Source organism: Siphateles boraxobius, unplaced genomic scaffold (assembly GCF_051911475.1).
Source record: "Siphateles boraxobius isolate OS27281-9 unplaced genomic scaffold, OSU_SipBor_1 24, whole genome shotgun sequence".
NCBI lineage: Eukaryota > Metazoa > Chordata > Actinopteri > Cypriniformes > Leuciscidae > Siphateles > Siphateles boraxobius.
Genome location: NW_027508855.1, coordinates 14,199,266 through 14,334,414, shown reverse-complemented (window position 1 = coordinate 14,334,414; position 135,149 = coordinate 14,199,266). Strand labels below are relative to the sequence as shown.

Here is a 135,149-nt window from a genome sequence, read left to right as displayed (position 1 = left end):
TTTAAAAACAGGAACTACTATAAGGGAAATTAATTCAGAATTCAAACAAATCAAACATGGATTTGATCAAGCTTTGTGTACAAATACATTTTTTTTTGTTAAGTAATGGCTCACCTGTTTGATAAGCTTGATTAAAAAAGGGGGTCACATTTAAACCATTTGTGGCCATTTTTTTTAAAGCTGCAGTCTTTCGAAAGAATTAAAAGTAGTATTGTCTAGGCATTTAATTGACACACATTAAAGTCAGCTTTGCCTGCTTTTCCCCTCCACAGTTCTCATATGTAGAGTAAATAGATACTTTCATTTTATTATCTGCTATACATGAGGAAGAGACCTGGCTGGCTGGTGAAGGAAGTTGAGAGTGTGATAAGTCGTCAACATACTTCTCAATTAGAACCAGTTATTTCAATGAACTGCAGTTATGAAGAGGCTTCATAAATGTGTTCAGGGTTTTGAATAATACACTGAAAATAATGACTTTGTTACCACTGATGTTAGAAACTAATCACACATAATAAAACCACTATGATGCTGTTCAATGTCTGCTTTTTCATCCAAAACAATTGAGGTTAGAAATCAAATAGATCTAAATTGCTTACTTTATGATTCATTTGTGCCAGCATGACTCAAGAGTATAACTCACCCAAAGCTCTATTAATGCTGATTGTTGACACTTTACCTCAGTATTTGTTAACTTTTATTACACGTTGGTTTCTTTTTGAGCTATCTGTCAAAGAGAGGCCTTGTACCTTTAAAGTAAAAATTCGGACATTCCTTTTGCATGATGAATGTCACATGAAATTAATCCTCTGTTTTGTGAAGTCCTCCTAATATTTGAATTTATGCTGGTGAAAGTGTGAAAACTAGCATCATGTCAACGTTCTCAATGCATGAGGGGGTTCTCCTGTTTTTGAGTGCTAGCAGCACTGTCACTATAGAAACACACACATATAAAAATAAATAAAGCCGTACTATGAGGAGGTAGCAATGGCTTCTGATAGACTTTCATAACACTATGTGGGCGAGCTGTATTTGCCCAGAAGCACAGACTTCATCAAATAAAGATCATCACAGTTTAATTAAAACATTCAGTTTAACTGTTGGGTCATTCCCTCTTTGGTAAACACAAAGTGTTAACAAGGGTCAACGCATGTTTAATTGTTAAAGAAGAACAAGCATACAATTTGTAGTGAAATAAAAGAGCTGACCTTACATGTGAGCAAATGCAATTCCTATATACTTTTAGAGAAGTAGATCTTCATTTTGGGTTCATCTGATTGTTAGGCCCCAAACCATTCACAGACCAACTGCAAGCATAATTCAGGTTAGAAAAGCTTCCTCTGACCTATGCCAGTGTTTACTTGAGCTTTTAAAAGGCCCATACTCTTCTGTCAAACATTGGTTTCTCTAATGTGGCGTTGTGGATAAAGATCAGGACTGGTGAATTTAGGTTGTAAGGGCAATCTTTGTACTATCATCATTGTGCCCTTGAGCAAGACTCTTAACCTGGGGGGAATATCCCTGTAACTTAAGATGAGATGCAGAGCATATGTGCCATTGTACTGTAAGTTGTGGAAATAAATTCCACCAGAAACATTCTATTCTATTCTATTCTATTCTATTCTATTCTATTCTATTCTATTCTATTCTATTCTATTCTATTCTATTCTATTCTAAAGCATTTTTGCTAACTGTACAAATTTCTTTGCAGTTTACCCAAAAATGAGAATTCTGCCATAATTTACTCACCCACGTTATTCCAATATATACGAACCACAAAATAACATACTTTGAAGAATTTTGGGGTCCAAATAACATTTAAATTCATTATATGGACAACAACACTGAGACTTTTTAAGTAGAATAAATAGAACACAGTGATCCCAAAAATGAACAATTTTTTGCATCCCCAAAGAACATTTCAGTGAAATTTTATTAAAATAACTAATTGTTTTCTTGGTGTGAAGAACATGTTAATGATCTAAAGATTTTTTTTCCGCTATAAAGAACCTTTTGTCCAACGGAAATGTTCCATGGAGGTAAAGGTTCTTCATTGAACCATCATATAATACCAATAAAGAACATTTATTTTTAAGATAAAAAGTATTTAGACACTTAAACCACACTTATTTTAATGCAATGCAGTAAGTCACAAAAAAACACAAACCTGTGAACTTGAACTAGAACCTCAGAATCAACTTCATTGTTCTGAACCTTTTTTGCAATTACTTTTAACCATTTGGTCTTATGGGTGTAGGAGTAATTTTACCTCAAGTTCACACAGAGTAACAGGTGTAGTTCATCACATAAACTATATGAACATGTTCCACCAACATTTGAAAGACAGTAGCTATTGCTGTATAATTGAAAGCTCTGCAAACCTCTTTTTTGCTTGAGAAATATCCTTTTGCCTTTTTCAAAATAAAAATCACTTGCTTTGAAGATTTAATCCAATGACATTTAGTGTCCATGTACTTCTTGAAGCCATCGAAACTAACAATTCTGGGTATTTCAAGTGTTTTCTCACAAGTCACAACTTAAGTCACGTTTACAGTGGTTGGCCAAATATTGGCTTTGAAGAAAAAGAGACACTTTTGAAGGGGGTTGGGGTGGATGATGACAGTCATGTCCACCACAGACATCCTTGGAACTAGTCATTACTGCTTTTGTCCGTGTGAACCAGCAGGCTTCCTGCTGAGGCTGGCTCATGGCCAACTCTCAAAACCCAACTCCAGTCCCAAACCACTGGTCTTTATTTCTCCATAACACACGCAAACCCCTCCCATCCTGGAGCAGATTGAGGCCTATACAACGGAAATTTCCAGGCATATGTAACTGAGAGACCAGGCTCTCCACCCACTTTAACTAATCTATCTGTTGGTTCTCACTTTAAAGTCAAAAGGAATTCAAAACTGACCATGTTTTCTTCCTTTATACGCTGGGGGTCACATTGTGCATGATTCATCAGTGTGTTTGATTCCAAAGTTTGTCTTTGTAATATTTTATGCCTTTATGTTTTGAATGATATCACTGACAAAATTATTTGAACTAACAGCCAAATAGCTTCCAAATCTTCCAATTAGTTAAACATAATTTTAGCATGAATTAAATAACAGTATAACAGTAATAATAATAAATAATATATATACTAGGACATTTTGAGATGCTGAAGTTGAACTTGCATCCATGTCTCAGACACCATCTTGGCTCCCAAAAGGCAGAAGCTAACAGAAATATGGCCTGATGACTGAAAAGAATGTCAGAATATGAAAATATCAAGTTGTGCCCTGTTTTTTTATTCAATATTCCATTTCAGTAAAAAAATATGTTACATGAAGGTTAAATGTGGACATTTACCTCCAATCTGTCCATTTAAAACTATAGTGCTCTTGAAACTGAAGTCTGGCCGTTTTGAGAGACCCAGTCCTCCTCCACGTCACTTTCAACTCAATTGAAACACCTCTACCTCATCCAATCCACTATAGACGTTTTTCATCCCAAAGCCTCTGAGAGCAACTTCAGCAAGATCTCTATGACACTATACTTTAGTTCTGTTTTTCCTTCTCGATCCCTCAAGTGCACAGAAGTGCACTCCTCATTCAAGTAGGAGTGTATACTTCTGCCGGTCTGTAGGACCGGTGTTTGTGTCTGCTTTTGAAGAAACTATTGAAAATCTGAATATGAAATATACAGTGATTTTAAATAGATTAACTTCTGAAACACTGCCAGGATATGTTGTCACTTGAGGAGTAGGCTATTGGCGATTTCAACTGAAAATGAAGGAAGCAAAGCAAGTTATGCCTAACTGTGTCATATTTGATATGAAAATTTCTAAGACCTCTAAATTGCCAGCATGTTCAAACATTGCTGAACAAACTGTTGTACATAATCTAGACCTTCTGTCATCTGTTTGATAGTTTATGCTTTTTTAAGAAAAAGGCATTTTAGGCCTTCTAACAATGTCCATCTTTAGGTTGTTGTATGAATGTCTTTTGCTGTGGAATCATTATTGATTTTAAGTACATGTAATAACTATTATGTTGTTAGTTAGGATGAACAACACTTACTCAACTCAAGCAACTGGATTTACTTGACTATCCACATCATTTTTAGAAAAAACGGTAACACTTTATATTACGGTGTCCTTGTTACACATTTTACATGTAGTTTCTACAGTAATTATAATATACTATGCACAATTACGTGCAACTAACCCTAAACCAAACCTAATCTTAATCCGGTAACACTTTATTTTACAGTGTCCTTGTTACGTTAAATGTACTTACCGTAGTAATAACAGTAAATTATTCATAACTAACCCTCAACCAAATTCTAATCTACCCAAACCCTATAGTAAGTACATGTAGTTACTTAATATTACTCAGTACTTAAATATATAATTACTCTGTTACAATGACACCTTAAAATAAAGTGTAACCCTTCATTCTAACCCTATAGTAAATGAAGTTAGTTAATATTACTCAGTAATTACACTCTAACAAGGGTATCAATTATGTATTAAATATGAGTATCAATTATGATACATCAGGCTTTTGATAATTATTGAGGTTTATTTGTTCATCTTTCAAGTTTCTGCAGATTTCTCCGCTGCACATCCATGATGTGAATCTCCCGTTCCATCACATCCCAAAGGTGCTTTATTGGATTGAGATCTGGTGACTGTGGAGGCCATTTGAAACTCAAAATTAACTCATTGTCATGTTCAGTTTAAGATAATTTGAGCTTTGTGACATCGCATTCAGCTTGAAGTAGCCATCAGAAGATGGTTCACTGTGGTCAGGAATGGACATGATCAGCAACAATACTCAGGCTGTGGCTTTAAAACAATTCACTATTGATAAGAGGCCAAGAAAATATCCCATCACACCATACACCACCAGCAGCCTGAACCGTTGATACAAGGAAGGATGGGTCCATGCTTTAATGTTATTAATGCAAAATTCTGACCATCTGAGTGTCGCAGCAGAAACGGGAACTCATCAGACCAGGCAAAGTTTTTCCCAATTTTTTTGTCCGATTTTGGTGAGCCTGTGCGAATTATAGCCTCCGTTTGCTGTTGTTAGCTGACAGGAGTGTCAATGCTGTATCTTCTGCTGCTGTAGCTCTTCTGCTTCAAGGTTCGATGTGTTGTGTGTTCAGAGATGCTCTTCTGCAAACCTCAGTTGTAAGAACTGTTTTTAAGTTACAATTCCCTTGCTATCTAACTATCTTCTACTTCCTACATTCAGTTTCACATTGCAGATATTCTTCATCCTGTTTCCTATTGGAATTCACATTTAGGAACTGGAGTTTCAAAAGCATTCTCAATTCAACCCAGAAATCATAGGCGAAATCATAAAATGAGTTTATCATAAAGAAAGTATTTTTTCTCCAGTCATTGGGAGGTAGCCTATTCACAAAAGGCCAATATCTCAAATCACAAAGAGCAGTCAGAGCAAGGAAACAAAGTCATGGAGCATTTGGTCCCCTGGAAGCCCACCGCCTAAAAAAAGAAAAACTCTTTACAAAAAGTTATTTACTCAAAATGTGTTAGTTACAGAGAAACAGAGACATCAACTAAATGCTCTTCACATGGTCATGTGACACAGTCCATAGCTGGAGTGTCGTGTATATTTACAGAGCAGGATCCAATGCAGACAACAATGCAACCTAAGACCTTCCTGAATTCCTGCAGTGGCTGTTGGCGGGTATTTCTTCTTTTGAGCCTAGCAGACAATGTATGCCTCTCTCATTCTCACTCTTCCTCCTTTCTCTCTCCTGTTTTAGCAGTGAGTGGAGGACGCCCTCTCCTACTCTCACCCAGCAGCACACACCCCTTCATGTCATTATTGATTTAATGTCTAATTTCAAAGCCATGCATGTCAAGATTATTCAATTAACCTTTAATGCCATTTTGTTGAAAGTCAAAATTAAAAACAGAATAGATATTTATTTTCTTAACAGATGTTTGTGAATGATTCATCAGCGCAAAGACATTACAAATTCCCAAAAAAAGAGAAAATTTCACACTTTATTTTTTAACCCCCTCTAATTTTTTTTAATCAAATGCCACCCGAATTAAAAATATAAGTAGGCTTATATATTATATAAAATACTAACATTTTTAAATATATTTTATAAAATTGTACTTTAAAATAAAGTTAGTCAACATTAATTAATAAATATACTATTTCAGACTTTTTTCTGACTGGTGGACAATAAAATGGAGGGGGAAAAAATCACATATATTTTCATCGAAGGAGCATAGGCCAGAGACTTTGCGGTGCGATTTTATGACTTGGCCCAGCAATCATTCAACTAGCCACCATCAAGAACACCCAACGGCATAGCAACACCCTGGAAACCATCCACAAACTAAAATCATTTCTGTGACTTTTACAAGGGTACGGATGACTCACAATTATTTGTTTAAAACTCTGATTTTAAGATTTGTGTTTTGGATCTGATTTGAAAGGGTTTGTCCTTCAGGACAAACTTAACTTTATTTGTTTAGATCATTCTGCATTTTATGTAGTTTAAGTGTAGCAGTCAGATTCATGTTACCCCAATACTGCTTTATACTGCTTATTATATCAGCTCTGGCACACTGATATAAGAGCCTGTCAGTCTAATGAGACTAATCGCTATGAAATTGAAGTTAAGAGTCAGTGAAAAGTGTCTTTAATTCAATTGTACCAATCCAAATATGATTAGATCCTGACAGAAATAGCTGAAATGCATTACTACAGCTGGCTGATTGTAGTTATTTATCATTTATGCTCTGTGAGTAAACAAAAAAGCTGTAAAATACAAGGGCAATGTCTCAAATGAAATAAAATCAGCTTCGACAGTACATGGAAAATGAATTACTGTTATTGGATTATGTCCGGTTTCCAGGACACACAGAGACCGCTTTCCTGCTCTCTGAACTGTCTTGATAAATTGTCATTTAACATTGCATTTTTTAATTCATACACAGATATTTAATTTACACAACAATATCTCCCTCTAATAATGCCGTCATTCTTGTCACAATGGAATATTTTCATTGTCATAATTGACATGCAGTCTGTGTGCGTCTGCTCTGGCTTTTAATCTTCAGATCTCCGCACAGCACAGCCCCTTTGGCCCGGGACAGCATGACCCCTGACGATCACTAATCTAATACATCAGTCTGCCTCTGCCCATGCATCGCAAGCTGGTCAACAACTCATGACATCACTGCTTAACCCTGGTTAAGTTACTCAGTGTGGTCAACTCATTCTACTGTAATCAGATACACTTTTAAAGTTCTGTCAAAACCAACACAAAAACAACAACACAGAAATACTTTTAAATGACCTCATTACAACCAGGCTTCTGGAATATAATTTATCCTAAATCAATAAACTAGATACATAAGGTTTCTTAAAAGGAATCTAATCTAAGTTAATCTTAACAGCAAAAATTAACAGCATTTGTGTTGATTTCCACAAAAATAATTCTGACTTGTCCCTTTTCTTAAAAAAAAAAAAAAAAAAAAAAAAAAAAAAAGTAAAAGTAGCAAAAATCAAGGTTACAGGGAGGAAATTACAACGGAAGTAAATGGGGATATTATTGGAAGATAATAAATAAAAATGTGAAGCTTATCATTATAAAAGCACTTGCATTAATTATTCTATTATAATGTGTGTAATGTATATTTGATCCCATTTTGTCTCGTCCGTTGGTTACCACTTTTCAATCATCGCAATTTCCAATTCAATCACACATTTAAATACGGTTGTCAATACAGAAACTTTGCAGTGTACAAAAAAGTTTAGAAAACTAAAATTCTGTCATTAATTACTCATGTCGTTCCAAACACGTAAGACTTTCATCCCTTTTTGATGAAATTTGTGATCTTTCTGCCTCTCCATTGACAGCTACGCAACTACTTTGCCACTTCAAACAGTTCATTCAAGAGATCGTAAAAATATCCATATGAATTGAGCAGTTTAGTCCAAATTTTCTGAAGAGAGTCATTTGCTTTATAAGATGAACAGATTTAATTTATGCTTTTATTCACATTTAAACATTGATCAGCGAACATAAACAGAAGCTCAACCGAACATGCTTGAGACGTGGGAACAAACCTCAATGTCCTTGCAAAAGCTCAAACGTGCTGCGTAACACAAGAATGAACCTCATTGGTTCTCACACGTCAAGTGAACATGCTTGAGCTTCCGTTTATCATAAATGATGTGTGAGTTGATGAATGTTTATGTGTGAATAAAAGCTTAAATTTAATATGTTCATCACATAAAGTGATAGAGTCTCTTGTCTTCAGAAAATTTGGACTAAATCGGTCAATTCATATGGATTAGTTTTACGATCTCTATGAACTTTTTGAAGCATGAAAGAAGTAGTAGCGTAGCTGTCAATGGAGGGACAGAAGATTTAATCAAAAAGATCTTAATTTGTGTTCCAAAGATGAACGAAAGTCTTATGGGTTTGGAACAACATGAGGGTGAATAATTAATGACAAAATTTTCATTTTTGAGAGAATAAACCCATCACATTGTGAGGAACCCATCTGTCATTATTTACTTACCTTTGTGTTGAATCAAATTTTACAAAAAAAAAAAAGAAGAGCAACTCGTTATTTATTTTTAAAACAAATCTAATTAAAATTTACTTATTTACTCATTACTTTATAAAAGAATAGAATCTGCTCATGGAATGCGTGCAATGCAAACCCACAATGCAAAATCCTCTACAACATTTCCAGGTCTCTCCCCAACAATATCGTGTCCGCTTTCTAACATGTCAAATTCCCTCCCAAAAACCATGAAGTATAGGCAACAGGCACTGGTACTGTACCAGCAAACAAAACTGCTCACACATAGACATCGTTTGCAGCAGCTGTAGAGCTCGCACAGTTCTTACATTGTCATCTTTCAGCAGCAGACAGAGTGTGCTGAGGACTCAACAGTTCATTAATAATGGAGCAGCAGGCACGGGTTCCACAGCGCTCTACTGAAGTCCGTCCCAATGGAGATGCGGCGAGCACATCCTCCTCACGTCTCAGGTACTCGCTCACAGGCCAAGGAATATGACTTGACGTAAAGAGAGAACATTTCAAAGAAATAAACAGCAAAGATTGGCAGCCCTGCTGTTTGGATCCTTTGGGCTGCAGGGAAACTAATGATCCGTGATCTGGGCTGCAAACACTAACTTTGTATAGGTTCCTTTCCGAAGTAGGGGTGCTCGATCACCTAGAGAGTTGCTCAGATGTTTGTCTCTTGTTGTAGCACCACTGTGGCTTCTAGGAAGACATTTGACCCCAACTGAGGACCAGAGCAACAAAAAAAATGTTTCCTGTTTTGTCTCGTCCGTTGGTTATCATCACTGTCAATCATCGCAATTTCCGATTAAATTGTGCATTTAAATATGGTTGCCAATACAGAAACTTTGCAGTGTACTTAGCAGCAGGAAAAACTAAACTTGTAAACGAGAATGTGTTTACCTCGTCTACTTGTGACCTGATCGATCAAATCGCATACCAGGTGTAAACAGGGCAACTGACTAGCACCTCTGATAGGCTATTGCGTTCATGCGCTCAACAGATATAATTCTGATTGTCTACAATCAATACTTGTAAAAACATGCTGTAAAAAGAAACCCTTAGAGGAGTGGACCTGAAAACAGTGCAAAGGTAAAAAAAAACGCATCAGGTAAATGTGAAATAAGGCAAGAAATACTCTATACAAGTACACAAACATTAATAGTTTGCTAATGCATCGCAAGTGGTACATATTTAATAAGCATGTATTCTTATTTTACTGTGGCGATAGTCTCAAATGACACACAGTCCGTGCACTAACCGTCATCAAGACCATATCGATCAAAAGTGATGCATATTTCCATAAGTAAGAGCACACAGGTGTTTTCTTATCAGTCCATCTGCAAACAAAGGGTTAGAGTTACAGGGAGAGTTTTGGGAATTGAGCAAATAATCACATTTGGTAGTTTGGATAGGATGTAGAGAGTTGAAAAACTCTTGTGGGCAGTATACTTATTGACAGGGATATTAAACTGGATAATTATGAGTTGATGTAATGGACAATAACCAATATAATTTATTTACACAAATTTGTGCAAAAGATATTTAAATAAAATGCACTCAAAACTAACAGGCATAAATTATATCAAATCAATAATTTTAAATAGGCATCAAATAAATGAAAGTGAGATATGATATTAATGCGAGGTCTTTTTAAAAATCAAATTTAACAGAGTTATTAAATTATTTTTTAACTTGTGAGCACCGGAAGATGGCAAAGTTAATCTAAATGTAAAAACAGGTAGAAATGGGCATGCATAATTTAAGTCGACTGATGCTGCCAAAAATAAAATACTGGAAAAATTAAACTGATATGGATGCCTAGATATAATTTAAGTAACTATAAACATTCTGACAGTTGAACTAACTTTAACGGTTGCTGGTAACACAGAATACTGTTCCGTCATTAATGGATAACTACATAAGTACTCGATATATATTAACAATCAATAGTAGTAACTACTATTGACTAACAAAACAAAAAAACTCTCATTAATGAATTATAAGTAGCCTAATAGTGCTAAGTCAAAAGTAGTAATCACTGCTAATCAATACTATCTTTTTTATACCTCCTGAACTAAGAACTACTAGGCCTATATACAGATTCATAATTAACATGAATAATGCACAATGTATAAGTTATAGAGTGAAGGTCATCATGGTAACCTACTACTAATGACTTAAGTAGAAATTCCTTCAGAAGGAATTACTAATTATTTTAATCAGTATTATAATATGACTGAAGTCATTGTAAGCTTTTGAGGTTTTTGTAAGGCTCATAGTAATTCCTTTAAGGATTTGATAACACTTGCGTCATTACTAGTGGGTTACCACGACCACTCTATAACGTATTATACATTGTCCATGTTAATTATGAACTTCTCTTATGAATTTTCTGGGATGTGTGAAAATAGTTAGTGAACTACAGTCAACTTAGTAGGCCTACTATTACTTCGGTCAACTAATTCGATAATCAGAGTTTCTCGTTAGTTAATAGTAGTTACTATAATGTTAGTAGTGCGCTACTCGTTTGTGACTGTTGTTAAAGTGTTAAAGCTGCTCAACCCTGACAGCAGCGGAACTGAAAGAGAAAATTGTAAAACATACGCTAATCCCTCTATAGCGCCCCTTGTGACACAAAATGAACGCTGAATGGAAAGCATGGAAAGTGACAGTTATGTGCAATGGAACAGACTAGAAACAGACTTTACACATTGTGAATAATTTAGCGACGCAGCAGATGACACTTGAAAAACGTAAACACACAGCCCACCAGCTCAAACGTTTGACCTCAGACCACTTTAATCTAATCGTGGTATGAGACACTCATAATCAATTTTGCATGAGTCTTTCTGTTAAGGATCTAGTTAAAGCATCACTCTGGATGGAATAGATGATAGGCGATAAGGGATCTGAAATGTATGCATTATTAACAAATAAATGAAGACAGGCGCCCAACGCTTAGCGCGGGCGTAGGCGAGAAAATAATGGGGCAGAACAAAGTGGAGAGATCTTGAAGCTCAATGAGATGAACTCTCTCTAGTCTCCCTCTCCAGCTGTCGGCTAGTACTTTGTCTCGGGGGTTGCCACGGTGACAAGAGGCCACATGTCTTAAAGGGCCTCAATTTGGTCAAAGGATCCCATTGTTCTGGTGCTAAGCTGCCTTCCCCCGGCCTGCAGGATGGGGAGAGGGGTTTCCCTCCTTCACACGCCACGAATAAAATAAAAAGAAACCACTTAGCACAATAATTTTAACCCCAACACTGGCACACACACCAGTGGCGTGCACAGACCTCCTCAGGGGCAGGGGTGGAAGGACCAAAAAGGGCAAAAAAGAGTTTCTTGTTTTGTTTTTTTATCCTTTACTTCCTTGGCATTTTATGAAAAGATGTTGATACAATTAGAATGCATACCATCAAACGAAAATAGGGAAATTATTATAATATTACTAAATATTATTTACTTCAAACAAAACAAAACAGTGAGAATCAAGAAGGTAATTATGAGGAATTCATGTTTAGTTTTGTTGATGTTGTAAATTGTATGTATTATATGCATATAGTGTAAGCTATCATGAAATCAGTACTACTTTACAATAAGGTTTCATTGGTTAAATTTGTTAACATGTACTAATAATGATCTGCACTTCTACTTAGTTATTAATTTCAGCATTTACTAAAACATTATTAAAATAAAAAGTTGTATTTGTTAACATTAGTTAATGCACTGACTGAAATAACATGAACAAACAATTAACAGGTTTATTATTATTAACTAAGATTAACAAATACAGTAACAAATGTGTTGCTCAGCTCGTGTTAGTTAAAACATGAATAATAACCAAATTAACCTTATTGTAAAGTGTTACTATGATATCAAAGATATAAAATCTGTCGGGAAAGTAATACTCTGTGATCATGCATTCTCAAAAATAACGTTTTTGTTCTGTGTAGTCAAATACAATTTGTGTGAATGGCCTATGCGAGCATGTGATAGCCTTACTTATTGCCTCCACTAGATGGCAATGTTCTATTACTACAAGAAAACTGCCTGCCCAGACTCAATATGAATTACCATTTTAAGACCTTAAACTAAATAATAAAACAATACTTAAGCTGCATTGGAAGCACGATTTGTGATAAGCTATTGATCACGTACAGCAAAGGTGTAAGTCCATGTTCAAATAATGCCTCTGGATCTCTGAAACTGGAGACTGACTACAGGACATAAATATTTAAACGCTGTTGCAGTGCTATTTCGACTACAGCAGCACTGCTGAGGATTGATTCACATAAAACATAATGTGAGTCTTAGTAAACAAACACAGCTAAATCAACGCTATGAATCAATGGCTGGAGTAATTATTTCCATGTTGTACTGAGTTTTGTAGGAAACTGAAAACGTAAATATAACTGTTGTAAATAAATAATTATATTGAAGCCCTATTGTGATCTATTCACAATAAGTTCCCCTCTGAATTTTCCATTCGTTTTAACACAGTTGGCTCTTTTTGCAGCACGAACTCAATTACAGGTGTTGTACACAACTGTGAAGAGTGCCAGTTTAAACCCCACTGAGAGAATCAGACATGTTGCGCTTCAAAAGATTGTTACTTTATTCCAAATTGTTTTTAGAAATGACTGACAGAAATTTTAGAGTATGTGCTTCATAGATTAAATCAAATGTCAAGAACATGTCTGGACTTTAGTCTAGACCATACCCCCCAAAAAACCTGAAACGAGAAATATTTTAGAAACATTAACATTTTTGAACATGTTGTTATAATGCAAAATAAACATTACCAGCCGCTGCTGACAGAGACGCGATCTGACACGCGTCCCATTTTCTCACAAATCTCTACGTTCATTTAACACTTTATTTAAATCATTTAAGAGACACTCGACAAAACGGACATTTTGGCATAATTTGTGTTATGGTTTGTTCAAACCCTAAAGAGAACTCGATACTGACGCGCGTCTTTTCTGTGGGGTGTGTGTGTGTGTGAGAGAGAAATAGGCAGGACTTAACGGATACGTGATTGCGTAAAATATTTTGAACGCTTTAAAAAGTTTTTTTTTTTTTTTGCGGTGCCGCGGTTGGCAAGTGATGAAACCGGTGTTGCGACTGAACATCGTGTAACACCGCAATACTATTAATAACAAATAGTGCCAATTGAAAAGAAGCTTGAAGGTTCGGATGCAAATACCGTTTTGTACTACTGAATTGGTAAGCAGGCAAATATACAGTAAAAGAAAACAAAAAACGTTGTCCTGGGATAGCAATTTATGTAAAACAAAATGATAGCCAGGGGAAAATCCCATTCAAACAGGATCCTTCATCTAAATGAAGATTTAATGAGCAGAAGCAATCTAACAATTATCCAATCTTCTTAATAGGCAATTTTCATCCATAAACACTAAAAAAAATATTTAAAACAATATATATAAGAGAAAAGAGTAAACTTTTCCTTAAAAATTTATTCGACAGTCAACCGCTACTGACACAAACGATTGAGGTCAGTTATTCTCCCAAGTTTGGTGTTGGTTCCTCAGAGGCCTGAAAGAAGAGTGGTTCGGTCACTCCGCTGAGTCTTCCACGCGTCCTTCTCCGACCCGCTTTACTCAGCTCCGGGGACGTGTGGTCCACCCAGGCCAGGCCCACAGCCTGCAGGTCCACGCTCCTCCGGTTCCTCAGGCTGCGTCGCACTGAACCTCGACTCCTCGCCACAGGTTTCAAGATGTCCTCAATGTTGAAGTCATCCTGCTGCCAGGGGGCCAAACTAGGCTCTTTAGGTCCAGCGTTGCTCTCTGACATGCCAACAGTAATTTCCTCTGATTGACCACTCTCATCAACCTTTACACAAGGACTTTTCAGCAATGTTTGGACACGTCCTCGTCTTTTATTACTTGGTGTCTTTTGCTCTAACCTCTCGGTGGTTATGGAGTCTTCATTTGGTACCACATGCCTGTTCAAAGCCTCAATTTCCTTGTTCTTAGAGCACTCAGCTTCATGACGCACTGGCTTATCAAAACTGTCTTGGTATATTGGGCTCAAACCTGCAGATTCATTTGGCTTTTGGCTCTCAGCATCTTGTTCCCCAATCTCACAATCTGATTCAGTAGTGTAGTTAATAGCTGTATTGCCGAGCTCCTTTCTCTTGGCTGCACCGGAGCTACGACGTTGGTGCTCAGGCCTCCCTGAGTCACGTTTGGCCTTGGAAGTCTTTGACCTGGAGTTTACTCTTACTGCAGGATTCTGAGTGCTGACTGAGGGTTCCAAACAAGCCGAGTTCAAATCTGGTTGGTTGTCCTTGTTGTCTGTCCCAGAGGAGCTCAACGTTTGCTTGTTTTCATTGGTCTGTGTACAGGGAGTACCCAGAATTACCATGGGGCAAACTGTCTTGTTATGGGGAAGGTTGGGTGTCTGAATGCAGTCTTGCTCTCCATCTATATGGGAAGAGAGTAATACATTTACATTAGTTGTTCAAAATGCCAACATAATATAGTTCTGTGTTAACAAAGTTGCGTTCTCTTACTCTGGATTGTAAAGTGAAGTTTGAGAGGGCTTAAATGGATAGTTCATCCAACAAATTTTAAAATGCTACTATTATGGTTTTTTGAATATTCCCTTTCAGGAGTGTATAATATAACTGTTTGTGAATGTAAACATTCAACAAAGTTGAAAGTGCACGATAAATAATTTTATTGTCTTCCAAAAGAAAGAATTGCAGTTTAATGCATCATTGGTGAATAAAAGTATAATTCCATCTAATAATAAAAAAAATCTTACTGACCAAAAACTTTTTTTCAACAGGGAAAAAAGTCACACATGAAGGTGAATAGATATCAGAATATATTTTTGTGCAATGATTTAGATTAAGCAGTCCATTCAGACTAAGCATGGATGAAAAAAAAAATGTCTGAATCATAAATTAAACACTTGGGCAAGAGTACCTGTTAGTTTTCCTGATTGGGTTTGTGTTGGTGTGTTGCTGAGACTGGTAGACATCGTCTCAAAAATGGGGCTGAGCAGAGGGTTTTTTGAAGCATAGTCTCTTTTCCCGTACAGAGAACGATTAACCTTATTGCCAAATCGTTTATTTACTCCTGATGTCTTCTGAAAAAAACAAAACAAAAAAAAAACCAAAACAAAACAAGCTGCAGTTAGGAACATGGACAGAGTTCACACAAATGTGCTCAAAGGCTCTAGACATATGAAATCACGCATCATGCTATTTATATACCAAATGCTAAGTCCAAGTCACATTAGTGTTATTATTTCAGGCTCAATGTCAGTTTGATGGCAGTGTTAATAATCAGAGCTTAAAAAGCCCCGTTCACCAAGACTCATCACATGTCAGCTTATAAATCCACTTTTTAAGCTTCATACCTTCATCTTTCCTGAAGCAGAAGCTGCTGCGGTACGCGAGCTTCTCCTTTTCTCAGGCTCAATCTCCCCTGGTTGCTGAAACAAAGGAAGAGAACAGAGCTGGAAGAGTGAAATTATATATTTTTCAGCCTTCTGATGTTCTTCAATATAAAGCCAGAAAGCACATTGAAATATCTTGGATTTTTTAACTTAGAAATAGGATGATTTATAAAATGAAAAAGAATATTAAAGTAAAAAAGATCAAATATTGTGCTGATAATACCCTTTGGGAAGAAAAAAAATAGAAAAATGCAACATCGAAATGGCAACAGTGGCGGTTTCAAATGATGTTTTCTCTGACTGATTAAATAATGCCTGGTTCAAAGAACTCTCTCACAACAAAAACCTCTAAATCAAAATAAAGTACAGGCAAGGAAGAAAAATTCTACCAATATACAAATATATAGATAGTCACAAGGTGTCTATTACAAACTCTTCTGAATGATAAAAAGCTTAATCTGTGCTTTGAACTGATCCATCAAAATGGACAGTTTGAAAGAAGTGATTTGCAGATACGAGTCCTCCTCACCTTTCTTTTTCTACTGCGAGAGCGAGTTAGTTCAGTGCTGGAGTTGGATGATAGTGTCTTTTCAGATATGGCAGAAGACTCTGGCTCCTGGTCAACCTCTACTGCTGAAAAGAAACATGACTGTCAAATGTTATAAACTAACTAAATACAAATTGATGCACTTTTCTGTTCTGAAATACATTTAATTAGTACATAAGAGTCTAACAGCTAAAGTTAAGAAGTATTTAAACAATGCATTTCTGCTCATAAGTAGTGATGTGTCGTTCATGAACGATTCGTTCATTTTGAACGAATCTTTAATATGACTTGGCACTACAGAGTTGTCTCAGAGAGTGATTCGTTCATTTTGTGTTGACTGCGCATGCGCATTGCTCACCATATGGGTTCTGAATCTGAGTCCTTCGTTCTTTTGTCACGTGACTTGTCACCGTATTGAATAGCCTACTAATTCACAACCTTTTTACAAACAAGCACGTAGTTAATGTATAATATAATAGTAGTTAATTAATGTAATAATAAAACACACCACAGATGCACAAGAAACATTTAGAAAAGAGACGGACAGGGACAATAGGCTAATAAGATGGACATTTTATTTTTCAGATAATGTTTATTGCACATATTTTGTATTTTAATTCCTAAATATAAAACAATATACATTCAGACGCAGTCAATAATACGAATCTAATGTTGTATTTGATGCGAGATACCAGCGGTCACGTGACAAAAGAACGAAGGATTTAAAACCCGAACTCGAGACTCGAAGAAAATGATCTAATCATTTCTCTTTCCGGTACTGACAGCATAGCCTATATGGGACTGACAGGAAGAACGAAAGACTCGGACCCGGCCGAACTCGAGACTCGAAAGATGAACTAATCATTTCTCTTTCCAGCCCTGCTGTATCACACACGGCACAATCGGACACTGACGAGTCGACAGCTAACGTCTCGAGACACGAGATGAGAACTAACCTGATAAATATGAAGTTGCAAAGGAAAGAACGTCTCGGATCAGGAGGTGAGGTGAACTAACAGAATCAGACTGCAATAGTCTGAACTTAAGACCCAACAACTAATCAATTAATAAAACATTTAGGTTTCTTATAATTTGGCTTTGGCTGCATTACGCTATAGTTTATTTTTATTCTTTTTACAAATGTAATCAACATTTTCGTTAGTACTAGATGTGTTGGGATATTTAATATGCCATTTTAATTATATTGTGCTGAAATGAACGAAATGACTCGAATAAAGATTCGTTCATTTTGCTGAACGAGACTCAAAGATCCGAGTCAGTAAAATGATCTGTAATAAGTCTACATTGTCCTTGCAGAATCTGTAAGAAATATATAATGATTGAATAATAAAGCTAACACAAAATGGGAGAAAAATAGACATAAACAGATAAAAATAGATGGGTTATAAATGTATTAGAAGAACAGTACTTATATTTCTGCACTGATCTCTCATAATCTTTATCCTATTTTGCTTTTTTTTTTAGCAAATAGAAATAAAAACTGGTATGAATTTATTAAGGGCGAGAAAGAGAGCATGCTAAAAAAAGTGGAAGAAAGTTTAACTCACTGGAGACGGAGAGAGCCAGTGGCTGATCACTAGTGGGACATGGCAGTTTTTCCTCTGTCTGTGAACTTGACGGTTCATCATCTTCCTCTTGAAAAGCAGCATTCATAACTTCAGAGTCTTCAGCCTGAGGCTGCCGTGGGTCCTCAGCAGAGAGTACATCTACAGTTTTACATACACCATTAGAATACAGACCGCAGAGAAACTTTCCTACTGTTCAGAATCGTTTCATAACTCACCTTTGCAGTTCTCTGTAGGCTTGTGTGAGGGAGACTCTTCCTCCATACTGGGAAAACTTATCTGAGGAGATTAATTGGAGAAAGGCACAAAAACTCACCATCAATACATAACTTTATAGAGGAAGGAGCCTGTGTGCAATGACGGAAGAAACTCACAAGCTACTGACATGATCAATCTACAATCAGATAAGTTAGTTTGGAGAAGCTGGCAAGTGTCAAACCTTTTCGATCTCTTCAAATACTTCATCACTGTAACACAGTCCAGCATTGCGTCTGTCAATAACAAGGACAGGAGAGGCTCCATTGAACTGAGGACTGTTGAAGTCAGGTTGGGGAAGAGGGGCATCACATCGTTGAGGGGTCTTCAGCAGAGAGCGTTTAATTCCCGTAGATGATGGAGGACACATTGGGGTGCCTCCTTTTTGCAGTGGCGTACTGGGAGGGAGGGTTTTGTCAAAGAACTCAGGAGAGAGCGGTGCCCCAAAACGAACGTGCTTCTTGCGCATAGAGGAGCCCATGTTATCATCTATAAAGAAAAAAAAAGATTTCATGAGTTTAGTATTTAAAAAAAAATGAACCTGAACCATGAATAAAGAAATGGATTAAAGGGACATATAATGGATTTTTATCATCAAATATCTATTGATCTTTTAAATAAAGAGATCAAATGGACTATGAAAACACGACATTCTCGCTTTGACGCTCTTAAATATGATAAATCGCTGTAGATCCTCAGTTCAAGCAGCAGTGCGGAGCACGAGTCATCTCTTCCACTAAGTTACAGCACGTAAAAACATGTATGAACATCAGAAAGTATGTTGAAAGATACATTGCAACTTAATAAAAAGTATAATGTCTCATGTAATCACCCAATCTGTTTCAACCCAGAAAGACATCATCAATAAAACTTGTGCTGTTTAGCAGGTGAATAAAATAGTTTGGTCTCTAGTACCGGTAATGTCAACCTCTAATATTATAGTAATGTACCAAATGAGAGGTTTACAGTAGGGATGGGGAATTTGAGCTCATAAAAATCGAATATTACTTTATTTAAATAACATTTAACGGGAAAGACGTAATTTTTTAGTCATCAAGTTTTTGTCACCATTTCTGAACAAGCTTACGATTAGGCAATATACACAACAAGCTTACGTTATATATCAAGGTTCTATTTTAGTTGAAAACATGAAACAATGTGTAAACAAAAATCTAAAGAGCAAATGCATTTAAGCTCAAGCAGCGCGAACGAGAAAAGAATGCATTAAGTAGACAGAGCCAATAATCGTACCAATACACTCAAGTCAGCATTTTGTTTTCATGTTTATATTTTTCATGTTCATTGTATAACGTTCATGTTGAGAAAAGTTGAAAACATTCAACTTAACACGCTCCACAGCGCCAACCAGTGCATTTAATTATAACTGAGTTTGTGCTTGGGATTTATCCTGGATTCACAGCATTTACAGCCAGCAAAGCAATGTAGTAAAATTCAAATAGTATTTTATTTTCCGATTAATATTTACAGATCAAATATTCCCTAGTTTACAGCATTAGTAAGGAGAGATTTTTTTCCCCTCAAGAAAATCAAACTATCGGTATTATTCTGAATAATAGTGATGCGCAGATCGTGGACATATCCGCGGACACTGCGGATAACCCGCGGGTCGGGTGAGTCAAAAAAAATAAAATAATAACATTACAAATTTGCAGGTGGATGAGATAAATCATTAATGTGTTGATTTTAATAAAGCCACGGAACTGTCATTTCCCAGTAAAAGGCAACAAACCTACGTCACTCTTTTACTTTCATTTTCAACAACGTAAGCCCATTAGTCTGGCTATCACCAGACCAAGCTCAATCTTTTGAGATTGAACATTGGTCTGGGGAGTCTGCTGTGTATTTTCTACTGCACAAGAGGCGTGATCAATGGGTTCAAATGACTCTGTAAGCAATTGACCTTTCGCCGGCCCCTCCCCCAAAACGGCCATTGACCAATCACACATCATAGCAACCGTTACTATGTGAGCATGTCCGTCAAACATTGACTCCAAGCAAGATGGTGAAGCGGTGCCCACGGCGTTTGTAAATCGGACACTAGATACCCCGAGAGATTGTCTGGAGGAGTTGTGTTCTATCCGTTTCCAAAGCCGAAAACACAACGTGAGCGGTTCCCTACAATGGATAAAAACAGTGTGGACGGCCCCACTCCCAGTTACATGTGTTGAACATGGTTAACTCGCGTGCAGCGTGCGTGAGACTGACACTGAGATTAGTTAAAGAAACATGGAGAAAGCAGATCAAGAGGATCCACAAAGGAATTACGTTTTCTAAAGGTTTGTTGTTAACATGATATTTTCGGGGGGAAATGAGCAACAGTCACTAGCAGTGCAGCACCTGTAGGCTAACGTTACAGTTTAGAGGAGTGCAGGTTCGCAACGGGAAAGCATGAAGCTTGCTTGACAACATCAGTTCATATATCAATATCGTAACGAATAGAAATAACCTTAAATAATGTATTTTTATCTGCATCTTTCTGTCTCTTATGTATAGTCACTTTATAAACACGAAAATCACATTCAGCATGACACGCAAGCGGTTGCCGTGGTAATGAACAACCTGCTCGTTAAAGAATGTATAATCCTGTATCGGAGGCAAAATTACTAAATATGCAGCGTGAGTTATATATTTCTAACTCCAAACAATTGGCCACTGAACCAGCTTATAAAATCATCTTCAAGGCTGTGCTGGTTGCATTTGAGGTACAGGTCATAGGGTTTCTCAGATTTCGCTTGAGACAGTATAAGCATTAGCCTCGATAGTAGTCGTGTCTCCTTCATTGCGTATTTTATATTTTGAATATATCCCCTCCACTGCATACTGTAACCCCTTTTGCCTCGATCTGGAGGATATCGCGGAGGTATTGATCCAAAAAAGGTCACTGACACGCACGGGTATACCTCTTCCCGTCATGGCAACCTGTCCCGCTGGTCGTGTTTGACCATTTGTTTGTCGGTCGTAGCAACAGTAACTAAGGGGGGCGGGGCTCGGCGAAAGGCTAATTGGATAGTCCTTCAAACAATCAGACCAACGATCCGGGTGACATACTTTGCAGCGAAAACTCCAGGCAGGAAACGTGTCAACAAACGTGTTGGTTTTGAGCATTGATCAGGGGTTTGCAGAAGCAGCAATGGCATCGAGCGATTTTTGCAGGTTGTGCAAAAAAAAAAAAAAACAACAACATGAAAGTGAGTGGTATTTACACCCACTACAGTGATTTGTTTACTAAATCAAAAGAAGCCATTGAGCACTGTAGAGAGGTTAAAAGAAATTGGATTGGATTAAACCCGCCAAAAGTGCGCACGGTCGATAAGCCAGTTTGGGATTGGTCCCCGCAAAATTGTAACAGAAGCAGGATAAAAGAAAGTACGTTACAGGTTTCCAGCCTGAGCTGCATTGCGAAATCAAATCGCCGGCAGATCAGGCTGGGTTTACCCAGTCTACACACCTATATGTCTTCAGGGAAAATCAATCAAGGAAAACATGCTTTAAGCAGTGTTTCCCAACCTGGGGGTCGCAAAAGATATATACGATGGGTCGTCAACCCCCCGCCAACCTCTAAATTAGTTTGAGGGATAGGGATAAAACAGTTAAGTAAACAGGTTGACGATAAACTACGATGCAATTTCCGACGGTTAGTATGCATTATAGTTTTATATTTTAATCATTATTAAAACTGTTTTGATTGCCAGGATTTGACAAACTCACGGTAAATATTGCCCAGTATTAAGAAAGGTAAGCAGCAGTCACACGCAGACAGCAGCCTAGGTTAAGTTTTTTTAAATGACGGAAAGTAGTGAGCAGTTTTATAACATTTATAACCATAATCCTGACGAAAAAATCAAATGAATTAAAGTATGAATGTATTCTATGAATGTATCTCTGAAGGGAACTGACTGTCTTTCTTTCTTTCTGGCATTTTCTTTTTATCTTCTTTCCTCCATGTAACGCATAGTGTTTATAAGCCCAATGCTGCTTTGTTTACAGAGGTTACCAGGGAAACAGCTCCATTTCAAGTGTTCCATAGAGAGAGCGACACGGGTCATAATCTAAAATTATGGGGGGTGGGGGCGCCTCCATTGCAAGAAGCTGCCTCCTTGTCATTTCTGATTTATGAGTAAGGAATAATTGACAACAGGCCGTTGAATTATTAGAAAAAGAATGCACACCCGAGGTGGTAATGCGGTTACGACGCGAAGCGGACACAATGATGAACAAGTAACAATTATCGCAATGATATATCGTTTTACTGCATAATAAAGTAAACCTAATTTCTTAATTTATCTTTGTAAAGAAACTTCATTGCTTAACTGGCTCCTCTCTGCTGTCACCGTAACTTTTGTTGGTTGCAATTCTAAACCTCACCACTAGATGACGCTAAAAATCACACACTGCACCTTTAAGGACACAAAAGTGAATACAGGCTGGAACGAATGGGTAAATTGTGGGATCCTGACACTCAGTATGCACTAAAAATACACTTCGTGTGCAAAAAACATTTTGTCACTGTTAAATCAAATATTCAAATGTCAGTTTTATATATTATATTTCTGTAAGCTAAGCTATCACTGTTGCCGATTACATTCCCCTCCAGAGGGTGTAGTTCTCAGAGTAATATGACACATTGTGCTCTGCCCGTATCCACTTTTGTGTCCTCTTTTTTCTTCTCTTTATTTTTATTCCAAAGACAAATGCTATTGTTAGCAGAGTTTGCATTTTTTTACATTTTCAATCCCTCAACCAACCCAGAACAAACTTAGTTAATGACTTGTTAATGAACAACTGTTCAAACTGTTAATGGACAGTTATCAGTAACGTGCAGTGAAATCTTGTCATGGGTAGGCTGTGACCTATCAATGTGGCATATATGTTCATTCATTCAGTTAATGTAGCAACCCAAGTTCATATCAGGCATCATCACATCGCTGCCTGCATACAGCAAAGTCAGTCATATGTGAGGCTATGCACAATCAAATCTAATAATCAAATTAGTGGACACATCTATCTTATGATAGGGACACAGTAAGAGAGGGAGGCGGCACGTTGTCAGCGAAACCGACAAGCAGCCTAGTCACTCCTTCAAAATGCGCAAACGCACAGACAGCCACACACACACTATTGGTCTCTGACGCGCACCAGGATTTGAATAGGCTACAGTCAGAAAACATTGTGTCAGCAGTACAGCTTTTAAGTACAAAAACAGCTTATTCGCTCCTACAAACTGCGCTAGGCGCACACACCGACACGCAATGAGCGTCTGGCGACGGCGCACCTGGATTAAAAAAAAGAGAAATACAAAACAGCATTTTAACCCTTACGAAATGCACCATAATCGCATAGACCTACGTGGCAGAAATGTGGCAGAGGTGACGGCGCACCAGGGTATGGAAGAGAGAACATTTTGGTGTCAGCGCACAGCAGGCCTATTAGCCCACCATCAGACAACACACACAAGCCAATATAAGGGTTTTAAAAATAATAAATAAATGAATAATTTACGTTTTAAAGGGGGTGCTTACTTTTATTTGTAGACGAAACTCCTTTTCCTCGATTTACTGAAGCCTATAGACCTTATGCACCAGAGAAACGAGGGCGGCGCCATCTTTAGAATATTGTCTTTGAACTTCCGTTTTTGCGTTCGCTCTGTATATTTCTATGGCATCGCTGTCCAGGAGTAATTAGCTGGTGAAGTTGATTTACTTATTGTAGAGTTAACGAAAGTTATCATGAGCATTGTAATGTTTATCATAAGCATTGTAAAGCACATGTCATAACAAATGGACCTTGGAATTTTTTTAAACGAGCCATTCATTCATAACTACGCAAGATCTCTGTGAAAATACAGACCGGAAGTCAAAAGACAACGAGCTCAGAGCTGAAAAGGGGCGTGGGTACATAAGGTCTATAAAACGCATTTGCAGCTGCACAGCTAGCACAGTGAGTGTATGGCTCGCTCATAGGCTGTGCTGCGGCAACTGCTCATCCAATGGCGCGGGTGCCTCTGACGTGAATGGAGCAGAACATACTCCTCCTTGGCCAGGGTATCTGCACACTTTTTAAAGTCAAATGTAAGGCTTTTTAAGACCTTTTTAAGACCTGAAGAAATCGAAATTAATACCTTACATTAGGGGTGCGCAATATTGACAAAAATATCTCAATATTTTCGAAAGTTTTGTTGATAATTAGATGATATTTATATTGTGTTTGTGTACTGGTACCATGGCTGGTTAAGGCCTGTTGTTGACAGCTGACTCACGAAGATATATATATTTTAGAGATGCGCGGATGGGCTATTATTTAATCCGCAACCGCATCACAAAACTCATCATCCGTCCGCACCAACGTTTTTGACCAATTTTCCCACCCGCCATCCGCTGATACAAGGCGCTGCTTATGACAGCCGCGAGACTAGAAACCGCCCGCCACCCGCCCGAATTTAATTAAAATATTTTTTTCCGTCACGTCATCCGCCCAATCAACCGCGGAGTCCGCGGCTATAACCGCCAATCGCGCATCTCTAATACATTTTTCATATTCTATGGAGTGGTCAGTTCACAGCAGTGAAATAAATTAACATTTTTTATTAAAGGGCAATATTTGCAACCTTAAATTGAGTTCCAGGGGCATTTTCACCCATATATGGACTTTTTTTTTTTACTTAGAGGTATGCATCACCTTTTATGTCAAATTCTAACATTCAAATTAAATTAATTAGAATAATAACACAATACCACTGTTACCAGTTAAATTAAATCATTAAATCAAAATCGATCTTTGCAGTGCAGAGGAGACACAGAAGCAGCATCAGAACTGGCGTTAATATATTTACACTCCATTTACAATTGCATAAATAAAGCTATGAGATATTCAATTCTTCAAATCTTAATTCAATATTTAAATATGAACTGATTTCTAATTGTAATATTTTAATTACAGGGTACTTTAAATGTGAAACTAAACCCGCCAGTAGGCGGCAGCAAGTCTCAGGGAGTCATTCATTCAACCGATTTGTTCAAACGGCTGATTCATTCAGGAAGTGCAAGTGATTGTTCATTGAATCGTTAAAATGATTCATTCAAAACGCGGATTTCAGTCAAGAAATCATCGCTGTCTTTTGCATTAAGACTCTGCTACGGTTTCATTTTGAAATTCTATTCAGCGAAATAAAGGGACAACAAACAATATTGACAATATTGTTTATAAAATGAAATTCACAATGTTAATTTAAGTTAACTGTTATATAAAAATAAATATCATATTTGCTATTGTGCACGGGAAAACAGCCCTCTTGCTGATGTAATATTGTATGATAACAACATATGATAAAATACAAAAACCTTATACGTCTATCAGGGAAAATACCTATAACTGCACTGACACATCACGCAGTGAAAGCAAGCATGAGAGACAATGCGATGTAAGCTCGCAGTACACCCTCGTACATAGTTAACGTTACAATAAAACAATGATTACAATATCATAACAGACAATACACATCGCACACCACTACACACATAAAGAATGAACTTACAATTGAACTGAAATTAACCAGCTTTCTTCTCCTTCTCTCCTGCTGTTTCGCGTGCAGGAGACAGACGTAATGCTGGCGTGAATGTGACGCGAAATGTCACGTCAACAAGCAAATCCACAAAGAACGAATAATAAATAAAAAAGTACGCTAATTAGATAGTTTTAATTTGGAAAACATTTAGATATGTCTAGGTCAAATTGCCATCGAAAATTTAAGACCTTTCATAAGTAAAAATAAGACTAAGACTTTTTATGGCCTTAAATTTTTAAAATCTAATTTAAGACTTTTTAAGGACCCGTGGGAGCCTGTTGGCTCTTATTTCCATTGAAAAGGAGAGACTCGTGAAATTGAGAAATACACCCAACAAAGAGGACTTTTACAACAAAGTAATTGACATCTTTGTCCAGAGGGACAGACGCATGGATTTCGTCTACAACGGTTTCGGTTTCCCGTTAGCGACCACAACTCTTTTTTCTTCATAGGACGCTTCCAACGCTAGGCGCCGCTAGATGCTAAGTAGCGGGAAGCGCGGAGTGAGTGAGAACGAGTGGATCATGTGACATGAAGCAAGCTCGTCTCTGCCTCAATTTTGATAATTCAAGACCGCATGAGAACTGACTGCGCATGCGCAAATCTACGTAAACTATGTTCTATGGACCAAAGAGGCACTTATTACCTCTGCCTCAATGGCTATGGCCTTGAATTTTCTGCATGAAACAATGATTTTTAGGAGCAAACAATGGCAAAAGGAGTATATTATATGTGTATTCCTGAAAATTTTTGTTACAAAAATTTATATTTGGAATAAAATAAATGCAATTAATAATGTGGTGAATTAATAAAGCTCTTGGAATTAATAAATGTAACGTCAACATTTCCTTTGGTGAGGACCGTGAGGCACTGCCTACCCTGACAGCACGTCCCTGACAGTAATGGTACATAAAAATAAATAAATAATTCAACTATAAATAATAGCAAAATAATATAAAAATAAATAAAAAACAATAATTAAATAAATAAATAATAAAAATAAAAAAAGGAGAGAGAGAGAAAAATAGTTGGACCACTTTTTGTCCTTAAACTCAAGTTTTTTGGGGTCGACAGCTCATAAAAACGTATTTTTTTGAGGGGGGGGGGGGGGGGGGGGGGGTGTCATTTTTTGAGACAATGCAAGACACACACAAACACATGCCTATCTTCATAAATCTAGTTTTGACTTCTAAAGTTTTAAAATTTAGCTATTGCAGTGAAAGTCCAAAATTTCAACTGCTTGCAATACCATACCAACACAATACCATTTTTTATTCATGATTAATATTGCATTGCTTATAATGTGTGCTGGTCAACTAGTCTAAAATTAAGAAACCCCTAGAAAACAGTAAAAAGCAACAACAAATAGATGTGTACATTTAAGATAGGCTACTTAATTTATTATTCCAATATCCAAAAAACGACTATTTCAACTATTCATTTCCTTCTCTGTGGGCCTCGAGTCAGTTAATCTAGTGTAAAAGCGTAAGCTTCTGTTGTTGTCTGCACACACATCACACACATGACCAGCGTCGGCCAATAGTGAGCCTACCTGTGACGTAGCTCTACGCAATCACACTAAGTTAACTGACTAGAGGCCCATAGAGAAGGAGATGAATAGTTGAAATTAAGTCGTAATTTTTGTTTGTTTTAGCACACAAAAAGTATTCTCATCGCTTGATAAATCGCGCGGTCTGTGTTTGTGAGAGAGAGAGCTCATGCAGCACTGAGGGAACGGTACTTTTTAATCCATCCAAGTAACTAATGCGCTAGTTTTCATACAAAATAATTATGTAACATAATTAGGTACTTTAGTTATTATTAACACAATAACGTAACACATGCAGACTACGTTTCTCAACACTGAGAATGAATAAATAAACGCCTGTTTCTCCAGACTCACGCTTATCAGTAATCCACAAATTACAGAACTTTCATAATCACAAAGCCATAGCGATTTTAATTTAATTTTGATTTAGTGTTCATGAATACTTAAGGATTTTATAATTTGCATGGCTGAATGATGTTTTCCTCTTATCTGAGTGACCATGAATGACGGAGTATTTTAAGATAATCCATGCGATCAATCCCGTGTGATCATCGAATCCAGATTAAGTTAACTAAAAATAATATTTCAACTTTCCACATCCACCCCAGCCCGTTTACCTTCAGGAGTAATAAGTGCTGTGACTACTGTACTGTCCTCGCTTATGAACTCAGTCAGACGCCGGGCCGTGGGATCGAGGGGGATTCTTTATTGCTGCCGATTTTCAGTCTCTTTTTAATGATAGGGCTTATGCATTTGTCAATCATCCCCGCTTGCTATTTTGGGAATGAACCCAGAGCTATGATTGGTCGAACTCCGCTTCTTTTGCTGTTGCTTGATTTGAGGACTGTGCGTGCACAGAAGCGTCACCAGGTTTTTGCGTAGTTTATAGTGACAAATCGTACCACCGTACTTTGAGGTCAAAATGCGTGCCCGCTACGCAAAATGCGTACAAGTTGTCAGGTCTGTAAGTCAGAAATGACAAGGAGGCAGCTTCTTGCAAAGTCGATGGAGACGGTTGTACGGTTAAATCAAATTAACCGTAGTTAAGGATTTTGAATATTAAAATAGGGTCTCCTGGAAAAAAGGTTGGGAACCACTGGCCTAGAGAACCTCCTAGTGGTCATTATATAAAACTACCTACATGGGTAAAAAAAGGTACCTACATGAGATATTTCTTAACTTGACAGCTTTAACTAAAAATTAGGGCTGGGAAAGTTAACGCGTTAATCTCTGCGATTAATTTGACATGTTTTACGCATTCAAATAAATTAACGCAATTGACGTAAGCCAATCACGTCCATTTTAATAACTTCCTGTTGCGACAGATGAGTGTGCTAACTGAGCCAAATCACACTGCATGATGGAGAGCGATAACGGTGGAGTTTTAGATGGAAATTTTACATTTAAAAAATGTCCTGATGGCGCTTTAGACAGAAAAGTGCTGGTATGTACAATTTGCAAAGCAGAATTTAATTACCACCGAAGCAATTCGTCTTTACTATACCATTTAAACACAAAACACCCAGGTGGTATTGCCGCAACTAGCGAGGCTACAGGAGGCCATCGGGCACGCATAGCACGTCCACACCTGCAACCACAGTGCCTTGTGAGAGGTTGTTCTCACTCTCAGGCCACATCGTCCAAAAGAAGAGAGCTTCCTTGTCTCCTGATAATGTAAACAAACTGGTCTGTCTTAAGCCTTGTTTATACTCGACGCGTCCGCATGAGCGCGAGTTTCCGCTGACTGCGCGCGCACCTCTCCAAACGGACGAGGCGTTTACACTTGACGCGCTCGTCATTGTGCTATTCTGTGAAACGACAGGGGGCGACTCGGAGTAATTCTCCTCTAAACCACCAGGAATCAGCAGTGAAGAAGTAGTTTTCCGTTTATTATTTGCTGATTCATATAAGAGTAATAAATGCAGTAGGTTTATTGTACTTTCACTGCATGTAAACTAGTTAAACAACTGAAGCCTTATTGAAGAGTGTTTAAACCTTAATTTCATCAGTAGGGCTTACTTCTGCTACTGTAGGCTTATTCTGTAAATGTGAGCAGTTACTTTAGATAAAAGCAAACTGGGTGCTTAATGCAAATGCATTCCTATTCACAAAATGAGAGACTTTTATTGTCGCCCCTCAATGCAAATGTCTCTGTGTATAGAAGGATCATAAACATGTTGGTACAGACGTACCAGTTCGGCCAGATTCGGCTCAAAATCGTTCATCTTCGGATGCGGCGCCGCGCGCAATGTTACAAAAAGTGCCGTGCACACCGCCAAGCGAAATGGGGTCTTGAGCACCCAACGCGCACGACCGCCCACACCGCAATGACGTCATTTTTGCCGTGCGCACCTTCGAGCTCTTGCGGACGCGTCGAGTATAAACAAGGCTTAAGTTGCTGGCTCAATGCTAAAGAGAAGGCAAAATGTTGTGGTATATGTAACATTCTCCTTGTGTTATTCGCACTGCAAAGGCTGCTATATATTTGGTGCATAAAAAAAATGTTTTTGCACGGATTAAGTTCTAACCATTTTGATGATCTTTTTAGTTTAAACTTACACTTTGTTTAATTATATTGTTGGTGGATATGAAGAAATTGCTTTTGGCTTATTGCCTTACTTTATAAGATGATTCAGGAGTTCTGATAAAATTCAACTTACACTTATACACTTTGTTTTATAATGTTGCACTTTATGGGAATTACCCATACTAGTTCCCAGGAGGGACTGTCTACAGTTCATAAGATCATTGTAATAAAATGTTCTGTTTAAAATATACTTCATTGTGTAAATGTATCATTTTTTAACATACAAGTATTGATAACAAGCTTTGGGGAAAAATGCGATTAATTGCGATTAATCACAGCAAGTTGTGCGATTAATTAGTTAATTTTTTCTAATAAATTCTCAGCCCTACTAAAAATATAAACAAGCTTAAGAGAAATTATTCTGATATGAGTGTTTTCCATATGTGTTTTAATTTGTTCAAATTCATGCAAACTTACCCACATTCAAGTGTTGATAAAAAAGAATGCATTTTTTTTTGGTTGTTTAAAAGTAGAGCGTCTGTTCTTTCTTTTGATATATTACATGTTCATATATTCATACAACAAAATATTCTGGGGGCCACGAAAATTTGGTGAAAATTATCAAAAACGCTGGCGGAGTAGTGTTTGCTGTAGTCCTTAAAAAACGATTTCTTTAAAAGCAAAAATCTTCCTTTGCTTTGAACTTTGAGCGTTGTAACTTTGCAAATGTTGTTTATGCTCAAACAGCAACATTGCACACTAACTAAAGTTAAAAAAGTGAAATCATAATCAACAACCCCTTTAAAAAAAAAAAAAAAAAATACTCGCTGGCAGTGAAACTTCAAAATGTGGATCTGTTTGCAGGTGCGATGTCCTTTTTCTGAATTAAATAAAGCCTCAACATCTCTCGCTTTTGCTCACGTGCCAGCAATTACCCCTCCGTGTGCCATATAGGTTGCTGACCCCTGGTTTAGGCTATTAAAAAAATGTAATTTCGCCAAAGAAGAACTTTTGTTTTTAAAAAAAGTGCATATTAAAGTAGCCTACTTTAGTGTAATATGTTACAATATCACCAAGTTAACTGAGAGTTTGAATAATCGTAATGTGACAATCAGGTGCGGATATCCAAATCAAAGAATATCATAGGTGTGGGCGGATAATTTTTTTATATATTGTTTTTACACCGGATTCGGGTGACTGGAGCTGACCTGCGCATTTGGAGTGTGCCATATCATACCGTCCACGATAATACCGGTATACATTTTTACATGATAAAAAAATGATATATATATATATATATATATATATATATATATATATATCAATGATATAGCGACGCGATGACGTATGGCGCATTTACGTTCCCTAGCACGCACAACAACAACACCTGTCTGAGCGCGAGAGCAGCCTGTCAGCCTCCGATGACGATTTAGCAATTTCACAAACAGCTTGAGTGTTCAGCGGGGCTGCCGACGCGCGTCTTCTCTCGCGCGCGTTTAGGAGTCGGGACATGACTGAATGGTCTCTTGCACAATCGGGCCATCAGTGCATCGTAACTAAAGTTTATAATTTTCAAGTCTTCTTAATTCTTATCAGTTTAAACATTCAAGCGGTTTTAAACTATCCAGTAAGCTGCTCGCGCACTCTCTGAGAGAGCTGCACTGCGTGCATACATAGAGTACAGCTCGCGAGAAACTTAAGTTATTTTTCACGGATTATATCGCTTTAATGGGGGGAAAAACGCAAAATTGTGTAAAACTTCCTGTCTTGGTAAGTATACTCATAAACACAGTCGGTTATGTATAAAACGCATGTGACAGTGTGACAGACAGTATAATGAAAACAGCAATGGATCCGTGCACTAGCTGTAAAAGTGACAGCAGCCATAGGCTATGCGTCTGTTATTAATGTTGTCGTCAAAACAACAAAAGATAGCTTTAATTGTAATGAATGAGAATTATTAGCCTATGTATTTAATTTAATCAGGAAACAGAACTAAAAGACTGTGTTATTTTACATTTGATTAATTTATTATGTTTCTGTATTTATGAATACTAGTGTTAGACCTACACACATTTAAAATTTAATTCAAAGATTGAAATCAAGCTTCCTTGTGTTGAGTAAACTCTTAACAACCAAATTACCACATTGTAAAAACGCAATGAGTGAGCAAACATTTAGGCGAGATAAACATAAGAAAATTTTCAACAACAACAAAAAAAATCGCAAATATTCTTGAAATATCGTAATATAATTTTTAGGCTATATCGCCCACCCCTACTGCGCATCTCTGTAATGTATATATAATAAAATGTCAAATAAATGCTGTTCATTTAACTATTTAGCAAAGAATCCTGGGGGGGAAAAAATGATCGTAGTCTAATTAAAAAAAATGATTGCTCTAAAAAAATAAAATAAAAACAGTAACCATTAGGATCATTAAGAAATGTTTCTTGAATATGCTGATCCTGAGGTAAAACCCATATGTTTGTCGAACGGTCGGTCTTGGTAAATGGCGAAACGACTCCAGGAGCTTGAGACACCCCTGCAGAAAAATCGACGGAGGAAGGTGCATCTCCGAAATAATTTATGTCAAATAAATAATGTCCGTGAGGTTGCAGTGTGACAAATCAGCATATTAAAATTATTTCTAAAGGATCATGTGACACTGAAGACTGGAGTAATGATGCTGAAAATTCAGCTTTGCATCACAGGAATGCATTACATTTAAAAATAGAAAACAGTTATTTTAAATTGTAATTATTTTTCACAATATTACCGTTTTTCCTGTATTTTTGATCAAATAAACGGTGCCATGGTGAAGTACTCTTACCTGCTGGCTTAACATCTGGTTTTGACAGCATGGGTAAAGATAAAAGCTCATTCTTTGCATCTGAATCTACACCTGATAGAGACCTCTGGTTTTGAGACTCAGAGCATTTCACCTATAATCATAGAAAAGCAGAAGAACACAACGCTGACTACAGGAACACCACCAGACTAATAATAGTGACCGCAAACTCTGTTCGAGTTAGTGTGGCATCCATTGGTTGCATTGTAAGCACTACCTGTGCCACTATCTGCTAATGGCAATTTAACAGATGATAAACTGTATATCGAATATCAAACAGGGTGGCGTTAAATGCTGATGTGTTTACCCCTTGCTCCTGTTGTATTGTGAAAGTGGGGTAGGGGAGTGGCGTCTCAGTAATCTTGTCCTCACACTCCACTGGTGGGGCCCAGCAGCGTTTCTTAGAGGGAGGCGGCGTCATCGAAGGGAATTGACTTTGCTTAGTCAGTGTGTTCTCCTTTCCTACAGGACAGACAGTAGCAGAAAGAGATGTCCTCATTGAAATAATGGCCCAAGATTACATTGAGCAAAAACAGGTCATGCTACATAAGAACATAATTAATCTGTGCTCATTTTAAAACTGCAGTGAATCAGCAAGTGCTAATCTCAATAGTAGCTGACCAAAAATGTATGAAAGCCACACAGAGAAAGAAAACTCTGTAGAACTAAGAACTGCTTCTAATGATTTGAATCCTATTACTGAATCCAGTCAAAGCACAGCATGCAAGACAGAATCCTACCACTGACATTTAAATCAAAAGAAAAACAGCTGCTTATAAACTTTAATATATATATATGCTCATATTTCAGAGTGGTTTTAGTGTTACTATAACATTAAATAGCATTCAACCTTCCAGGTTGACATTATGAATTTTAAAAACGAGATAGTATTGAGAGGACTGTACTAATATTCCTCAAATGTCTTGTTTACGTTTGAATAAAACTTACGAATTCATAGTGTCAAAACCCGAAATGATCACAGATTATTCAAAATGGAAGACTAGATATGCTTTTTCAATCTGCAAGCCCTCTGAAATGTAAACTCATTTATTTTAAGGCTCATAAGCTTCCGAATTTGATTTATTCTGAATTTATTCTGCACATCATCTTGCTGCGCTAACTGGGATCAATGGAGGAAATCAAATTGCGTCAAATTTATTATGGTGCCTGCTTTTTCTGAATAAGTTCTATTAGCTGGAAATAGCAAACAATGACAGCATGACATTCTCATGATAACTTCACAATTTCATCTGGTCCCACAAGCCTGCATCTGAAAGACATTCAGTTTTTATGTTGGCGGCCAGCCATTAACAGTTTGAGGAGACCGGTCATAGAATATTTACCCAGAGTACTTTTCGCTCTCCCGTTCTCCTTATTTTTCTTCTGTTCATCCTCTTCATCCTCCTCCTCCATCAGACACTGGAAAGCAGCCATCTTCTTCTTCAGAGAGTCACAGCGTAAAAGAAACGGACTCCCCTCCAAAAGCTTCATGAGGAGAGGGCACAAAGTTACAGCAGATAAAGAAAAATGCAAACAACCTTCATCCTCATCATCATCATCATAATAATGACGTTAAACAATGTGGCCCACTCTTTGAAACGCATTCATGTTGTATTACACACGATGATCTTAACTGGTGGGTCGTGTCCCATAAATGGATCGCAAGTCTGTCGTGATAGGTTTGTAGGCATTGAGGGAAAAAGTGATGCTTAATGCAAATAATCATATAATTATGCATTATGAATAGCAAATTGAATGTGCCCATATATTTTGTTGTTGATGTCAAAGGCTGTGTCTAATCAAACTATATCACTTTTGCATTCACAAAATTTAATGAATTCAAAATGGGCAATTCTTATTTTTATGGAATATTGCACTATTTATTATAACTGACTTATCTATTCACATTAGGGATGCTCATATTACCGTTTAACCATTAAACGACAGTAAAAAATTTTAACCGATTAATACTACCAGTTAAACGGTTTAACAGTTAAAAGGTTTTTTTTATTTTTAGTTTGCTGCATGGTTAAAAAAAAAAATTCTATAGCCTATATTTGTTAACTCATGGGGCGCGTCGACACGCGCAACCACACGTGCCTACAGACATATTTCGCTGAGCAAGCAAAATGAAGCAAGCGAAAAGAAGTACTGTGTGGGACCATTTCGACAGAAAGAGTGACGAAGTTACTTGCAAAATATGCTACACAGTATTAAAATAAAGTAGTAGTACAAGCATAATGCAATATCACTGGCGAAGCAAACATCCACAAGCAAATGAAAGGCGCTTCCCGAAGCTGGCCACTCTAGTCAGACGTTATCTCTGTATTCCAGGGATATCTGTGCCATCGGAGAGGGTGTTTCTTCTGCCGCGGCTCTAACTGTCAACAGGCTGCGCTGCAGACTAACCCCACATCATGTAGACATGTTACTTTTAAAAAAAAATAAAACTAGACACGGTGTGGATTGAGGTAGGCCTGCTATTCTTATTTGACGAAAAAACTTAGTCTGACGGAAAACAAATTGCCGGTTTTTCAAAGCTTCAAACAGATTCAGTGTTTTCTTTTTGTAATCGTAATTTGTGAATTATTGAAGTTAAAAATATATATTTAGTGTAGGCCTATTTTATGTTTTTCTCTTTGTCACTGTCAGAAATGATTCAGGTGAGTGAAAATGTGATGTGAATCCAGGTTCTGTATGCTGCTGTTTGCACGTTAATATAAACCCGCGAATTTTTTTTGGTGGTATTTTTAACGGGTCACAGACACTCGTCAATTTTATATTTTTTTAATGCCAATTCAATATTATAATCTTATCAGTCAACGGTTAATACTCGGATAACGAGCGGCGGTTGTCGGTCAGGAAAATTTACCGTAATGAGCATCCCTAATGTACATTTTTTAAATATTATTCATGTTCCCTCATAATCTTTTAATCAAAATAACTTTCCCTCCCTCTAGCATTAACATCTTTTCTCTTATAATGCGTTTACTGGCGCGAGGGCGGAACAACCTGTTACTCACATATGAGGATCACAGCAACAGGAAACCACAACCAACCAATCAATTCATGATGGACAAAATCAAGTCTCTACATTTTTTTGATTTGTTTGAGAAGCCATTTTACTTAGATATACCTCACTATAGGGAAGAAAAGAAGATCCCAACAACTCATGCCCAGCTTTACTGATTAAATCATTTATGCTTACTTTAGTTTGATTAACACTTTGGCACTGTGTTAGGTCACCACTTGGTAATCAATGTAAAATCTGGTTCCTAAAGCAAAAACAGCTGTGTTAGAGCATGCATCTACCTGTGGTGTTCGAGGAGGTGTTTTTGCAGCTTGTCTGGCTCTGAAACAGATAAGAGAGTTTGTTTCTGGAGATCCCCGGACCCCAATCGTGGATCTCCTCCTAGCCTTCAATTGAGCCACTCTGGACTTATCTGAGGAGATAACTTAGCATGAAAAGAGTGCTCTCAGTCACTGACAAGACAGAACTGCAAAAATTGTTGGGTAAAATTGTGCAAAATAAAATTGTACAGAAAATGATCATAAATAATAAAAATGTAACAATAAAAGGCACTGACTAAACAAAAAGTTCATAAGGCATATACATACACAAGGCAGGGATAGTTCACCCAAAAATGAAAATTCTGTCATTAATTACCCTCATGTCGTTAAGGACCGGTAAGGCTGCACGATTAATCGTATTTTAATCGCGATAATGATATCGGCCTCTCTCGATTCATTTTAAATAATCATAGCGATATAGTGCCTACTCACCATTTATCCTGAAAACACCCTTTTTTTACATTTGCGTCAAGTCAACACTAGCTTTGATGTTTGTAGTTGCCAGATGTAAATAGCTTAAATTCCCCAAAAAGAGCTCTGCCCGGTGTTTTACTTAATCTGTGCAATCTGGCAACCCTGTGCACGCTCACTCTACTACATTGAGGGAAAAGCACTGATAATCTGAAAACAAAAATGCACTGGAGTTTAGCGATCTCCATAGCGATATTCTGCTTACATGAAATCGTCATACAGCCAGTCTGTTTCTTCACAAGCCACTTGTGCTGTTTGTGTGACTAAATCTGCCAATCAAACCTGCAGAGATTTATTTGGAAAAAAATCAAAACATGGATCTCCACCTTATTGTTTGGGATTATGTTTGCAGAATTAAATGAACAATAATTTGGAATTATTTGAAATAATGAGAAGTTTCACTGTTCTATCTATTGAAGTTTAAGGTTTTACCAATTTTCATGATGTGAATCAGTTGAAAACGACAGCCACTGACAGTTTTCAGTGTCTATCAACAAGTAGGCTATCGTTCTTTGCTGTATGAATTTGCTGAACTATCTGCATCTGTAGCTTGTCCCATTTGCAACCGAATTGTCACTTAGAAGATCTAATGTGAAGACTAGGGATGCTAACCGATGACCGTTGGTTGACCGTCTCAACGTTAACCGATCAAAGTTGTCGGTAGTCGGTTAAAAAAAAAAGTGATCTCTAAATTAGGCTATTATAGACAGTGGACTAAACACTACTACAGTTAGCCATCTTATTCCAAGATATTTTTGTGTGTAGTGAACAAATCCCTCACACTCAATTTTTCATAACTCGCCTGTTTGTACTTAATAAACCAATAAAAACATTTGGCGCGAGGTCACAGCGTTTGGGTTTGCGCGCTCACAAGGTTTGCGAAAAGTAAAGGCTACAGGCTAAAACACTGGAGGTTAGAGCCAGGGCAGACGACAGGATGAAGCGTGCAAAGAAAAGTAGTGTGTGGGAACATTTCACCAAAAAGTTTGACACAGTAAGTTGCAACTTGTGTGATACAGTGCTTAAATACAGTAGTAATACTGTAGAAATACATTACATCTACATTTCAGTGGTAACAGATAAGGTGATGATGATCATCATCTTTCTTTATTATTGTTAGCACTAACGTTACCTCAAACTAAAGCAGAGTCTCTTCGGAGCTGTCATTTTCTTAAATGAGACGCTGCAATGTTTCAAATGAGCTTCTAACGCTAGACTAACGCCTTTATTTTCAACGCGATCACCTTGTACCCAAACCATTTCGAAACTAAGGAGCCATTTGTCCTCCGATTACATACAAGCTCCTCGGCGCCGGGTTTGCGGGACTCATGTTTCGCGCTGTAGGGGATTTTAAAAAAGTGACGTGAGTGGAAGTGCGGCACCGTGTGTGTGTGAGCAGGAGGCAGAGAGAGATGCGACAGAGTTGCGAAATTGCAGGCGCGGCTCGAAATGGCTGTTATTTCAAATAGCGTGGCATATTTTAAACTAATCGGTTAACCGGTTTCAACCGGCTAATGAGGCTCGGTGGTCGGTCAAGAAAATTTTTAGTTTTCGCCATCCCTAGTGAAGACACATCACAATCTAAACAATGCATCATCTAAACCAGGGGTCTCCAACCCTGCTCCTGAAAGAGCTACTGTCCTGCAGATTTTAGCTCCAACCTCAATCCAACACACCTGGACCAGCTAATCAAGCTGTTCAGGGTTACTTAATTACAGGCATGTGTGTTGGAACAGGGTTGGAACTGAAGTCTGCAGGACAGTAGCTCTCCAGGAGCAGGGTTGGAGATCCGTGATCTAAACCATGCATTTTGTATTGCCTTGCCACCTACAGGCCTTTTAGGTGAAGTGTGGGTTGGTAAAGAACGTGCTAAATGGCCGTTAGGCCTATTACATTACCACTTTTGATAATTATGCAATTTATATACAAGTATCTTCTCTTTCTCTGTAATTCCTTAAATTGAAAATAATCGTGATTAATTATCGTAATTATAAATTTGAGCAAAATAACCGTGATTATCAGTTTAACCATTATTGTGCAGCTCTACTGTACTTTCATTCATCTTCAGAACACAAATAAAGATCTTTTTATAAATGATATTTAATAAAAGCCTAAAATTCAATCTGTTCATCATATAAGGTGATCGAGTCTCTTCAGAAAATTTGGACTAAACCGCTCAATTTGTATGTATTAGTTTTATGAACTATCAATCTCTTGAAGCGATCTCAATGAACTTTTCGAAGCATCAAAAGTGGTAGTTGCGTACCTGTCAATGGAGGAACAGAAAGATCTTTAAAAGATCTTCATTTGTGTTCAGAAGATGAACAAAGTCTTATAGGTTTGGAACAAGATGAGGGTGAGTAATTAATGACAGAATTTTCTTTTTTTTTAACTAACCCATTTAAATCCAGTTTATTTTTGCTAACCTTTAATCTGGGACGAAGGTAAGAAGCTGTCTGTTGATATGCCAAGCTGTGAAGGAGTGAGTTTGAAGAAATCCACATCTCCAGCAGCTTCAGCGTTCTGCCGAGAGGGAGACAGGGCTGCCAGTGGTGGTCTGCTGTCCATGGCTTCAGTATCCTCCATGCTTGAGTCCAGTACATAAGAAATGAGATCTGAGTAAATAAATGAACTGAAGATAAGAGACTGTCATACTAAAACTTCAGATAGTAAGATCACAAGATCTTCCACTCTTCAGGACTAGTCAGAACTTTTTAAAGTATGTTACATAAAAGGTAGATTGTTCTAATTTGAATCTTAAAAGCAAAACTGATTAGCCACCGCTAATTGCTAGTTGGTCAGACTAGTTCTTACAACAGATATAATATAATATACAATACTTCAAACTCACAGCATCTAAGCTTAATTATCCTAATCCACACACAATTAAACGGTTAGTTGAATTTTATTGTTTACATTTAGCAGCTGTTTATGGAACTGGCCCCTGGACAGGAGAGATTTACTTTATGCACGTCTGTTAACATCACAAAACATCAGGCACTATAATAAACATTACATATTTGCATTGTTTTACCCTACTGTGTAGCTTACAACATAACTACAACTAGATAGATATACATCTAATATGTAAAAACAAATATGTGTTTCTATTGTAAGTTACTGAAATGTTCAAACTTCGCTCCTTACCGCACGTTAAACCGACGCAAATATTCTTCCGCTGTGAAGGAACCTGAAAGCACCTTAATGAACCTTAAAATAAACGTCTTTTTACAGCCACTAATCTACGATACATCTGTATATAAATATACTGAATTTTAAATGTATATTTGTATGTTTATTTTCTGGACATGAGAGAGTGCAAGTTCTAACGCATCTGGCTGTCCTTGTCCATCTGGCAACAACGTCCTGTTCATATGAATCAGCCAATCAGGTTTAGGAACATGCATCATGTGCTTCAAAACGGCCAATCCCATTCAGGCGTACCCAACGTGCCTGTTGCACATTGTCAGGTTATATGCAGTTCGTAGACTGTAAAAAATGGTGTAGTTCTAATGAAGATGGTTTCAAAATTACTTATGTAATAATATATATAAGTAATTTCGAAAAAAAAAAGTGCTATTTGTAAGTGTGCTAGTGATCTTAAAGGGATAGTTCGCCCAAAAATGAACATTCTGTCATCGTTTACTAACCCTTAAGTTATTTCAAACCTGTATGAATTTATTTCTTCTGTTGAACACAAAAAAATATATATTTTGATGAATGATGAAGAATTGTGCCCCACAGGGGTTCTTCAAAATATCTTCCTCTGTGTTCAGAATAAGATTCACACAGGTTAGGAACAACTTAAGGGCAAGTGAATAATGACAGAATTTCTCAGAACTATGAATGACAGAACTATCTCCCATAAGCCCCTGCTGGTAAATGCCATCATTATTCAGGCAAAAAGCATGCTGTTTTCTCTAGCTCAACATTCAAAAGTAGCCGGATGTTTTGAAAGTATTACATTTATTGCTAGCAAAAAATAAATAAATAAAGGAAGATAAAATAAATAAAAAAGGCATAGAAATCAATGTACACTACTGTTCAAATATTTTGGGGTTAACTTTTACTAAGCAAGGATTAAACTGATAAAAAAATAAAGCCATGAAGACATTTATGATGATAAATTCTGCTCTTTTAAACTTTCTATTCATCAATGAATACTGCAAAAATGTATCAGTTTCCACAAAAATAATAAGCAGCACAAATGTTTTCAGCATCGATAATAATAAGAAATATTTCTCAGAATGATTTCTGGAGGATCTTGCGACACTGAAGACTGGAGTAATGGCTCGGCTGCTGAAAATTCTGATTTGCATCACAGGAATAAATTTACATTGTAATATATCACAACATTGCCTTTATTTTGATGCAGCCCTGGTAAGCGACTAGTTTCAAAATATCAAAAACATTTTTACTGACCACTAACTTTTGAACGATAGATGAACAGACCAGACGTATGTAGATGGATGCATCGTTGATAGCGATGATGCCACTTTGAGTGATGTGATCTGGTTATTTAAGCAGTTGCTCGAGGGTCTATCCAGATGTGCAGTATTTAGTGATCAGGGAGTAGAAAACCCTGAGGTCTGACATGAGTCTCACAGATATGAGGTTTGGCAGGTAGATGTTCGTGCGTCACAAAGACTTTGTTTTGTTTATCAGAAAGCCTGATCCGCAGTTTGTCTCGAGTGGGTTGGCGAGGAGATGCTCTGGTCTGATTGTGTTGAATGGAGAGCTGAAAACCACAAACAGGATCCAGACGTAAGTGCCAGGGGAGCCCAGGTGTTTCACAGACACAGATGAGGCTGCTTCAGGCTATGGTACTCTCCAATTGTCAGTTCAATGCTTCCTTACATTTCATACTCATGGGTTTTTGTACGATAATACCATTAATAATGAATATAACTTTCTGTTTTTTTTTCATTTGATTTTTTTTTTACTTAAAAAGCAGCATTCCCCAACATCATTCATTATCTAACCAAAGCTAATTTAAGGCTAAAAATCAGTGCCTAAACAAACACGCAAAGGTCAATTGAGACATAAAAGTAGTAGAGCAGAGATGAAACGTTCATAGACAAAATCAAGAGCACTATTTTGTTACCTATTCTTTCAGTTCTGGAAGAGTGCCGTAAAATTTCATTTATTTATAGTTATTCATTCAGAAATGAAAATGTTAATAAAATTCCTTTTAAAATAAACAAATAATCAGAATTACTTTTCAAATGGACAAATAAATATACATTTCAATATTTTTATTTAATTAAATTGCATTTAAAAAAATATATAATTTTTGAAAATATATATAAAATATGTAATATATATATATATTTTTTAAATTGCATTATAAAAATATATATATATTTAATATATAAAAAATATATAAAAAATATAATAATTGACAGCTTTATTTTATTGTCTGTTGGTATTTGTTGCACTCTAACATAGAAAATATGACAACCAAGTATAGTAAAATAATGACAGCTTATCATTTAAAAAAAAAAAGTACCAATAGAACATCTAATTGACATGATTGATGTGTCTAAGAGATAGTGATGTTAAAGAGAGCAGAGCAGGAGAGCTTGACACACATCATGTAAAGTTAGAGAATTGGTTTAGCATTGACTTTCAGCATAAGCTGATATCCACTAATTTGGATCCAGTGACAGTTATGGCTGAGTCACTGTCTCTTTGACGCATTCTTGCAGCGCACCCCAATTCTGTCAGATATTGTTGAGAACTTGAACTGTTTTTTTTTCACTTTAATTCTTTGATGCCTGTGGTAGCATTAAGCTGGGCTGCAGAACACCACTTTGATTTCTTATTCACACACACACACACACACACACACACACACACACACACACACACACACACACACACACACACACACACACACACACACACACACACACACACACACACACACACACACACACACACACACACACACACACACACACACACACACACACACACACACACACACACACACAGCTATCTTGTTTGGGTTTTAAAGCTTAGCTGATAATCACATTACATCCCCCTTCTGTTATTTAGACAGTTTGTAATTATAGTTTTCCATGTTGGTCTAAAAACCTACCAAACATTAAATTTGCATTTTGAATCTGTTTATGTGAAAGAGAAAGACACAGTTTATAGGTTGCAGAGTGAAAGATCAAAAGCTTCTTTAAACGAAACTGATCACTCATAATTTATTCCTTAAGATATTCAGTCAGGCACTGCAAGCAGCCTCCACCTCGAAGGAAATGAATCGTGTGATCTTGAAATATCTCGCTCTGTTTGACTGGAGGTGCCTCTTTGTAAGAGATTGAGCTAAGCTTGGATGTCTAAAGAATCTGTCTGCTGTCTTCTTTGAACGCACATGTTTGCCTACGACTGCTACCATTCCTTGCTTTGACAAATTTTAATAAGGTAATTGACTAGTGTACAGTACTTTTTGCAGCTAGGCAGGCAGGCTCGGACGTTTAAAAATAGCAAAGAGACTCCAGCTAAGTTAACAATACCAAGGTCACATTTTCATACTGATTAACATGTATAGCTCGAATGCACTGCAAGTAGTTTGGGACAAAAGCACCTGCCAAATGCATGAATGTAAATGTACTTTCAACTAAGGAAATTTTCAGCAATGAGTGACATAGTTATGGTAGGGCTTCAACTGCCAGATGAGAAATTATGGCAGGTGCATAATGCATATCAAAAACTGCTGCATGTGTTGCCATACACGTACACAACAAAAAAAAATTTCCTGCCACATGATGGCAGGAGATGTGCTAAAATAGACGGAGCTGCAACTGGTCAAAAACAAAGGACTCCTTCATGAGTCATTGCCCTAACATTCAAAACAGTGAAACCTTTGGAAAACACATCAAATAACCAACCATTAAAGTCACCATGAAATAAAAATGTACAATTTCTTCTATTCCTTTTTATGGATAGCAGTGTTTATTATAAATAATTATCCGTGCACATCGTAATTTTTTGCCTTTGTAATCTTTAATCAAAATAAGTTCCCCTTGCTCTTGATATCTCTTCTCACTCTTCTCTTCTGACATGAGGGCGGGGCAACCTGTCACTCAAATGAGATTGACCAATAGCAAACCAAAGCCATCCAACAATCCAATCAATTCCCCATGGACACATTTTTTCACCCCAAAACATCAAGACATTTTTATTCCTGTTCAAGAAGCGTTCCACTCTGATATACATCACAATAGGGAAGAAAAGCCTATCACAATTTCCGTTTCATGTTGACTTTAAACTCTTTGACTTTTTCTGTGGTAGCATATTCTTGATTCCAGCAGGACACTCAGAAATAAAGTCTTGACACCCAGGAGGCCATGAAGTATAAAAACAAAGAGTAGAAATCTGAAAATTAGGTAATTTATTTTTCATATGCACATTAAAATATTTCAAATGTTTCCATGCTGTGATTGATCCTTTGACTGGATGCATGAAAGAAAGACATACCTGAAGAGACATTGCATTGTTTATGCAGGCTAATGCAATTAATTTTACCCCAGAGACAGTGAGCGTGGTTTATTTTTAAAATGCCATGCATTTCATCCACGAAAGCCTTTGCTATGACAGTCCTTGAAAACAGTAGAAGTTTTAGAGGTGGCTGGATTCTATATCTGCTGCTTCAAGCAGCAGCCACTAAGAATAAAAGTAGTTCAGGTGAATCTGAAACATGACAGTTTGGTCTGGCTAGAGTTGTCTGTACCAGTCTCAAACTCCAATGCAGATCATCATCATTATTATTATATCCACACTGTAAAAAAATTGCTGTAGTTATGCAGCTGTTTGCCAGTAACTTACTGTAGATTTAAATTGATGTATATTTACTGGCAACAGTTTGTTCAAAGTTAAATGAACATTAAACATTAACAAGTCTTTGTCTTTACAGAATAAAAAAACATAACAATCTAATGCAAAGCATTCTGGGAACCAGAAATTTTCATCAACCTTTTTCTGTTTTTTTTCCTTCAGATTTTGGTTCCCAGAATGCTTTGCATGAGGCTGTTATTTTAGTTTTATTCTGTAAAGATAAAGACTTGTTAATGTTTAAAGTTCATTTAACTTTGAACAAACTGTTGCCAGTAAATAACATCAATTTAAATCTACAGTAAGTTACTGGCAAGCAGCTGCCAGTAATACCGTAATTTCTACAGGTTTATTTTACAGTGCATCAATAAGATGCTGTAATGTCAGGCATATAACATTACATGGTTGTCATGGGCAGTTGATTGTCCTTCAGAAATCATTCTAATATGCGGATTTGGTGACCAAGAAACATTTCTGATTATTATTAATGCTGTGTTGCTTCCTGTTTTTTTTGTGTTGTCTTTTCAGAATTCTTTGATGAATAGAAAATTCAAAAGAACAGCATTTATTTGAAATGCTGCAGTGATCACAGGGTTTCTCTCTTGCTCTCCTCATTTTATAGTCAGCTGTGACTGGTGTCGTATAATGGTATAGAGATTGTTCCAGAAGTAGAGGCCCAGCTGTGTAGACAGTGATGATGCACTGCTGATGTCACACACAGCTGTGGCTGCCCTGCTTTACATGTGAGAGTGTGTTTAGATGCAATGAAAGAGAAAAACATAGATACTAAGCAGGAGAGACTGCACTAGCGGTTGTCTAAGCGTTAAGGTAAGCGTCACTGTGACTGTCTGGACAAAAGTTTAGCAGAAGCAATATGAAAACCGCTATAGCCTTTTGCATTATCAACAAATGTTGCACATGACATTTCAATGGCATTTTAAAGAGGACCTATTATGCCCTTTTAGTTTTGATTTAGTTTTTGGGGTCTATAGGTTTTCCTGCTTGAATGTTAAAAAAACACACATTATTTTTCACATATTTTACATTATTGCGGCACCTCTGTTACCAGTCTGTCAGTAACGCTCAGTTTAGCTCCGGCCTCTATGAAGCCCTGCCTTCTGAAAAGCGCCATGTGCTCTGATTGGACGGCTGGACCAGTGTGTTGCTATTGGTCAACCACTTCCAGTGTGCTTCGGAAATGTCACGCCTCTTACCAAAACAATGAGTTTCAACACACTTCTAACGCAACTCAAAAAGCCCTCGCTCATTTATTATGCCTTTAGTTGGAATTATTTAAATGAAGAATATTGTGATGCGTATATACGTTCCCGGAAGAAAACTCAAGACTACAAATGAGGCATTTCAGGGAGTTCAGAAACAGTGCTTACTGATATAGAGAATAACTCCCTTTGGAGTGACTTTGTGCTTTGTAACTTTATAGACATTTTTCATACTCAAACAGCAACATAACACAGTAAAGAAAGTTGAAAATGTAAACAAAAGCACAATACAGTAGGTCCTCTTTTAAGTCAATTAAACACAGTTACTCATATGAGCATACACAACCTACTCACTGTGAACTGAGCTCTACTTTTATTTTCTGAAGATATATACATATATAAAAAATAAGGGCTTATGTACAATGGTAATAAATATCAACTTTTTGTACAAGCAAAATAAGTTACTTAACATAATTACCTAAAAAAAAAAAATAACAGCAACATTTTTAAAGATATCTTGAAATGCAAGAAAAGAGAAATTTTGTAATACAAAAACTCACAAAGAAACAGCAGATTTAAAGCCATGGGAGATTAACTGAATGAACTGAGATGAGCAACTTTTTTTTTTTTTTTTTTATCAAGCAGGGAATACTGGTCAGTACAAAAAAGCCATGCATGATGCAAACAAGCATATGCAACACTTCTGGTCGCTCAGTGAAATTATGTCAGACTAAAGTCTGACTTTAAGTCAATAGACAGGCTTATCAAAGCAATTAGTGAAGTTTCACAATTTCAAGAGAGCCCTGAGACGGCCTGGCAGAAAGTATTCGGTCCTTGTTAATCTGACATTTCTCAGTGTACTTTTTAGTACAAAGATCTTTTCTAACAAGTGTAGACTAGAAAAGAGCAAATGACAGAATGGAAAGCCACTAGCAAAATCGTAAAGCTCTCATGCCACAAAGAATAGCATTCCATCAAAACAAGAGTAGTAGAAGATTTCAGACAATACTTGAGTTCTATGCAATGGACCAATTTCAGAACATAAAGCAGAGAATTGAAAAAAGAAAAAAAGAATAATATGTCTGCAGTCTGCTTTGGCTTCACCCAAGGTGAAGAGGCACAGGTACGAAACGTTTTTTTCATATTTTTTTTTCTAAAACATATGAGACTATTGTTTTATTGTTTAAACTTATATAATATATTTTGCAGAACATCATGCAACAAATTATGGACCAGTGATGAGCATCATAGTGCCTCTCCACCCACAGGGTCACGAATAATCGAAATCTCCTTCATTTGTCTTCACAATCAAAGTCCATGGAATGAAATGTTCTTTGCTTTCAGTTTTCACCCTGTTTTTGTATTTAATTTCTGTTTAAGAGTTGCAAAGCCCACACTGAAAAAGATAAGAAAGATATAGTCAGTTAGTTTATAGTTTTTATGTTACGACAAAATCAAGTCAAAATATGGTCTTTAACATAATTTTTGTGGTCTTTTATAGAATTCTTTAATACATGAGAAAACTAAATAAACATTCACCAGTCATTAAAAACATTTATATAAATTATTATATATGATTATTACAAACAGGTTATATTTTTATTGTCATAACCTTTTCACCTGTCTCATATATCAGCCTTCCAAGAATCGTATACACTACTGTTCAAAAGTTTGGGGTAAGTTTTATTTTTATGAATACTTAAAGTGAATATTTTTTTGAATATTTTTCTACAAAAATATTAAACAGCACAACTGTTTTCAAAATTTAATAATAAGAAGAAATATTTATTGAGTGCCAAAGCAGCATATTTCTAATAAAAACTATTTTAAATTGTATTAGTATTTCATAAAATTACAATTTCCACTGTATTTTTTGATCAAATAAATGCAGCCTTGGTGAGCATAAGAGACTTCTTTCAAAAACAAGAAAAAGTCTTAGACTCAAAACTTTTAAATGGTAATGAATAGGTCTCAAATCTTAATTTAATTTTCAAAAAAGTAAGCAGTCCAAATAACAATTGGGATAAAGTATGATTTGCTGTAGTCTTACCTGTGTTTTGATCAGCCGTAGCCTCTACTACTCATCCTGGACTTTATCAAGGATCCCTTTCATGTAGAACAATCCGGCTTTAGAACATGGGGGGAGTCTTCTATACCATTCCAGAAGTAAAGTTTCATTCCATCATCATGTAGGCAAACACTGGAGTTGTACTTAATTTGGCAGTTCAAGCCAAATATATACAATAATGCACTTGTTGTCACATCCAACACAGTCTTAGTACACATTCTGTTCACACTTTCCTCATGCTACTACCACTAGTAATCCTTTCACATTTCAGATGAAACTATTAATCGTAAAAAAAGAAAAGAAAAAAAGAAAACCTTCGTTAACAGTTGCAATAAACAGACATGAAAAAAACCTCACAATATATTAGTGCTGCAAGTCTCAGTACACATTCTCAGAAAAAGACAAAATTTAAAAAAAGTTCTTGAGCTGTAGAGAAAGAAAGGCAAAGCATTTGTTTATGATTCAAGTCCTGCTTCGGTTTTACAGCTCACTCAGTTTTTTCTCCTAAACAATCTCTCCTCTGCTTTACTCTTGAGAGAAGAGCATGATTGTCATCTTGCGATTTAAGTTTATGCATGTCCCTTTCGCCTCCTCTCTCATGCGTTCTACCCATAAAAAGGGTGCAAAAAACATGGGGGCAAGCAACCTCTGGACGTCAAAAATAAGCCCTGTATCCTCCATCTTGCCAAATGATTAGGCCAGACATCTGCCCAATGCAGATCAGACTGACGGCTACATTTGGCTGGTTGGATTCCTCTCAGAGATGTACCTGTGTTCGCCTGTTAGCCAAAATCAACACGAGGCCCTGTCAGTCTGGTCCATTCAATATAGACATTTACAAAAAGCTTTGCAAGATGTGTTCAGTCTCGGTTGAGTGTTAGTACGTATGAGAACCAGAATAATCCAAGGGAATGTCGGTGGCCTTATGGCACGGGAGATTGACAGAGAAGAAATAGGTTGCGAGTAAGATGAAGAGAGTACCCCAAGCAGGAGGGAGGTAGGCGAGGTTTTCTGTGGTTCCTGTGAGGTCTACACAGAAGACTCCTCGGGATTGGCATCGGGAAGCACGCTCCTCTGCTGTAGAGTTCTCCGGAGCTCCTCTTTGAAGGGACTGGTGTAGTCGTTCTCTCGGCTGCCCAGTCCGAGTCCGCTTCCCATGCCCATTCCCGATCCCGTGCTCGCTCTCTCCTCTCCGGCCGTGCTCAGATTCAGGCGGATGTATCCATTGGTGCCTGAGTTTCGGATGTTGGTGAGGCTCAACCTGCTCGGCGAGTGAATGGGCTGACCAGGAATAGCACTCGGAGATGCCGTGCTCCCGGTGGAGCACATTGCATGCCCGGGCACAATTTTAAGGGAGCCGTCTGAGTAGTAGTAATTAGCTCCCGTTTCCCAGAAGCGATCCTCGTCATTCGCCATCTTGCTCGGCACGAACGATGGCCGGCTGGGAGGCTCTTTGGGTAAAGTAATGGGGTACACTAAAGTGCTCTCCAACGGCTTCATTTCCGCCCCTTTTCCCAGTGCCAACTTCAGTCTTCTACGAAGGTACAAAGACGCGATTAACAGCAACAGACAAGCGGCACCTAATGTGATCACCAGCACCCAGAATAAACCCATGCTGCCGTCAGGTGCGCGGGCCTCCATGAAAACGGGCGCGCTGGCTACCACTGCGACCTGGTATCTCTCCGTCTGGAACTTCACGCCTTGCTCCTCCGAGTAGCAGATGTAGCGGCCCGCTTGAAGGGAACCGGCTTGGGGGATAACGAGGGAGCGGAGGGCTCGGTCGAATCGCGGCCCAATGGCTTCACCTTCCACAAGGGCCAGCTCACGTTCGTTGAGCTCCCAGAAGGGCTGGGCCAAGTTAGAAACCAGATTGCAGGGCAATACCAGATCAGACCCAACGACCACAGTCACATTTCTCAACCTAGAATGATCTGGGAAAAAAAATGTAAACAGTGTTCATTTTTTACATAGCTTTTTGTTTTAGTCTGTTCTAAAATTCCCTGACATTATTGAATGTTAATGGATTATTTGAAACAAATCATATTCTGTCTAGAGTTCTCTTCTTCGGAAAACATGGTTAGTACATTGTTAATATTTTACATTATTATTTCTCTATTGTTATATTTAATTAATTTTATTCAATTAAAATAAAAAAATATAAAGGTAATTTTCTAATTTAATTTATATTTTTTGTTAGTAATTTCATTGACCAGATATACACTGCTTTAAAGGGATAGTTCACCCAAAAATTTAAATTCTTTCATCATTTACTCACCCTCTTGTCATTCCAAACCCATAAGACTTCTATTCATCTTCGGGAACACAAATTAAGATATTCTTGATGAAATCTGAGAGCCGTCTGTCCCTCCATTGACAGCTATGGAACTGAAACTTCGATATTCCAAAAGTTCATAAAGAGATTGTAAAAAGAATCCATATGAATTTAGCAGTTTAGTTTTAAAAATTTCTAAAAACAGTAATTTGCTTTATATGATGAAATGATTGAGTTTAGGCTTTTATTCACATTTAAACATTGATCAGCGAACATAAACAGAAGCTCTACCGAACATGCTTGAGGCGGGAGAACAAACCTTATTGGTTCTTGAGGAAGCTCAAACGTGCTGCGTAACACACAAGAATGAACCTGATTGGTTCTTGCATGTCAAGTGAACATGCTTGAGCTTCCGTTTACCACAACTGATGTGTGACTTGATGAATGTTTATATGTGAATTAATATATATTCTATCTGTTCATCATTATAAAGTGACTGTGTCTCTTCAGCAAATTTTGGACTAAACCGCTTAATTCATATGGATTAGTTTTACTATCTCTTAATTAACTTTTTGAAGCATCAAACTGTCAAAGGAGGGACAGAAAGCTCTCAGATTTCATCAAAAAGATCTTCATTTGTGTTCCGAAGATGAACGAAAGTCTTACAGATTTGGAATGACATGAGGGTGAGTTTTCATTTTTGTGTCAACTTTTCCTTTTAAAAGTGTGCGTGTCCCATAATGGAAACCGCTCACTGCAGGGGGGCCTGTAGGGGGCAGCGTAAATCTGACGTACCAGGGCTGGGGATGGAGAAAGGCTTATCAAACTTGGCTTTTCCCCGGTTGAACCTCTCCAGCATGAGGTCCTGCGAGAGTGTGGATGTGGAGCTGTGGGGGGAGAATAAATATTGACGATGTGTCAGAAGGCTGTTAGACACACTGCTATGGGGATTCAGCTTAAAAGTATAAAAAGGACCCGTGGAGGAGAACAGAGGGGGTGGAAAGGGAAAGCCTTTGCAAAATGATGAGGAGTGAGCCGCGGAGGAGAGCAAGAGTAGAATCGGAGAGAAAATAAAGAGGAGAGAGCAAAAGACAGAAAAGGAGCAGATGGAGGATGGTGCAAGGATGCTAGCAGAACCAAAAGATTGATGAATTTACCCGCGGTGGAGGTCGATGCGGACACAAGCGCGTCCCTCGCTGTCCCAGGCACAGTACGGGTCTCTGGACAGCAGGCAGTCTGGCTGTGAATGGTACCGGCTGCAGTTTGCCAAGGGCAGCTGAAGAACCTCAGAGCGTGAGCCAATGTACAAATACTTCTGTAGAGAAAGAATGGGAGGATTTGGGATTAAATGAAGGAAAACAATAGCAAATAAATTATTTTCAGTTATCGGTGCATTCTGTTTTCCTACTCTGTTTGAACAAAACCCATTAATGCTAGTCAGGCGGGAGAGCTGGCATCAAAGAGATTGGCTCAGCAAGAAAACAGATCAGAAATTACTTTGCTGTGCGAGATGGTGAGGCTGTCCACCGGTTGCTGCCGATCAAACAGCTGGATCTCTTCTATCACATGGGTCTCTGAACCCAAAATCACGACACGCTGGAGCCATCCATCCGCTGAACGACAAACAAAGAGGCCGGGAGGAAAGATGGTGGGGATAGATTATATTCAGAGGGGGAGAAATAATGTGATGGGGACAGAGAGGGGGAAAGGAGAGAAAGGAGAGACAAATAGTCCATTAATGTATCATCAACACGTGGCATATTTTTCCGTCATTGGATTTTAGGAACAAGGTTACGCATTTTACCGGGAGGAAAATTGAATAAACCGCAGCTGGTGACGTGACCTATCATAACTCTGTGTGTGTACTTTATCCCGTCCTCTCACACAGTGCTTGTCACAGATAATGTGCCACTGACCTCTCACTCAGTCAGGGAGAAAAAGGGAACGTGCGGAAAAGGGATAACGGAGGAGAGCTAGAGGGTGTGCTTTACAAATCCACTCTTGCACTTTTGCTCATGTCAGAGTATCTATGTTTTCTCTCTGACACACACACACACACACACACACACACACACACACACACACACACACACACACACACACACACACACACAATCTGCCTCCGGTCAAAATGGGTTACACTATACTGTGGTATGACAAATATTTTTTATTTTTTTATTTTTAAGTATAAAAATACATTTAGGAATATATATTGTATAATATATATATATATATATATATATATATATATATATATATATATATATATATATATTAAAATAATACTCATGTAGTCTATAATTTAATATGATGTCATAAATCCCTTTTTGCCTTCACAAGTAATTTTACTAGTATTTTGTTTTTGACAAATACATTTTATTTTAAAGCATGGGGGATTGGTGAAATACCGAACTCATTGAATACCAATGATGGTTGAGCCTTGAGCTTTGTGAGTGTGTTTATATGAGAGTGCCAAGGCCAAATACATCTTTTCAATTTATATTTCAAGGACTGACCTTCCTGCATGACAGGAATTAATTGGCAGAGGTGACATTTCCACTTAGATACAACATTATGGTTAATAAAATGGTTTCTTTGGCTGCTCTATATATATTTACACACAAAAGGACGAAGGAACAAGAAGGACAATGTAGGAGACTGTCAAAAAACCCTCTTGACAATGAAACACTGCTCTTATTAGCTGTGTAACGTTCCGTACAATGATCCATGTATGCGTTTGACCCTCTATAACACACCTGTGCCTATGAAGAGCATGTTGTAGGATCTCTGGTCCAGTGAGCTCACTCTGTCCACAGCTATTCGGGTGAAGTTGATCCCTTTAGTAAGCAGCAGGGGGCGAGCTTCCGCCCTGAGCTCCATTAGCGGATGCTTCTTGGCAAAGTTTAGCGTAGCGTCAGGCAGCTGAAGAGAACTGTTGTAGCCGTTTTCCCTGTCAAAGTTTGTGATGCACTGTTGAAAGAAACAAAAGTCTTTTTACTTGATTAGGCATTTTTACTTAATATTAGCTTTATTGCACATGTCATAATGTGTATTTTTTAAACAAAATCATACAAATTTAAAATACAATCAGTATAGTATTCTCAGTTTGTTTAACGCTTTGACATTTACAAAACTTCAAACTGGCTCCCTGTCAGTTCATGAGTTGGGTTACATCTGAAATCGCGTACTTCCCTGCTACAGTAGGCGAAAAACAGTATGTGACAAAAGAAGTAGCCTATGTACGAATTCATCAATTGACCTAACACTTCTATCAAAATTCTGAAGTGTGCAAACACTGGACACTTTGCTATCCCATAAGGCCACGGGAGATGATTTGTGAACGGTAGTGAACTGGCGCAACTGACTCTGGTAGGTCACATGATAATGACAGCATGGTGAATGTAGTACGTCCAGATTATATTCATACTACACACAGTCATACAATATAGAAGTAATTACTTGCAAAGTAATTACTTATTATATTACTTAATCAAAATAAGTACCTACTCAAGAGAGTATGCGATTTCAGACGCAGCTCTGGACTTTGAATCAAACTAGCCACACCCCACAGGAACTTGAATTGGAATAACAGGAAAAAGAATGAGCTGTATTCTTCTACCCCGGTTCACAAAAGTTAATTAACAAATGTGAAGAGATATGTAAACTAAAAATACAAAAATTACATTACAGCAATATAATTTTGTTTCTTTCAATTTAAATTTGTTTTAATTCGGATACCTGTTTGCAACCTTAATTCAAATCCAGGTATGTCATTATATTTTAATGTACACTACTATTATAAAGTTTGGGGTCAGTAAGATTCTTTCATGTTTTTGAAAGATGTCTCTTATGCTCACCATGGGTGCATTTACTTGATCAAGAATACAGTATAAACAGTAATATTTAATATACAAGCTGAATTTTCAGCATCATTGTCTTTCAGCAGTCTCTCACCCTTCAGAAATCATTCTAATATGCTGATTTGCTGCTTAAGAAACATTTCTTATTATTATCAATGTTGAAAACAGTTCATTTTTGTGGGAACAGTGATTCAAATTTTTTCAGGATCTTTGATGAACAAATTTCAAAAGAATATTTGAAATAGATTTTTTTTATAACATAGCTTTTGATAGATTTAATGCGTCCTTGTTGAATAAAAGCATTAATTTCATTAAGCATTTGAATGGTCCTGTAAATGGTATTTTTCACAGTCAACATCACTGTATACTTTCCCACTTCTTCATCTCAAAAATGTACATTACCTGAAATTAAATAAAAAAGTTTTCCAAAAAAAGTTTTCTACAAACTTTTTCCTGACATAACTTCACTCAAAATATTGTGTTAAGATGTTCATAAAATGTTATAATCCAACAGGAAACATGTAAAGTCTCCTTTTGGGGTGAAACATACTATATGTACAAAAATGGTGTGCTATTTTTATCCGAGTGCTTAGTCACGGCCTCTCGGCCTCTGGTCTCAACGGCTGCTCAGCTCACCGCTCCAGGTCGAGGACTGGGCACAGTGCTGGTGTATCGGACCCATCGCTGAGATGACTCCCTGTACTCTTTATACGGCCCGTCGAACACATTTTTCACCTCTCCGATCTGGTACTGACACACAGCAGACACATCCACATCCCCCCTGAGAAAGAACAAAGGATAAAGTAAGAGAGGAGAGAGAGAGAGAAAGAGAAAAAAAGTAGTCAGTCAGTCTGAACTAAATGACTGCGCTACATTGGCTGGTTTATTACAGTAATAGTCTTACTGTCAACATAATGACAGTGCAGCATTTTCTACACTTGAGGATCACGGCTGGGTGTTTGGCACGGTGACACTTTTATACAAGCAGAGGACAGAGTGACTTTCACTACTACGTCAGGAAGAGGAAGAGAGAGAAAAAGAGTATGACACGGACTGGCATGGCAGGAGGGTTCGCTCACCACTGCGCATGGAAGATGCCATAGAAACTAGTGCTCCTCCAGTCCGCCCCAGGCAGGGTGAAGACGGCCCGCAGATTATTAAAGGTGATGTGGCGCTCGGGGAAAGAACACATCAGCCGGGCCTTCTGGAAGGTGGTCCACTTCTTCTGCAGGGTCCGTGTGCCACCCAGATCTCCCTGAAAAGGGAAGGATGTAGCCATTTAACAGATGTTTTTGTTTAAAGCGATTTGCTTTATACAGGTACAACTGCCCTAGAGCAGCCCTGCTGAAAAATACAGCATTGCTGTTCACCAGAATGCTTGAGAACAGCATGACTAATGCTAGTCCACCAGCTAGAACAGCATAAACCAGCCTGGACCAACAAGGAATTATTGCTGGTTTATGCTGGATTTTTCAGCAGGGAGAGGTTCCTCAACTTTTTTGTCAGCGTGTAAAAGACGTGCAAAAACACTTTCATATGTTTTCAGTAAGTATATTACTTCAATTGCTTTTATTATATATATATCTATATCTAATCCCATTACTTGCAGATTGCCTGCACCCTCTATATATATTTATATAATAGGCTGCTTGAACTCCCTGCAGTTCCCTCATAAACCCCCATTTGAGAAACCCTGCCCTAGAGCAACCCGATGTTGAGTGCCTTGCTCACTCACCAACCTTCTGGTCGAATACTTCTGGTGTATGTGAGTTGGGAGTTTACATTCTCACCTTACACACACGCGCCACCCGTGCCACAGTCAGATCGCTGTCGCAGTCCAGCTCCAACGCTCTCTCACTGAAGAAGAAGTAGATCTTATCGTCGTCTCCATCTTTACTGTTGCGGCTCTCCCGGACCAGCGCCGAACCCACAAAGTTTGGCTCTGTACCAGACAAAAGGGGAAGATATGGAAGAGCATGTTGGAGACAGCACTTAATAGATAAGGAGCTGGTGGTTACTTGAAGAAACAGATAAAGATCTTAAATATCCACCTTGGGACATTGTTTATTGAGCTGATTTCGGATTAACCCTGCAGGAAAGATCACGGCCCTGTTCCCTGTACATCCCTTAATACTGAGATAATATATCAAATGCTGTAAGACCAGATCTTTTCATTTGTGATCATTCCTTTCTATCTGATTCAGTTTATCAAGCACATGGTTAGATTTGATTAGCATGAGTGGAATGAGTTTTTGAGATCATATACTCCTAAAAATAGGGATATTATGTAAACTATTACAATTTTATATATGTATCTGTGCATATAGAACACATTTATACATGTACTTATTTAAGAAAGTGTTTTTCTCTTTTGCTCATTGAATTTAATTGATACATAAATATAGTAAAAAACAGAAATATTGTGAAATGTTATTGCAATTTAAAAATAATTGTATTCTATTGTTTTCCTGTGATGGCAAAGCAGAATCTTCAGCATCATTACTCCAGTCTTCAGTGTCACATGATCCTTCAGAAATCATTATAATATGCTAATTTGCTGCTCATGAAACATTTCTTAGTATTATCAATGTTGAAAACAGTTGCTGCTTAATATATTTATGGAAACTGATATTTAAAGATCAAAAGAAAAGCATTTATTTGAAATAGAAATCTTTTATAAAAATGTAAAAGTCTTTACCGTCACTTCTGTTCATGCCGGATAATAGCATTAATTTCTTTAAGGATTTTTTTTATTATAATGTTATATTATATTATATTATATCATATTATATTATATTATATTATATTATATTATATTATATTATATTATATTATATTATATTATATACATTATATTATATTAAGACATCTTTCCTGAAAAAAAAAATGTTCTCAAGCCAAAAAAAGAAGTAAGTCTACCAGGAATTTCTGGACCTTAAAAGAGCAGCGAAACACTGCCAAGGCAACTTCAAGGAGAAAGAGCTGGCTAAAAGCTGGGGATGAATTAAATGTGTCAATATTTAACTGTTACATTATAATTCCATTTTCTTTTGCCTTGCATTTCTACAGGTTTCATGTATGTGTCAGATGTTAATGTATCCAGATGAACTTAATATTTAATTTAACAGGCCCTGCAATTCCATTGCATCATGGCATAAAAGCTCTCTGTAAAAGCCTGCATTCTTTTGTGACTGGGAAACAACAAAAATCATAAATGTTTTCTTATTACGTAGGAGGGCCAGGTACTCTTCTCTAATGGCACGACAGACAGCATCTCCTGAGCTGTAGAAAACACAAAGAGCCAAAGGCCAACGTACAACGTCTGCATTGCAGGTAATGCACAGATCAGACAAACCGTACAGCTAATGTGAGGTAAATTATCCCCGCACACCTAAAGCAGTTCATCACAGTGAGTAAAACGTCTGTGCCTATTATCATCCACAAAATGATTATGTTATTTTAAATTAGGCGGCTATTAAAATAATTCTAATAATACTATTTCTTACATCCCCTGGGTGCGTTCACAAGAATGGTGCAGAGGCTGGGACAGACTTCAACATCCGAAATCTTATCCTGTTTACGTTAAACAAAAAAGGTTTGAGCTTACGGACCTGTTGCTATGACAACGACGCAGAGATGAGCTTTGGAGAATGAAACAATGCAGGATTGTGTCAAGTCGGCTACAGTTGAATCCAGATAACTCAGTAATCCATGTCCAAAGAAGCAACATGGTTTATTCTTCGCTAATAAATGCTGTAAAACATTTTTATAGTAAAATTATATCTATTTACCGCCAACCACATGCAGTTTTAGTTTCTTATTTAGAGTATAATTTCATTACAAATATTATCCATATTTCCATATTAATAATAAAAAAAAACAAAAAAAACATTTAAGGTATAGTTCATCCAAAAAGGCAAATACTGTCATCATTTAGTCAACCTCACCCAAAGTTTATATGTAATGAATTCAATGTTGAATCAATTTTTTTTTCTAAAGTTACTTTTTATAATGTCTATTTGATGGTTTTCTCATTTTACAAAATAATGACATATTTGCCAAATTTGATGTGCGATTAGTTAGATTAATTAATTGCCACATCATGTAATTAATTCAATTAAAAACTGTATTCAATTTTTTATTGAATTATTCAACAGTTTGTATTCAATAGTTTGTTTAGGCATGGTTTGTAAGGAATTACAAACCTGCGCACATATATTCAAACGCACATAACTATAGAATCAATTCTTAATGCGCATGTGAACCCCATCAGCGTCTATCACAGGTTCACTTTTAAAGTCTGTTTAGAGAGAACGGTGTCGTCTTAGCGGCCCCTAATTTAATAACAAATGATCATTTAGACGGAAGTGAATCAATTAAAACTAACTTTAGCTGGAAAAAACATTATTCAAGAACCACTATAAAACCAAACCAATCTCTGTTACCTTAAATTATATGTTTATCTCTGTAAAGCTGCTTTGAAACAATCTACATTGTTAAAAGCGCTATATAAATGAGGATGACTTGACTTGACTATAAATAAATATATATATTATTATTATCAATATATACCTATAAATACCGAAATGCAACCAGACATTTACTACACATAAAAGCCAAGAAGCATTAAAGGTGCTATATGTAGCTTTTCTTCTAAAATGAATCCTTTTTTTATTGCCTGTGTGTGAAGGGGTTGTAATCACACATTACAATGATCCACTTGGCGGGTTTTGCTATTACCTCTGAAGGCCAGTATTCATATTTCTATGTGAAGGCTCCGGGTCGGATTTACCGCGATATCCATTGGATGTGACGTGCATGAGTGCTCCCGAGCCTCTCTCCTTTTTATATGCAGTCTATGCGACGGCACTGCAGCTAACTACATGGAGTCTGATAACACCAAAAAACGAAAAAATGTTTTGTAAAAAACAAAACAAAAAGTTTCATCTGCTGAAGCTCGTCAGGCCAAACGTGAATCGGATCAACTTCGTACGAAAACACGGATCAACATCGGCAGAGCGTTTGATTTATGGAGAGACCTCCGCTTTGTTTTAGGTATATGTATAAATTTGGGTATAAAAACAGACCCGGAGTTGGCTTTCCTCCCTATTGTGATGCTTTCTCCGGTGTGTTGAAAGTCTCAGTGTGGCCGGTACCATGCGTGCTCGCTCTTGAGTTCGAGCACGCGCACGAGTACTCTTGTAAAAATTGGTTGTAATCTGAAACATCACCACTAGAGGCCGTTAAAAACTACACATAGCCCCTTTAAATCTACATAACTATGTGTAATATCTATATGTATAATCTAAGAATTACATGATCGTGTCAAGCTGCCAAATGCCAACAACTGAATCCAGATAACTCAGTAATCCATGTCTGAAGGAGCAGCCTGGTTTACTCTCTGTCCTGGTGCTGGTAAAGCTGGTCAATCATGGGCACCAGCATAACATAAGATAGTCTTTTCAGCAGGAGAATAAAATATATGTTGTGTTTGTTTTCAGATTTACCGTTGAGCCAAGCCGGTAGGTATTCACTCTTCATGCTGTAATGTTGTTGTCCCAGGTTCCTCAGGATTACGGGCTCTGTGCCCAGGAAGTTATTGAGGGTGGCGGAGTACAACTCTTTGTCTAGGAAAGGAGAAGAACGCTTAGAGCGGGAACAGGCACACATGCACACACTCCCGTCTACAGCCTCACGGTTATGAGATATTAAAGAGGGACTCCGTTCTCTCCCAAGTGTGGGAAGAGAGGAGGCATAAACGCATCCACGGGCGGCGCCGAGCACAAACGGACACCCACGCACAAGGCACAAGAATAATAATGCAGGTTTTTACATGTCAGAAACGTGTGCATACAGATGACTCACCCACAATGAGACCTGTATGACCCTTGGCGGGGTCGTAGGGGCACTTTCCCTTACCGTCCTCCGGAGGGGCGCTATCCAGAGTGAAATGATCTGCATTCTATTAGAGAAAGACAGAAACAGTTACATATGGATCAAGCTAACACACACACAACCTGACACACACACTGAGCTACCGGCTGTTTGCCAACTGAAGTTTAAGCAGCAGCTGAGCCCTCTTGCATCGTCCTCTTGCCCACACACAAATAAGAGCACACACACACACACACACACACACACACACACACACACACACACACACACACACACACACACACACACACACACACACACACACACACACACACAAGCAACATAATGCCGTCTTACCACATTTTCTTCAACAATATTAAGCAGCAAAAACGGTTTTCAATATTACTAATAATAAGAACTATTATTAATAATTGAGCACCAAATCAGCATATTAGAATGATTTCTGAAGGATCATGTGACACTGAAGGAGTAATGATGCTGAAAATTCAGCTTTGCATCACCAGAATAAATTACATTTCAAAATATATATAATAATAATAATATTTAATATGAATCATTAATATTTAAAAAAATCAATTATACATTAAAATAGAAAACAGTTATAACAGTTATAAATTATAATAATATTTCAAAATCTTTCAGTTTTTTCTGTATTTTGATCAAATAAATGCAGCCTTGGTGAGCATAAGAGGCTTCATAAACACTTGGTTTAATAAAAGCCTTTATTGATGTAATGCATTATAAAGGTATTAGTTTTGTGCATTATAATGTAATATCTTTCATAAATAACTGTGACCAAAGTTAAAATGCATCATAATATTTGCAGATTTGTGAAATTGTTTATGTCATGTTTTAATGCATTATACTTTCTAAAGGTGTATGAATAGATTATAATGGTAAATATTAAATATTTTAATTTATTATAACTGTGGTTACAATTATTCATGAAATCAAACAATGCATAATAAAGTATAATTAATACATTAAAAATACTTCTGTAATTCGTCATATATAAAGTCTGCTATAAAGTCTTACCATGAACCTAGTAGAGTATGTTTTAAAATGCTGTAACATTTTTTTTTAAATAGTTAAAAATTACATAACCTTATATATATATATAACCTTGATATATATATATATATATATATATATATATATATATATATATATATATATAAGGTATATATATATATATATATATATATAATTTATAAAATAATAATAAATAAATAAATTCATACACACAAAAATACACAAGCCACGTCATTATCACATCGTCCGCACAGCGTGAGAACACAACCTCATTTACATTTGATATATTTCACTTTGACACACACACACACACACACACACACACACACACACACACACACACACACACACACACACACACACACACACACACACACACACACACCACACACACACACACACACACCCACACACACACACACACACACACACACACACACACACACACACACACACACACACACACACACACACAGTTTCTCCATCATATTGCAGCCCGCTCCTCTTGATCATGTGGGTCGAACAGATTTCTCAGGCAAAGATAAAAGCACACACTTACAATATAGGTGCATTTGGGCTGGAAGGCGTATGTCCCGCATGTGTACAGGTGTGTGTGGTTGTAGCTCTGCAGGAAACGAATGTAGTTGAAGCACTCAGTCTGAAGAGACACAAGGAAAGAGAGAAAGGGACACAAAGAGAAAATAAGCGAGAGAGAGAGAGAGAGAGAGAGAGAGAGAGAGAGAGAGAGAGAGAGAGAGAGAGAGTAAATGTATTTCAGCGGGGCCAGACAAAGTAAAGCTGTTAAAACATAAAGGATGCAACATTAGCCAGTACCTGGTTATTCTTCCCCTTCGCTGCACACTCTCTTTTCTTTTCCACAGGAGCCGACCACTCAATCTAAGAGAGAAAGAGACATGACTTTTACAAGCAAATAGCACTGCATTTAAAATGTGTACTCGCTATTGACAGCCGCAACTGGCAATTTACCACAAATGGCTGTGGCATTGAAAGAGTGAGTCATTTTTAAATGCTGATATTTTTTGAATGATAAAATGCTAATGCCCTTTTTGCTTGATTACTTGTGGATTAGCATTTATTGGGCACACTTGGAGTTTTTTGAATGAAATAAATTGAAAAAAAGCCTTTTCTTTGCAGAACATACCTGTGGTCGGAGTTGTCTGCTGATGTCATTGGGATCGAGGGCGAAGATGTGCTCTCTGGCGCCCACGTACAAAACCCTCTCATGTTCTGCCAGGGTCAACATGGTGTAGTTCCACACCCCAACAGCGCGAAACCTCGCCATACTGTCGTGCACATCTGAAAAGAGAGGAAAGAAGGTTTTTAGGGGTATTAGATGTGATCCAAATGTCACTGATCCAATATGACTATTGGGCTTAAAAAAAATCTCTCACATTTATCATTTTCACCAACGTCCCAGCCCAGCTGAAAATGCCAACTTAGACAAGCATGAATTTCCATGGATACTCATAACCTTTGTTTAAACTGGTTGGCAATGTGTTAAAAAGATTAATTTGGGCTAAAGGAATTTATATGATCCAGGCTGGTTTATGCTGGTTAGTGCAGGTTTGATGGTGGGCTTAACATTTCAAGTTGTATAAATTAGCATAAAGATGAAAAAACTAATTAACAATGAATAAAATAAATGAAACGATCATATATAAAATTATCAATAAATTATAATTTACAGGAAATCTGCAAGCAATCACATCATTACCACATGACAAAAGCTGATTGGCCTCTGCTCTGCTGATCCTGCAGCCAATGAGATTGCTTGCTCAACATTTAAATATTTTGGTTCATTATTTGCTGTAAGCTACTCCTCTGACATCCTCCACCTCCCCCAGCTCCACCTGCCTAGATCTGCTATGGGATTTATGTATGTCTATTTATGAAGCAGCAACATATCTTACAAGCTCACAGCAGCGTGTCTGTGTATCTACTAGCAGTAGCAAGTCTAGCAATAATCAACAGCAGCATAGCAGATCTCTGCCAAGACCAAATACATTAACATTGCCATATTCAATAACATGCTTAAGCTATTTTGAGAGTTGAAATGATTGAAATATATATTCTAACTAAATATATGACAGACAGACAGACAGATAGATAGATAGTTAGATAGAGATAAATCTTCAACTTCCTGACACTACTAGTCACTACTAACTGGCATATGCTGCAAGTTAGCTTTGATCTGTGGCTATTTGTTGCAGAATTAAAACAGAAGGTGATATTTTTTCCGCCAGTGAAGAAGCCACGAGGGGACACCAGTATTCCATGCATCCTTGAACACACAAGAACATTGTGCCTCATCAGATTTACCGCTACCATGGCAGATGTGGAGAGTGGGTTATGAAGAGCAAGTGCTCCAGGAAGGGAGAAAAGACACCATGAGTGGTGATGAAGATTCTGCCAGGATGGAAGTCAGGAGTTTGTGTGGTTATTAGTTGGAGAGCGGCAGCTTGTTAACATATAAGAGGGCTGGATGATCCAAGAGAAGAGGAGAAACAGACTTCCCCTAGGGAGGACGGAGAACATCTGCTACGGTGCAAACAGCCTGGGAGATGTGACAGAGCGCGCGCACACACACGCACACACACACACACACACACACTCACACTTCTAAATACCTGCATAATTACTCAAATGCCTCTTAGCCAGTCACAGAGCAAGTTTTTTGAGATTTGTGCTGAGTCGAGCAGAGAGTGTCATTTCTAATTATCATTTAGAGAACATGGCAATTATACACAGTGGGACAGGATGCACTTACAGATCCCAGCCAGAAAGTGGCAACGTTGAGCAAACTGTGCACTGAGGGGGTTCTTTGTCTGATTTCTACAAGGAGGTGTTCTGGCTGATGGTATTACAAAAAATACATAATGGCAAACCATTCACTAGTAACTATCCTGAGTTGTGATGTGAACAATAGCTGAGAAAGAAAATTAGGGGTGTGTCAATGGACAAAAACTCAGGACAAGATGATACGCTGATATATAATCTTGTTATGATGGAAAATGATAAAAATCTCTACTACTTAGCCAAAATATTGTGTATCAATCATTTTGTATGCTACATTTGAATTTAGGCATTACAACATTGTAATGTACACTCTAAATATTGCATCATATAAATATATAATAAGACGACGTACTAAAATTACTAAAACTAATACTGAAATAAAAAAAAGAAAGCTAAAGAGATATTTAAAAACTAATAAAATAATTTACAAATTTATTCAAAAATTAAGTCTTATATTAAATTCATAATAAGTATACAATACATATTGTGCATCCCATGGAAAAGGCATCACAACATTATAATGTAAATTTATGATATTACAATTAACAATGTCATTAAATTATTTGTTTGAAAAAATGTATACAAACTTATACAAGACTTCGTGTAATAAATATTTTGCATACCATGTAAAATATGAATAGGATCCCTCCAAAAACAAATTGGGCACTGGAAAAACATTATGTATTAGAATAGTGGTTCTCAAAGTGCGGTACGCAGGCTCCCTCCAGTGGTACGCAGAGAAATCACTGAATTTTGCACGTACGATCAAACTGGTGTGATCAGTCTTGGCTGGTCCCTGGAGTGTACGATTACACCGGTGTGAGTAGATTGGTCAGTGCATCACGTGATCAACCGCTAAATTCAAATGTGCTTTCGCAGTTGACTGGCGCCAAAGAGTATAGAAGTACCTTACTTTCGTGTTGTAAATCCAACAGATCCGATTCTCCGAACAGTTGTACAAAGTAACATGGCGGCGCATATAGCTTGACTGACGTGCATCGTTATAAAGGTGTTTAAACAACAAAACACTTCCACTTGCACATATTTGACAATCGGATATTTCATGCCATAGCTAACAAATATTTTGAATAAAAAAGGAAATAAAAGCGTATCATCAATCATTCAGCGCTATTGAGGCTACGGTGTCACGTGACAAGAAACAAAGTGATAACAAAGCCCGTCTACGGAAAGCCTGGCCACTCCCTATTAAGTCCTATTGTACCGAATTTGGGTTGTAGTTCCACCAGAGTTCCACTGGGGGACGATCGCCCTGAGTGCAAAATGAATGAGAGTCTATGGAGCTAGACGGCTAAATTTATCTCTTTCACCCCATTGCCATTGAGAAATTATTGCCATTGTAGATTTTCCAAGTTCAACATGGGTTATAGGTCGAAAGTTGAATGAACGAGTACTTATGTCCTTTCGATTTTTTTTACAGGTTGAGTTGTTGTTGCCCATTACACGCTAGCATTCTGCTAATGAACGCTGATTGGTCAGTGAAGGACTGATTACGTCCAGAGATACCGCTTGATATCATCGTGGCATCCAAAGCGGGACCAGAATGTGTGTTTGTATTTTCGGCGTGGTCTTTTAAAACAACAAAACAAAAACTCTTCTAGCACGTGTATTTATCTGTGTCAGCGGTGTTGTCGATGCCTCGAGAGAAAAGAAGGTGCAGAGCGCGAAAGCACCAAAGTGACTGAAGGATTGCCGTAAAGAAGTATCTCTGGTGGAACGATGTGTATGACGTCATTGACATTTTAAAAGACTTTTTAAAGCAAATGAGTGACTTAAAAAATCTAACACCCAGCAATGAGTAATTTCTTTGTATCTCCTTTCGAATACAACATTCAAATTACTAGACAAAAAATTATATTCTGAGAAAAGTGGATTTAGAGCGGTATAGCTCCATAGACCTCCATTCATTCTGCACTCGTCCTGTTAGCGCCCTCATATGGAACCAGAGTGGAACTGCAACCAGTTCAGAAGCCGGAAGTTTACTGAGTGAAAGTTCTCCCCTTATAAGACATTCTCTGGTGATAAGTTCTAAATAACGGTCGCCTTGAAAAACTCACGGGGGTCAGCCAGAATATTTTAAATGTACGTGTAAAAAGCTTAATATGAATACACAGCCTGTGTACATTTTTTTATTAAGTACAGTACTTTTTTAACTTAATATTTTTTACAGTACAGTTTTTATTTCACTTTTAGGTGCAATACATTTTCATTTAATCATTATTTAAGTTTTTTTTATTTACCTATAAGTAAACAACACAGTGCAGTGTTAATATTCAAACTGTGTTTTTACAATGTTTAAAGTGGCTGACAATAATACATATTCTTATTAATTTTTGAGCTGTACATAACTGTATCTGAATAGTTAGGCCTACTATGCTACTGTATTTCATATTGTCATTATAGTGGTACTTATTTATTTTCTGAGGTGGTACTTGGTGTAAAAAGTTTGAGAACCACTATTAGAATACTTGCATTATATCTTTCTTTGATTTGTGTGTATATATAAAGTGGATGTACATTTCTGATGGCCGTCAAAGGAGAAAGATGCCATATGGTGTAGTCACAGCAATCCACCAGTAGGGGCTAATTGCTGATGCTAAACTTGGTTTTGGATGGTTAGCAGCTGTTTAATTAAAAAAGTCAAGCCAATCAAACTGACCAAGCTGATGTAAAACATGGAATACACAAAGAACAAGCTGACCAAAGCCAACAGCAGCATATCTAAAGGGAAAGGAGTGAGTCTTTATCTACAAGTGAACGGACTAAAAAAGGAACAATCTAAAAATAGATGTCACTTTGAATGGAATCCAGATGTGAGCAACATAAAGGGAACAGAGGTGAACTCTGTGTGTGTGTGTCTTTGTCCTTCATAAGTTCTGAGCTGGGGCGAATGAGAGAGCAGTGAGCTCTGGTTGAGGGAACCGAGCCGCAGAACTGAAGCGAGTCAAGTTGAAGGCTGGAGTTTTCTTCTGATGTTCCTCCACAGCTCCTTACAAAGCAGCTTTGCTATAAATACAGTCCTGCCCTGCTTATAGCTCATAACCGCAGCACTCCAAACACACACACTCTGCTATTAAAGACCTATTTAAAGGCCTTTGAAGCTTTGACATGGATGCAAAAAATGACTTGGAAACACAGAAAATGGACACACACACACTAATTAAGAAGAGAAAAGCACGTACACTCATATACAGGCTATAAAAACACACCCACATTCTCTAGGACAAAGACGAGAGGAGCCACCGTCTGATGCTGACACATAACAGTACAATTAAAAAGAAAAGAAAGGGAACAGAAACACATTAAGAAAGACACAGGTGGCGTGTTTACGCTGACACACAAACACAAACGGTGCGCTTAAGAGCGTGAGAGAGTGGGCGTTTGGGGGGACGAGGGGAAGTGCTGTAATTGCAGTAGATTAGATGAAGGAGTGGTGTTGCTGTCGCTGCTTTGGGAAGGGAAGAAAGGGAGAACACAACTCAGAAACAGGAAATGGTCAGAGCGGATTACCACAACAATAGCCTGAAAAACTCACAAACGCCACTAAAGAGCAGAGAGCGAGCAAGGGAACGTCGACAGAAAATGTTGTGGAGAAAACGACACAAACAGTATATGGAAATATATATATGCCTATTTCTGTCTCCATAGGAAAGAAAAAACATCTTTAGAATAGCTGGTTTTCCAATGAAATTCTTAGCATACGGAGATTTATTATGATTTTTTTACATTTTCAACTTTCTTTACTGCGTTATGGCTGATTTATACTTCTGTGTCGGACCTACGCTGGAGCCTCTACGCTATACACTACGCGTTGGTTTTCATTTATACTTCTGCGTCGTTGTCCCCGTTGACGCGCAATTACACATGCAGAGGGAGCATGTGAAACCCGAGGGAGGGGTTCTAGCAGACCAATCATAGCGCTTGCGTCCGCGTGGAATTGATGCGTTGTTTCATTTTTGGAGAGGTGCGCGTCAGGGTACGCCGAAGGGTACGCACGCTAAACACAGCCTACGACATAGCTACGGTATGAGTTCGACACAGAAGTATAAATTGGGCTTTATGTTACTGTTTGAGTGTTAAAAAAAGCAGTCACAAAGCACAAAGTCACTCTGAACTCCCTGAAAACCTCGATTGTAGTCTTAAATTTTCTTCCGGGAACGTACTCGTCACAATATCCCTCATTTAAATATTCCCACCCAGGCATACGCAAAAAACAAGGAAGAGACCTGATTGAATTGTGTTAGTAGTGCATTGAAACTTGCAGTTATGGTAAGGGGAGTGACATTTCCGAAACGCGCTTGAAGCAGTTGACCAATCACAACACATTGATCCAGTCAACCAAGCAGAGCACATTATGATTTTCCAAAGGAGGGGCTTCATAGAGACCGGAACTAAACAGAGTGCTACTGACAAACTGGGAAGAGAAGCACAGCAATAATGTAAAATATATGAAAAATAATGTGTTTATACAGTACATCATCAGTGAAGAGATGTCACTGCAAGAGGAAAGGGAAGTTGTTTTGATTAAAGATTATAAGGGCACATGAATTAAAAAATGTGATGTGCACAGATAAATAATTTATAATACTTCAGTATTCCAGTTGTCAAGGTTGATATCATGGTGACCGACATCCCAACTTCCTGAGTCCTGATAGATGTCACTGTAATATGTGTCTCGGTGACAGCACTAGAGTGTAAACAGCAAAAAAGAGACAGGGGAGCGGCCCACGCCTGAAGACTAGCTTATCAGAAACATTCTCTACATGTGAACCATTTTGAATGTTCATGATTGCTGACATCTGGTTTGCTAACATGTTTTAGATGGGATTTGAAAGGAGGACATGTGGTTGAATTTAGCAAAATGGTGCGAGTTAGCAAAATAGCTAGCTGAAATTACTTACAGCACTTTTGATTAAATTATGTTTTTCTTCTGAGAAAAAAAACCCTATATTCTATGTAAAATCTCATGCTAGTTGCTGGGTTTTGGAAAGTTGTTAGTCAACAGCTGGCCATTGGTTAATGGCACTAGCTGGTTAGCCAGCTACCATGTTTCAAAAACCAGCTTAACCTTACTTTAAGTTGGAAAGATCAACTTGTAGCTTTTAAAAAATATTTTAGCAGTTTGACAGTGTTGTTAAAATAAAATAAAATGAAGAGATGTACTAAAATGACTAAAACCGAACTAAATAGAAATATAAAAATAAAAAAAAATGACAAAAGCACATAACAACATGACTAAAACAAAAATAAAAGCTTATTCACTACTGAATAAATACTAGTATAGTGTATAATTGATGCTAAACGAACACTTGCAGCAGCTAATGGCCATCTTAGACTAACTAATTACTATCCTAGATCAGCCAGAAACCAGTTACAATGTTCCAAAACACCAGGAAAGTTTCAGAATCTCAACAATATCACAAGTTACCAAAGTCTGCAATAAATTACATAAGGAAACAACAACAAAAAGTAGCACAGGACTTACATAATAGGACTTAAATATCTGCAATAATTGGATAGTAAATTAAAAAGCAGTAATTTTATAGGCAGACCAAGATTTTTTTGAACTTATTGTGCCAAAACATGCACAATAAGTCCAGGAACGTGCATTAGGAACGTCAATAAGGTCAGTTCTGATTTCATGGTGACTTTAAGTCTCCTGAGTTATGAAAAAGCAACATCAGAGCAATGAAACTGTCCTCAGGGCCCAACATGCAGGAATGGCAGAGAGAGCAAAAAAGATGTGGGCGCTGAAAAATTACAGTATGGGAGTAAAAGAGCAAGGTAGAAATGGAGGAAAAAAATGCAAGACTGAAAGAAAATGAAAGAGTGAGTAGAAGAGATGGGTGATGGTAAAAGGGCGAGATGTCTGAAAGGTTGTTGAAAATAGGCCGTCATTTGACAGACCAAGAAGGGGGGGGGGGTGTTGGTGACTGCAATCGAGAATTGAGCTCACAGCTTGTACAAGTTTGACCTTTTCATGGAAGTGGCAAGTGCACAAAAAAATAGAAAGACTTCATTTTTTTCTGTCCCCTTTAACAAACAGACTCTGGGGCGAACAGTCCTACAAAGGGTATGGGAGACAGATTTATTGAATGAAAAAAGAAACACTTTTACAGACAATGAGAAGTAGAAGCGCTGGAGAGGGCGTCTGTTAAAGAGGATAAATCACAGACGTCTGTGTATATCTGTGTGTGGGGGGGAGTCCGGCACAGATAGACGGAAACTCGCACACATACACTCGCAGTGGGCCTGTCCATTTCAGCCGAGGCTGTCATTATAGTAATTGGAGGGTAGAGAGATGTGCTAGGCAGGCAGTCCCTTTCTCTCTCTCTCTCTTTAGCTTTGCCATCCTCAGCACGTTGGCCGTTCATACTATTCCTCAATAAGTCAGCGGGAGTTTCTTTTGGTCACCGTTGAAATTCGTCTTTAATTTTCTGTTTGACCTGCTCTCGGTCTCTGTTGTGCTCAGTTGTGTAGCTCTGCTGGTGGAAAGTTATGGGTGGGGCGTGGAAGTCTGACGGGGCGGGGCGGGGCGGGGCGGGGCGGGGCATCTGACTCCCCTTTGAACTCTCAGAGCTGTTTTTCAGCATGAAGACAACAGTTTAACGGCTGCCAAAATAAGCAAGGCCCTATGAAATCAGTTTTATTTTGTCACATATTGTTTTTTTTTTTTTTTTGTTCCCGAATTCCTTTTTTTCTGTATAAATTTTCAGTATTCGATTGGAGCCATAGTGGGCAAGTGCTCTGATGTTTGTTGTGTTTGCACTTCGGGCGACCCGAGTTCGAGTCCCGGCTTGAGGTCCTTTCCCATTCCAATTCCCTCTCTCCTCTCCTGTGTTTTACTGTCTGTCCTCCTACTATCTAAATAAAGGCAAAAACCCCAAAAATATAAATTTATGGATCCCATTTAATGGTTAAATAAATTTTAGTAATCAAAATGTCTAATTATTTTAAATAATGAAGCTTATACAACATGAATTCAATTTGAACAGAAATAAAAAAAATCGGGCCCATTGAAATCTGTTTTATTTAATTATTTTTCAAATTTCATTTATTTTTACATTTTAATATTTGTGGATTCCATTAAGTGGATATTCAATTTAGTGGTCATTAAATTTGAATAATCAAAATGCATGTGCAAAATTTATAGAATTCATAAAAAAATTTAACGATTTATTTATTTAGTTTTTACAATAATTGGTCACTATTAAATGTTGTTTTCAGAAACTCTGTGTTGTCTGTTTTTATTTTTCTGGATTTATAATTTATATTTAAAAATTTTATTTTAAAATGTAGTTGAATGAAAATTTAACAATTCCTTTTATTTTTTGGCAAACAAAATGCTGCACAGCAGATGTTTACTATTAAAATGAAAACATAAAGGAAAAATTGTTATTACTTTGAGAAGGTACATTCTGCTGCAAAATAATAACATACTGTCACAATTTCTTTAAAGCTGCATTCTGTAACTTTTTTGGGTTAAAAATGATCCAAAATAATTTTTGAGCAAGTACATCACCAGCCAGTGTTCAAAACTATCTGCTTGCCTAAGCTCGATTCAAAACGGTAAGCTTGTAATAATGTTTTAAGTTACAGTGGTACTGGTGGATTTCCGCGGGAAATTCAAGCATGTCTTTGCGTCATTACGTCACATCTGTACACATAAAGAAGGCGTCTTGGCTAGTAGGCTATATTGGGTGTGAGGATGTTGGAGGTGGAGATTTATAGCCTTTTCTCACAGCACTTGATATAATCAAACATCAATTTGATTGGCTGATCCAGAAAGGTTCAAACGACAATCATCAGTGATAACTGGAGATTCACCCATTGAAAAATGCAAAAGACTTTGTTCGGACTTCGGAGTGGCTGCAGAAAAAAAGAGACCGCAACTGGACCCATGCAAATACAAGGATAAATATCGGAAGGACATTAAATGTAGTCACGCAATGCTTATGTTGTTAACATTAACAATTTGAGAAAAAAAGTATAATTTGCGTGGTTTGAAGAGATATGACAAGTGATCATTAGATTTAATCAGCGTGATTTACTGCAATGCTTTTTTCCCCTTAGTTGGTCAGAACAAAAGTGGATGGTACTTGATTGTTCAGATGACATTTTCCAGTGAAAATTCATACTTCCAAAAAGTAGAATATGTGATTCAGAATAACAATATCCACACCAGCGCGGTGACTGACAGCCACACATTCTCCTCAAAACATTGGATTCATCCGCGCAGTGCCGCGCCGAGGCACAACCCTTGTAAGGTTGATAATTCCGCGAATAACTGCAATTGCAGATTTTGAACAGAGATGGCGACAAAGAGGAAAAACTATGGACTGCAGCTTTAAGTTAAACAGAACTTTGATTTTGTGTACAACAGCACACAAACATGCCAAATTTGAAAAATAAAAGTATTACAATGTAAAAGATTGTTATTGTGTACATAAAGATATGGTGGAATCCGGCATGTCCCATAGATGGTCTGCTTGCATGCTTTAACCTCGAGCAGATCCGTTTGCTCTCTGGAGAAGCGTTCAGTTTTTCCGGCTGCAAATTCCGCCATGTAAATAGCAATCCGCAAGCGCAACTGGCTTTTAAAGGGAATGGAAGATTAGAACACACCTATTACTCATTAAAAGAACAGGGACAACCCTATTAGACCATACACTGGGCACGCCGACCATTTCTCCCATCGTTAAACTATTAAAAGTGGATTCGGACAAGCCCTAAGTGCACTTGTGCCGTGTGCTTTAGACCATGCGCTTAGATCGTTAAAATAGGGCCCTATGAGACAACGGTAATTTGGACATGGTGTGAACGCAGCATCAGAGCAGCTCTGGAGACAAAGTTCAGTGTGTTCACGTCCTCATATAGTGAGACGGCAGATCCTGAAAACACCGCGAGCCTCACATATGCTTCATTATGTGTTGTTGATGAAACCTCATCGCACATTCACACAGTGACACACGTACAGCGCTTTGATAATGAACAAAGGGGGAAAATAGGAATGAAAAGACGTTTAGTTGCAGACTAAAGACAAGTGTTTGCAATGCTTGCGAATCCTCTGTCTTTAAGATGGGGATAATTGTGGAGGAGGGGTCTTTAGGGGGTGTGGGTGTGGAAAGTGCTGGGTAAATATTATCTCTGCAGCGATCCAGCTCTCCACCTCCAACCACACACACACACACACACACACACACACACACACACACACACACACACACACACACACACACACACACACACACACACACACACACACACACACACACACACACACACACACACACACACACACTACTGGAGCTCTAAATCCCTCAGACTGCCAGTCTAAGCACTCTGCGCACTCACACACAAACATTAAAGTGCACTCCGATGCTTTGCCTGCTTTTCTGGCTTTCATCCTCCCCGAAAAGCGCATGTGCAAGCGCAGGCCTACTGTTTATGTGGTTTAGGGCCCAAACGAAGTCACACATGACCTGAAACAGTAGTTAAACACACACTGCAGACACACTGTGTACTTTTCTGCTCATTCTGGACTTTCTTTGACGTTCCTCTCTCTTGCTGTAGCTCAACTAAATCCATTTCCTGTCCATTTAAGGCTGTGTTCCCAGCCGCTACGATCTCTACCGAGGGCTTAAAAGGAGATGCTATCAGTTTATGGGTGTGCATAAAATCATGAGTACTGCTTAATGTTTATTGTAGCTGTTTTAGATTAAAACAGGAAAAGATTGAGGGGCAAATTAACTAAACCCTGTGCCACTTTTGCACGCAGCATTTTAGCAATCTAGTTGAAAGTCGCTAAGCTATAATATTGCAGTGCCAAGAGTAATTCATTTATGCCAAATCATTCATGTTACACGGCTCCTTTTTTGTACACTATGTTTCATTTTATTTAAGTGCTCAAAAGTGACAGTAAAACATTTGTAATGTTACAAAAGATTTTCATTTCAAATAAATGCTGTTCTTTTGAACTTTCTATTCTTTAAAGAATCCTGAAAAATCCTTGACATCACAGGAATAAATAATATTTTGAATATATTAAAAAATATATATATATTTTTTTTAACCCATTACCCCACAGCGTTTCTGCCAGCCAGCACCAGCACCTTTCATTCGGTAATAATAGGCATTTTTGATGTATATAATGTTTAACTTTGATGATCGCATTATTTTACATATGCATCTGCTTACATATCCTATCCTCGTTTCTGCTTTTTTTTTGCCTGTGTTTTGATCAGGACATTCTGTACTCTTTCAGAAGATGTGTAATAGCGCCCCCTACCATATAACAGTGAAAACACGGTGAGCCGGAAAATTCCGTCAATGGCGGGAAAAGATTTAAACTGTAAAAAAAACAAACAAAAAAATCTTTCCTGATTTTTTTTAAACAAATAAATATAGCATTGGTGAGCAAAACACACTTCTTTCAAAATAATTTAAAAAAATCGTCCGACCATAAAAATTGACTTGCTCATTTACAAAATGCAGAGCTACCTGGCACAATTGACTTTGTGATATTATGTTAAATTATAAATTTTTATTTTTTTTTGAGTACATTTTCTATTGATCTTTATAGAAGTAATTCATCAAATGATGGAGAAGAGCATTATGACAGGGCATCCATCCAGACACGCGGTGTAAACTAGTGCACTTTCTGCATTTTAAAGAGCCGATTCAGGTGCCTGGACTACAGTAATAAGTTTTACAGTCTCAGCATAGTATGCCACATCACGCTGGTCTGTTGCATCCTCCACAACATTTTATTCAGGACTGGCATGCAAAAAGCGTACAAATTGAAATCAGTGCTGATTTTGAGGGTGTGTCTGTGCTGTTAACTTGATTTTATTGCAAATACAACACTAGAATCAGTCTCTTAGGCAGGTTTTTATTCCATATTGCTGTAAAAACATCTACAAATGACTAAAACAGGACAGATTTACTTGAGAAACAAAATTGTGAAAATAAGCTTCCAGAGCATTTTCAGTCTGACAGCCAAAATTATTTTTTTAACCCCACTGGCAAATTGTTTTTCTCCTACTTTAAGCATAGACCTCATTAAATGTTTTCAGGCTTACATTTAAAAAAATAATAAATACATTTCGCCAATGAGATAAGAAAAATACACATAATTCAAATGATATTATCTGAAAACAAATCTTGAAGGAAATATGCAATTTTGCTTCTCAAGTAAATGCATTTTTATGGATGCTTAGATGTCTTAGAAATAGACAAAAATACTGATAGAGAAAAATATATTTTTTTCTAAACAGCACTCTCACCAGGCACAATTCATTCTCATTGAATTCCCCCCAGAGGAAGTGTAAGAGAAAAAGAGTATTAGAGAGCGGCAAAATATAAAACAGTGTGAGAAAGGGAGAACAGGCACAAATGAAGCGAGTGCAAATGAATAGGGATGTAAGCTCTTTACAATAAAAGCCTATAAAACCATGCAGTAATGTGATATCTCAGTAAATTCAAAGCAGTAATCACACCTCTTATCTCAAATCTGCATAGAGAATGAAGGGAGGGGTCGACTAAAGAAAAGAAGAAAGAGACGGAAAAATAAAGAAAGTGCCATAAAAATACTGTGAGAAAAAAAAAACAGGAACAGGACAGTGGGCTCATTTGCCGTGCAGTCACCGATGGGAGGAATCGCTCACAGTTTTGTTTGGTCATTAGATACTCACCATTATATTTAACTGTCTTGCGTGGGACGGGGTTCCAGTTGACGCAAATCCCCTTTTCAAACCCGATCACGAACATCACGAGAAGAACTTTCGCACACCCCATTTCTCCACTCCCACTCCTTTTATTCTGCTCCACGGAATGCAGATTCAGATTCTGAAGCGAGGGTTCTGATTGGACGACGAGGTGTGGAGGCTCCAGATGCGCACAACGGCTCCTGTCAGGGGAGATAAAGAAAACAAAAAAACATAAACAAAAGTGATTAGAAGACGAGCGCCAACATCCCTAGAGCCTTCTTGTCGCTATCCCAATAGAGCTGGAACTGCATATGGAGTGACAAAACACAGTCAGGACAATTTTAATGACAGATTTTACACTCTTTCAGAGGGTACAACGATAAATGCATCTTGGCAGACCACCAGCCAAATTGAGGATGCTTGTCAGAGCAAGGCTGTATCAACACAACTCACAATCGTGCCCCAAAGAACATGTAGCACATTTAAGGCGGCTTGTTTTTGACAGCCACGGACAAACGAGACGTGCGCTTGTAATTATAATTGGAGTCAGCGTTCTCCTGAATGCATTATGATGATGCCCGAAGCAAGGTTTCAAGGGAAAGAGTGGGGAAAAAAAAGGCCTGAGCGGTCCAGTCTGTTCAGCAATAGCCGTTTTCACACGTTTGCTCTAATCATCAACTCACACCTGTTTCTCTCCATTAAAAAGGGAAATTAGGGCCTTGATAATATTTGCTGATTTGAGAGCAAACCCATTGACTTTTAAATGTGCGTCAAATGTCAAATACTGTTTAGCGGTGAAGATAACAATGTAAAGCTCTCTCTCTCTGCCTGCACTGTGTTTTATCATTCGGTCTGAAAAGGTTGTGTGAATTTAAATGTTCGCAACGATAAGAAAGTGTGGAGGGGCGGCCTCTTGCCATCATTGGATTGAGATGTGGACCTGTGCGGTAGCAATCTCACGGCCATTGATTTCTGTTTTGCTTTTTTCATTAGCATGAAAGAGAGAGAGCCAGATAAGAGAAGTCAGAGATGGTGGCGATTCACTCCAAATGAGTTGTCCGTTATAGAGGGGTTGCAATATAGCAATTCGATGACTCACATCTCCACTCGCACGCCATTTTTTTATTGGATCGATGCGCCATTGCTTATATCTGTGTTGTATCTGGAATGCGTCAGACTGTTGTGACAGGTGGTGTCTACTCGACTTTTAAAAACAGATGATTGTGTTCTCTCTGCACTTTTTCTTGCATGGCAGTTCCAAACTAAATATGCTATGTTGCTCCCTCCCTGCATATATAATACATTAAAAAATATATTTATAAGATTTATAAACTCTATGTGTTTTTAAAATTACTATTAATTTTTAAAATGTTTTATTATATAATAATAAAAAAATATAGCTCTATTATTTTCTATACATAAATATTATTATCTCTCTATATGTTATTTATTATATTATATATTATTTAAACTATAAATTCCACACTTTATATATTTGTGGATAATATTACTACATTATATCTACTGCTTAAAAGAGATAATAAAAAGATAGAAATTTATTAAATGAGAAAATTAGAAATTAGTTAATATATATTAGTTAGTTAGTAGTTAGTAACTATATTAGTTAGTAGACATATATAAAATACATGTCCTGTGTTGCTGGTCACTAACATATTTCTGACTGTTTCACTCAGAGGCTTCATATGATCATGCTTGACCTGCAGAGGGATTATGGGTAGAGCAAAAGCAACAGAGCAGAGCGGCTCTCAAAGACCTTGTGCTAAATCTCTGGAAAACAACCATTTCAACCAGCAAGAACAGAGAGTAAATCTCATTTGTCATGTGCGAATCAGGAGGAACATTGCTGTTGGCGGACCACTATACAAATATAAAAAGCTATATTAGTTTCTCTCTCTCTCTCTCTCTCTCTCTCTCTCTCTCTCTCTCTCTCTCTCTCTCTCTCTCTCTCTCTCTCTCATATATATATATATATATATATATATATAAATATAAAGATATTTTCTAGGTATGTTTTAATATTAATTAATTCTCTAAAGATTACATATTTACAGCATATTTTTAAACTTTATATGGCAAGAACAAGGAGTTACAGTTTACAGTTACACAAATTCCAAAAGAATAAATTAGTAATCCAATATTATATACAAAAAAAAAAAAACATGTCATGTACTAAACATTGTCCTTCTGCCAAAGGACATGATCTGTGTGAAGTTGGACGTATATTCAAAGAGCGTGTTTTGAAATGAACTCCTCCCTAAAGAAAACAAACGTCCGCTGGTTTTTCCTGCATGTCCGGAAAAAGGTCAAAGGTTGAGTGATGACCAGCTTTGTGGGTCTAAAGCGTTTCCCATCTCCTTCCAATGTGCTGTTGTCTTCCTGTCAATAATAAGCTCTTCTCTAGAACCAACAGCCAATCCCCATGTTCATCATCTAAACTAAAATAAGACCCTTTGAACTTTGACCTACTGACCCCCAAGAGACAGCAGATGCCAAGGCAACAGCATGATGGTGGACTGTGACCATACGGATGCACAAGAGGAAACAACTCCACCCCTCAACATAAACACATCTTTCCAGTGTCTCACTTAAGAGCTTTCCTCCTTCCTTCCATCCCTCGTTCCCCAATCATCCCCCCTTTAATGAAACTTAAACAAAAGCCCTTCGCATGTCAGTGGCCGGTAATTTCCCAACATCCTGCCACTATCTCTACACCATGTCAACGATTGCAGAAACTGACCACTCAACACCAGCTGCTCAAAAAAGCACCTACGTCAAACCCAAACTCTCTTGAAATGTACATCGCATAAACAGAATGATCAGGATAAAAGAAATCTGCCTTCAGCATATGATCTATTTATTTCGATATAAGATCAGATGGCACTAGTCAAAACAGGACGGCAAGCTTTCATCCCCTAGAGTAACAGGCAGGGTTCTTTTATAGCCACAGATGCAGGGCAGTAGGTGGTCAGAGGAGCCACCAGCCCTCTCAAGGTCTCTGTACTGGCCCTTAAGTCTTGTTTATGCTTGACGTATTCAGTCTGGCGTGAACCACGGCAGACACGTACATCTCAGCTGTTTACTCTATATATTTTCCATTGGATTATATCAGGTGAACCAGCAGTAAGTGTCAGTAAGCAGTAGTAGTTTATATTTATCCTACTCAAGTAAAGGTAGTTGGTCATATACAAGAAGCAAACAAAACAACAATGCACATAAGTAAAAATTTTACTCTTAAGATGTCGACTTCTAGATTTAAAATCATTTTATGAAATCAAATTACTTTAAAAAAAAATGGGGTAGGATTTAATTTGAAACAATTTTCACTCAAAAAAATACAAAATTAAAAACATCCGTCAATCCATCCATCCATCCATGGATCTTATCTATCTAAGTCAATAAACCTTTAAGGCTTTTTGTTTTTTAATTTCAAACAAGTCTTTATCAAGGCAATATATAAAGTTGGTCTTGACAAACTTTGGTTTTTAGCTAAAATTATGAACACACTAATTTATTTAAATTTTACTTTCTTACATTAATATTAAAATTTAAATGCATTCTCCATTCAATTCTGAATGGCACACAATCCTGAAAGAAACACCTCTATTAAATGAACTTCCATTTACTGCCTGCTTTCCGCAGGTTATTATAATAGCACAATGTTAATTGTGCCAAGCAAAGAGATTTGTGAATTAGGCACAATCTATAATAAGCCTGATTTACATAGAAAGGAGGTGTGTTTTGCACTGAAAAGAATGACAATGATTTAATTTGAATAACACGGCACAGCAGCTGCATTCCACCTGGTTAAACGGTATTGCGTTTGTGAAATAAATTAGGCATTTTGCACTGAAATACTGCAGACAAAAGTGGCGTGATGGTTTAATGAACTGAGAGTTTCAGAAAGAGTCTCAGGACTTCAGAGTGACTCTGAAGGCTGCAGTCTTATGCTGATGAAAGTGTAAAGCTGAAGGGTTAATGCTGTTTGCTCTTTGTTTATGCCTTTGTAACAGCGCCTGCGGCTGGCATGCATGTATTATGTATGTTTTTTTGTAGAAGAAAGTGTGAATGTTGTTGTGGTCGGACTACATGTGTGCTGTAAGTGTGACTGATGATGTTAGAAGTGGGAGTGTGTGAAAGAGTGGGAGGCTGACAGCTTGTGTGTGTTGAATGATTGAGTGTGTGTGTGTGTGTGTGTGTGTCTGTTCTATGACATCAACAGGCAATGTGATGTTTCATCAGTGAATGAGAATAGATGAAAGTCTGAATAATCAAATGGAGTTTGATCAGCTGCAGGCACGTCCCACTTCCTATTCCACAGGAAAACCTTCCTGTCACCGGGATCCCCCTCCCAGTGGCCCTCGGCCCATAGAGCAATAGCTCCACGATCAAGGTCACCTTTCGATTTGGACAAAACAGCTAAACTACATTTTAAACCACTTAATCATCAACCCAAGAGTTAAAAAGAAAAACAGAGAGAAAGAGTGTTAAGATTTTTTTCTCACTTTGTGTCTACTATTATGTAGATCTGGCCTTCTGTTTTCATTTATGGGTGTTACTTTAACTTTTATGTCCCAAGGGTTAATTTTCAAGAAAGTTTTTTTTCTTTTGTTATATAAAAGTCATAAAGCAATCTCAGAAAGCTATAAAACTATATGTCTAAAACTATACTGTTTAACCCTTGTCCCATACCCAGGCTTTTAATCTTAATTTAGGAAAAATACTGTGAAAATTATATTTTTTGTTATAATACAGTTATAATAATAAAGTGAAATCTAATTTCCATAAACACTATTTCCAGCACATAATGCTAATAAACACATGTAATCTGTGGTGGAAATGAGAATGAAACAATTATAAAAATGGCATAATTCTTATGTATGTGGATACTTCCGAGGACATTGTTGGTAGAAAAATAAAATAAAATAATTCAAGCATAAAAGTGTTTAAAGGGTCATTTCGGCGTTTTACAAGTAAAGCCCTGTTTTAAGATAGTTTTTGATGAAATCGAACGGTTAAGATTAAAATTTGGACACATGCTGCTGTCCCGAGAATTTTAGGTTTTTGTGTTCGCACAATAGGGTTGTTCCAGTGCCCCTATGAAACCATTGTGTAGGTGGGGGGGTGCTAACACAAAAACCTAAAATTCTCGGGACAGCAGCATGTGTCCAAATTTTAATCTTTACCATTCGATTTCATCAGAAACTATCTTAAAACAGGGCTTTACTTGTAAAACGCCAAACTTACCCTTTAAGAGAGTGTCTATCCAAAAGTCTGCAGTGACAAAAATGCCTATAATAGCAGAAACACTAATTTCCTACCAAACCGGAAGTAGGTGCTACGTTATTTTTAATAGATAGAGCATATACCTTTAGTGCCACTGGACATTTCACTTTGAAAGTCTTGCAAAATGTGCGGTGCAAGATGCAATATAATGTAATTTTGCACAGGTACGTTTTTCCAATGAGCCTGGGTAAAACCACATCTCTTCACCCCTCTCTTTCTTTCATCGTCTCTCTATAAACCTTTCTCTCTGAATTTAATCCATCTCTCTCTGACCTTGCTCTGTCAATAACTCTAATGATGAGTTTTAAGCACAAACTGATGAGTGAGTGTGTGTTTGGTTGGTCATGTGTGTGAGAGAGACTCTCACGTGTTTCCATGCCTCCCCTGCTATGCCCCATGTCCTCAGGAGCAGGGGATGCTGGGATACCCTTTGTGACCTATCATTATTGCTGCATGTGTTGCCAATTCAATTAGCTTCATTAACGACAACTGCGACAACCTCATTACCCAGCTGCTTTCACACGTGTGTCACATCCATAGGTTGATTCCCCACCTCATATGAATGCTGAGTTAGCTCACGGTAGCAGATCAACAGAACAACAGCAATTAGCAGACAATGCAACGGTAACCACATTGTGTGCATACGGTCCCACAGGGGCCTTTAGAAGAGAGACATACAGGCTGCTGTGTTTCTGTTAAAGACACCAGCGATCAGCGAAGGAAATAGCTATGCGACAGGATTGGCTTTAACATTATGCAATAACGATTACGGTTATGTTCTACTTTTATGATTTCAGCAATGACTGCTGGAGCGCATAATCATTTCAGCAGAGAACTGTAGCATGTTTGGAGAGCTGGCTAGGAGCCTGGGAGCAAAATTCAGTATTTTGTGTACAATATCTTACAGGGACGCGGTTGCATTAGTTCCTGTTATTGTGCAGGGGTATAATATTATGCATATTGAAATACGCACAGATCCTACGCCACTACATTCATTGCAACACAACCACCAAAACATTACGCAACGCAAATGGTGAGCATGTTGAGAGATACCAAATAAAAATTTACTTTACTACTATTTTCATTTTTTTCTATGGTGTAGGTACATAAGTAAGCAGACAGACAAACGGACAGACAGACAGGCAAACGGATGGACGGACGGACAGACAGACATAGATACTGTAGAAAAATAGATAGACAGACAGACAGATAGATCAGATAAGCAGATAGATAAACAGATAGACAGACAGACATAGATAGATAGATCAGATAAACAGATAGATAGACAGAGACAGACAGACATATATAGATAGATAGACAGCCAGATAGACAGATCAGATAAACAGACAGATAAACAGACAGAAAGATAGATCAGATAAACGGACAGATAAACAGATAGATAGATAGATAGATAGATAGATAGATAGATAGATAGATAGATAGATAGATAGATAGATAGATCAGATAAACAGATAGAGAGAGAGACAGATAGATGAATCAGATAAACAGATAGATGGATAGACAGACAGAAAGACAGATATGGGACAGACAGACAGATATAGACAGACAGACAGACAGACAGATATAGACAGACAGACAGATATAGATAGATCAGATAAACAGATAGATGAATAGATAGATGGATAGATAGATAGACAGACAGACATACATAGATAAATGGATAGATAGATAGACAGACAAATAGATAGACCAACAGATGGACAGATAGACATACAGATAGATAGATAGACAGACAGACAGACAGACAGACAGACAGACAGACAGACATACATAGATAGATAGACAGACAGACATAGATATATATATAGATAGACAGACAGACAGACATAGATAGATAGACAGACAGATCAGATAAACAGATAGACAGACAGACAGATAGACAGACAGACAGACAGACATAGATAGATCAGATAAACAGACAGACAGACAGACAGACAGACAGATATAGGTCGATAGACATGCATAAATAGATAGACAGATAGATAGATAGATTGATAGATAGACTGTACATCTCTCTCTCTCTCTCTCTCTCTCTCTCTCTCTGTGTGTGTGTGTGTGTGTGTGTGTGTGTGTAAAACCCCCTTAGGCCATCTGTATAGCTGTGTCTTACTCAGGTTGAGTACTTTTGTATGTTAATAGGCTGGAAGCGCAGGACGCCCACTGTGCTCCCTCGGGGGTTAATTGTCCTAGGCCATACTTTTTTCTTCATCGTTCTCACTCCGCCCTGCAGTTCCTGACAGCCGGAGGTGCTGGGGCCAGAGGTGGGTAGAGGTGGAGGGGCTATTTGTGTCCTCTCTCATTGACATCTATGTCTTCCCGCTGAAATAAGTGAAAGTAGAGAGAGAAGGGGTGCAGAGAAGGCCATGATGCACCTCTGCACCTCTCCAGTGTTTCCTGTTAGCGGAGTTAATGGGGAGTCATGCGGTGCTGCTCTGCAATTGTCTAGCGACGCTGTAGGATACGAAACTGACACCTTCATTCCACACGACTCACATCCCACTGTTCAATACAGAGAGAGAGAGAGCGCAAAAGAGGAAGAGCATTTTAGCAGACGATAAGATGAGAGATCAATGATGAAATCTGCTGGGATGTAAACAGGAAGGATCTCAGTGACGGAAGGAGGACAGATCGAGTTTAATCAACATCCAGTGCACATCTGTAGGAACACTGGGTTGTATTTATGCTGATTCTCAAGTATCTGCGATACACTCGCATGTCATGTTGGGACAAATTTGGCTTTTCGTATCGCTGGTGTTGTTTTTCTTTTATTTTGCTGAGAAGGCACTGCGGTGTCTATTCCGAAACACGAATCCATCGGTCCCTGCACTCATCTCCGGATATCTTTAGTGTTTGTGTGTTCGAAATGCACGACTTTACTGTCATGCTATTTAGTTTTGTTTCTTTTCAAATCCCTCCCTTAATCTTCCTGTTTCCTTTCTTCTCTCCTCCCCGCACCCTACTTTTATCATCTTCCTTCCCCCGGCCTCCTCTTTCCCAGCATGCGAGAGGGGGATTTAGGTGGAGTAAAGCTATTTATGATCATCAACCAATGGCCAGATTCAATCCATTTGCTTCCTCTACGCAAATGAGAGCTTCAAAGATAAAGCGAGATAAGCAGAAATATAGAGATTGAAAGAAGGGATCACTGTGTGTTATTTTTACTCTTTCTCTTGATTGAGTGAGAGTCCGTCTTTTGTGTGCAGATTCGGCGACGGTGGGAATATAAAACGACTTGCCTTGTTTTCGCCACACTGCTATCTCAGGCAATTTGCAAAAGTCTGAGGTCTTCAATTTAACTGAATGCTGCTTATTCTATCGCAACAATTGCCTCGCACAACAATAATTTGTCTCTGATTTCTCCCGCACGCCCCACTACCCCAGTCTTACTCAAATCATCCCTCCATCTCTCGTTCGCCATCTCTTTCTCTCTGTTGTTCCTTGCCCTACGGACCTATTTGTTTCACCGCCGTGCTGCGGTCAGGGGAGAGAAAGCTTTCTGTGGAATAAATCACTTCTTCTCTTTGACTAGTTTCTCAAATACCTGTAATTTTCATCTCATTTCATCTCCCTCCCCATTTTGCTCAGATCCTTTTTTTACTCAAGAAGTGCATCATTTCATGCTAGAATAAAATCTTTTTTTTTCTTGATTCTTATTTGAGAAAACTACATAATGCAGTTCATTAGAACCAATTTATTCACAAAAAGTACTGATCGAGTTCAACTGTTGCTACAGCACTCTTAACAATGTCCATTGCATATCACAGTGGGCATTTTAAAAGCATAAACCTAAAAAAAAAAGAAAAAGAAATGCTGATTTGGTTTCAAGAACATGGATGGAGGATTGCTTAAATTGTATTTCTAGTGAGCTGCTTTGTTGACCAAGTGACCTACACAATAGTGCTCCCAAGAATCCTCAAAACTGACTGATTTGGAACGCTCTTCATAGGCAGCAGCTCAACAGACTTGTGAAACGCACAGGAGACTATTGATTTCAATGGATTATGATGTAAGCAGTTTGCTATAATCAGCTAACAAGACGCTACACTCTAAAAAATGCTGGGTTGATTCAACCCAAGTTTGGGCCATATATGGACAAACCCAACCGTTGGTTTATTTATTTTTTTAAAACCCAGCATTTTTTAGAGTGTACTCTAATAAGTACAAAAATGCACAGCACACACAAATATTATGTATTGTTTATTGATATTAAAGGGGTAGTTCAATCAAAAATGAAATTTCTAGGATAATTTACCTTCTCTCATGTTGTTCTAAACCTGTATGACTTTCTTCTGCGGAACACAAAAGACGATATTGTGAAGACTGTTGGTATATTAATGCACTAGTTGACACTGCATCATGAACACATCTCTACACTGGATGCGAGTGATTAAACTAGCATTCCTGTAGCTCAGACAGTAGAGCATGATGCTAGCAACATCAAAATCCTGGGATCGATGCATGAGCTGATGAAAAATATATACCTTAATTGCAATTCCAGACACTTTGGATAAAAGCATCTGCCAAATGCATAAAAGACTAGACACATTAAAATCCAAACCACTCCCTTTATAATCAACAAAGCTGTATGAACGCACGTCTGTGAAACTACTGGTCTCAAAATGTACAGCCAGCTTTTCTCTGGGTCTTCCTTATCTTGAGTCTTTCTTCTGCTTCTAACTCTAAAAGTACAAGAGGACCCTTTTTTCACTCAAGTTCCTGTGGGAGTGTAAGATACACACACAGACAAGTGACTGAAGGTCACACTAGCTCGGGGGTTGAGGGGTGGGCGCTTTCAATCAGGTTAATGTCCTTCTCTAGAGAGTGATCTCTCTCTCTCATTCAATCTGAGATAGAAACACATCCACATGAAAGGGGACGGAGAGATGAAGCCAGGGTGTCTGAAATACTCCCTCATATAACAGACTGTCAGCTGTCACACACATGCATATAAATGATGAAAGAATCCATTGTGTATCAAGAATATAGCACAAAAAAGAAGAGAGAGTAACGAATAAGACAGGAGGGGACGTTTAAACAGATTATGTTTCTGAAGAGTTCATCCTTTCACCCTGTGATCGATTAGAAGATATTGTTACACATGCTATAATAAAGCACAGTCACATTGAATCACTAAGAAAAAAGGGACGCTGTCCCTTTGATTATGTTAAAGTTGCACACCCACGCACATAAAATTAAGTTCTGCGAATATCTCATATCAGATTACTTTAATCAAATGACCTGCAAACTCAATTTGGGCCATAATAAGAAGCACAACCCATCTGGGAGAACTATTGTGTGTGTGTTTCTGCTGTTAAAACGTTTAACCCCTAACAGAGAGTCCCTCTGCTTGGAATTGAACCTTCCGAACTATTCAAAAAAAGAGCTACCACACACACACACACACACACACACACACACACACACACACACACACACACACACACACACACACACACACACACACACACACACACACACACACACACACACACACACACACACACACACACACACACACACACACACACACACACAAACAAAACCGATCCAGTGGGGGGGCTGGATGTTTTTCTGGTGGAGAATGTGGGATCTGAAAAACACCAGCACATATAAAGTTGAACTCCTGAGTTTTAACCATCTCAGAACACGGATAATCTTTGGCATACCGTAGCTTTCTAAATGCTAGTATTTCAAAGTTAATTATAACTACTAAAAACTAACATTACTGAATTGAATTAACTATTGCCCTAAAAGTTGATCTTCTGAGTATTTAGCTTCTTAAGTCAAAACACACAAATATTTACATACTGTAGCTATCTTAATGCTAGCTTGATACAGGTAATATTATTAACTAGAAACTAAACCTTACTTATTTATTCTAATCTTAGGGTACATCTTACTGTAATCAGCCCGCTAGTTAAATAGTCAGGGAATAGGCCATTTAAGGACTATCATAATCACATAATCATAATTTTAAGCTTCTCAGTAATCTACTAAATCTTAATTTACTGAATCCAAAAAACACAGTTTATTTATGAACCAGTTTTTCCCTTGAAAAAATACTCTGTTGGTCAAATTCAGATAACTTGTAGTAACAAGTTTCAGCAAACTTTCTGTCTCACTCAGAAACCCTTTCAACAGCCTCATGAATTAGACATGTGTAGCCCATGCATGCTGTTTAAAACCTCTCGTTTAATAGCAAATCGACCATGGGCCACTGTAATGAGTTTCGGAAACATACTGTTGTAAAAGCATCGGCCATGAATAAATTCAAACCAATCTGACCACCTTTTCACCTATGGAGAAGAGCACAGAGAAGTCAGAGCTAAATTAAAACATCCCTTTATTAAACCCTGAAATCAAGCATGACAGCAGCATAATACGGATGATTCATTAGCTGACATCGCTAACGCTAATCACAGCCGTGCAGAGCATTTGGGAGACACTGCTGAGTCATATGCTCTGCGATGCTTATCTGAGGCCTGCTCTGGCTTGAGTATGGTGAAGACGCTGGTGCTAGCAGTGATAATTATGAGAGTATTGGCTTAGCACTTACTGCATGAGTTTCATATCGGACGTCATTCGTTCAACTGTGGTTTTGGCTTCGACTTCATTGGAACTTTTCAAAGTGTAAAAAGTCTTGCTCTGTATCCCAATTTGCATACTACCCATCCTAATTAGCATATTCCAAACCCTAGTATGTTGAAAATAGTGTGCCTGAATGGTGTACTTTTTGATTGTGCATGGTTTGATAAAATGACCCAAAATCCTTTGCAGAATAGAAAAGGAGATCCCACAAATGCTCAGCAAAGTGTGCATTGCATATCAACTACAAAGGGGGCGCTAACAAGCACCATTTATAATTATAAAATGACAATTGAGACACGCTACAGTCAAAACTGAGAATGATGCAATGCTAAAAAAAATTTAGTAATGAATTTGGAAATGCAACAGTAGTGCATACTTGATGGTATGTAAAATGAAGTGAAATCAGCTTAGTATGTAAAAGCATATGTGGAAATTAGCATGCTTGTAAGCACTAGTATTGATCAAAGTGTCCTTTAATTCTACCAGTGGCCATTTGCAAGGTCATTCGTAAGGCCATAAAAGTCTGTCCACACATAAAAGGGGCAGTGTGGGTCAGTGAAGCAGAAGTGTCAGCCCGTGTGTGTGCCCTCTTTGTTGAGTGACTGCACTTTTGCATTGACCTTCGACCCTTAGAAGCCAATTATTTATAAGGTCATGATGGCCAACCTTCGCTTTAAATTAGCTGATGTCACACTGACCCTCACCCTCCATCCAGTAAAAATAGAAAGAAAGAAGAGAATAAAAAGAAGGAAAGAAGCAATGATTGTGGTTGTGACAAATATGAATATTTAGCACAGTCACACAGCTAGAGATGCATTCATTAGAGTGGGCTTTGGCTGTGGTGTGTTTGAGCCGATAAAAGCTTGTCTGAGAAAATGCCGTGGGTTGCTTTTGTTTTTTCTTTAACTATGCCAATGTGTGGGGAAAGAAGCATGTAATACCCTCCACCTGCTGCTGGGCCTGGCAAGAAATTAGCAACCCGCCAACAAGGCCAGCATGGAGACGCTCACACACATACACAGACACACACTCTATGACTAGACAGTGTGTGGGAGGACGGCCTTTCGGAGACGGTTGAGAAACAGTCTAGAGAATCTTCTGTGCTAAAATAGTTTCACTCATACGGCACCTTTTAAGAGGTCCGTGACCTTGAAAGTACTTGTGCAACTTTTCTGTCGAGAAATCGTGATAAGTTCACTGTAGCACATAGTGTTTAGTGCAAATGTGTTTTGAACTTTGAACTGCACGTGTGTTTCCTGTTTGGCAAAACATTTTTGGTTTTGTAGCCAAAATATAGTCTAAGTGCTAAAAACTTTAAATATATTTATGTATATATATATATTACAGGGCTTAACATTAACACCCACAACCCGGTGAATTTTGTAATCTTTTTTTTACATTATTCAATTGTAGTCTTTTAAAAAGGAATCTGAAATAGTAAACTAAGTGCAATGTGGTGTTGTCAAACATATTGATTTTCCAATATATATCAATACTGAAATATCTGAAACGCTTCCAATACTCATTTTCCGCAAAATAGATACATGATACAAGCCACGCTTTCCCGCTCTCTCATCTCTCCGACAGCTAGTTGACACACAAACCCACTTCCCCTCACTTATTCGTTTCATTTGCTCCGGATGAATATTGTTGGTGTTAATGGACTTGAAATTTGGCATGGGATTGCGAGTATTGTACATCATTTTACTCATTCCCGCAGATTATAAAGCCGCACCTCTCAGTAATAAATTGAGTTCTGTTTTTCGCTGCTTATTGCGCTTAAACAGCTTAAACAATACACACAAAATAATGTCAAAATGATGGTCTTGGCGAGTATTTACATAGACACAGTTAATTTTTAAGTGAATGTAAACAGTTGAGAAAGAAAACGCATGTGTAACAGTATATGCTTCAGGGCTTAAAGTGACAGCAGCCTAATATACCAGCAGCCAAATTATGAATTAGTATTAAAAATATCTATATGGTAGGTTTTTCCCATGGTATTAATTTCAAAATTGTGGCCAGTGAAAATGCTGAGTGGCTAACTTTGGGAAACCACTAGCCGCAGTGGCTGGTGAGCAATATATATATATATATATTTATTTATTTATTTATTTAAAAATATATAAGGAAATTACAAAAATATTATTGTGTAAAATGTAAATATAATTTTTACAAATATGTTAGCAATGTATTGTTTGACATTTATTTTGAAATATATTAAAAATATATCTGAAAATGTATTTTTTCCATATTGGGTGTGTGTTTTATACACACTGATGAGTGTTTTTGTAAGATATGCCTATATTCATTATAAAGTATTTGAGAGGATCTGTATGCTACATGTGAGTGGGTACAGAGATTTTGGGTGCCTTTGCTTAGTATGTGAGTGTTTTGTGTTTATATAAGTGGGAGGATCACAAAGTAATGCTCTGGCTTCATTTCAAGCCTTTTCACAACAAATCCCAGGGCTGTGTCAGATTTATCTGAAAATTTTCTCATAAAAAAAAGTACAAACCAAACAAATCCCATGTAAGGAGACGCCCACCTTTATAAACAGCTGATCAGAAGCACTGGATTCAAACCTGCCCCCACCAAACAAACTTTCTTTCTCTTATGGGTACACAATTAAGTGTTCTTGTTTATACTGTCCTGCTGTGAGGGCCCTAAGGATAAAGACAATCTTGCATTATTACAATACAAAACTATTTGTCTTGTTAGATAACATTTCATATGGGTAAACTTTATGAACCAGAATTACTACCTTATTCTCAAAGACCTTTCTCACAATGGCCGTAATTATATTTTGCTGTATACTGTAAAGAGATTGAGCGAAAGCGACAGATGGTGACTTTGTATGGTGCATGAAAAACAACATTAAGTAATTTGGTTTACTTTCAATTGTTTAAAAATCAGTTTGTCTTGCTTTTCGCATTAGTTCAGCTCCACTATAAAACAATCTGCTCTCTCATTTATCTGTTTTTGATAGTTGAATACATACTATTTTCTTAATGACGTTTCCGTTTTCAACAGCAAGTGTTTGTGAGGTTACTGATATCTCAGCTGTGTTGGATGAGACTAGAGAAAACTGAATATTTTAGGAGAGTTTTATTCATGAGGTATGAATAATAGAAAATTGCACATATCCATTTCAAATAAGTGCATACTCACATGCTTTATTGACCGTAAAATATGTGATGGCTCACCTTTGCGCACATACTGTAGACACACAGAGGTGAGGTAAGGTTGAGGTGAGCTCATATGTTTACCTCAGACTCCATCCCAAAGGAAATAGTAGAGCTGCTACACGCTTTAATGAGGATATACTATGGTATCCAGCTGATTACTGCAGTCTCTGATGCATCCTAATATATCTTTTCACCCTGTATAAAACATCACATCATAAAAGAAACATCATTGTCCTTAATTACGACGTGATGACATCAAGCCTTTGGGATAAGCCTCACATGCTGGTTCTAATTGCAATAATTCACACATATGGCCGGTGCTTTAAAACGAATCAATGTTTCTGTTTAAACATCAGGTAAATAGTTTGATGGCAGTCTGTCACTGTAAATTAGCTTATGCATTCAGTGATTGTTGAATTAAAGTAAACCAGCTGCCAGTTGTTTATCGTTAAAAATAATTGAGCTACACACTATCTTAAGGTTAATTATGATACATCTTGAACCGAAACATTCATGCAGATTTGCAGTTATGCAGCTGGAATTCTCAAAAAACAGAACAAAAACCAAAGTGAATCATTCATGTGCAGTAAAGGATTACAGTCAAGAACATGTCCATGTTATATTTCACGGCAAAATCAAAAGGAAGAAATAATAAACTATATGTACATAAAGATTTTTTTAAAGTTATTACTTACACACAAAACTATATAAAAAATATTTTTATCTGCTACAATCTTGAAAATTAACCTCATTAATGTAATGCTACAAATGTATGTATGTGTATATATATATATATATATATATATATATATATAAGTATCTCACAAAAGTGAGTACACCCCTCATTTTACACCCCCTACATTTCAGCAAACATTTCTCAAGGGGACAATACTATAGAAATGAAACTTGGATATATTTTAGAGTAGTCAATGTGCTGCTTGTATAGAAGTATATATTTACTGTCCTCTGAGAATAACTCAACATACAACCATTATTGTCAAAATAGCTGGAAACAAAAGTGAGTAGGCCCTAAGTGAACATGTCAAATTAATATTTTGTGTGAGCCCCATTGTTATCAAGCACCGTCTTAATCCTTCTAGGCATGGAATTCTCCACAGATTCACAGGTTGTTGCTGGGATCCTCTTCCACTCCTCCATACTGACATCACGGAGCTGCTGGCTGTTAGACACATGGCTCTTCTCCACCTTCCGCTTGAGGACGCCCCACAGGTGCTCAATACGGTTCAGGTCTGGAGACACACTTGACCACTCCATCACCCCACCTTCAGCTTCCTCAGCAAGGCAGTTGTCATCTTGGCGGTGTGTTTGGGGTCATTATCGTGCCGTTCAGCCCAGTTTCTGAAGGGAGGGCATCATGTTCTGCTTCAGAATGTCACAGTACATGTTGGAATCCATGTTTCCCTCAATGAAGCGCAGCTCCCCTGCACCAGCAGCACTCATGCAGCCCCAGACCATGATGCTACATGTGGCTTTGCATGGTTAAACGGCGTACAGCTATTATCACTTAGGGTGTACTCACTTTTGTTGCCAGCTATTTTGACAATAATGGCTGAATGTTGAGTTATTTTCAGAGGAAAGTAAATATATACTTCTATACAAGCAGCACATTGACTACTCTAAAATATATCCAAGTTTCATTTCTATAGTATTGTACACCCATAAAGATTAAAATAATTAGAATATAGAACATATACCAAATTTCTATTGCTAAAATATATTACAAAATATTACATATTTATAATATCTAATATATAGATGGATTAAAATAATGAAAACAGTGTGGAAGGGTGCTGAATTGTCATTAAAATGAACTTAAAAAAGTTTAGATATGTATTTTCTCTTTTGATTTTAGGGTGAAACATACTTTTGTTGGCTTCACCCTGGTAAATAGAAGTGCTCTCTCTGTGTTCTAATACACACACACACACACACACACACACACACACACACACACACACACACACACACACACACACACACACACACACACACACACACACACACACACACAGAATATGAGAGTACAGCTGAGCATGTGAGAGCCAGAGAGTGACAAGGAGTAGACATGAAGGGCAGAAACAGAGTACTAGAGTAAATAGAAACGGGGGGAGATGGGCAGATGGATGACACTGGAGAAAAAAAAAGCAGAGGAAACAGAACAAGAACAGAGAAAAGGTGAGAGACAGAGGGCAAGACATAGTAGAGACGCAGAAAGATGTATTGCATTGAAAGAGACCAAGAGACAGGGAGAAAGGGTGTTGAGAACAGTGCGAAGAAAGAAGGGAAAAGCAAATGAAGTCTATAGAGGGAGAGCTGGGAAGGGAGAGGAAGTTCTCTGCGGACACAGATGAGGTCACATTTATTAATAACACCCCCACTAAAACAAACAGGCACAGAGTGTGCACAGACAAGGATCATTTTAATGGGACAATATGCACATGTATGCATGCCTGTGTTCCCCTGTGTATGTGTGTGTAGAAGTTTGTTTAGTAGGACACGTTGCCCCTGATATATCTCAGCAGAGCAGATCTGTCAGAGAACACTGCATAGAGAAGAGAAAGAAAGAAAGACCAAGAGAGTCAGAAAAATAGAGGTTACACAGGGCCATGGTGGTGGTTGGGAGCTTGGATGGATTAGAGGCACATCTGTCAAAAGCTAACAGAAACAGAGAGAGAGAGAGACGGAGAGAGAGAGTAACTCATATACTGCTGACTTACTGCCAACTGCACATTTTACCGCTGTGATTAGGGATGTCAAAAGTAACGTAACTTCTGTACCACGTCGACACAAAAATAAAACAAGACACTAGTCTTTCTACTGTATCTGTTGTATCACATAAACACTTCAAACAGTCAATGGCATGCTTTCTCTGGGAGAGCTCATTATATATGTATGTATAGTTGACAGGAGTGGCACCAGAGTGCTTTAAGGTTCGACGTTTTGTGCGTTCAGAGATGCTGTTCTGCAAACCTCAGTTGTAACAAGTGGGTATTTGAGTTACTGTTGCCTTTCTATCAGCTCAAACCAGTCTGACCATTCTCCTCTGACCTCTGGCATTAACAAGGCATTTTCGCCCACAGAACTGCCGCACACTGGATATTTTCTCTTTTTAGGACCATTCTCTGTAAACCCAAGAGATGGTTGTGTGTGAAAAAATCCCAGCAGTTTCTGAAATACTTAGACAAGTCCATCTGGCATCAACCCACAAACCTTGCTAAAGTCTCTCAAATCACCTTTCTTTCCCATTCTGATGAAATATATACAAAATAATATATAAAAAAATATTCACACATGCATTTAAAATCAAGCTATAAATCAAACACAAATATTTCATAATATTATAGCTCTATAAATGCTTACAAATGGCACTATCCACTATTGTGCCCTTGCTGTTGACTTGCACATTTGGGGCCTTTGCTGAAGGATGTCTATGAAGTCTACGAGAAGACAAGGCACACATCGATGCCACCAACGGAAAAGACTCAACAGTCCATGCAAAGTGTTCTTCCACTGGTATTGATTACTGAAATTTTGGTATCAGGACAACCAAAAGTACATCAGATTTCCAGCAAGTTCATATGAAGTCTAGCTACTCAAAGCCATCTGAATGACCACTAAATCAATCTAACCTACTACTAAAGGCTGCGTATCACTCTCTCACTCTCTTTATTTTCTCAGTAGACAAGGACTGAAATTCTATCTCTCTGCTGTATAGGGTTGCTAATCCTGACTTCTTTCTGGTAATGGATTTGTAATAGGTAAAAAGCTGAGAAAGAGAAAGCGAAGGCCCGTTTTCTGTTCTACTCAGCGGAACCCATGCAGACGCTCTCAAACCCTCTCTGGCCTCGGTCTAAATTCATTTAGAACCACTTTCGGTCAATGGCTAGCTAATAAACTGCTGGTAAATGTTGCTAAGTTTAAAATCTGCTATTAAAATCCACAACAGACCCAGAGGCAATCAACGACTGTGAAATCTTTCAGTGCAGCTAGCTCACATCGCACTTCGCACGCATCTTTAAATTGATACGTTCAGGGTGCAAAGTGATTTGGATACAGGCGATTTGGCACTTACAAATGATAATATATTTTCCTTTAAAGGGTGCAATGAAAATAACATTTCAGAGTGGCATGAAGACACACAAAGAGAGATGAGAGAGAAGGGAAATATGGGGAGAAGTACGCCACCGGGCTGGCCAGGGGTCAGTGGCATGAAGTGAAAAACAAAAGAAAGTGAAAAACCAGCAGAGAAGAGGAGAGCACTTCAGGTCTCCTCCTGAGAGGATGCAGGCCACCTGTGCAGAATCCTTGATTACACTTGTAAAAAGTGAAGCCAGACACACACACGCACGCACGCACAAACAAACACACACACACGCACAAACAAACACACACACACACACACACTCGGAGTCATTGATCCATTAATACTAACACTTTATCATCTATTCTATATCTATTATCTTAAAAAAAAAGTTAGATTAAACTGGGAAGGGTCACTTGCATATTGTAGTCCTTTTATTAGTCTCACTGCTTCTATTGTTCTCATTTGTAAGTCGCTTTGGATAAAAGCTTCTGCTAGATTAATAAATGGAAATGTATTATGTATGTTTATGTATATTATTACAATCATCATTCTGGAATCACAGAATTAACCCCTTTAGACAGCATGACACAGGAAAAAACTATTAAGGATGCAATGTAATAGACAATTTTGAAATAAATTAAAGTCCCTGTAAAGGCAATTCTAAAAAAAAATCTAAACACATTATAAATGTTAGAAATGTATTGCTAAAACCCATTACAAAGACTGTGAACTGTGAAATACTGAATTGTGGAGTTAGACCGTTAAACAGTTTTTCACCATTGCTGTGTTCAGGATTTTTTGGGCGGGGTTAAAACGGAGGATCACCACCAACACCTGCCTCTGTAGTGATCATTTTACACAGGATAGTTCTATAAACTTTCGTCGGAGACAACTGGGATTCACTGATAAACCGCTGTTACTGGTGAATGGGGCCGAAATTACTATCTGGAGACAGGCCCCCAGCGTTTGAGAGCATTTTTTCAAGATTTTGATAGCTTATTTTATTTACTTGGCGGCTTTTTTAATCATTCAAATTTGGCTGGGTGGCTAATAACACATTTTTCTGTGGTGTGACAAACTCAGAACACATACTTAAGGATGCATTCAAATCAAAAGATTTCTATTTGAAACAAATGCTGCGCTTTTGAACTTTCCATTATTCAAATAATCCTGAAAAAATGTTTCATGGTTTCCACAAAAATATTAAGCAGCAACTGTTTTCAACATTGATATGAAAAATAAATGTTTCTTGAGCCCTAAATTAGCATATTAGAATGATTTCTGAAGGATCATGTGACACTGAAGACTGGATTAATAATGCTAAAAATTCTGCTTTGCCATCACAGGAATACATTTCATTTTTAAAATATATTAAAATAGAAAACAGTTATTTTAAATTGAAATAAAATTCCACAATATTAATGTTTTGACTGTATTTGTAATCAAATAAATGCAGCCTTGTTAAGCATAGGATACTTTCAAAACAAAAATTGAGCCCAAAGTTGTGAAAGTCACTATCGATAGAGACAGACAGACAGACATATAGATAGATAGATAGATAGATAGATAGATAGATAGATAGATAGATAGATAGATAGATAGATAGATAGATAGATAGATAGATAGATAGATAGATAGATAGATAGATAGATAGATAGAGCGATAGATAGATAGATAGATAGATAGATAGATAGATAGATAGATAGATAGATAGATAGATAGATAGATAGATAGACAGACAGACAGATCTATCTATCAACATCAATAGGCTAATCATTTTATTGTGCATTCCTAAAAATAGCAGCATCCCTACAAAAACAGGACTTCCATTCCATCAATACTCCAGGACACATGATGCGTTCAGTCAATGCAAATCATATCTGTGATATACAATCCAGCACTAATATGTAAGTCATACCTGCATCTCCAGGTACATACTAATGGAGTGAAGAGCTTCAGATTACCCATGACAGCTCTGAGCACAGCTTAACCCACGACAATAAACACACACACAATACTGCTTTGTTAACGCCGGGTGGGGAACCCCACCACCACAACAATACAAGTGCACACACAGCGTCACACGGCGATCACAAGCAAAACAGCCATGAGAGTCGCTCTGTCAGACACACACCTACACACACAGCAAGTGTTTTAATGGTAAGCCTGCGTTATTAATTAAATAAAAGCTCCCTGAGGGAGGGGAGGGGGTGTGTGGATTGTGTGAATTTAATCAACACACATTCAATAACAGCATCAGAAGTCTGGATGGGCAGAGAGCGAGCGAGAGAGAGAGAGAGAGAGAGAGAGAGAGAGAGAGAGAGAGAGAGAGAGAGAGAGAGAGAGAGAGAGAGAGAGAGAGAGAGAGAGAGAGAGAGAGAGAGAGAGAGAGGTAATGTCACGCTGTGTTGCCGTAACGCTCTCTTTCAGCTTGTGGCACGAACGGATGCAGCATAACTTGATCACATTAGTCAAATCATAATGAGTGGTTTAAACTACATTGTATTATAATCAACAATGCAGTCTATGATGCAAGCAAGCAGGTCAATCAGACAAAACTAGACCACACCTTTTATAATCAATAAAGTAGACTATATAGCAAGCAAGGGTTGGTGAAATTAAAAATAAAGGACTAAAAACTAAAATCAATCCTTTTAAATGCCACAATTACATTTCGACAACACAACATTATAATGTTAGATGACGAAAAAAGTATCTAAATGTAAAAATAGACAAAATTAGCATGCATACTTAAAGGCAGGGTAGGGGATTTGTTCCAGAAACATTTTTTGTTATGCTGGGTGAAAGTCTCTTCACATCCTGATAACAATCGCTACATGTATTTATATACTGTACAGTATATACTGTCTGTGGAAGGCACGTGACCATAAAATGTTCATCCAATCATTGCATTTGGTCCGAATAGATGGAAACCTGTGGTGTTATATACTCTGTTTGTGACTCAATTTTATGCGTTTCAATAGCAACACTATCAACGCCTAAATGAATCTGCAGCAGTCAGGTGATACAGGTCAGTGCTCTTTAAGTTGTTTATGTTCATCATTATTGTGATGTTATGTGCTTTAAGATATGTGATAGTTTAATGCCGTCTCTCATCTCAAGACGCTTTGCAAACTCTGCTGTGTGCGTTCATGTGTTTTGAAGGAGGCGTGGCTTTGGAGAAGGGAGGATCTCATCATTTCAAAGCTAGCTTGCTATTGCTAGCCACTCTGAAAATTGCCTACCCTACCTTAAATAATGCAATAATGGATGCTCAAAAAAATCAGATAAAGTCTTAAGAATAGGTTTGCGATGCTTTTTGGAAATGCAGCCCTGGTCAAATAGTCATGCCCCAAAAACTTACTGGTTCATAGAAATGATTTAACAAATCAAAATTCTATTGATACATATTTTACCAGGTCTGCTTGTAATCAACATATGCCAAATTTCAAGTGGCAAAATCAGTCAAATGGCCTAGAAGGTGTGTGAAAATCTGAATCTAGATGTAGACACGCTCACGGATTCAGATGAAAGATCTACATTCTGGTCCATAAGTTTCAGAAATAATATGCAAAGAAATGTACATTTGCATATTAGAGCACCACCCTGTGTTCAATTCTAACAAAATCTGATAGACAGCATCAGATAGACATCCTGCATGTATATGCCAAGTTTACAACTTGTTTACGACCGAGTTTACATTCCAGCTGAGCAACTGCCATTGAGAAGAATAGGAATGCTATCGGATAGATATCTCCAGAAATTACAGATGTTCTTGACACTGCTTTTAGTGATTTGACACGACAACTATTAGTCCCATTACAATTGACAAGACAGCCTACGCCACAAACACGCATTTGTGAAAAAATTGTGGCAGCGATACAAATGTGTAGCTTTGTGTTGCTCTTTCACAGCGTGGATGGTGTATTTGTGGGATGAAGGGAAAAGTGAAAGGGCAGAAAGGTATCCAGGGGACCTGGTCTGTTTCTCCCACCCGTCTTTCTCTATTATCCGTCAACCTCTTTTTAAGAGATGCTTTATTGATTTTCTCATGCGTGGTAGAGCCATGGCTTACCAGGGGGGTTTTCTCTCTCTCTCTTTCTCTCTCCGCCTTTCTCGAAGTGCTGCCTTTTTTGTGTGTGTCTGAGAAGGAACTTTGCTTAATAGGTGCAAAAAATAAGCTCCTAGATAAACTGTTCCATGTGTGCTGGGGAGGTGAGAGAGAGAGAGAGAGAGAGAGAGAGAGAGAGAGAGAGAGAGAGAGAGAGAGAGAGAGGCAAAGGAAAAGAGAGAAGGAGCAGGCAGCACGTGGAAAGGGTCTATTACAAACACACAGGGGCACTCGGCATGCGGATCCAAGGGAAAAAAGACTCACTGGAGGGAAAAGAGATGGAGAGAGGAGCAGAAAGAGAAGGAGTGACTGAGGAGATTGATGCTGTATTTGCTGTCTGCTGGTTTGCCGTTATCTCTGTTTCTCAGGTCCTGAGTTTATGGGCACTCCCATGCTTTGCTCCCCTATCTTCCTCTCTCTTACGCCTCTTCAGGAAAGAAATTCTCTCTCTTTCTCAGTTTCCATTTAAAGTACAAAAATAAAATAAAATTTAAATATAATTTAAAATACCATCGAGCAATGACAGAATGAACAAGAATAAAGGAATAGAGTTCATCCAAAAATTTAAATTCTGTCATTATTTACTCATCCTCCTGTCATTCCAAACACAACACATGATTTTATGAGGAATATCCAGACCACTCTTTTCCATATAGTGAATAAGGACTGAGGCTGTCAAACTTCAAAATGACAAAAAGCACCATAAAAGTATCCCGTTCCATGGAAGAAATAAATTCATACAGGTTTGGAACAACATGAGGGTGAATAAATAATGACAGATTTTGTTCATTTCTGGCTGAACTATTGCTTTAAGAATACTTTATTGCACAGACAACATTGAATATGATGATCACAGTGGTTTCTGAGGGTGTGCAGCTCAAATATGAATATTGCAGATGCATATCTATCCTCCCCCAGTAGCATTTGCATCTGATCTCTCTCTTTCTTGATATTTTACATCAGCATGCTGTCTCTATCTGCATTAGTCTCTCTCTCTGAGTGACAGAGCTAGTGTGGCTGCGTGTGAGAGGCGCAGCAGGAGGTGTGCAGCATGTAGCGAACCAGGGTTAAAGGTCGTCCTGCAGAAGATGGGGGAGGGTGAAGGGCTAAGCGCTCGCACACACTGCCTCACCAGGGTTTAATGGTCCAACAGCCTCGCTATTGTTACTTCATCCTGTGGGTCTTGCACATCTGGGGGGAGATCTGCTTTGGGGATCAAGCTGTAGAAACGGGCAGAGGAACCCGCCTTACACCAGGAGGCAGAGGTGTCGGGGTGGTCCAGGCCTGTGCGGGGGGATTTTTGTGGACGTATTTCCCGAAGGGAAGGGGGCCGAGCCCAGCTGTGGAGCTGTTTCTGCCCCAATGGCAACTAACAGCCACTTTTATTGTGTGTGAATGCTGGTGTGCTTGACTGTTTGTTCCTCTGGTGTTTCCTGCTGCTAACAGTTCAATCTTCAAGTCACACGGGAAAGAATTATGTTAAAGGGCAAAACAATGCCAAAATGAGTTAGATTGCTACATTTTCTAAGGAACATTGGCCAAAACATGTTGTTACACTGCAACACGCCTAACTTTATAATGGCGCTTCTGATTTTGAAGTCCACAAAAGTGTATCCATCCATCATAAAAATAATCTCCAAGTAGACTCCAGGGGGTTAATAAAGGCCTTCTGAAGCAAAGCAATGGGTTTTTGTAAAAAAAAAAAAATCCACATTTATAACTTTATAAACTAAAATAACTAGCTTCTAGCAGCAGCATTTACTGTTAACTGATCCGCTCTGAGACGCTGCAAACACCGGCGGATAATAAGCTTCACTCTAAAAGACGCAGTGCATTTATTTATGTAATTAAATCACAGTCTTCGCAATTTGATAATCGCATACTGCAATTTCTGATTTATTATCATTAATCGTGCAGCCCTAAACACAAATGGTGTGGGACGCGTTATGTACTTCAGTTAATGCCTAGGCTTAAGGTTTGTCTGAATTCTAGCGCCACTAATGATATGAACTGTAAAGGCTGAACAGCCACCAACTGCTTATTTGTTCAGATGTGTTTAAAACACTGCAATTTTCACATTACAACCTGAACTGAACTGAGTACCAAATACTCTCTTACCCCTTTTCCACCAAAGCATTTTGAGAGCCGGTTCGGAGCCGGTGCCTACACGCGAACCAGTTCTTTGTGTTTCGACAGCCAAAGAACCGGTTCTCAGCCAGGAAAACTGGTTCCAAAGCGGCACCAACTCTTTGCTGGACTAGAACCAGAGAACCGTTCTTTTACCACGTCATGCTTACGGCGGGGGCTGGGGGCGGGTTTAGATGTGTTCTAAACATCTTTTCTGACCGCAAAGCCAGGAGAAACATTTGCAGAAACACGATGTAGTCCGCCATTGTAATTGTTATGCTTGAAGTTGGCGCAAGCGTTTATAGATTTTTTTTATTTTACATTTTTTTTTATTGAACACATTATGTAAGCAAAGAAGAAAACAGTCACTATATAGAACAAATAAACGGAAAGAAAAAAAGACACAAGACAGGGGTACATAACTAATCAGAAAAGATTACATATCAAAGGAAAAGACTTACATATTTCAATTGTTTTTAAAGCCTTCTTCGTACACGAGTTAGATATAAACCTAAAGTAATGTTGTACTTGCAAGCGTTTCTAGCTGAGACGTATAGCGACGTACACAGTGACGTAACGACGTCGTTCGCTGGGCGCTCTAGTCAGTGGAAAAACAAACAGGTTCTGAGAAGGTTCGCAAGTTGAACCAACTATGAACCAGCACCAGTTCCGAACCAGTTCTTTTTTGGTGGAAAAGGGTTATCTGAGACCAGAGATGACACCGTTCCAACTCAAAAAAACACTTAAGCAAATACATTTTTCTTTTGGGGAGAAAAAACACCCATTAAATCCAGGCGAAGGGCAATATGAAGCACCCAAACCAGATGTAAGCTCAGCAAACAACCTGAGCCCGAGATGCATTAGGGCAAACATCTGTTAGGAACGCACGAGTAGAAGAGAGCGAGAGACAGAAAAGAGCAGCGAGAGAGGAGAATAGCTGCACTTGCTCAAAGCGAAAGCACAGACATGTGATTGCGCCTCTAAATAACATTTCTGTAAACACAATTTCCAAAAGGACATTTGGAACTGGCTCACGCTAAAGGAAAACATTGACCGGTTGTTTAATGCAGTTCAGCTCCTACCTGTGGCTGCCAGGCTTTGAATGTTGAAAAACAAAAATATGACCCTAATTTTAGGATGGATTGGAAGAAAAGCCCTGCAAACACAAACGCATACAGTCACTCTCATACATATACAACAAATGCACAGCTTGAAAAAATCACTAGAAGAGCCTGTGGGGAAGGACACTAAAATAGCAGATGGTCGATACTGGTCATTTGCTAGCAAACGAGAGGGCCTACGCTCTCCACCTTTCCCCTCTGCGCGGCCTCCATATGCAGCTCATAAAAGACACGCAAAACTGGCCTGATGGATCCATCTCAGCACCAGGAAAACGAGCCCCTGGGCGGAAGAATGAAAAACGAGGTGAAGGAACGCTACCGAAAACGGGCCGGTGAGGTATAATACTAAAATAACACTGGCTTGCAGAAGAAAGAAAGGTTTAGAATGACACAAGAGAGTAAATGATGACAAGTGTTTAAATTTTTGTCTATCGAAACTTGACTTTTCTAAAACATCAAGCCTGTATCACTTTCACAGCTCTGTGCGGATGTGTTTCTCAACCTCTGGCCCACAGCTGCGCACACACACACACACACACACACACACACACACACACACACACACACACACATACACACAACCATCATTCCAATATGTGTAAACACACTGGGGGATGGTGGAAAAAAGCACTACCCTTAACACAAATGCACACAAGCGGCCCTTCCAACCAAACACATGCAATTTCTTCTATATTTGCAGTACTGCACTTAAAACACTCTTCCCCGTCCTCTTATCTAAACATCACCCATGTCCATCCCCAGTCCCTGCTGTTTTCACTCTCCCATCTCACCATCCGCCTGCGTCCACTCAGAATCACGGACTCGCCTTGACTGCATGACCTCTCTCACTTTTACACATCACTCCTGAGACTCCTAGAGTACCATTGCACTCATTACAAATAGAGGTGCAGGCCAGAAAACAGAGAGACTAACTAGAGGCAGAGAGGAAATGGCATATAGGAGCACACACTGATAGAGAATAATGAGGGTTCTAGTCGAAGGGCTCGCCATCAATACGCACCGCCACCACACATGAACTCCCAGAGAGAGAGAGAGGGGGACAAATGACCCTTGTGCGGGCTTATATGGGAACACACTTCACAATAAGCCAGAGGACGGAAGGTGTCACGCAAGGCGAGGTATCGTGGTTGCCAATTGATTTCTATGCATTCGGCGTAGAGGTGGTTTAGGGACACGGTCACGTTGGTTATGACGGTGTGCTGAATGCGCTAATTGAACAACAGTGTCCGCAAAACCACACTATTATAACAAGACCCAAGGCCAGAACATTTGCTTCATGATGTCAGGGATGTAATCCAATAATTCATTCATGTGATATGAGTTCCTGCAGGGGCAGATAGCAAGCGCTCAGGATGACTTAGAAAAGAGGCTTTTGAATTCCATACAGGTACTTGTGATGGCTCTGTGTAATCCGCATGTTGTAGACATTATAATGCGTTTTTGATGCAATTCAAATGAGAGTTGTGACCGCGTTTGTGATGATCCAATTAATATGGATGGTTTATTCCTGTCATTTTACCATGAATGTATCTTTACAGTTGCATAAAAGGTCAAATTGTGGTTTGGATCTAGTCAAACAGCTTTTTAAGCTTAAGGATAGCACTTATTTAAAAAAAAAAACACTGTAGGCGTGAACATGCAGCTAAAAAAAAGACAAGTAGATATTACTACCTGATCTGAGCCTTTAAAATTCTTACATTGGAGTAACCGCTATTATTCAGTCATTATAAATCATTTCTTTGAACTGGATCAAACCGGTTAATTTAGATGTTACTCCATGAAGAACATTTTTACTTTAACTGACCTCTCTTTAAAGAGTCGGAGATGAAAGTCTTAATTTTAGGAGTTGGAATTCAACATTCCAGATTCCAGACTGGATGATCAGAATACTAATAGCTTTTACTGTCCTTGTGAATCCCTATTGTGTGTGTGTGTGTGTGTGTGTGTGTGTGTGTGTGTGTGTGTGTGTGTGTGTGTGTGTGTGTGTGTGTGTGATATTCAGTTTTAGGTACTATTGACCAAGGAAGGATGCGAGTCTATTGTGGCACAACAATGAGAAGATCTTCCCTCCAGGAGCCCAATTTGACTCTCAATGGATTTGAAGAACATCTGGGCTGAAGGGGTGACAGTGTATTGTCAACACACAAACACACACTTCCCAGCAAGCTATTCCCTGCCAGTTGCATTTAATGCGGGAACACTGTCCAGGACAGGCTGGAAACAAACATGAATGGAGCACATTTATACAGTTACTGCTATCCTCTCCTTCCACTGTTCATTAACAGACAAGAGCGTATGACAGCCCTACGTCACAATAATAAAGAGCTTTGTTCGAGGCTTCCAGTATCCTCTATGTTTGCAAGCACTGTATGAACCATTATAATAAACAATCAATTGTTCTTGGATGTGATGATACACACTGACCTCACTATTTCACATAAACACAACCACAATCTATAAAATCCCATTGAGATCCATTGCTCTCAACCTGTATACAACTTTTGTCATTTAAATTTTTTGGGGGGTCCACCCAAAAATGAAAATTCTATAATTTACTCATCTTCATGTCATTCCAAACCTGTATGACTTTTTGGTCAAAACTATTTGGTTACCAGCATTCTTAAAAATATCTTTGTTTGTGTTTTGCAGGTAAAAATGTCACACAGGTTTCGTTTTGAACAACATGAGGGTGAGTAAATCTTTGGGTGAACTATCCCTTTAAGAGGACCACAAAATGCGCACACACACAAACACACACTTCTCCCTGAAAAATAAATTAAAAGGTATTGTTCACCCAAAAACAAAAAGAATATTCTGTAATCATTAACTCACCATCAATCCAAACCCCCATGACTGATTGATCTTTTCCATGCCATATAAATAAATGAAATAAGGGTCACCACAAAAGTATCATAAAAGTCATCATTTCAAAGACTCCGGGAAAAAAACAACAATAGGTTTATGTGACAAACAGACAAAAGATTAAGTCCTCACATTCATCCTCACGCTTATTGATTAATTCATTAGAGTACACAAGGGAACTACCTAAGTCAGATTCATGATAAATAATTTATTTTAGTCAGATCTAGTAAAAAATGTTTAATTCCATTCACAAAGTTGATCTAAATTATTTGTTTACAAATCAGATGGATCTGATTCTGGAGTTGATCAATTTATCAACTTGCTGTTAACACAGCTCAATAGAGGGGAAGTTCACTGAATAATGACTTACATTTCTGCGTCGACTCACACTACTGATACTGTAAATCTTCAGAAGACTTGGGATGTGTACTTCATGGCGATTTTACATCTTATTTTAGACTTGACATCTTCAGTCACGTTTTATTGCCAAATTTGCCAATGCATGTAAAAACTGTGTTCCTCCAAAATGTGTCCTTTGTGTTCCACAGTGGAAATAAGTCATAAGTTCTTGGAGCGACATAAAGGTGAGTAAATAATGGCAGTATTTCTAATTTTTAGTTTAACTGTCTCTTTGACCATTTCTTTGCCTGATTGAGCACCCAGCCATATGAAAACACCAGTGTCCACTTCATGCTGTAATTACTGTAATCTCCAGAATGCAGTGCGCACTTATTTCATTATAGACCATCAGTCTATATGAAATGAAGGAAAACGCACTCTGTAAGACGTGCCACAGCTGGTGGTGGTCAATATTCAACATCACTTTTAGGCTATAATTTCCAGAAAATGCCATCATCGCTTAAACCTGTCACTAAATAATGATCAACCTCAGAAAGCGTTTTATTGTGCTGTGAACGTGGCAGGAACGTTGTAATTGCATTAAGAAAAAAGTGCTGATGTTGGGCTTTAAATATATACCATCCCATCACATATGCAATAAAAATCAGCGTTTGTTCACTCACTTAAATCTGGGACATAAAGATGTTAGTATCTTATTTGTTTTTACGTTGAAATGCGTGTCCAAACAAAACCGCACTGCGTTTTCGCCAAAGTGACACAAACTGACATCTACATGTATTACAATCAACATTAGTTAGGGTTTAAAACTTATCTAAACAATATGGCAACAGTTGGAGCTCCACCGACTGAACGACTGGCTGACTTAATGACGGTATCAAATATCCTTTCCACCCCCATCGCTTTTAACAATAAACGACATTTACAAAAAGCACTAATTACGTGACGTTTCGACGTCAATTAATAACAGAACGGAACACTGCAATAATAGAACACTGCAATAATCCAGTTGTATTTGTATTGGAGGCGTCAAACTTACCTCTGGCGAGTCAGTGCGTAACGCTCACGGACTGTCAGCGCGTCCAAAAACGCATGGAAACGCACACCGCGCTTGGTCTCAGAGAACCAGCATTTCAAAACGAGCCCAACAAAATCCACATTTCCCAAAGAAAGACTCAGCTCCTTGTGTTTTCCCGCATGCTTGCTTTCTTGACGTCTAGGGGAGCGAGCGAGCGGCGCGATGGTCGGTGTCGATTTACGCAGCCCAACTCTCTCCGTTCACTCCCTTTGTAGTAGTTCTAGAGAGGGAGGGTGTATTAAACCCGTCCAGATCCACTTCTTCAAAGCGGTTCTCCTCCGTCTCAGCAACTTAAACCCCGCGCCCTGCTAAAGTGAAGCTCTGTGAAAGAGACAAAGGTAGCGGATGGGAAGCGCAGCTCCAGTACGCCACACACACACACACACACACACACACACACTGCACTGGAGGATATACTGCCTCCTGATGGGTATCGGGAAAGCGATGAGGCGGACCGGTGGCTCACAAAAGCAGTACAAACAGGTCTCCGCCCCAATCGCCCAGTCCTGTACGGGAACGGGCCCGGAATATCATCATAATCAGGCGAAGTGAAGTATTTGTCATTCTCTAATGGGCTTCTGTGCTGTAGCCTACTACATTATTTTAATGACTTTTTCTAACACTTTACATTTTCCTTTCATACAAGCTGTTATATAGTAAATGTAAAAAATACGAATTAAGTAGGCCTATGTATTTAAGTACTTATTTATATTGTAACATGAGCACTGTAATACAAAATCTTTTTAACCAGAAATAGAGATGCACAGTAAAAATGCTATACATTTTAACAGGAAACATTTTTTTACAAATGAAAGAACTTTTATTGAAGCTACAGTCGGCAAGTCTGGCAGATTGAGTGGACTTAGGCAAAACTTTGAATGTTTACAACTCTCATGTCCCTCCCCCACTATCAACGAATACCCTCCCACCGAGTTCGTGCTCGTCAATGCGTGTGCAACCGATTTTCTGTGAACGCGCCCGTCTGATCAGCATCCATCAACACCATGGAGTATTTGGAGCTAGTCAGATAGCACATACAATAACACTAGCTTTACTACTGTTCTTACTCTTGTAAGAAAGATTGAGTAGCATTGATACTTCCAAAAAGCCGAACTTCATCCCTTCATCTGGACATGTTTATCCACCTAACGTTACGTTCACACGGATTTCAGTGCAAACAAAGCTAACGAACCTGCCCAACAAGTGCTAACGTTAGCTATCCATACCAACACATTTGGGCAAACATACTTAGATTACTAACATAACACTAAGAAATAAAGTAACTGGTTGATAAAGGATAATTACCTGTCGAGAAGAAATGTTGCAAGCTCTGCATCCAGCTTGAACCCAATTAAATCACGTAAATCTCTCCACCTTTTTAAATGCCGATCCGATGTTGATCCTGGTTTATTTACAGGCACGGTCGCTTTCTTTCTTTACTTCTTTCTTTTCAGCAAGTGTTGTCTTTTTCTGTGTTGTTTTTGACCTCCTAGCTCTTGAGTTTAACAGAGGAATTCGAATCTTCCACTCTTCCATACTGCAAACTTCAGGCGTGTGCATGTGATTGTAACGTGCGCGAAGGGTGGCGTGTGCACGACCTGTGATTGACAGTCAGATCTCACACCCCCCTGCGCTGATTGGACCCGATGATCCGGGAGCGGTGGATTTTTGCAAAACAAATAACACGCTCCAGGTGGAGTTAGAAGCTCGGGTTTTTTCTAAAACCACTTTATTTATGTTGTTCTGTCGGATTATAGTGTCAATTTCACTGAATATGATCAAAAAAATGTTGCCGACGGCAGCTTTAAGGCAGCTTTAAGGGGGCGGACACCAGAAGGCTTTTCCACAGAAAAACCAGGGATGCCATTAATTTTGGCGCACTGGAACGCTATAAGACGTATATCACTGCGTCCCCCCATTCAGCTAACATTTTAACAAGGCTGGCCAATTCACTCTCAGTGCAGGGGGCTCTTACCTGAGGCATGGCGGTAGCCACTCACCAGCCCTTTCACTCGCCTTAGCAGTGTTGATTTTGGGATGTTCCATGCCCTGGCTAACCCTAACCCTAAGACCAAAATCTTGAGTTACTTTACCAATACAGTGAAAATATTTGATTTAACATGATAAAACATGTAATCTTACCATACAATGTTAAGTTTGGGAATAATTTAACTTTAAAATATATATAAGTAAATTATTGTAAAAAAATAAAATAAATAATATATATATATAGGGTGAAGTCAGGTAAAGTGGGACACTTTTTGGTAAATTGCATTTTAAACAACCTAAATCAGTTAGAATGTATTAAAATTGTATGTGTTTTGTTTAAATAGATTGTAATGAATGCCACTATTGAAACTTTCCCAATTTATGTATTTATTAACAAACTGTTAATCTTTAAACACCATCTGACACCCTCTTCAGCAAACTGGAAGCAATCAGGTTGAGTGGGACACTTTGTTAGGGAAAGTGGGACACTATTTTATGGTTAAAATCAACATGAGAAATACAACCCCAATTCCAATGAAGTTGGGACGTTGTGTAAAACACAAATACAACCAGAATACATGCACTGAAAATGTGTGGCGCATTATGAAGCCAAATACAACAACGGAGACCTTCAATTAATTAATACTTGGAAGGATTTTAAAAAAATGGATTTCTGGAACTAATGCAAAAAATGTAACATTGTAAACTTCACTCTACATTCAATGAATGGAACTTTCATTAAGGCAGCTTTCAGGGGGCGGACACCAGCAGGCTTTTCCGCAGAAAAACCAGGGATGCCATTAATTTTGGCGTACTAGAACGCAATAAGCCGTATATCACTGCGTTCCCCCTTTCAGCTAACATTTTAACAAGGCTAGCCAATTCACTCCCATCCAAGCTAAAATTTTATATTTAGACAGTATTATTACTTATAACTTTTGTTCATGAAATGGCTGCACTGTGTTTGCTAGCATTAGCCCTAAAACTGTCCCACTCAACCTGAAATGCACTGTCCCACTCAACCTAACACTGTCAGGTTGAGTGGGACAGTGCTGTGAATCTAATTTACATTTACATTTTACATTTACATTTATTCATTTAGCAGACGCTTTTATCCAAAGCGACTTACAAATGAGAACAATAGAAGCAGTTAAACTAACAGTAGGACAACAATACGCAAGTGCTATAACCCCTCTCATTTTAACTTTAGTGCATTTTTTTTAAAAATTTTTTATAGAAGATAAGAGAAGAGAAAGTGAAGAAAGTGCTGCCGAAAAAGATACGTCTTCAGCAGTTTCTTGAAGGTGGCTATTGACTCAGAAGCTCTGGTTGAGTTAGGCAGATCATTCCACCAACAGGGAACAGTCATAGTAAAGGTCAGAGAAAGAGATTTTGTGCCTCTTTGAGATGGTACCACGAGACGACATTCGCTAGCAGAGTGCAAGTTTCTGGATGGCACGTAAGTCTGAAGTAACGAGTTTAGGTAAGAGGGAGCAGTGCCAGTGGTTGTTCTGTAGGCAAACGTCAGTGCCTTGAATTTAATGCGAGCGGCAACTGGCAACCAGTGCAATTTAGTGAGGAGAGGAGTGACGTGTGCTCTCTTTGGCTCATTAAAGACTACTCTGGGTGCAGCATTCTGGATCATTTGTAGAGGTTTGACAGAGCAAGCTGGAAGACCAGCCAGGAGAGCATTACAATAGCCCAGTCTGGATAAAACAAGTGCTTGGACAAGGAGTTGTGTAGCATGCTCTGTAAGGAAGGGCCTGATCCTCCTAATGTTGTGCAAGGCAAATCTGCAGGACCGGGCAGTTCTAGCAATGTGGTCTGTGAATTTCAACTGATCATCAATTACAACCCCAAGGTTCCTAGCTTACCTTGATGGCGTTATATCAAGGTTTGGGGTATGAAATAATTTTCACAAATATTTTATACAGTTAGATGCTCATTGTTATTAATCTCTAATACACAGACAGTATAAATTTATGTAACAGCAACATTTTTATTGTTACATCATAAGTGAAAGAATTATCAACCTTATTATTCTAAAATAGATTTACACTTGCAGGGTGGCTTACAGTGAGGTCCCAGGAGTCAAGCAAAATTTTAAAAATGGACCACATCTGTGATGTCACACCAATCTCAACCTTTATTTCATATCCAAAAGACATTCAGCTACAACACAGTAACAATTGTTGTGATTGGCTTACAAAATTAACCCTTTACACTACCCAAAAGCTTAAGTGTCCCAATCAACATGATGTCCCACTCTACCTGAATTCACCCTATATATGTGTGTGTGTATGTGTGTGTGTGTGTGTGAATCACATAATTTGTGCTTCACATCTGATAATATTCTATAACAATAATATTAAATTTGCTATTCTTTTTTTATATAAATTTAAATTATATGGTTCAATATATGTGAAAGATATGGTTTGCTGTAAATACAGTTAAGAGTTAAAATATACAGGTACCCGGACGGATTATGAATTAAAATATACGGACGGATGGACGGACGGACGGACGGACGGACAGATAGATAAATAGATAGATAGATAGATATGCATGTCTGGGGTAATGTTTATAACATTAGAGATGCAGCAACAGGAAGCAAAACAACAGCCCTAGAATAATCCAGTATATTCTCATTTTAGTAGATTCAATGGATTATGGCCAGTCTCTGCATTTTAACACTTGAATAAATCTGTCTGTCTGCATCCTCAGCTTAACAATCTCCCACGTAATATACACTATACTTAGAGATAAGCATCTTGCCTTTGCCTTTGCCAAAGAAAATATCTCCAAAGGATTAACCTAAATTATATGAATTTAAACATCGCTATGAAAGAAAAGCGTATTAAAATGTCTCTCAACCTTATGTGTCTCTTTTCTATATATTTTTTAGAAAAACACATAACCAATTATACTTCATCTTAAACTGTACTGGTGGACCCTGCATGTAGGATAGTCAAGGGACTGCAGCAGATCTGAAAGAGGAGGTGTCTTTCTAGAACATTTGGACTGGCTTCACTTGAGTAGACGAAGCCTTTTATACCTCTCAAACTAAACGTGTATAACTGCAGTTGAGACACTCAATTATGGGCAGTGCTTCCTCTAGTGTAATCATAATGGAAATCTTCATTATATTTCTGAGTGACACAGGCTACTTAAATAAAAGCGTCCTGTCCCAGAGGCCCCTCAGATTCACGAATAAAAGCCTTGAGTGCAGGCACTGGGAACGGAGGAGGCATAGATATCATTTAGAATCGGTTTTGGATGAGGATTTACTCTGGGAGGCGAATCTAATGGATAATGGACACCGGTCTACAGCAGGACCCAAGAGACCACACAGAAAACCTTCATATTATTACAAAAACAATCTCCATCAATGCCAAGTCACATGGTGAAATGTACAATTGCCAAGGTATGTGGATAACCTATAAAGGTTAATTTGATATGAGAAAAAGGTTTTGATTTGTATTTCTGCATCGTGAGATGTTTCAATAGAGTATCTGCTGGGAATATTTATGTTGATAAGACATGGAGTACCAGTAACAAACACTGCTGCTATGACCATAAAGTTGTTCCTCTGACCTCAATTAATGCCATTTCTTAGATATTGTAAATAAACTGAATGCAAAATGTAGTTTGACTGCAATTACCCTTTGCAATTACCCTTCTTAGTGATGCAATGTTATATGCTTCTTATGGAATATCATTAAATAAATAGGATTAAGCAATACATAGTGAAACAACCCTGGGTGGGCGCCCTGAAGGCTTACAAGGGCGTGGCCTATTCGGAGCAGGAAGCCTCCAGCGCGGAGTAGCCTGTGCCGGCGGCTAGGGCGGAGCTGGCAGTTCAGGGGACCAGGAGGGAGTAGGTTGTGCCGGCACCCAGGAAGGATCAGGCTGTGCAGGCGTCCATGGCAGAGAAGGCCCTTCAGGCGGTCGTGGAGGAGACGACCCTTCAGGTGGCAATGGTGGAGATGACCCTTCGGATTGGCCATGGCAGAGAAGACCCTTCGGGCGGCCATGACGGAGAGGACCCTTCAGGCGGTCATGGCGGAGAGGATTTTTCAGGCGGCCGTGGGCCTTTGGGCGGCCACGACGAAGATGTATAGAGGCTCGGCAGGGCTGACGCAAAGCTCCGGCTCGACCAGGCTAACGCGAAGCTCCGGCTCAGCAGCGGACTGGAGAGCTCCCTGGGAGCTCCCTGGGATCAACCGCCTTAGCCCCCAGCCGTTAACATGCCTTGATCGTCTCGTCGTTTAAGGTGCAGGTGATAGCGAAAAGACAAAACCTCTCTGTGTATTCGAACAGATCGCGGCTATCCTTAGCCATAGCCGCGACCTGTCCAGCGAGTTCCCAACTCATGCTGTGGTCCGTTCTTCTGTCAAGGTGTTGGTGTTGGCAAAGGAAGGAGATGAGGCAAACGGTTCCAATATGAATACTTTTACTTACAATAAAGTGCCGGTAGGTACAGACAGGCTGGATATACACACAGACACACACACACACACACACACACACACACACACACACACACACACACACACACACACACACACACACACACACACACACACACACACACACACACACACACACACACACTAAATATGACCAAGAACGGACAAAGACAAAGAGTGTAGGTGTGAAGACAAGAGGGATGCTGGGAAGTGTAGTGCAGACGATGACTGTGAAGTGCAGACGATGACTGTGACACAAACCGTATACCTGGCTTTATTTTTGTGAAGGTTCTGGCATTGATGGAAGGATTACCATGGGTTATTCTCAATACAGATCAAGATATGGACAAGGGTGAGTCTTATTGATACAAGCTGAACCTTGAGGAGATGCTGCCTTTTGAGTAAAAAAAAACCCCTTTCAGCACTTTACTGAAATGCAGAATCACTTTTTGATTGAGAGCCGACTTTGTATCTATTCACAGTTCCTGCTTCAGCAAGGTTGTATTAGTCATGTGGAACAAGCACAGCTTGGAATATAGCACAGGAAGCAGACAAATGTGGAAACTAGGTCAGGACAAAGAGGTAAGGAGTAAACTCATTAGGACGGGGTCCAGAGGTCCCATCCCCAAAGCTACAGCTATAGATATATTACTACTGCTCATATGTTCTAATTTAAGCCCAAACCACAGTGCTGAAAGCATGCACAGTCATGATACTGAAAATACATGACCACACAACTTCACCAACAAGGTTAGATTTACTCATTCTTTAGGTGAATGGAGAGAAATGTACATTCGAGAAGACAGTACTCAGATCTGTGAACCAATGAAGAACCTTGCGATGCACAATACTTCATATCGTTGACATTTGGGCAATAGTAATGCACTAAATGTATTTAATCAGAAATAAGCTAGAGTGATGCTCACCACATTAAAGTTATATCTCTGCTTTAGAGAGAGAAAGAGAAAAAATATTATGATAGCTTCTTTAGCCGCTTTTCTACGCTTGGGCCCTGTGCTGGTCCTACATTTCTGAGGGCTCTTAGCAAAACTTTGTAAGGGGCCACCTGTCAATGCATTTATAAAAATCCTAAAATGACCCCGAACCCCTTAATATGTTCTTTCAGAGCAGTTTCATTGTCAACCAACAGTGAGTTGAAACAGTTAGTAATACCATGCAAAATAAAATGACAAACAATGGGACAAATACAACAAAAAAGATACAAATAAAATAAATGTAGCCTTTAGCCTATACAGAAATTGAATAAAAATAAAGCTGTGTATAGTCTTCACCGTATAAATTAAATACATTACATATTACATTGATTCTTATTAAAGTTACTAAAGTTATTCAGTGAAGAGCAGTAAATGATTCTCCCCTTTTCTTTTGTTGTTTGATTAACATTAAATGTTATTAAAACAGACAGCATCAGGTTTATTAGGCTGTTGTCACTTTAAGACATAAAAGCACAGATCTAACGCCGGGTTCACACCGGACGCTGAAGCGACGCGGAACGGAGGCCGCTTTCTTTCGGCGCCCATGTTAACCTATGGTGTCGTTCACACCAGATGCGGAGCACCGCTGTGCGGCGCAGCCGGCACGCGCCGTGAAGCGCCAATTTCGCCGTCTGGTCTAATTTTTTCGTCAGCCGCGAGTGATCCGCGTCAATTCCGGCAGGAAGTTACACCAAGAAACACTCGACCATCCGGTCAATTGTCAAAATATAAGCAATTTTCAAATTAAAATACCCTATAATATCCTATAATCAAAAGCTATAGGGCAAGGGCTCTCCTCCTGTCTACTCGCACTGGAAAACAGGAACAATAGATGTAATAAATTGAAGAGAGGATGTATATTTCAACGGTATATATACACTACTATAAATGTCTACCATATTCTCTCTCTGGCTGCGTGTGTGTCTCGACAACGGATTAATAAAAGAAGTGTACAGACTTCTTGGTTACAGAAACATGGTGTATTTATATTATGAGGTTATTTACTTACCCATGATGTAAAAAAATAGCTCTGAATAAACAACAACTGAGCAGAAGCGCTTGTTGACCTCCGCAAAGAATACGCGTCTGGTGTGAACAGGCAGGCGCCGGACCGCGCGTGATTTTCTGTTCCGCGTCGCTTCAGCGTCTGGTGTGAACCCGGCGTAATAGACCCCTTTTCAGTTAGTAAACATGGTGAAGTTTTTTTGTGGGCGGAGCTTAGGATGGAGGCAGAACGATCCCTCTGGCCACTTCACTAATGTTAGTTTGCAAGTTTTGTTAACTTGTTTTTTTAACAATGACTGGAGAAAATCTGATTTTATCTTAATGTGCAAGTTCACTCACTGTCCAGGACCACGATTGTTATTTGCAAAAGTTAATTTTAACCGACGGAACCAGATTGGCTGACCCGTACACGCTCACTCAATGGATGGACGATCTGACAGGATTAACGTTAACGTTAGGCTACCTCCGGTTGAGTGGCCTGACTTCTACACCTATCCGATAGAGAAACAGAGCGTAAAGAGAAACTGAGGGCATATAAATCTTTAGATGCCTATAACTATGTGATGAATGGTCATGTACAAGACTTGTGTGATACGATCCGCAGTTCTGCCTTGCCAGCGCCAAGAAGACGACAATGTAAAGATTGACATTACGGTGCAATTTTTATGATGTGAATATTTTCTAGAAATAAAAATTCCAGATACAGCATATTGATTTTTCATTGATTCTAGCACCCAACAACACAACAAGATGACATTTAATAATAATAATAATAATAATAATAATTTAAGCTCCTTATTATGTAGCCGAATCTTTGCTGGTTTGTATTTGCCGCCTCCAGTTTCCCCTTTGTTTTGCCTCCAGCTAGCGCCGTGACTTAATTGTGACGTCGGCGCAAAAGGGGTCTATACTGATAAGCATTCGATTACAGAGCTCCCAACTATAGAGAAACTGGTAACCAGGCAACAGACAAGTGACAGAGTTGTGATGTCACTACACACATTCTGGGCCGAGAATGGTTTGTAAAAAACCCCACAAAAATAAGAGAAGTACAGAGAAAGAAAGAAAAAAAAAAACGAACAAAACATAGACAAGGTAATGATCAAACACCAATCATGAAGATACCCAGGAAGTCTTTAAAAAATGTGCTTTTAACATGGCCTTAACTTTTGGTAGTGACTTTACTAACCTTACAGAAAAAGGGAGATAATTTCAAAGTTTGGGTCCGACATGGGAAAACGCTCTGCTGCCCTTATGTTTGTATTTTGTTCTGGCAACACAGAGAAGATTTTGATTTTCAGATCGCAAAAATCTAGATGGATTATAAAATGTCAGTATAAGAAGGGGCAAAATTGTGTACAATTACCCTCTAAAAACTTAAAGTTCTACACTCCAGATTCTTGACGATAAAAAGACTTATTTATATTTAAAAAAAAATCTATTTCAATTTCTTATATGAACCTCATATTGTTTTTTTCCCCAACCATAACACTAAAATCAATTAATTATCATCTATTGGCATCTACCAAAATCCCATATGGCTGCATTCATCATAAATGCATGCATTTCATCAAATGCATAATTTATCATGGGTGACATGATCTTAAAAGCGTACATTTAACTTCAAGTCTTAACTTTGTCCCAACAGCTAAATAAATCTAGAGCGACTAGAGCATTTCCATTGCAGCCTGACTCCCAGGAGTGATGTGGATAGGCTAGCCGTGTCTGTCGTCTAACTCTATTTACCTGCAGCCGAAAGAGAAACGCTGGCAGGTTCAGCTACAGTTCAGGGAGAGAGAAGCAACGCTCAGTTCTGGATGACAGGCCTAGAATTGACTTGCACTAGAGCACAGCAGGAAGATGATAGCAGAGCTATTGCAAGCGTTGCTATAAGCTAATCTAGAGCAATTAAACGAAAACAAGAAAATAGCACAAGAAAGCTTGAATATATGTTTTTGGGGTGGGAAGTGGTGGGATGCTCAGCACTGCAGAATTAGATGGAAATTGGGAAGAAAACAAGAAGATCAAGGACTGCGTACCACTGCAGGATATAAGGAAGCTAAATCCTATCGTGGCTTTAATATGTCGAATGGTTGCTGCAGATTTTTGGCATCATACTGATGCAGAGACACACTTTCAAACGGAATGAATGCTGATGAGAACTTGTTTTAGTCATCAGGTTTAGGTAAACAGCGAGTATCTGGCACAGCATGAACAGGCCTAATTAAGCCTTGCTTATTCACAGAACTCTTTGGCCAATGCTGAAATCACCAAGCCACTCATTTCGCATGCAAGAAAGAGTGAGTTGCAAAGAGAATTTTGCTATCACTAATGCATCATCTGAAAGCTGGGAGGTTTCACAGGATACGGATACTTTGGACAGCTGTGGTAATTCCTTCTGTCTGGCAATGCACTTGCTGCCAAAGCGGTGATGAATTCATTGAATGCTTGAATAAGTTCAGATATGAAAGAACCGCCTGAGATGTTCTGGCAACTTTTCATCCTGCACCAAAAACTAGCTCAGATCTTTCAGATCACATATGGAGCCCTGCCCAACTTTTTGAAGATTCATGCACAAAGTTGCACTGGCACCATGTCGTCCATAATCTCGGAACGGAGAGTGCTGTGAGGGCCTTCCAAGAAAGTAAAATCTGTTCTCTCCACATCCCATCTAAAGATACGGCCATCCAGAAGGGTAATTTAAAATTAAGCATGATAGCATCTTTGCTAAAGGCGTTGTGGTAGCATTCACAGAACAGAGAGTTCAAATAACCCCAAACATTGACAACAGAAGGGAGAGGATGGATTCTCTTTCACAACAACAGATTTTCACGAAAAACAGATGCCCTTTTCAGTGAAAACTGAAACTAAGGACCAATGTCCAATGATGCCATGTCAAAATGTCCGATATGCTGTTTTCTTTGCTTCTCTTCCTCTCTTTATCTTTCCCTGTGAGTTGGTATTTGTGCACTGTGATGTTAGAAGAGCAAAAAAATAACATGATGGATTGCAAAGCATCGACAGTTGCGAGATGCCGGCCAACAGCATCTAATCATGTCAGCGCAATGAAACCCTTTAATGAGGTCCTTGGATCAAGTAAGGGCGAACTACTCAATCTTAGCTCTTAAAGGTGAAATGACTCATTTTTTGGCACACACATCAGCAAAGTGAACTGCAGAAATAGTGACTATTTTTTACACAGGTTTCCTGGACAAAGTATTTTAACATACAAAAGCACACATCAACTTTTAAGTCGATCAGACAGCAATAATAGACCATGTATTTAGGACTTGCTTGACCTTACAAATTTTGAGGGTTTTCAGCATCATTACTCCAGTCACATGATCCTTCAGAAATCATTTTAATATGCTGATTTTCTGCTCAAGAAAAAAAAAATCTTGTCATAATCAATGCTAAAAACATTTGTGCTGCTAAATTATTTTGTGAAAACTATGATACATTTTTTAAGAATTCTTTGATGAATAGAAAGTTCAAAAGAACAGCATTTATTTGAAATATAAATGTTGTGCTTAACAATATAAATGTCTTTAGTGTCCCTTTTGATCAAATTTAATGTAACCTTGATTAATAAAAGTATTAATAAATGATCCCAAAGTTTGTAACAACATTTCAAAACAAAATGCAGTTATAATTTCAATTTATTGCATAAAAAGAAAGAGAAAAGCCAGTATAGCATTTCGTCAAAAAAAAAAAGTAAAGTCAGCACTTCATTTTATGTATACACATTTCTTTTACCAAATACACATTCTTTGAGATCACAGTGCTGACTTTACATTTCCGTTGACATATCCAATTGGGTTTTGTTGTTCTGTGTACAAACTGCAATAAAACAGCATTCTGTCATTAAACACTACAATTCATGTCAGTCCACAAAATTAGTCAGGTTACACATGGCAGCCCATAGGTTTTAGGGTTATTTAAGTCTTTAAGGAAATATTGAACCCCATCCAACTTTGTGATGGTTTTGTGTAGCAGATCTAACAGACCGGAACTCTCTCCTGTCATCTTGACATACAGCACCTGTGAATAGGTCATCTGCCACACGAGGCGAATCTTTGAAGAGATGTAACAAGGAGATAAATAAACGGTTTATTTATTTATTTTGTTCCTTCCTGCCCTCTCTCATTAACCCTGCGAGACATCTTGATGAATGGCTCTGTAGCGTTTCACAGGTGCCCAATTTACTCTCTGTTTTTGCAACAGCATTTTGAAGTGTCATTTTGGATTAGTTCATCACTCATTCATGCACCGAAACACCAGACTCACACTCCATCAGTGCTCGTAATTAATAAAACACAAGAGAAATGTTCCATCTACGGTAAGTTTCGACTATACAATTAACAGTTATAGCGTCGTTGATGAACCATATAAGAAGTTATGAGCAGTGAAATGGAATTGTGAAGTTTGAAGCTGTGTATAGATACATCTCCCCGCTCGTCTGCGAGTTTTTATCGCTACGTTGGCTGTCTGACAGGAACCCAGGTCTCCTAAAATGACGAGCTGTCACTCGGCATTACATAACCGGTTGAAGTGTATAGTGATTTTTTCATGCGGGTACGCAGGAAGGGGCCTGATGTATTTGAGATGCGGGTGGTATTTTTCAATATTGGCAGAAAGTACCGAAACTCATTAACATCTGAGAAAGGCATTAAAAGACGTCGGAAGGAGATGAGTTACACACTTCTCCATGGCTCCAGCAGGAAATTATATGCCCATGCTACACCATTTCTCGTGAGTGGCACATCCATTTTTTTTTAAACGCACATTTCATTTTAAAGCCATTTTAGCAGCAGACATTTTAAATAAAAGTACAAACACGCAGCTGGGCGCCCGCTCCGGGATAATTCTGAGAAGTAAGCTTAGAATTATGAGGCTCAAAGGGGAAGATTGTGTTTAGAATTCATTTGCACAATTACAAATTGATGAGAGCATGTTAATTCCATCTGATAATGTTTAATTAGATTTGAATATGCAGAGACGCTGTTAAATATTGTACAAGGGTGCAGTCAGTCACTCACAGATAAAAACATAAATCCGCACCATGTGCCATTTCTCATTCTTCGGAGCAGCTCGGATGGAGTCGCCTGGGATGGATTATTCGCTCATCACAGTAGATGATGAGACGTATCACAGATTCGCAACTGAGAATTCGTGTTTTTGACTACAACCAAGGCCAATGCTCAGCTGAAGTCACGTTACCGCGTTGGGCTATGCAAATGTCTTGTGGGACGTAACTAAGTTGCGAGCACATTTGGACTGTGTTCGAGACTAACTGGGTTGAATCCCCTTTGGCTGTTCAAATGTTCAGCACAGTGAAAAGTGCTGAGGAAGGCATGTTGGGTAGACTCAGGGGACTATACCGGCTCTCTGTTCCTCCCTAGCCAGCCTGTCTCTGGCTGTCTGCTCACTTTAATGAGCAGACACACACACACACGAACAGTTGCTTCACATCACAGAGCACTCTGATGATAGCACAATCCATTAGAATTCAGCTAAGCCCACAAGTTCTATTAGAACTTCAATGGTAGTTCAAAGAGAAAATGTTCTAATTCCCGAACTCTCCCCGTGTTCCGAGATAGAGGGGACCATTGATGTCAGGCTAGATGAAATTTCACCTACGAACCTGGGTGGTAATGTTAAAGGAAATGAAAATGCTAATTCACTCATCATTTACTCTTTACCCTGGAACATACATAAAAGGAATTTTTTCTAGACAATATCCCAGTCAGTTGTTTAAATGCACATAAATGAGGACTAGGGCTGTCGAGGTCTGAAAAAAGTCCATGTGACTTGTGTATTATATTCTAAGTCTTCTGAAACCATACAACAGACTGAAATTAATTTGAAATTCACTAAAAAATCTTTCTTAGCTTTCCTTAGCAGAGAGAACGAATTGCTCTTTGGAGTTCACAAAATTGTCTGAATGATTCATTCATAAATCAACATGTTTCGGATCTCTTGTTCAGCTCATTGATTCAATGAGAACAAATAACACTTTACTTTATTTTGTAACACTTGTAACACTACTGTAACACTTTATTTTGATGGCCCCTTTTGAACATTCTGTTGACTATAAGTAACCTTGCTACTAAATGTCAAATAACTCTCATTATAGTATTAGTAGACTGTCTGCTTAATATCTGCTAAGATTTTATTGTGACGCTCCTCCAACAGACATACTGACTATAAGTAACTTTGAAAGTACATGTCAACTTATTCTAACCCTATAACCTATCAATCTAATACTCTACTAAAACTCTAATGAAAGTTATTAGACATAGGTGCAATGTTACTTATAGTCAACTGAATGTGTTAAAGGGATCATCAAAATAAAGTGAAACCGAACAAATTGTTCTTTGGAGTCTGATATTTTCAGTGAATCAAAATGGTCTGAATGATTCATTCATGAATCAAAATGAACCCACTAATTCAATGATCTGACAGCTCACTGGAGGGATAGATTAACAATAGCATGTTAAATTTCAGTTTGTTTATATTACAAGGCTATTTTATATCTTCAGACTTGGAATATATTGCAAGAATATATTCATTATAATTCCATGGAAATGAGCGACTAATATATTATTGAACATTTGCACAAATTGACAATCTGCATTTGTGCTCAATTCAGAAAGAAAGTCACACAGGTTCTGAATATAACATAAGGGGGAGGACAGAGTTCTCATTTTTGGGTAAACTAGTCTTAAAGAGTACATGTTTTTTATTTATTAATTTTTTTACTTGAGCTGATCAAACGCTGGTCTGGTCAGACGTCACATCCAAATTATTCTGAAGCTGACATTTTGCCTAGGGTCCCCACTGTGAAATGTACAGAGGTCTGGCTTCATTGCACATTGCTTAGTAACCAGGCTGATATGAACCAATTACTCTCATCTCTAAAGTTAGATCTGAGAAATGCATATATTGTGTAGGTGCAAAAGCCCAAGCAACTGACATTTTTCCAGAACATTTTTAGAGATGATAAAACAAACACTCTTGATCTGCAGAAACAGAGGTGCAAATTTATAAATGGGCTTTATATATCCTAGCATTTCTTTAGTTAAAGTACATTTGAGGATTATATATTTTACTAGTCTGAGATCTTACAGATGCTGCTTTTGCACAATTGCCCTGTGACAGCTGTGATCACCTTGCAACAAGCACCATAATAAACTGCCACCCCACCCAGTGTTCAGAATCAGCTAATCTCATGTTCATTCTTATAATGCATCTGCTTTAATACCCACCTCATATCTGTTGACCCAGACACACTTGTGGCTTTTGAGGCAACTGATATCATGTGCTCAGAGCAAACACAATATGCAAGCAAATGTGCTTAATGATGCCAGCAGATGCCAGGCGTTCATATGGCACCAGTTGTTCAATAACAGACATGCCACTCCTTGAAAGAGAACTACTTTTTTGTGGGCATAGCCCTGTCCAGGATTGTCAATGCCCATCACTGCACTTACATATTAATACCACACTGTTCTGCTGTACATTCAGGGTCCACTGGAATCCATAGGCATGCACATAGTCCTAAAGGGCAAATTATTAATTTCTGGAAAGTTCAGCCAGAATTCACCTATGTCTGCTAAATACCCATTGGCCTGAGAGTCATTTCTGGCCTCCGAACGTCACTCAGAGAGGTAATGGTTTCACAGCAGCCCTTTCATTTCATCTGAGAAAGGAGGCAAACATTTATTTTAATTTCATCATGTGGTGTTCTTCTTAAAGATTCATTTTCATTTTATTAATCCTCCCCCGTGTGTGTTTTAGCTTCAGATTTGTGTGGTCTTTAAATGTCCACCTCGGCAGGTCAAAGGAATCTCTGCTGACCTGTTGGAATTAAAAGCGTTATTGATATTCATATGGCGGAATGGACCTCCATCTTCAAAATCAGCCAGGCTATTTGCAATAAACCTCACTGGTTAACTAGATGGATTAGAACCTGGCTGCTCTTTGAGCATTCTGAGTGCTTGAATGATGTGATTTAGCCAGACATGATCCTGGCTCAACATTTGTTTTGGTTCTTCTGCAACAACATTCCTAGCAAACCAATACTTATAAGTTATTATTTATTGTCAGAGGTGTAGCCATGATTTCAGAAGTGAGGCGGACAGAAATGTCAAGTGTAACACCAGTTTTTCCCCCTTTGTCTAACTGACAGGTTTTATTTTTTCCCCTATATTGTCATGGTTTATGTACATGTGTGCATCATGGATTTTGTGTAAAAAACTAAATTTATTTTTAAATCACAGAACATATATTTTTAATAGCTTCTGTATTGTAATTAAGGCCGTCAAATAGCATTTCATTACAACTTAGCATAACAACTTTATTGTTATGAAAATACCCAGAGATGAGTTGAAAAAATAAAATCTTATATTGTAGCAATCGTGAGTTTATTGTCTTCATGTTTCATTAGACAAAAGGTTTCTGCTTTTTATTCAGCTACAACTAGAGCTGGATGCCTTTGTCCATTTAAGGGATTTTTTTGATTTTCCCTCTGGCTTCGAGTATGAATGAAACATACATTACATGAGAGTGTTTAGCGCCATAATGTTCATATCGCTTCGTTTTGAATAAGAATAAAACATCAGGTCATAAATAGACTATCTTGTCTCTTTGAATTTAAGCCTAGATTTATTCATATTAGCCCATGAAAACCTGAGGTTGAAACAATATGTTGATAAAAATGCTAATGCTAAAATCTTAATGCTAAAATCTAAAATCCATAAAAATGGATAATAATATCATTATTTTTATCTTGTGATCAATCACAATAGATTAACAGGTTAAACCGATGGCTCCAGGGAGCAAACATGAAATATTAAAAAATAACATATTAATAAATATAAGATTATATTATATTAGATTTATAAATTATAAGTATTATATTTAGCACAAAATACAAATATTAAATAAAATATTATTAGTACAAAATAAAATAAAATAACCAATAACTATGCCTATAAAAAAAAAATTCATACAACTGTTGTTAAATGTGCAGCCTAAAATCTGATTGGTTTACCCAAGAAAATATATAAATAAGAATACAGTTATTTATAATATCTCATTATTTTATTATGATCAAGTACAATGAATTAAGGCACTAAAATAAAATATTTATATTAAACATATTATATCAATATATTAAAATGATATAAAATATAAAACATAAAACAAAATAATACAATACATTTATTCAATAAAATATCAATTGCATAAAAGAAAAGAAAAATACCATTAACTACCATTAAAATTAGAAGAAAATAACAGATTGTCCAAGTACCAACCTAACCCTAAAAGCTGATTGGTTGATCCATGAGGATGTTGGTCCATGAACATGACCTACTTGGCTAAACCACATTACACTTTTATTTTTTATTATTTGTTGAAAAATCTGAACAGAAACTCCAGATCAACTGTGAATAAGTTATTCAAACACCAGCAGGTCATAAAAGACCCCCCCCCCACACACTCATATATTCACATATACCGTTCTGCTGACCACACACACACGTACACACACACACCAACACACACACACACGCACGCACGCAAACACACACACACAAACAAACACAAACACACACACACGCCCTCTCATATGCCTTGTACTGTGTACATTACACAACCACAACCACTTTTCCAGTAGCATGTGTGTCTGGAAAAGTGAGAAACAGACAGTACAGTATCAGCGAGTACAGTTCAGCTTATGTGTGAACATGAATTGTGCATTTATGACTACAGAGCACCCGCCCCTCGCAACTCCCACTAATAAAAGCAGGATTATTACAAAAATCATCATGTACGACGGCAGCGGCTGTTGACTTTACAGGCTCCCCCTTGAAATACTCACATAATACATTTTCTCGTACCTCAGAGGAGCAATTTCCTAAAGCGTCAATGAGCGTCTTTCTACAGGGAGGAAAATAAAAGAAGCCTAGAAATATTTCCTGTTTTCAACAGGTTTTTTTTAGACTTTTGCAATGCCTCCGACTTCATATTTCATGTGCCTCGGCCGATTTAAGGGCCTCACGCAGGTTATGCCTACTGATCAAAAATTCATCACAAGCGTGAGAGAGTTGCAGTCAGACCGTTTGATCTGTTACGATGGGTAAAAAAGGAAATACTAATGCTAATTCTGCCGATAGAAAGAAAGAGAAAACAAAAAAAGTTTGTTCTTTGAGTTAGAACAAAACAGTCCGTTCTGGAACCGAACTGTAACGAGGTATAGCGGGCGTTTTGTGGCTGTCTGAAAATGGGGGTCCTGAGGGAAAGAGGGGGATGGTAGGTTGGGGTGAGGGGGTGGGGGGGTTATGTGGCACTGCTGCATCAGCATGTGTGCAGTAATGTGATAGCAGGACTCCGCCACACAAAGAAAACACGACTGCTCAAACACTCCCAAATCTGTTCCCCGGGGGGCTGGACGCAGCTCTGTAGTAATTACCGCACTAAACCTGACCTAAACCCGGTCCCGACAACAGAGGTGAAGGGAGAGTGCCGGCAAACTCCCTCTGCTGTACTCAAAAGATTCAGCTTCACTCCAGATGTGTTTGAACTGGCAGCGTCCCTCATGTTTTCAGGGAACTGGGCCTCTGCTGTATTCAAGACTGGAGATACTTTCACACAGGGCAGGTGAGAGCACTGACTTTACCGTTATAAAAAGTAGCAAAAAGTCAATAAATTAGTTGTTTTATTTCCATACCATTGAACATCAGCCTAGCACTGGCCTGGCCTCACATTAATTAAAGTACAGTAATTAAGAAGGATAATATTGATTACACTATTATGTTATGTTGAAAGCCCTAAAAATAACAGTAGCGAGTAATATTAAAAAACAAAATAAAATTATTAATGTTTATAGCAGTGTTTTCCCCCAATTATTTGGACTAAATTAACATGTTAAGTTAAAAGCCCTAAAATGGTGCAAATGGACTATACCAGTAATATTAATAATAAAATAACAAATGTGCAAACAATACATAAGAAAATAAAAAGATTGAATTCATTTTTGTATTTCTTTTCTTTTTATAAAAACAATAGCACTAAATTAGCTTGTGAAGTTGAAAGGATTATCAAAAGTGAACAATAACTATTAAAAATTACAATTGTAACTGTGCAAAATTAATACAAAAATAATAAAATAAAAGGTAATCCACAAATGTCACAAAAAATTTATTTAATTAAAGAAGTCACATTAATGAAACAAGTACGGATAAACTGCAGGTGTGTTAACAATGAACAAGCAGTTCCGGGCTCAGGCTCCAGTAAAGGCTCAAATGTCACAAACACAACAAAACAAACTGTTTTCATCCGTCTCTGTGGGAAGAGGGGGAAAGAGGGAGGTGTATTATCTAATCTATTCCATATGGGACAGAATCAGTGTTCATGTGACATACATTTTCTTTTCCTCAATGCAATATGAGAGCAAACGAGGACCAATCAGATCAGAGGCAACCCACTTTATCGCCTTAAACCAGTTCTGTTCTTTTCCTTCAAATAGTCATGTTTTTCACAGGGAAAAAAGTCTGAAGGTAAATGTGTGAACAGTGTCTTTGTGTGAAGGAGTGCTGCTGTGTCAGATCTGGAAGTTTATCATACTGCTCCTCCGAGCCAGCTGTAATAAACCCCTGAAGTAAAGAAAACACTGAATGATAATTCCCTTACAATTATAACTATGGGCTTTCTAAACTTTAAAAAGACAGTGTATACAAAAATGAGAAGTCTGTCATAATTTACAACAGGGCCCTATTAAAATTAGTTATATTTTTTTAGTTTTATTTTATAAATTTTTACCAAATGCCGTTTTAAATTTTTTTTTTCTGTACTGTTTTTTTTCCTGTTCATTTTTCAGAATACCATTTTAATAATTAAATTAAATGTGGTCATCAAAAAGCATGTCTAATCAATTGAATTCATAAAACTTTCACAATTTAATAATTTATTAACATTTCTACAATAAAAAATGTTTTAAAAAATGTTTTATTATTTTTTTTCTCAAACATTCTGTTTTCTGTTTCATTTTTTCTGGATTTATGATTTATTACATTTTTTTTATTGTTGGTAATCAAATAAAGGCATAAATCATTAACGAATTAACTTAAACATTAACTTTCATTATCTTATTCAAACACAGAACACGCAGGTTCATATTTCAATAGCAGTATTTTTGTGGTTTAATATTCAGAAGACACTATCACACGCATTCAAATTCATTGTACATACCTTCTTTTGTTCCTGAATCTTCTTTTCTTCCTGAAATTTGCCAAATTCTGTAACATTCCGCATTATTTTGTTGATTTTAATGACTGGACTCTGCAATTCTGTCTTCATTTTCCGCATTACGGAAATCATGGGGCCCTAATTTATTCACCTCATTGATTTTTAAAACAGTAAAAGAAAAAGAAAATCACACCCCCTCATCCCCTCGTGTTTTTGCTCTCCACACTATTTTTTAAAACGAAGAGACAGCGATGGCCTGAAGGAAGAGCACATGTTCAAAAGTGTGTTTAGAGGGATGTGTAAAAGGGTGGTTTCAGGGTACTGAGGCAAAGGCACAGAGTTTGAGAAAGAGTGGCGAGGAAAAGAGAGAGAGAAAGAGAGAGAGAGAGACTGCTGTGCTGGCTGCTGGTCTGCAGGCACTGCGGAGGAAGAAACACTGGGCTAATTGTTGCAGTCTTGCAGCAGCAGACCTGTGACTGAGGCTTAACTGTGTTTTCATTTAGACTGAGCACATCTGGGCCTGGCAGCACTCTGAAACATCACAGCACTAAAAACAAATCCAAATGAGAAACATAGAGATGTGTTATCTAATAGCTTCTAGATGACTTCAGGGTGATTTTGGTTTTATGCATGTACTCTGCTTTCATTTTCCCTCACATGTCCTCTTTCTTAATAAGGTTGTTGTTGTTCGGATGATCATGTGAACACTGGTATGACCGATCGCTGGACGCCTGTGACGACAGCCCGGAAAATGTGTATGTGCGTGTTTGTCTGTGTGAGAGAGAGATGTTTTATTGAGTTAAATGCTTTGTAATTTGCATCTTTTAAAATGTTTGGACTTATTTTTTAAGTGAATTATAGGAGGAAGAATTTACAAAATCAAATTAATGTTGTATGTAGGCTAAATAATGTTAATGGCTATGTTGCAATTAGCAAACATCCATACTAGTAGTATTTTATCTAAGTATATGCGATATGTATACTGTGTGTGCAGTATGTGAATTTGCTGTATTCCATGCTGTATGCAACACAGACAAATTTTTTTTTTACAACAAAATAGGCTAATTGCTCTTAATAAAATGTAAAAATATTTAAGGGATAGTTCAACAAAATTTTTAATTCTGTCATCATTTACTCACACTCATGTTGTTCCAAACCTGAATGACTTTCTTTCTTCTGTGCATCATAAATGAAGATAATTTGAAGAACATTTGACAAAATTGACTTCCATTGTATGGGGAATATAAGGATGGATGGATATATAGATAGAAATATTAGACAGACGGATAGATAGATGGATAGAAAGGTAGACTCATTTTGTCATGATTTAAGACATCTTTACATAAACTATCATTAACATGCAATGAAAACATTTTAATAATATTTCTGAAAACTGAATGCTTACTGAATAAAACATGCAACTTAAGTCAATCTAGTATATTACTGCTACATAAAGTGCACTGCTTCACATACCATTTTAAAAAATATATACTGTAGTACTAGCAAACCGCTAGTAGAGCAGTTCTCAATTGGTTTTGCCTTAATTGAGACCAAGATTTTGCACTGGACATCGAGTGGAGACCCAATAATTTGCAGCAAAATATCAAACAGTTTAAGAGGAAGTAGGGCGTTTGATGCTAACACAAAATATATGGGATGCTTTAAAAAGATAATAAGCCTAACGATGCACAATTATATGGTTAGTTGCACTTTATTGTTTGGATTTAGCATTTTCTCCCTGCTGTCTACAACACTCAATACAGACTTTCAAACAATTTTTGGGTAGTGACCCACCAGTTGAGAACCATTACACTAGTATTCCATTCCGAACACAGCCAAGCTCACGTTGTTTGCAATTTGGAGGATGTGCACTAACCACTAGGCCGTGACTTTGGCGTAATTAGCATCTGTAAGCACTTAAAACAATTCCTGATACACAATAGCAGTAAAACGCCAACTAAAAGCTAACTTCTGATGTGAAAAAGAAGAGATCTAAGAGGCTGACATGAAATAGGAGCCAGGGGAAGAGGTGCTGAGATAACTTTAACAACTATTACTGTCTCCGTGCCAAGTCTGATAGGACAGCTGAACACAGATTCATTCTCAGGAGGTGTGTGTGTGCGAGTGTGTGCGAGCTTAAGTTTCTCTTAAGATGGCCAGAGGCTCACATCCTCTCCATCTCATCTCACATGCTCTCAGCTCCGTCTGATAGGACCTCAGCCAGCGTTCAGATTGTGATATGCATTGCGGTTTAACAGATAAAACGTTCCACTCAGTAGGGCAGCTTGCCCAGGTTTTTTTTTTTTTTAAAATAATACACCCTAACATAGGGGAAAAAAGGAAAACGGCTCAAACAATGGAACGAGAGAAAGCCAGACAACAAAGCCGACACAAAGGGAAGAGGGATGTAAATATTTAATGGGCTTATTGCTGCATCAGTGTCCTACATAAAATGGGGGTAAAACATCTGCAGTTACTATTAAGGTTGGATAAGCCTTTTTCCTCAGATGCAAACATATACAGTATATATACATCTACTGGAAAAGAGGAAAGGGGAGAGAAAAATGTTATTACTCAGAGCAATAATATACTTAATGGAGTTCTCTGTTATATTGAAGTATAAACTTTGTCTCAGATGTTTCTCTTAAATGTCCTCAGAAGAAATAAAAGCAGGTACAAATGAGACAACTGTTGACATATAATAAGAGTATGGAGCTCATATGCTTTGGTATTGGACACACGCACACAAAGTATTAAGAAGATTACAATAAGCCAAATTTATTAATATTTTTAACACATTGAGCTACTAAAGAAAGCAAGCGGAATAATAATGAGGCAGAACAGAACAGTGCTCTTTACTCATTTCACTTAGGCCACTCCTCCACAACAACACACCACTTTCAATTTTCATCCAATTAAGTCTAAATTCAATAACAGATTCCACAATTTCTCAGACTAGTCCACTTAAAATTGAAAAATTTGCTACAGCAAGACTTGAGAAAAAATATATACTTTTTTTCAGCAAGGACACATTAACTTGATCAAAAATCACATTAAAGGCATTTAAAATGTTACAAAAGATTTCCTTTGTTTATCAAGAGTCCTGAAATTTCCACAAAATAAAAGTAAGCAGCACAACTGTTTTCAACAGTGATAATAATAAGAAATGTTTCTTGAGCAGCAAATCATCATATTAGAATGATTTCTGAAGGATCATGTGACACTGAAGACTGGAGTAATGATGCTGAAAATTCAGCTTTGCATCACAGGAATAAATTACTTTTTAAAATATTTGAAAATAGAAACAGTTATTTTAATTTATAATAACATCTCTAAATATTACTGTTTTTTAACGCATTTCAGATTAAAATAAGTATGTGAGTCTTCAAGAATGCCAGGGTATAACTACGACAAAAAAGTTTGATACAAAAAAATGGCAGCCTTTACATTTTATTAACAATCTGAAAAAAACAATTACTAAAATATGAAATATTAAAGAGTGCATTTTTGATATGTCTTTCCTATAGGACAGAAGTATGAGGGGATGAGGAAAACTTTGGGATTAGATGCACGTCATGTTTAGTGAAGGAACTGAGATCTTGTTACCTCCAGTTGCAGCATCATCCATCCCGTCAATCCTTGTTTAAGCCCTGAGCAGACCCCGGCACAATCCATCTCTCTCTCTCTTTTCTTTTCCCCCACCCTTGTTTCTTTTCTGCCTCTGTCTTTCTCTCTCCCTGTCTGTCGTTCATTGTCCAGACAAAGTCTGGTGTGGACAGACAAGGGCCAGCTGTCCACTGCACCCCCCCCCCCCCCAACAAACCAATAAACCCCTCTTATTTTTTTTCTACCCCAACCAGCCTCCAGTAACATCTGCTGCGTCCACTCAAAATATCGCACAAATGAATGGACGGACATTTATGGAGAGAGAAGCCAAACTGGTGTGGATGCAAATCTAACATGACTTCCTGTGCCCCTGCGGCTTCAGCGGTGGGACAGCGGGTGAATGAGTCTCTGTTCTGTAAAAGCTGTTGTCCAGTTCCCCCCTCCTGCTCTCTACCTCTGTTTCTCCCACGCCTGATGCCCACTGCTGTTCTCCAACATGCCAGTACACATACACACAGTTGAAAGGCCTATTCACACCAAGCCTGCATTTACAGCACTCATTTTGTGTTGCAACAAGCCTTTAAAATTGAAACATTGCATCACATATCGCACATATCACATAACATTGCATCACATATCACATAATATAAATCTCTGTTTATACTGGTATGAACCCCTTCTCCCTGTGACGAAGCGACATTTATGTTGCTGTGTATGTTGAACCTTCTGTTCCCTCAGCAAAAGAAGTCACTGACCTATTTTTGGGTCGTTTGTCTGGAAACGGAATTCCAGATTACTTCTCAGAAAAAAAAGAAGAAAAAAATGTCTTTGACGATGAAATAATGAAATTCGAAACCCTAAAAATTAAAAAATGAAATGTGGAAAAATAAAAAAAACTCCATGAAAAACAAACAATCAAAAAAGGCAGCTGGATTAGGTTGTGTGTTTTAGGGTCAGTGTGAATGATTCACACTGACCTTAATACAAATAGAAAGATTGGAGAGATACTTATATTTGAAAGCACCATTCTTATGGCTCATTTAACCATTTTTAACTAATTGTCCCCATTACACTATGTGCATGAATGAACTTTACATCAAGTGTGTTTTATGCCATGTAGTCAGATTTGTTAATGTTCATCGGGTATAGCAAACCTCATGAACCACTTGATGCATGTGAGCATTCTAACACGACAAAATTACTCTAATTGCCAACAATATTTGCATCAAAACTACTCACTGAGAAAAACGCTAATTCCTGTCTGAGACTACCACACACACACACTAGGAGAATCAGTCTAAGGCTGTTTACTGGATACATTTGAACACGCATCATGTTTTGGCCTTCTGTCCACATTGAGACTGTGTTTTTGTCCTGCGAAACCTGACCTTTTTTAAGGTTCAAAATTGAAAGCGCCGTTTTCTCATTGTAGAGTGAACTGTGAACATGATGACGCTTGTTAATTTGGGCAGGCCAAATCCAGGCGTAAATCCCCCAAAATGGCAAGGATTGTAAGAGGTTAAGTTATGTGATGCAAATTGTACTGATAGATATCTATGTTTATACTGGTATGCCCCTGCTATATGCTTTTTCACAGTGTTGCTGAAGAAACACGTTACATTGTACAATCTTCATATTGGATTCCTGCAAAGATGACAGGTAATTTGAGTGCAACTGTGTTTCAGACCACATGGAATGGCGATTGAGTTCGATCTGGAGTCACAAGTAAGTGGAGGGATATTTTGTTAATAAAATGATCCTGCCAGAAGAATAGCTTTAATATACTTTGAATATACTTTATTCCATCTGGTCTCTCTTTATCATCACAGTGAGCTTCTATAAATTGTATGGATGCACAGTAATGATTTTAGCGTTTTGCAGCGTTTCAGGGTGAGAAACTTGTGTAAAATGCTAGCATGAATGGAAAGCATTTTGAAACAAAAACGCCCTTTTAAAATGTATCCAGACTAATGTAGATGTAGCCAAAGACATGAAAGAATGCAAACAATTCAAACTCACACAGATGCATGCAAACTCACACAATCCCACACTGACTTTTAGATTTCCAGCTCACTTTGCACTGGAATCTCAGCGGCTCACACGTGTCATTCAAACACACTGCTCTGATTCACAGCTACTTGAGTTCTGTAGGAAGAAAATAATTTGTGTATCAGCATTCAAGTCCCAGCATTGTCGCCAACCCGCCTCTTCTCCTTGTCCGTCCTCCTTCATTTTCTCCTTCTCCTTCTGTGTGTGTGTGTTGAGTGTCATCAGGCTCACAGTGGAATCTACTGGAGGCACTGATGTTGTGCCATTGGGAGATCAGGCAGGGCAGGGCTCCAGTCACAAGTCCCCTGTTTTAAACACCTCACCTCTCCAGGGAGCGCCCGGTCTCTCTCAGCAGCCACTCGTGCGGAGCAGAGGTACGGCCTACTGGCTAGAGCGGGCGGACACACACACACACACACACACACACACACACACACACACACACACACACACACACACACACACACACACACACACACACACACACACACACACACACACACACACACACACACACACACACACACACACACACACACACACACACACACACACACACACACACACACACACACACACACACACACACACACACGTCTGGTTCGCTATCTTTGTGGGGACTCTCCATAGACGTAATGGTTTTTATACTGGCCTAACTGTATATTCTCTCCCCTTACACAAACCCTACCCATCACACAAAACTTTCTGTATTTTTACATTTTCAAAAAATCTCATTCTGTGGGATTTATAAGCTTGTGTAAACACGAGGACGTCAGTTTAGGTCCCCACAGTGACACAAGTCCCCATGAGTGCATTCAGGTTTAAGTCCCCACCGGGATAAAAAAACATGTACACACACACACACATTTGCTAATTTTCCAATCACACTTTTATCAAAACAGTATTCCTCTGTGCGCACACTCATGCACACAATTTACTCTCATGTCTGGCAGTCTCAGATCCAAAGGCATCAGGGAAAGGCTGATGTGTGAGTGTATAAACTGCCTCAGGTGACCAACAAAGCAGTGAAGGAGAAACTAAAGAGGACAGGATACCGTACCACACACACATACACACAGATACGAATGTCATGCAATCCAGATTTTTTGTTGCATGTAAGTTTGAGATGAGAATTAAACCAAAAGTCTCTGTCCCAAATGATGTTCAGCTGTTGCAATCCTTTTCGGAATATGAAGTTCATTGATGTAATGCTGCATATACTGTTGGGTAGCATGGAAACAGTCTTCACAGCAGACAAAAGTTGCACTGAAAGCACAAACTATCTATCTATCTATCTATCTATCTATCTATCTATCTATCTATCTATCTATCTATCTATCTATCTATCTATCTATCTATCTATCTATCTATCTATCTATCTATCTATCTATCTATCTATCTATCTATCTATCTATCTATCTATCCTATTATTCATCCGTCTACCAAGGGTAGCCTAGAAATCTAGATGCACCCTAGAGGCAGAAAAAATTATTTTGCAGCAAAGTGTGGTCTAGCAACTCTCCGTTGGCATTCGAGCTGGAAAAACCAAAGTCTGGTCAGGCCAATCACATTGTGTATAGAGTTGGTGGGCGGCAGTGCTTGAAGTGGGAAAAGAAAGCTGCCGGTACTCTCTTGCATTGGCAAATCATGACATTTGAGATTTCTACAGTGAAAAACAAAACTTATAACAAAACTTATTGTTATTTATTAACAACATTAATGTATTAAAACAAGTCATACGTGTGTGCACGTGCGTGCGAAAACGGAACTCCTCCAAGCCTGCAAGTCCAAAAATACATTTAGATTACTACATTTTATTTAATTAAATGCATTTATGGTGAGATTATTATATTTTCATGTCAATCTGTGTTTTGACCACGAACCATGAGCTGTCACTTTAATTCACCGCGTGCAGCAAAAATACACTCGGAACGATCTCTGCACTGCTGTATACACATAGCACCAGGAGTGCATTGACGGACCGCATGCGTGTGCTGTGTGAAAGCTCGAACCTGTTAACATGGGTGCGGAAAAAATACGCACTGCATACGCACTGCAAACGAAGTATATCAACGGGCGTGACACTGGCGCCTTTTCTGTCAGAGGTCGAGTAACGGCTACATGCGAGAAGTAGCGGTACGCAAGAAAGGGTGCAGGTACGCTTAAGAGTAAAATGTAGAAGTGCCGGTACTGCGTACCGGTGAGTACCGCCCCACTTCGAGCACTGGTGGGCGGGCTTAACATAATGACGGCAGAGTTGTGACGGTTCCGCGTGATTTCCCTGCTACTTGAAAACAAAGAAGATGCTGCTGGCGAACAGCTGTCTTTCGAATCGGCTTTGGCCGCGACTCTGGATGACTTGGAGTTAAGAGAACGTCACTTAAGTCATTCTTAAAAAAGGAAGATGTGTTCGGAGTTTTGACGACCGGATACGG

General features: G+C 38.2%; 2 protein-coding genes across 18 annotated transcripts; both read right to left on the bottom strand.

Annotated features, from left to right (window-relative positions):
- Positions 1-13,849: 13,849 nt before the first annotated feature.
- Positions 13,850-40,112, bottom strand: cdca2 (cell division cycle associated 2). Of its 17 annotated transcripts, none has more exons than XM_077241569.1 (13): positions 39,879-40,112; positions 39,158-39,318; positions 36,222-36,352; positions 34,253-34,394; positions 33,217-33,371; positions 32,892-33,003; positions 18,585-18,889; positions 18,364-18,424; positions 18,128-18,286; positions 16,542-16,645; positions 15,974-16,048; positions 15,538-15,700; positions 13,850-15,030 (listed from the first exon to the last, which is right to left on the bottom strand). In XM_077241569.1, the coding sequence occupies exons 2-13, from the start codon at positions 39,315-39,317 to the stop codon at positions 14,105-14,107; spliced, it is 2,493 nt and encodes an 830-aa protein (XP_077097684.1). In that variant the 5' UTR covers position 39,318; positions 39,879-40,112; the 3' UTR covers positions 13,850-14,104. The 17 variants fall into 17 exon arrangements, with proteins under 17 accessions (XP_077097684.1, XP_077097683.1, XP_077097685.1 ...); XM_077241568.1 differs by having other exon boundaries at positions 39,158-39,346; positions 39,879-40,107; XM_077241570.1 differs by having other exon boundaries at positions 16,542-16,642; positions 39,158-39,346; positions 39,879-40,107.
- A 6,034-nt stretch (positions 40,113-46,146) lies between these two features.
- On the bottom strand, positions 46,147-106,781 carry sema4c (sema domain, immunoglobulin domain (Ig), transmembrane domain (TM) and short cytoplasmic domain, (semaphorin) 4C). Its single transcript, XM_077241594.1, has 16 exons — positions 106,311-106,781; positions 75,452-75,666; positions 62,086-62,240; positions 61,758-61,820; positions 61,483-61,581; positions 59,862-59,958; positions 59,504-59,623; positions 55,787-55,938; positions 55,076-55,251; positions 54,633-54,777; positions 52,893-53,106; positions 51,634-51,749; positions 51,294-51,451; positions 50,932-51,023; positions 47,847-49,795; positions 46,147-47,192 (listed from the first exon to the last, which is right to left on the bottom strand). Exons 2-15 carry the CDS (start codon positions 75,552-75,554, stop codon positions 48,894-48,896), a joined length of 2,592 nt encoding a protein of 863 aa, XP_077097709.1. The 5' UTR covers positions 75,555-75,666; positions 106,311-106,781; the 3' UTR covers positions 46,147-47,192; positions 47,847-48,893.
- Between the last annotated feature and the right edge of the window lie 28,368 nt (positions 106,782-135,149).

Coding starts and splice junctions, on each gene's coding strand:
- sema4c (XM_077241594.1), bottom strand. CDS start 75,554: ATGGGGTGTGCGAAAGTTCTTCTCGTGATGTTCGTGATCGGGTTTGAA. Junction 51,750..52,892: donor CATGCTCTTCATAGGCACAG/GTGTGTTATAGA, acceptor TTTGTCGTTCAG/CGGATGGATGGCTCCAGCGT. Junction 51,452..51,633: donor TCACCATCTCGCACAGCAAA/GTAATTTCTGAT, acceptor CTTTCTCTACAG/AAGTATTTGTACATTGGCTC.
- cdca2 (XM_077241560.1), bottom strand. CDS start 39,317: ATGGAGGATACTGAAGCCATGGACAGCAGACCACCACTGGCAGCCCTG. Junction 33,372..34,234: donor GGGTAAATATTCTATGACCG/GTCTCCTCAAAC, acceptor TCTGTCCTGTAG/GAAAGGAGAACACACTGACT. Junction 33,004..33,216: donor CAATACAACAGGAGCAAGGG/GTAAACACATCA, acceptor CTATGATTATAG/GTGAAATGCTCTGAGTCTCA.